Source organism: Euleptes europaea, chromosome 6, assembly GCF_029931775.1.
Source record: "Euleptes europaea isolate rEulEur1 chromosome 6, rEulEur1.hap1, whole genome shotgun sequence".
NCBI classification, from domain to species: Eukaryota; Metazoa; Chordata; class Lepidosauria; order Squamata; family Sphaerodactylidae; genus Euleptes; species Euleptes europaea.
Window position 1 is genome coordinate 41,736,586 of NC_079317.1, and position 144,179 is coordinate 41,880,764.

A 144,179-nucleotide genomic window follows, 5' to 3' on the forward strand; every position below is an offset into this window, starting at 1 on the left:
AAGACCCTATTTTAAAATAAGAAAATTTATAGGGGGGAGGTTAGTGCCCACTAAAAATGGTAGCACTCCAGACTCCTCTTACCTGAACTGCTAAGTCAGCCCAACCACAATTCCTCCAGTTGTCCTGGTAGTTCTGTCTGCCATCCATCCGTCCGTCCGTCCATCTGTTCATCCATCCATCTATCTAGTACTGCTCATACAGCTATAGCCTAGTACAGAAAAAAAAGGAATAAAAATGCCTTAGTGTTATTTTTTTGGTATTTAATTATTGCCCCTATAAATTTTGCCACAGAGAGTAACATATAGACTTCTGTTATCATAAGATATTAAATCATCTACACTAGATGTTATGCAGTGATATAAGTACATGATATTAGACTATATAACTAAATACGCAGTATTATAATTTAGATATATCAGCCATGAGATTTAGTGAAGGGCATCAGTATATAAAATAATATAAAATATTGTTTTACAGCATTTAGATTGCATGTTTTGAATATATTATGTCTACATTTTAAGTTTAACTGAAGATTTAATTGTTTGTTAGGACTTAAGATTAATATTAGATGAAATAGAATGATTTAGTTCCGCTTTATTGGATTTATGCTATGGGTCTTGCTATGAATATGGAATAAGCATGTGAAGTGAAAGTTGTGTGTTTATGTATGGTGTGTTTTAAAAATAAAAATTTAATTTAAAAAAATTGTATCTGATAGTAGCCTTGTCACCTGCACCCTCATACTGCCAGATGCCTCGTTGGACATTTCCATAGATTTAAATAAAGGAGTTCTTAGTTGCTTTGCAAATAACTCTTGAGCCAAACTTTCATCTTTTATAAAACACACATAAGCAAGAAGCGAAGATTCATTCCCTGGTAAAGTTGACTTAATTTGGTTTATAACAATAATTTGTATACTGAAGATAAATGATGCTGTTAAAAGAGATGAAATGATAGGTTTTGACATCTTCGTAGGATTAAAATCAAGGACATAGTAAGGAAACAAGTATCCTTGCCAGTGAGGTGTAGTGGTTAGGAGTTGCGGACCCTAATCTGGAGAACTGGGTTTGATTCCTCGCTCCTCCAAATGAAGCCTGCTGGGGGACCTTGGGCTGCTCACAGTTTTCTCAGAACTCTCTCAGCCCTACCTACCTCACAAGGTGCTTGTTGTGGGGGGGGGGGAGGGAAAGCGAGCCAGTGTACACAGAGAACATTAAGATCCCCAGAACTCTCTGTGTATGTGTGTGCAGATACCAACACAGTTGTGGAGATAACTACACAAGTCTGCCTCAGGTTTTGGTTGACAGTTGGCTGCAAAAGAAAGCTCCATAGTAGTAGTATTTGTTTATTTGTTTAGCCATAGGCCATTACAAAACTTCCTTACATAAATACAGAAAAATAAATCTCTATATAACAGTCCCTCCTCAAGAATTTCTAGGTCAGATGAGTCTCTTACAAGGGACATTCGTAACCAGACATGTCCTTATTATTTATTCTGTCAAATTTAGCTATCTAAAGAATGCTTTTAAATTGTTTATATTATTATATTTTGTAGTCAGTATATAAAATTCAGGGAAGTTTCACTGAAGCATCTTAAGAGAAGGCTTAGTTGAAAAAAGAGGAGCCCCGTGGCGCAGAGTGTTAAGCTGCAGTACTGCAGTCAAAAGCTCTGCTCACGACCTGAGTTCGATCCGGACAGAAGTCGGTTTCAGGTAGCCGGCTCAAGGTTGACTCAGCCTTCCATCCTTCTGAGGTCGGTCAAATGAGTACCCAGCTTGCTGGGGGTAAAGGGAAGATGACTGGGGAAGGCACTGGCAAACCACCCCACAAACAAAGTCTGCCTTGGAAACGTCAGGATGTGACGTCACCCCATGGGTCAGGAATGACCTGGTGCTTGCACAGGGGACCTTTACCTTTACCTTTAGTTGAAAAAACGTATTTCCCCCAAGAGCTAAAGTAGGAAAGAACAAACATGGCTGAACCAAGCAGACAGGTTTGCATGAAATTTTGCCATAGTGTTGGAAACTGCTGAGTTCTGTGTTCTTGACAGAAGCATTGCTTAAAGGTTTATAGTAGGTCACTAAGAGTTTGTGAACCAGAAGTATGAATGGACACAACTTACTGCTCAAATTAGACACCATTTGCAAAACACCACATCATGCTATGTTGGTTGCCATGTTTCCAGTGCCTTGGTGATGGAGTCAAGTAAAGGCTTAAAAAATACAGTTTGTCTGAAAAGAAGAAATCTGGTTTTCATCTCAACACACAAACACTATGACATGTGCCCATCATGGTAGATTTGCTTTTGTGCTCAAAGCTCATGAATGAGATCCATGTGGCTATGGGTGTAATTTCCAGTGCTGAATAAATCACATAATCACTGCATGTCTCAATCCTCTTTCTCTTTAAAGTAGGACATATCATTCTTCTTGCTCATGGAATGTGTGATTAAATAATCTGAACAAAGGCAGGCTAAAATTATATTAAAACTGTTGTTTTAATAATATGTACTTAAGACTAGGAATGTGGCCAATGATGTGGGCTCTGGCTCAGCAAACCTTATTTCTACAATAAATGTGTTAGTCTTTAAGGAGCCATAAGACTGTTTGTTACTTTGGCTGCAGTTGACTAACCTGGATACTGCACTGGAGCTTGTAAGGTGTATATACCATGAACTACTACTCCACTATGCTTGTATGTGTCTGTTATATATTCAAATACTCTTTCAACCATCACTCTTTCCTTTCCACATCTCATAAGAATCCCATATTCCAGAAACAATTTATTGCATTTAATAGTACTACAAATGAGCATTATGGAGTTGGTAAGATAACCAATTATGGAAAACTTGTGCAGTAGTGGGGAAAGAAGTATAATTAGTACAAGTATTATATCCAGCTTAATACGTTGATGTGGTGCCTTTATATGTACCCTAGAAAACTGGCATAACATTAATTACAACTTCCATGATACAACACTAGATCCAGTGGTTTGGGGGTTGTTGTGGCACAGGAAATGGCCAGAATAGCACAACACTTACCAGATGTTGGGGCAAACAATAGGGAATGGCTTTCACTATTCTGTTGTGCCTGTGCCCTGTCCAGAAGCATCTGATTGATGTTGGAAGAAGTGTGTACCACTGGTCTGCCCCTTCATTGCAGTTTTTACAAAGAGAGTCAGAAGGCTGTGGGTATTTTTGCAATTGCCAAAATATTCAGAGTGGGCTGATCTTACACATGTTCTGTTGCTTAAAACAATTATACATGTTTTCTATGGCAGCAAGCTTTATTTCTGTTTTAAAGCCAACATATTAAAATTTCAAACTTCTGCCAGTAATCAGTTGGATCATTCAAAATCAGTTTGCCATGCAACGTGATAAACTGTTTAATATAAATAAGTTTAAAGAGCAGCTGGGTTTACATGGAGGAGGAAGATGAAGAAGAAGAAGAGGAAGAAGAAGAGGAGGAGTAGGGGTTGGTTTTTATATGCCAACTTTCTCTACCACTTAAAGAAGAATCAAACCAGTTTACAATCACCTTCTCCTCCCCACAACAGACATCCTGTCAGGTAGGTGGGGCTGAGAGAGTGTGACCAGCCCAAGGTCACCCAGCTGGCTTCATGTGTAGGAGTGGGGAAACAAATCCAGTTCACTAGATTAGCCTCCGCCACTCATGTGGAGGAGTGGGGAATCAAACCCAGTTCTCCAGATCAGAGTCCACAACTATCATGGTTCTTTGGATCCTGGTCATTATGTTTAGATTACTTAACCTCAACTTTCCTAGGAGCTTTCTTTGATTTTATACAAAAATTCATTTTCAATCTGTTTATTATGATACAAGGCTTTACTTGTTTTTAATACAGACTGCTTTACATATTTGAAGGTCAGACATCAAATTGATGGAGGCAGCTGGAAAAATGTGGGGAGGGGAATTAGAGCAACAAGAAAGAACTTGGAAAGAGAGCAAAGAATGAGAAGTAAATGATCAAAGCATTGCTATGGAAAGGGAAGCCTGCTGCTGTCTTTACAAAAGTGACTTTCTGAGTACAGTTATAGCTGTAACAAAGGGTGAAAGATTCTTGGCACAAATTACATTTTTTGACACTAATATTTTAATGTGCCTGCAAAATATGGGTCAGACATACTGCCTGTCAACAGATCATTTGCTGTTATTAAAGGGGAATCTGGATAATGTGTGAAGGGTGGATCGATCAAAAGCTATTAGTCGTAATAGCGAATATTCAACGGCTTTGTGCCACTGAGCAGGGAGGCAGAAATAAGAGTGGGCTGTTGACTTCATAGGCTGCTGATGGGGTTACTGGAAGCACCTGGCGGCCTGCTTGCTGTGAGAAACAGGATGCTGTACTAGATGGATTTTTGGTTGATCCAGAAGCATTCTTACATATTCTTATGGCAATTTTTTCACTGAATAACAAAGAAAACAGTCCAGTTCTTATAATTCTCCAAAAGAGGAACGGTTGTCTCTCCAGGGATGAAAATGATTTATGGGTAGTATGGTCCCATTTTACTTGAGGATAGAAACCCGACATGCTTCCAGGAAACATTATTATGTCGTTTGGAAGATTAAAAGGCTTAAAAGATTATTAGAATTTTCTAAAGCAGGAACGATAGTGGAAATTCTCCCAGGCACACAATCTACTTGATAAGTTTTTCACGTTGGGTAAATCATACCCAAAGGTAGCAGCAGCACTGAAGGAAAACGAGAGTGTCCAAAAAAACCTTACATAATCATCATCCATATACTATTTCCCAAGTGTGCTCCCCGCCCATCTGCATGTATCTAAATCCATGGATTTGGGCCACACTTGCACGAAACAGATGTTTTTACAAACTTGGGGAATCACCTAGGTTTGCAGAAACATCTGACATTTTAAAAAACATTGGGGGGGATTAAATGCCCCCCCCCCAAATAAAAGCCTGGGAGCCCTGGCAGGTCTAGTGAGAAAGTGGGGTGGGAGATGGGATTCTCCCTCCTATGAATCTTGCAGGCCCCCCCATGCAGTCAGGAAGTCCTTGCTGCCCCTGCCCCTCCCTAAGTCAGGACACTAGATTAGATGGCTCCAGTGTACTTCTTACAATAATATAGTTTAATGTATTTATTAAATTCTCTGTCATGCACAAAGCCATACTAATTACCTAGTCAGTCAATCTTTTATATTAGAACCCACAAACCACACAGATGCAGAACAAACATTAATTACCTAAAATCATACTAGATTACTACATAGTAATTAACTACCATACAGTAGGTCTTATTTTCATATATATTTATAAATGCGCTGGGAAACCTACAGGGAGAGTGAGGCAAACTTTGCCAGTTGGAAATGGCATGTATAAACCCAAAGATTTGAAGTTGTTGGAGGGGTAACCATGAGGGAAACAGCCATGCATAAAAAGGCCTATGGCACTGTACACTGAAACAGAGTAAACATGGATAACTTCTTCATTATAAATCTATGGGCAGTGACATAAGATTACATGTTGTGGTAAACAGAATAATCTTTTAGGGACCATGGCTTAAGATCTGGACAATGAAATATGCATGAACAACTTTAAATGAGGAGTGGTGAGTCATCTATTCATTTGTTAGGAATTCTCTTGTAAATAATTACTTGTGAGCCATTAACTAAAACCATAGCCATATGTTTAGTTGTACTTTTGCCCAGTATTTTAATGGACTTTTTTTTAGCTGTTTTAGTCCTGGATCATCCATATGTGTAATCCAGATTCCAAGTAAGTGAATTACAACTCTCTAATGGTTCTAATGACCTGACCTGGATAGTCCAGGTTAGCTCAATCTCATCAGATCTCAGAAGCTAAGCAAAATCAGCCCTGGCTAGTATTTGGATAGGAGGCCTCTAAGGAATACCAGGATCATGAGGCAGGGACAGGCAATGGCAAACCACCTCTGAAGTCTCTTGAAAACCCTACAGGGTCACTGTAAGTCAGGTGACTTGACACGGAAAAAATGATACTAATGACTTTTATGGGTAGGATTGCCAGGTCCCTCTTCACCACTGGTGGGAGGTTTTTGGGGTGGAGCCTGAAGAGGGCGGGGTCTGGGGAGGGACTTCAGTGCCAATTGCCAAGAGTCCAATCACCAAAGCGGCCATTTTCTCCAGGTGAACTGAGTCCAATTGCCAAGAGTCCAATTGCCAAAGCGGCCATTGTCTCCAGGTGAACTGATCCCTATCAGCTGGAGATCAGTTGTAATAGCAGGACATATCCAGCTAGTACCTGGAGGTTGGCAACCCTATTTATGGCCCTGACCTGGATGGCCCAGGCTAGCCTGATCTCATCAGACCTTAGAAGCTAAGCAGGGTTGGTCCTGGTTAGTACCTGGTGTAGCCAAACGGTTCCCATCTCCCAGACTATTTTATCTTGCACCCACCTATACACGTGTCGCCACCATTCCAGATGTTTGCCAAACCCCCAAGCGCAAAGGAAAGGGCTCACGCACCGTCCCGCGAAACAGGCATGAAGGAACCACGGGCAGGACGACCCCTCCGAGTGAACCAGAGGGAATCCATCTTCCTGTGACCCCTTTTGAGTGTCCAGTAGAAGCCATTTCGCAAGGAACAACCAGACACGTAGCCAGCATTCCCCCCTCCATCTGAATGACTAATGAACCATCGGAAGCCCCCGAGTTATCAGCTCCAAGAGATAGCACCTCAGGCAACCAGGAAGTGACTCGCCCGGACGCAGCTGTTCGCATCTTGGTAACCAGCCCGATAATCCCATCAACGATCATTTCCCGATCTCCCGGAATGTGCACAGTCGATGGTGTAGTGTTAGCCCGTCTAAATTGCCCATCGCCCCACCTTAGCAGCCGACCATTAAGGTCTCTTTGTCCACCTTTGTTTGCGAAGGGAACCACGAGGGGGTAAGCCCATCATCCCCCACCCCAGAAGAGTATAACTGGGGTCGCTCTCATCCATAAGCTAGCTAGCTCTCCCTCCCTCCCGTACGTGCTGTTACTCTGTAGATGTAGGCAGCGATGCTTGAACACGCAGGGGACCCACCCTGCCCCCTTTTCATTCCTCTTGTTAGCCGCACAGAACCTCGGACGTCTTCTCTGGATCAGGTGATTATTGCCCCTCTTCAAAGGGAAAACTGCCACATTGGCGAATGTCTCTATTTTACCACCTTTATTCCATAGGCTCTGAATGTGTGTTTGTGTAAATGTAAATTTGTGTGCGTGTGCACATATTCTTAAGTAAACCTTTAAAAAGCAAAACCACTGCTTCCGCCTTATTTATTGAAACACGGAATGGACTCTGGTAGACACAGGTTAGATCCTTCAGTTACGTCATTTGCCAGTTATTGATTCACTAATTCCCCCATATAAATATTCATAACTGAGCATTTTGGCTAACATGATGGGAGACCACCAAAGAATAAGCAGAGGAAGGTAATGGCAACCCACCTCAGCTAGTCTCTTGACATGAAAACCCTACTAGATTGCCATAAATCGGCTGCGACTTGACGGCACTTTACATACACAATGCTCAATTATAGCCCGGTTTTCTTCAATGGAATGATTAATTTTAGCAGATCCATTTTTTATTTATTTCTAGGTCTAGAAACTTCCTCATCACAATCTGACTTCATGGTACATAAACTTGAAACTAACTAATCTAACTGCATTCTCTTATGGCCTGTTTGGTCAGTACTTTGGGGGGCACTTTTTCGGTGGCATAGCCTTGTGGAACGCTATGGAGCATTCCACAGGGTTTGCAGGTGAGGGCAAGGTTTTGGCTTCGGTGGGGGGGGGGGCGAATCCTCCTTTGGAGGTGGTGCGGCTGCGTGGCCTCCAGTCAATGGCCCAGACCCCCGCCCCCCAGGAAAGGTCTGCCCAAGTTTGTTTTTAAAAATTGCAAAACAGGGCAACAAGATGTAAGCTATGCATGCTTTAAAAATTGAATATTGGTCTTTTAAAAATAGCATATTTGTACACAGGTTCCCCTGAAGGCTACTTCACAGGGATGCATTGTATATCACTATGGAAATGCAGAGGACCCTTACACCAACCCACCATGCTTGCACAATTTTATACAGGGAGCTATGTGTCTGGCTCTCTTGCAGCAAAGTGCATGTGCTCCAATACGGGCACAGCAGATGCATTTAAATTTGGTCTCCTAGGTCTCCCATTATGGTGGGACCTCCTGCCTTAAACCTACTGTTCCTTGTCACCACTTAATGGGGCATCGGGGGAATGGAGGGGGGATAGGTGTTGTTCCAATGCTACAACATCACTTCTAACATAAACTGGAAATGATATCATTATATTGGTGAGATGGTGTAGGAGTCACTTCAAATGCTATGGTTAACCATAGAGTTTTTGGGTAAATCCTAAAGAGCTGCACTGATGCAATGACATCACTTCCAGTTCAATCTAGAAGTAACATTGCAAAGTCAGCGTGACATTGATCAGGTAGGTAGTCTTCCCTACCCACCCACCCCAATCTCCCACTAGGTGACAGTGCTGAGCTGGAAACCCTAATCTCAACACTGGAAAATATGTAATATTCCTCTTTGCATATTTCTTGAATACGTTGGAAGAGCTTTACTGTGAAGTTGCTTTGGAAAGATTGCAGCAAAACCTGGCTGGCTGTCATGTAGATAGGAAAGTCCAGATTTTCCAGTCTTAACCCTTTGGCAGCTATTCCCCCCTCCGACACCTCAGGAGGGTTTGTTGTTTTAATTGGCAGATGAATATTACTATAGCAGTGTACCAGGTTCTCTGAATTCCCAGCTTTCATTTTTAAAGAAGTTAGTCTCCAGCCCCTTTCAGTGCAGAGATATAAGGTGAAAGGCATAACCCCTCAACGAAAGGGGTTAAAGATTTACTTTTTAAAAATGGAAGGTGAGAATTTAGAGAACAATTATAGTGGGAGGCAGTTAGAGTAGTGGTTGTACAATTATAGTGATATTCAATTGCCAGTCCAAAAACAACAAACAAAAAAGCCCCGATGGTTCTGGGGCATGGCCACTGCTGGGGGACTGGGACAGTGAAAATACAAGAAAACCTGCAGGTGGAAGCCCCATTGCCATTGCACTATATCATAGGGTTGCCAGGTCCCTCTTTGCCACCAGTAGAAGATTTTTGGGGAGGAGCCTGAGGAGGGCGGGCTTTGGGGAGGGAAGGGACTTCAATGCCATAGAGTCCAATTGCCAAAGCAGCCATTTCCTCCAGGTGAGCTGATCACTATCGGCTGGAGATCAGTTATAATAGCAGGAGATCTCCAGCTAGTACCTGGAGGTTGGCAACCCTACTATATCATCAGGTGTAGCAGCAATGGGGAAACTGTACAAGCCTGTCACCATGAGGAAGACGTCATAATAAATGGGTAGTATTTATTCATACACAAAACTAATTTGGTTTTATTCATTTGAATATGAGCACAATACTGGGAAAAATCCCTGGCCTTGGCACAGAATTTGGATAGGGAGGGTCAAGACTGTGAACAATAGGAACAGCAATAGACCAAAGGCTCTGACTGTACCACTTACATGAAACAGAAGCGTGGCTGGGGGAAGTCATGCAGAAAAGCCCCTGTCTAGAAGAGAGTTCTAGTTTGCCCATGGCTGAGAGTTGTGTTCCTGAGCGCTCAGTTTTGGGACTCGGTCTGAGGCATCCTGCCAGACTTGGAGAGTTCAGTCTTCCTGAATGTTCCCATTGCGGCTTGTGTTTACACTTTAAACAAATTCATTTAACTGGCAAAGGTTAGGTAACTTTTTATTGACAAAGAGTGCTATTGCTGCAGTGCTGGCATGGTTCAATAGGTCCCACAGAAAGCTGGAGGTCAGAGATAGTTCAGAGCATCATTATTCGCCTCGTGAGTGCCAGGCCTGCAGGAAGCCCATTCAGGCACCTGATTGTTGCAAAAATATTTTTGCAAATCAAAGGCTCCTTCTATTCATTGTCTGAGCAATGTTGTTTTGGAGTTCAAAAGAAATAGATCACAAGGTTGCAGAGCCAGGTATAAGTAACGGTATAGTTTTGTGCAAGAATGTAACTTCCTATCTTTAAACCACGGTCTGCCATATCCAGAGCTGAAACATTTTAGATAGATTTGGCCTGTGAAGGCATCTTTTAAAATGATAATATCAATATGTGGAGTAACCAATGTTCTGGAATGACTCTCAGCAGGGTATAGTATATGGAACACACTGCTCCTCAGCTGCTCACTGTCACCTAAAAACATCTGCTAAAAATAAAGCTATGAAGGCAACTTTGTTCTAGAAAGTTTGTTGTTATTTACTGGCCAATAGGGTTCTTCTTGGCCCTCAGTCCTCTCTAGCTTCTGCTTTCTGTACTACAGTGAAATCGCTTTAGGTTTTTTGGTAACTTCCCACAGATCAAATTCACAGTGTTCTGCTTTTGGTCATTCACCAAGCAATTTCCAATGACATGTACAACCACCACTCTTCTGCCTCCCTCTCTCTCTGTCCCGTGTGTTTTATTGTTTCCTCGAAAACACACGGTAGCTTCGACTTCCGGTGGTGCCGCTGGGGGTGAGTGCCACGTTTCCCCAGGCTGTCCTGGGAGAAATCCAAGTTTGCGTTAATCCTGGGATGCTATATGCATCCCAACCCGATCCTTGCAAGTGGGTCAGATAGCAGGAACTCCCTGCAGCCCGCAAAAGCAGTTTGACCTCCCAAATACTCTGAGGGAGCTTCTTTAAGTCCCTCGGAGTTTTGGACGCCGGTCCTGCGAGGGCACCTAGGGAAGAAATCGCCAAAACGCAACTTCGGCATCAGACTCTACCCTCCACAACCTTATAACCACCATAAGGACTACTTTAAGATAAGAACCTCACCTCTAGACGCTCAAGTGAGTACGCAAGAACCCTTCATCTTACTGATGTTACTGAATAACTGGGGGGTAGATGAAGACATTCCCAGCATCCTTGTCCCTCCCTTAATCGAATTGGATAAGTTTGACCTATAAAATCCATCAGGATTAGAGGCAGGAGCCTTATCAAGTTGATCAGCTTAAACTAAAACAAAGAGCTAGAAAGACGCCTATAAGATGGACTAAAATTTCCACCAATGAGAAGTACTTTTGAGGGAAGGGGAGGGTGAACTTCTTTCTTCTGGTGGAAGAAGAAAAGGAAAAAAAAGGGGTCCTCCAGCCACGTTTGCAGCAAGGAACTCCTTAATCCGGAAGACCCTCTATATCACCCTCTCTATCATCTGGCTTACAACAACAGGAAGCAACTCGTAGGACCGGATACACGTCGCACTCGAGTAACATAGAAATAGTTCCTGAAGGGAACAACCATCGAGAAGAGGCGGTAGAAGGTCCACGGTGAAATCAACTTCCGGAATACTTCCTGATTGACCCGACCTAGAGCGGCCGGCAAAACTCGCTGGTATTTCAAAACTTTAAAAAGCTGTTTTAAAGTGAAATAGGGGTCTTTTTAAAGTGAAAAAATTATTAAGCTGATCATTGAAACATTTTCTATCAACAACTAATCAGAGGGTCCTGATTGAGGACATGTATTTTACCAGCCTTACTTCAATGTAAATGTCTGCATCCCGACCCCGTTCTGGCTCATTACATAGCCCTGCCTATACAAAACTGAAAGAAGCGACACAAACCTTAACTATGGAAAAGAAATTGCAAGACATGTTAGCCAAGCAAACAGAGGCAACAACTAAACAGTTTGAACAGATGTCTATACAAATGACACAGCTGACTGCTATGATGACAAATCTTGGCCAAGCATCTCAAGCTATTAACCAAAAGCTAGATGTGGTTACAGAAGACCTTAAAGTTGTAAAGACCCAAATGAATACTATGAAGACGGACATGCAAGCAATGGATTCATCAGTTAAGAAAGTGATGGAAGAACACAAGGATACAAAGAAAAAATTAGCAAGCCAAGAGAAGCAGATTGAAACAATACAAACTAATCAGACAGCTGTTAAAGATCAGATAGCAATGATGGAGATGAGAGTTAGAGAAACCAACCTTTGTCTGCGCAATTTTCCAGACATGATGGGAGACAACAAAGAAACTGTAGTCCCAAATCTGGCTTATTTATTTCAAATAGAAGAACAAGAATTGAACCAAGCCATCAACAGAGTTTACAGAATACCATTACCTGCTAGAATGAAAAGATCTAAACCAAGAGATCTCATGATTGTTTTTTATGACACTAGGATCAAGGACAGGATCATGAAGATCCACTATGACAGTCCGGTTTCAGCAGGAGATATTCCTCTAATATTATTAAAGGACATACCAAGACATTTACTCTCACAGAGGAATAATTACAAAGAATTTGTGTCTGTTTTGAAAGCTAATGGTATCAAATATCGTTGGATTATGCCACAAGGCTTGGCTTTTACCTACAAAGAAATGAAAATGACAATCTTATCTCCATCGGATGTGGGAAAATTTCTGAGGAAATACAAGACAGAGCTTAAAGGACTAACCCTGGAACAAAAGGAAGAGGAAGAAGAAGAAGAAGAAGAAGAACCACAGGGAGCAGAAGGAGGCACTGTGTTATAGACTGAATATTTTGCTTCAATAATTACTACATCATGGCAAAAGTAATTTCTTGGAATGTGAATGGTTTGAATGAAAAAACCAAACGGGCTAGAATTTTTAAATATCTACAGAAATACAAATACTCCCTAATTTGTCTGCAAGAGACTCATATAGCAACAAAACACAAAATTACCTGGATAGGCAAATGCTTGGACAAGCATTTGTTGCATCGGCTAAAACAAAAACAAAGGGAGTTGTGATATATGCTCATTCTAGCCTTAGTCCTGAACTACTGTACAAAGACAATGAAGGCAGAATTGTAATTATCAAGACCAAAATATTGGGGCAAAAGACGATTGTAGTAGGAATATATGCACCTAACGAAGGAAAAGCTAAATTTTATGGACAACTACATGAACTGATTTCTCAGTATGCAAAGGATCAGATTCTTTTGATGGGCGATTTCAATGGTGTTACTCTCCCAATTTTGGATAAAAAATCAAAAGCAAAAGACGAAAACGAAGGATGTTTACCTAAAACTTTCTTCACCATGGCTTCAGAATTGGAAATACAAGACATCTGGAGAACAATGAATACAACGGCTAAAGAATATACTTTTTATTCAGCGAGACACGACTCACACTCCAGAATAGACATGATATGGGCTAGTAAATCTATTTTCACGCAACTACGTAAAATCCAAATTGTACCAAGAACTTTTTCTGATCATAATCCAGTTACATTTGAATGGAACAATAAACAAGCATTTAGATGGCGACTAAATGATAAACTTTTAAAGGATAACAAGATTCAAAAAGAACTACAGGACTTAATTAAAGATTTCTTTGAAATTAACCTTAATGGGGAAACTTCGCTGAATACAGTTTGGGATGCATTTAAAGCTGTTCTAAGAGGATTTATGATACAGAAACACACGGCCTGGAAGAAAACTCAACTACAATTTACCAATAATATACTTTGGGAGCTACAAAATTTGGAGCAAAAACTGGTTATGGCCTTACATGAAGAAGAGAAAAATGACATACAAATGAAGATTTCTGTATCTAAACACCAACTAAATTTGATAATAATGGAGGAAATGAACAAAAATTTAAAATCCGCTAAACAAAAATACTTTGAACATGCTAATAAACCTGGAAAATTTTTGGCGATCCAACTGAAAGACTCATTTCAAAAGAAGATTATAACAAAAATTCAATCCGCTAAAGGACCAGTTTATACAACTACGGATATACAAAAAGAATTTGTTTCATTCTATACTAAGTTATATCAGAAAGAAAATATCTCAAAAAAGAAAATAGACAAGTTTTTAAATTCAATACAGATGAATGTCCTTTCAAAGCCCCAACAAGAATGGATAGATGCACCAATTACAAAGGATGAAATACAAGAAGCAATAATGAAACAAAAAACGGACAAGACACCAGGACCAGATGGAATTACTGCACTATTTTATAAAACATTTAGTGACAATTTAGTGAACTTTTTTGTATTACTTTGTAATACAATTTTGGATAAGGGAGCATCCCCAGAGACTTGGTCACATGCATTTATATCGTTGATACCTAAGGAAGGAAGAGATCCAGAAAAAACTTCAAATTATAGACCTATCTCGCTGTTAAATGTGGATTATAAGATTTATGCTTCGGTCTTATCGAATAGGATAAAGCATTTTATTAAGGACCTTGTACATGAAGACCAAGCAGGTTTTGTTCCAGGAAGGCAAATTAAAGATAATATAAGAGTTTTATTAGATTCATTGGAATATTATGACCAGAATATTCAACAAACGGCGGCCTTTGTATTTTTGGATGCAGAGAAAGCCTTTGATATGGTCTCATGGGACTTTATGAAAAAGATATTGGAAAAATTAAATTTTGGAGACTTTCTTGAGAGGTATATCGGCCATATATACATCCCAACAGGCAAAAATTCTGGTGAATGAATCGATGTCCGACAATTGCGCAATCAAGAAAGGAACCAGACAAGGATGTCCTCTGTCTCCATTATTATTTTTGTTGGTGCTGGAATCACTATGCTGTAAGCTAAGGAGTATGGAGGACATTCGAGGATTAAAAATTAAAAAACATGAATTCAAATTGAGAGCATTCGCGGATGATCTTCTGTTAATCTTGGAGAATCCAACACAATCAATGAAGATACTGTTGGAAACTTTGGACGATTTTGGAAATGTATCGGGATTTAAAGTTAACCAAGAAAAAACAAAGACAATATTTAAGAATTTATCAGAAACAGAACAACAGGAATTTATATCATACACAGGTTGGGAGAAGGCTAATAAGATCAAATATTTGGGAATCTGGATCTCTGCAAAGAATAAAGACTTGATAACCAATAACTATGTTAAACTATGGGACAAAATAAAAACTGATATGATCATTTGGTCAAATAAAAAATTGTCACTTTTGGGACGTATCTCAACAATCCAAATGAACATTTTACCAAGGATGCTTTTCTTATTCCAAAATTTGCCTATAATATCACATGTTAAATACTTTGATACCTGGAGGAAAGACGTATCAAATTTCATCTGGCAAGGGAAAAAACCGAGGATTGCTTATAAACATCTGGTGGACTCTAAAGTTAGAGGAGGTTTAGCACTACCTAACTTTCAACTTTATGCTGAAGCGGCTGCTTTAGTATGGCTAAAGGACTGGATGAACTTATCCAATTCGCGTTTGTTAGATCTTGAAGGTTTTAACAATATAAGTGGATGGCATGGCTATTTATGGTATGGTAAAATTAAGATACAAGCATCATTTCGTAACCATATAATCAGGTCCTCCTTATTTCATATATGGATGAGATATAAACATATTCTTGAACCAGTAACACCAATGTGGATATCACCTCAAGAAATGTTGACATTACGCCCACTTAGATTGGACAAATTTATCACCTACCAAGAGTTAATTAACTGGGAAGGAAAGAAAAGCTCATTAAAAGACTTTCAGTTACTTAAAGACGATTTACAAGGCTTCAATATCATCAAATTAAATCAGTATTTACACAAGATATGAAGAATGGATTCTCTAAAGAAAAATCATCTTTTCACAGGATGCTATTAGATAATAATACTCAACTGATTTCTAAAATGTATAATCTTCTTTTAACAATTTATTGTGAGCAGGAAATAATCAAACCAACAATGATTAATTGGGCTCAAACTGTGGGACATGATATTGCCCTAAACAAATGGGAAAGACTATGGGCGAAAGACCTGAAAGGAATAAATGCGCAGTCAATTCGAGAAAATATTTATAAAATGATGTATAGATGGCATTTAACGCCTAAGAAGATTGCAAAGATCTACAAAGTGACATCCCCTAAATGTTGGAAATGTAATAAAGAAGTTGGTTCTTTTTATCATATGTGGTGGACTTGTGACAAAGCTAAGGATTTTTGGGATATGATTTATAACGAATTAAGACTAATAGTACAAAAAAACATACCAAAAACACCAGAAATGATGCTATTAAGTATGATACCTGATGATTTGTTAAAACACAGGACTTTTTTGATTTACGCGACTACAGCTGCAAGACTGCTTTATGCAGCAAAATGGAAAGGGGCAGACACTCCTGGGGAAAAAGACTGGACTATGAAAATGTTTGAACTGGTGGAAATGGCAAAACTTACAGCTATTTTAAATCAAAAAGACAATGTTCAATTTATGGGGGAATGGGAGGCGTGGATGAAATATTGTGAATATGAACTAGGACTGGAGAAAATGGAAGAATACCTTTTAATCTGATCTAGATGACATTGTTAACATAAAGAAACGTAATCAATTATATTGATAGTATAATGTGATTGAAACCTAATTGAGATATAAGAATAATTAAGATCAGACCATATCACGATGGGATAGAATACTTTATTAAGAGGCGGACGGAGGTGATGGGGAAGTCAATAAATTTTCCTTTATTTTTTATTTTTATTTAGTACTTAAACAATTATAACAACATTACCTATGATTTAGTTTTTAATACTACGTATATTGTTGTTTGTTAACATGGAAAATTTATATTATAAAAACCAATAAAAAAATTTCAAAAGAAAAAAAGAAAACATACGGTAGCTTTATCCTCCTTTAATCCCTGTTTCAGCCAGGATTCAGCCTGGATTGAACGCATGCGTTTCGCCTAATGTGTGTTCGATCCTGGTTAAAACAGGGATTAAAGGAGGATAAAGCGACCATGCGTTTTCGCCCTTTGTTTCCTCCTCTTCATTTTGACTCTCTTTGATTACTCTGTGGGTTTGATTGCAAGCCAACATTACTATAGATGCAAGGATTTGCACATACAGAGCAAAACGGCCTCCTCCTTCCCATGGCAGCCTGAAATGCCCTCTGAAATCCTGTCCTGGAGAATCATAGAATCATAGAGTTGGAAGGGACCACCAGGGTCATCAAGTCCAACCCCCAAGCTTCCATTTCCCCCAGGAACAGGATTTCAGGGGCATTTCAGGCTGGTGTAGCAGGGGGGAGGTGGAAAAATCACACTCCATAAGCAGAAATCCATGTGCTTATTGAAACACCTAATACAGATCCAAGCCTGTGTGTCTGCTTCTACTCCTGGTCATGCTTACTCTGGGATCCAATTATTGGTCTCTTTCTCATTTTATACAATATGGCCGCTCCTCATTTTCAGCTATAATGCTTGGACTAACAGTGCAATTCTGTGCAGTTTCACTCAGATGTCCCACAGTATGAAATGGAGTTTACTGCTAGCAAAGTGTGGGTTTTACTGAACTAGAGATCTATTCTTACACCTTCATCCTTTCATTTGCTGTTTAGTTTTTTAATAGTGTCACCAGAATCTTGGGTATCCACCTAAACACAACAACAAGTTTTCTGATCTTTCCACATTAACCTTGTATTGTCAACATTATTTCACCCAAACAGTAACACACCAAAGTTAGGAGTAGAGGCACCATGGAGGAACTTTCATTGCCCCTGACCAATTGTTTACCTTTATGAAGATCCAGGTGACATTTTGGAAAATGATTTGTACAGAACTTGAAATGTATTAGTATGATGTGAGAGTTTGTTTTCAGCCCTTGACACTTGCAAAGTTCTTGCATCTTACCATTCATTTTCAATGACGGAAAGGCTAATTCCACCTCCTAACTTTTCCCTGATGCTCTAATCCCCAGAAACAAAATTTTACAGGGTTTAGTAGGTTGCAGTGAGATGGGGAAATGGGAAGTCTGTGACATTATAAGTCATGATATTTGGAAACAGCCAATAGTCCTAAACTAGAGCATTACCAAGACCAGACTGCACTAAGAGAAGAACTGGAAGAAGATCATCAAGATGATATAAACAATAATTTTGAACGAAAAACTTTCTTGCATTTTAATCAAATGGCACATGCCACTAAGAAAGCATTTTGGAAGAAAACTGCCCGCCCCCCACAACTGATACTCTCAGTTTTCACCAATGCTTTTAAAATGGGAGTAAAAATGTGTACATTTTTGAAAAGGTGTGAAAAATATTAGCAAAATAATGACAAGAGAAATATTTATTTCTGGGAAATTTTGTCATTAGAGATAAAATGGTCATTATTTCTTCAAATCTAGATGAAAGAATTACTTTCATTCCTTGGAACTGTTTTAACTCTCCAAAGCAGAGAGTTTATTAGAAACAGGAGAACAAAATGTAAGCCATTCTGGAGCCAAAGGATGGTCTCTCTGGGCACTGGATTAATTTCTATGTCTGGCATTTCATCCTAAGAAACTTTGGACACCAAATACGTCTGTCAGTTTTGAAAGTCTGTTGGCTTGTTTCTTTCATCCATCACCAATGTGTGGCTGATTCCTCAACTCTTCTCAAGCAGCATTACAAGGTTACGATCTTCTTACAGGATTTAGTGTTGAATGGGCTGTAAAAACAGGCAGATTTGGCAAAAAGGTTGGCAAAGGAACTAGTGAACGCTGGCACCTGAAATTCACATGGCAGCCACATGGGGATGACCGCATAAGGAGACTATGCCAGGATCAAAGCTGAAAAATTACAAATGATACCTAGAGGAGTAGAAAAGAAGTAGAGGACACCAAATCTGTAAACACCACATTTCTTATAATATGGCAATTGTAGAAGTACATCAGCATTTGGAAAAACTTTTTAGTTTTATAACCACAGAAATATCTACAAAAAAAAAGACCTTTCCACAAACCTCTGCACATTAACGAACCAAAATGAAAGGCAGATTTGTCCTCTCACAAACTAAGTCATATGAAAAAGAACAACATTTCATTTTTCTTATTTCAGTATATTTGAATATTGGTATCAATAAGTTGTCTACTACTGAATAATAAGGCAACAAAGCTAAGGTTGTATTGGTCCCCCCCCCGCATTAGATGGGAAAAGGTTCTTTGCAGCCTTTACAATTTTTTTTGTATCCAAGGGGCCTCAGAGGGTGTCACTTTTGTGATTTCCAGAAAGCCACCCCATGAAGATAAACCCCAGGCCAAGAACCAGCTGAACTACATCAGAAAACTTCAGATCAACTTCTGATAAAGTATTGCCCTTGGATTCAGAACCATGCTCAGCTGGGTTGTCTTCTTCTGGCTTCTAACCCTCTTAGCCTCTCCTACTTCTCTTGAAAACAGGAGCAGGAGTCAAGCAAGCTAGGGCCTGAACATGCTCTCTGAATGTGTACATCAAGTTTGAGCCCTGAAGACAGATACTGCACTACATTTAGGGTTGCCAGATCAAGATTAGGAAACTCCTGGAATTTTTGGAATGAAGCCTGGGGATGACAGGGACCTCAGTGGGATACAATGCCATAGAGTCCAGCCTCCAAAACATCCATTTTATCCAGGGGAACTGATCTCTGTAGTCTGGAGATGAACTGTAATTCTGGGGGATCCCCAGGTTCCACCTGGAGGCTGGCATCCCTAACTACATTTCATTTTCCGTATTCTTCTCCCTCTTATTTGTGCCTGCAGGCCTGAATTTTGAGGCAAAAATCCAAGGCCTTGGGGGTCCCCAAATGCAGACTTTTCCTAGCTTGCCTCTATTACTCCACTCCTCCCACCTCAGTCCATTCTTGAAACAGTTGTTTCCTAATTACCTGATATTAACCACCAGGCATTCTGGGAAGTACAGGTTCCAAATGTCAGGGGAAAGAGGAGGGAGAGTTAAAGAAAGGCAGCACTATGAGAATACTCTCTCCTCTTGACTACTTCCCAGTGCCATCATGTTTGCTTCTAATCCATAGGGTCAACAAACTGCTGGGTGGGGAAAGTTCTTTTCTGGGTCAGGGTTACCAACCCAAGCCACAGAGGAATTCAGCCACTGGGAAGTTCCCATGATATTCTAAGCCAGTGGACTATGAACTTTGCCAGCATCTCTTAAATTAGTCATATCTTGTGATGGGATGACAGCATAAGACCATTGTTTAGAACTGAAATTGCATTACCACCTTTCTGCCTGGGTAAAGGCACCCAAAGCAGTCTCAAAAGTAAAAAATCACATCAAATATAATTTAAACACATTGTTTAAAACTCCCAAACACAATTAAAGTGCCTATAAAAGCAGTGGCATGTAAATCAGCAGCAAATCAAACAAGGGAAAAAAAGGAAAATATGAAAAGCTCAATACAAAAAACTCAATAAATTTAAACAGAAAACAGCAAAACACACAACTGATAAAACTGGAAAACAATAAATGCAAATTATGTTACTGGACAACTGGCCCACTGTTGAACAGGGCAATGGAGGGTTGAGTTAAATTCAGCTCGGAGGTGGGGAATTTTGTCCTGAATGTTCATACCAAATATCATGGATACCTTTTTGTTTTAGAAACAAACTAACAAACAGAATGCCAAATTATTGAATCCAAGTGGTAGAGAAAGTCAGCATTTAAAAACCAACTCTTCTTCTTTTTCTTTCCTGCATTTAGGGCTCAATTAGAGAGGTAATAGGTTAAGTAAAAGTGCTGGGAAGTTGCATAGACTGAATTCCAATTTGCAGTGACCGCAGGAACCTGGCCTACTATACTACAAATCACACATTTCAATCTTTGCCCAGGTCAGTGCTGCTTTATCGGCGAAACCTTCAGAATGCTAAGGAGATGGATAGCTATATTTGTAAGCAACATCTGGACTTGTTACTAATTTAACACCACTCATTATTTTTAGTATGCACTGATGAGTCTTCTATCACACCTTTATAATGACAAAATTACATGTAGTGATAATTCCTCCTGACCTCCAACTTTCCATTAAAAAAAAAAAAAAAGCCACGGTTAGATTTTATTTAGTGGGGATATCTTGTTTATCAGCTGTCTATTTTTTCCCCTGTCCTGTTCTAAGATATTCAACTGGTGAGTTTCATCTTACCTTTTTTAAAAACTGCAAAATGAACAAATGTGATGACCTACAACATAAACCTGATTTGAGATAGATAATAATAATTTAGTACTCCCCAAACTCTTCTTCAAACATCTATTTCTTCAAGCAGTGCTTTCCAAAATGTCATTGCTGTCTTTCAGAATTGAATCCTTACTTAATTCTATTGTAAAGAGAGCTTTCCACATTGCTGAGTATTTTTGCAAAGCTTAACAGTGCTAAAATGAGCCTGAATAAACTATGTGCAAAACCACTTGACTCAGTATGATAAAGCAGCTGGAAATGTCATGAATACATTATTTCATCCTTCTGAAATATCTGCAGTGATCTTGTAATCCTAAAAAAACAATGACCAAACTTTTCAGAAACTGGAAACAGATGACTTGCCTTTAAAGGTTTCTTCAGGCCAAAACTATCTAGAATCTGCACTGCACAACTCCTGCACCAAGTTCACACCAGTTTTATCCTTTTCTTTTTTTTTTGCATTTTGCTTTCATTGCTCAATTATAAGGTGTTTGGAAGTGAGACTATATTTATATCTTAAATCAGGCATACCAAAAAAAAAAAAAATCCCTGACCATCAGCCATACATTTATGAGTATTTAAACTGCAGCCTCTTTTGAGTGCTTGCTGTTACTAGAAAGAACGCTTTGATAGGTGGACCAAGCTCCACCTTAGCAATCATTTCTTTTCAGAAATTTTAGGAATTTTTTATTTTTATGCTCTGTTCTTAGGGCCCTAAGAACAAAATATCAGTGCTGTACAGAAGACATCAGAAATTGCCTCCAGATGGCAGTTCACCTTTTTCTAATTTTTTTATCTGCCCTTTCTCCAAGGAATTCAACAATGGCATTACCGAGACTCTCTCATTTTGTTGTTACAATAACCCTGTGAAGATGTTTAGGCTCAGCCAAAAGTATCTTAGTAAGTTTCATGTTTGAGTAGGAATTTGAAACCAGGTCTCTCAAATCCTAAACTCTAACCAGTAGGAAACACTGGCCTTGACCTGGATTCAAACCACTACTCTGCTATGAATAGAATTGAATTACCTTAGCCCAGTCACTATTTCTCACCCTAACCTACTTCACCTGGTTAATGTGAGGATAAAATGGGGGGAAAGAGAACCTTGTAGGCATCCCTGAACTACTCTGGAAGAAAAGCCGGCTAAAAATATCAATATCAGCGATTGGTACCTAAGGTAAGGTAAAGGTCCCCTGTGCAAGCACCAGGTCATTCCTGACCCATGGGGTGACGTCACATCCCGATGTTTCCAAGGCAGACTTTGTTTGCGGGGTGGTTTGCCAGTGCCTTCCCCAGTCATCTTCCCTTTACCCCCAGCAAGCTGGGTACTAATTTGACCGACCTCAGAAGGATGGAAGGCTGAGTCAACCTTGAGCCAGCTACCTGAAACCGACTTCCATCGGGATCGAACTCAGGTTGTGAGCAGAGCTTTTGACTGCAGTACTGCAGCTTAACACTCTGTGGTTTTTCTGTATGGTTTTTCTGTAGATCACCAGAAACCAATACCAGGAATACTCAATGATAGCACAGGCAATGAAGCATAGATATAAGTAACATGGAAAGAGCCTTGAGCCAAGAGGAAAGGTGAGATTAAAATATTTTAATAAATAAATAATTAAAGGCTCACCATGTAGGATATTTCTCATGCAGAACAAGCAGTCACTATATGGAAGCCATATCTTCCTAAGTGGCCTTCAGTTGCAGGTCAAAGTAGTAAAATAAAATCCTGATTTTTTTTACTAGATTTGATAAATAGTGATTGCATGAACCATGTTCCAGAATTTTGTAAGATGAATTTCCCCCTCGATTAAACTACATTACAAAATGATCTGCTAGTATATATTTCAGAAGAAAAATTGAGACTGAGAAGGGCAGCCATGAAGGAGCTTGAAAAGATTCTTAGGATTTTGACCAAGATCAAGATAATTCATGCCATAGTATTTCCCATTACTGTGTATGGGTGTGAAAGTTGGACCATGAAGGAAGCCATGACCCTCAGTTTGCAAGACCTGAGCAAGGCTGTTAGCAATAAGATATTTTGGAGGTCATTAATTCATAGGGTCACCACAAGTCAGAAGGGACTTGACAGCTTTCAACACATAGTATGCGTTTCATCAAGGTTATGTTTTCATGACAGAAAAGTGTGTAAGGAGGGAAAACTGTTTACATTGTATAAAAATTGGTAAACACATCATCTTGGCATAATGATTATAGTATCCTGAAGAATAGGACTGAAAAATGAAAACCAGGCCATGTGGCTACTGTATACAGAAGGTGAAATCATGGTGCTTTCTACTCCAGCATAAATAGGGCTTTTTTTTTCAATGGGTAACAACCTGGTATGGTGAAAACCTATGCCCTGAAGGCTTACATTCAAATTTAGACAGGGGACATGGGATAAAAGTACATTTTCATAACTTCACCGAACAATTACCTCTCTAGATATAGAAATGTCTGCTCCTCCAATAAATAAAACCCTTGCTGTGCCTACATACACTCAATATATTCGTAAGAAATGAATAGACATGCCCGCTTAATATAGATTTTGTCTAGGAAAACCACCTTATTCAAATGGCATTTAACAAAGCATCTTTTCCTTCTAACATTATTTCAGTGTTCTTCCTTCCTTATTTCTCTTCTAACCCCACACATTAGGATGTGGATTACTTTCTTAGCTAGAAAACTGAAGCATCTAAATCCATGGTTTTCAAAACTTTGTGTCAGGGCCTAAAAGAGAGTTGTGACTCTCTCAAGCGGGTCGCAAGGCCAAGAGAGAAGAGATGGAACAGTGAAATGTGATAGGAGACAAATTTGGGTTTGCCTCTCCACAATGTGTACAACAACCAGGAAATACAGCCTGTTGCTCAGTAATGCTATAGTTTATAAATACTATGAAAAATAAAATATAATCTTGTTCAGTGTTAACCCTTGCAAAATTCTTGGAGTTATTTTGCCAGCGGGACCCAAAAAATAGAGCAAATTTAGAAAGTAGTGTCCAAAAGTTTGACAATCACTGATTTAAATATTGGTATTGTTACCTGTTTCGGGGCAGCTTCAAAATAACATGGAACTCAAACTGAAATAGCACCATTCAGATGATCCACAAATTTATTTTGGCAAAATAGAATATATTTTTGTAACCATTTCAGGAAAAATGTAACATTACAAAGCAGCTAGGTACTTACCCAAACTGAACGATGACAGCTCTCAACAAGGCTATGGGCTGGAGCTGTCCATCAGCACCACTCACTGGGTTGGGTTCATTGCAAAAATGTTGCTTGTGCTAGAGCTCTTGCACAAGTGAAAACAAAAGCAAAGGATAGCAGAAGCCACTTGTGGTAAGTCAAATTTAGTGTATCTCTACTTGCATTTCTGCTTGAGCAAAATATTGGGCAACCAATCCTAGGTTTCAGGAAGTAAACCTAGCACCTTCTTTATTTTCACAAAGGCTCCTCAAGACACAATATGGGAAGAGATTGTCCCACAAGATTTTGGCATGTGTATGTTGTTTATCTGAGCAAACTAGGATGGGAGTGGGAGTTGTTGAACCAGATCTTGCATAATCCCTTCCACAAGCACATCTTGGTGAAGTGGATTTCTTGTTCCATTTGCACATTGCTGGATCCAACCCACAGTCTCTATTGAAAATATGTAGTGGCACATGTACAACTGGGTAGATGATGTCTCTGTGATAATACAAATGGAGTACCAACCGCTTATCTGTGGGGATGGATTATGCAATTATTTTCTTAATTGTTCGGCATCAACCCATACAAATACCCTACTTCACCTTTAGTCCACAGTATGGTTCTTGAGTTACTGTAGCTCATGAATGGCTTGGGAAACCTGGACTCTCTCCAGCTGGCAGTTGAATCATTATCACCTGTGAGGGAAGGGGAGTTTGGGGAACCAGATCAAGACTACAGAAAATAATACTGGAATTTACTTTGTTTCACAAGTCCAAATTACATGAACTATGTATTAAGTAATGTCAATTTGTAAAGGAATAACTTCTCAATATCTATCTTTCCTTCTCAGCAATTTACAAATTACTGTTTAAATGGATTTTCTCCGAATTTTTGCAAAGGAGTGCGCATGTGAACCTACCTGTACACTCCAGTCATCTTTGGTGGCACCAAGACTTTGGAACTCACTCCTCAGAGATTTGTTTGTCTCACTCTACCAGTGTCTATCAGTGAAGAATTTTGTTTCATCTGGCATTTCCCCAATAACTGTTATTGGCGCTCCTTCTAGTGTTGTTTATATGCTTTAATAAATCATTTTATAATTTAATTGTAGTTAACATTTCTTAAATGTTTTAATGTTTCTTATGTTCACTGCCTTGTGGACCCTGATTGGGTAGAAAGGTGGCATTAAAATGTTCTAAATAAACACATAAATAAACCTATAAATAAAAAATGTGTGCTAGTGTTCCAACACTATAAAGATTCTTCAGGACAATTTTCAATTTTCCCAACACTGGCATACGTTACCCTCTTAAAAATCCAAACCATGTGGAAAATACACATCTATGAAGGACAAAATAAAAACTATAAGTTTATCGGATATTACTCTTCATTACAAATTCATGAGTTCCCCTCACCCTCACCCTGTGTCACTTACTCTATGATAGTGAGTGGTCAAGAGAGCTTGGTTCTTCAGGGTTCATGCTTGTAAGGAACCTCACCCCCTCTTGGGAAACCCTTCTTCCCCAAGGCTCCTCCTGAGACTTTGGGGTCTTCAGTACACTGCTACCACTCTAGGCACCCCCAATACTCCCCAAAATCCTCCGTACCTTGAGTCACCAGGAGAGATTTGTGTGCACATTAGCATGTTTGAATTGCTAGGTGAGTGGGCAAGGGTTCAGTGCCCACGCCTTGCAAAAAAAAAAGGCTTTTATTAACTAGCATACACCCTACAAAAATGACTAACAAGGATGAAGTGAGAGTGCATCAACTTACAAAGAGAGGTTACAGAACACAGAATGCTAAGAGCTAAATCCAAAAGAGAACAGCTACCTCGTCTATATTTAATATGTTAGCTTGACATTCTCCCCCCCACCAAAAAAAAAAAAGAATGGACATAGAGCAGCAGGAAACAAAGGATGCTTTCCAGCACAAACGTTTGTTCCTCCTTTTCTTAGTGCACTTTCTCCAAACAAATGGATTGTTTTAACCCTTTACCTCCCAGTTGGGAAGAGTTGGTGGGACGAATCCTTGCTAGGTGGGACAGGCTTTCCAAATCCCACCAAATCTGCATTACCCAATCTCACAATGTTTTACAACACCCATTTTTAGAACTCTAAGCAGGGGAAAGTAAAATTAATCCATTCTGGTGCCGTCCCTCCCACAGGTTAGGAAGCTTCCTCCAGTTCTCACACATTAATTTCCATAGATGCCTCTACTTTCCTGCCTGAATTTAAGGCAATTATGGTGGAGATCACACAGGAGTGCATATTTTCTTAAGGCAGCTATCTTCTAATTCATAACATTTTTTTTACTCCGAACATCTCAAGTTTAAAAATCAAAACTAATATCCTGCATTCTGTGCGTATGTGTGTTAAACTTGAGATGTTCGGAGTAAAAAAAATGAATCAATGTTCTCCAAAATGTTTTATCTTTGACAGCCCTGCTCAGGTCCTGCAAGTTGAGGTCTGTGGCTTCCTTTATTGAGTCAATCCATCTCTTGTTGGGTCTTCCTCTTTTCCTGCTGCCTTCAACTTTTCCTAGCATTACTGTCTTTTTCAGTGACTCTTGTCTTCTCATAATGTGACCAAAATACGATAGCCTCAGTTTAGTCATTCTAGCTTCTGGGGTCAGTTCAGGTTTGATTTGATTTATAATCCACTGGTGGTTTTTTTGGGCAGTCCACGGTATCCGTAACACTCTCCTCCAACACCACATTTCAAAGGAATCTACTTTCTTCCTATCAGCTTTCTTCAATGTCCAGCTTTCACACCCATATATAGTAACAGGGAATGTGATGGCATGAATTAACTTAATCTTGGTGGCCAGTGACATATCCCTAAACTTCAGAATCTTTTCTAGCTCCTTCATGGCTGCCCTTCCCAGTCTCAATCTCCTGATTTCTTGGCTGCAGTCTCCCTTTTGGTTGATGATGGAGCCAAGGAATACAAAAGTCTTCAACAATTTCAGTTTCCTCATTGACAACCTTAAAGTTCTGTAATTCATTCTACCCAGCCGTTTATAGTCAGCAATCACAAAACTTGAAGCACTGGAATTATGCACTGCTGGTGACTACTACTTCTATCGTAGGGCAGAGAGTTGCAATCTACCAGTTGCAATCTTTGAAGGTCACATACAACGCATATTACAATATGCAGTACACTATTATGCCTATTTCACCACCTGGGAAGATGAGGAATAACTAACAAGATTTAGATCACATTATAAAATGTACTTTTGGAAGCTTCTGAGACACTGCAATAATGATCTCATATCATATAGAGACACACTAGGTGGGCATAGGAAATCTCTCTCCATCTTCATTTTTTTGTAAAAACAAAAGTTTTCATATCACAGGCTAATGAGGATGTGAACTAAGAATGGAAAAGCTACATTGTCATTACAAGAGAAATACAAATGATTAACAGTAATGTATGCACAAACAACTGAGTGCCATCAATTAGATTAAAATTATTCTGCTAAAGTTTAGCAGTTTAGCAGCTAAACTAAAGGGGAATTATTTCACAGGAAGGCACTGGCTTAATTTAACTCATTAGAATATTTTTATCCTTCACACTTCCGAATCTACCATGGCAACTTACATTATATAGGTTAGATCCCAACTACAGCTGGTGGAGTGAGGACCACAAAGTGAGAGACTTTCCCGCCTCCCACTTATACTGTATCCCACAGATCACCAAAATGCTGCTCCTGGGGGGGGGGTATCAATGGAGGGTTAGCATGCAGAGGACAAAATGGGTGTTTGCAATGGGGGGGGGGGAATGCCACTCTCTCCTTCCCCAAAAGAAGTTCTATTACAGTGGTGGAATGGCAAAGTATGATCTGACTATATATTTCAATTTGATGTGTTGGTATGTGATTGGTCAGTTGCCGTATTAATACATTTGGTTTGATACATTTCTACATCAAATAAGAAACACTGGTATACATTACATATCCTATTTCATTATAATTCCAGATGAAATACCCTTCAAATTTTACCATTTAACTTCTAACAATCAAACACACGCAAGTCAAAGAAATATTACAGCAGGCAGAATCCAAGCACTGTGGGTTATTTTATTTTATTTGAAGTATGTAGTATGCTTTATACAAGTATAGAACATCCTGTCATAAAAATTATAAATTTAAGGAATCAACTGAAGTTTAAATATTATGCACAGGTTAAGATGTTAGCTGTTGCCATGATACTTTCTTCACACTTTGCCAAAATGACCGCTTGTGTCTGATCCCAGTCTATTTCAGTCCAAGTTGTGACAGCTAAATAGAAAGAAATAGGAAAAAATATTAGATTGATTATCTCCCAGTTTACAAAGGAAACTGGACTGTATTCCAAAACTGAGTTGGTTATGTTACTGAATGGAAACCAACACAGAAAAATGGTTTCTATCAAACAGAACGATTGTTAATAAAGCATATTTAGAGGATAATCTCTTATTTTACCCTTATGAAGTAAGAGGACAGAAGGATTCCCATAGGGTTTTAACAGAGTCCCGTTTTCTCCTCTTTTCTCCTGGCAAATACACTGACAGTGCAACAGTTCTTTCAAAGGGATGGGTGTCTACACTGAGATCTATCCGGTCCTAATATATACCTGAATAAGACCTTACTGGTATTTCTGGATATATTTGGGTACTCAGAGCAGTTCTCGGGATTCTCGGGCATACCGGTATCCAGGTCCCATGTAATTCTGATCGTATTCAGGCATATCCAGGAGCAGCATTTTAAGGATCCCAGGCCTGTTCCCCACCTCACCCCCAACAGGTTTCCCAGGCAGCAGAAAGGCAGCTCCCGGCTGGCACAACTCTCGTTCTGACTGGGGACAGAGGTGTGCAGACATTGCAAGCCAGGTACAGGGCTTGGTAAAACTGCATGTCTGGTTGACTCCTCCTCCTTCCTTTCCTCTTTTGTGTGTGTGTTCCATGTCAAACAACGCATGGTTCCATTAAAATGCATTTACTAAATACAAAATATTAGTTGAATAAAATCTATAGAAAGATGTTAAAACTAATTTTAAAAAACTTTAAGAATTATAGTATTACCTGTTTTAAAAACTGTGCAGCATTGAAGAGTTCACTGCAGCCGTATAGGACATGTTTACCTTGTTTGCCCTTTCATGAGACAAAGATTTCATCAGTATCAAGTTCAGACATTATATATTACAGCAACATGTTACTAAACAAAGCTCATTTAAAAAATCACAGTGCAAAATAAACACACCTTTATTGTTTTTAAATTTTATTTGACAATACGATAGTGCAGTAAAATGCTCAAATACAGCTTGTACCAAGGCATTGGGTAGGTGTAGGACTTCACTGGAGAAGTCATACACAATCTAAAATCTCTTGGACTGCTTTAGGAAAGAAGCTTAAAGGAGAAACAGTATCCATATAAAGGAAATAACAATTAAGGGTGAGCGAGGCTTGGGGAACAAGAATCAGTGGGCTGTATTTCTTGTGATACCAGTAGTGGATTATCCCCACCTTCTTTCCCAAGCAATCTTTGGTGATCCCCTAAAAGAGAGAAGCTAGGAGACCCTTGTGAGAAAAATGTCCCATGGCATCAGGTGCTGCAAGGAGGGGGAATCAGACAGAATTTCTCCCTCCTTTCCAATGGCAGAGGCATTGGTGAAGGACGTTCTTCACCAGGGAAACATTGGCTGGATTTTGCCCACTTTCCCCTCTTTACTGCAGCCCCCACTTCCATATTGGATTGTGTTCAGGAGGGTCCTCTGATATCCCTTTTAAGGAATCTTCGGACTGCTGGGCAAAAATTTGAGCACTATGTAGGATCCAATCTATGATTTATAAATAGGTCATATATAAATGCAATTCAGAAATAAAATTGTCTAATTTTGTTAGTCTGCACTATCTGACCTGCCAATGGGTAAGGATAAATGAAATCAGATAAACAAAAGTATGGTATAGACATGTAATTATTCTAATTTATCTACAGATCATTACTGTAATTTGGCAAAGGTGGCATACTGGCCATACTCCGGACCCTATGGAAGCATAACGGAATATCTTTGTGTGGGAAAGTGAAGAAGATAGATGACATTATATAAATCAGTTTTGTATCTCTTTTTAATTTGTGAAAATCATAATCCATTGTAATATCGTTACATGAATTACAATTGTCAAAAACAATAAATCAGTTTTGGCTAAGTTCAGGTTCACAAGTGCTCCTACTGCCCACAAATAGGCACACATTTCTCATTCCTTTAAATGGTGTGAGGCAGTTCTGTGCATACATTATACCCTTATTGAAATGAATAAGAAAGCACACTTGCATACCCAAGAAAGCCCACTGAACTTCTGGATGACAGGCAATGTCTCAGAGTGTGGAAAAAATGTCACTACATTTATTCAAAGAACAAAGTGAAGATGCATACCTTTGTGTAATCAATAAGGTTTTGATATTCAATGTAGTTGCCTCCTCCAACTACAAATACAATCGCCTATAACAGAATTTAAAAAAATCAATACGATGTAGCTATTATTGAAAGTTGACTTTACTATAGAAGCAGAATTCAATCAGAATAAAGTTTTGTTATGTTGATAAACTCCAAGGCACTAAAAGGCAAAAAAGAAGCAACCTATTGGTAATAGTAGCCCTTTCACAAATTCCAAGCATTTACAATGAATGTGGAGTGGAAAGAATAGTCTAGGACTGTGGTTCCCAATCTATACACATTAATCGGAACGCATGCATACAGCCTACATGCATAAAGCACACATGCACAGGGCTCTCCCTGCATGACTGGGAACACTGAAAAAGCAAGTTTCTTAGAAGTGCAAAGAAAATCATAAGGGCTTGCACCTCCATGCACATAGTCTCCATGCATACTTTTTATGTTCTATAAAGGGGTGCTGTACTCTCAGCTCTCTCTCTTCCTTCCTGGATGTATTTATTTTATATACCCTTTTAATGTCTATAAAAGGCTTCTGTCTCACAGGTTAAAAGCATCTTACTGATGCATGGTCACTGAGTGGACAAAAAGCACCTTGATAAATGTAAGTTGTAGGCAATGAGAAAATTATTCTGGCACATTTCTAAGGTAATAAAGTTTTCATTTTTGTTTCCCATATTTTATTTTTCTAGTCATTTTAAGAAAGAGTGCAAGAGAGTAAAGGGCAGAGTTACAACACCAAGAATAATATAATAATAAATTAATTAATTAAATACCAGTTATGAAGGTAGAAAGCCAGCAGGGGTCGGGGGGCTATCCAGTGTGTGACTATGAAGGTCAGGGTTTTAAATTAGAGTAGAGGTAGCCTGATGTGAAGTTTGACCAGCAGAGTCTCTTTCCCATTCTTCACCTGAGAGACCGAACCCTTGGCTATTAAATGCAGTTATTTAATTGTACGTGAGGGAATTTACCACAGCTAATTAGTGTCACTGCCTGCTGCAGTTATGATGGTGTTACAGTTTTTCTGGCTGGTACTGCCTGGGTTATGCTCTAAAAATGCCTTGCCCTCCCTACGACTTCACATGAGACTTGAGGGAAACTGGAGAAAGCCGTAGGTTTTATTCACATCTGATATAGGGGAGTAAGGTTATCCAGGGTGTTAAAAGTTTAAACAGCCAATTTTTACTTAATGACTGTCATAAAATCTCTGACTTATCACCAAAGGTGTTGAAAGGGATAATAGGATATGCTTATCCAGCCCTCTGAAGATGAAAGAAGCTTACATTTGTTAAATATCATTTAACAAAGATGTAGTCAGACAAATGACTTCAGATAACAGGTTTTTTGTTAGGAAATCAAGTATCACCAAATATATATTACAGTTAACACAAACAGTGAAGGCAATAGATTAGAAGAGTATGATGTTTGTTATCTTACCTCCTGAAATGGATTCTTGTTCCTTGGAATTGAACTATAATTTTAAAAAAGCAAAACCTTTAGATCACTGCTTTCAGAATTTCATAAACATCAAAAATACAGTCTACATCAATTATAGCAGGGATAGGATAATGTTTGAACCTGCATGAACAATGCAAAACCTATACTGAGTCATTCATTTGCCCCAGCAAAATTTATTATACAGCTAGTCAAAACACAGCAGTTTTCATGAAGCTATTTCATAAGTCACACCAAAGGCAGAACTAGAGTGTCAGGTTTCAGATCAGCTTTTGGGATCAGAACTGCTTCAGTGGTCCAGTAGACAAGGTTCATCTTGAGACTGAGAGGAAGAGAGTGACCCTGATGATTCTTCTATACTTGCATTTAATACCATCTATAACCTTCTGATCTCTCTTTGGTGGTTTAAAAACACAGGGCAATGTTGGAAAACAGTTCTGCTTTTAAGAAATGGAGCAGTCTAGAGAAGGCTGGAATAGTTAACTACTGCTCCATCTCATGGAGGGTTCAATCCTCTTCCCATTCTTTGTATGGACACTCTTTTTAAAAAAATAAAAATTATATTGGGACCAAAAGTACTGAAATAATGCCTATATCATACCACTTTCAACCATTCATTTTAAAAAAAACATCTCCAACATTAGTGGCTTCAGGGCAGAGAGAGCACATCACACTGATGCTAGCTCAGCATGGTCACCTATGTGCTAAATTAAAAGATACAGTGATGGCCACTGGCATAGATGCTTTTAAAAGGGGGTTGGATAGATTTATGGGGAATAGGTCTGTCATTGGCTATTAGCCATGATAATGAGACTGACAGGCTTCTCCTGTGATCAGGGCTCATGGTGGGGCCTCTTGGTTCAGAGGCAGAATGCTTCTGATCATCTGATGCTGGGAAACAGTCAGCAGGTGAGGGCTGTTATCTGTAGGCCCGGCTTGTGGCCTACCTCATGGCATCTCACTGGCCTCTGTTGGAAACAGGATGCTGGACTAGATGGATAACTGGCCTGATCCAGCATGGCTACTCTTACGTTTTTATGATATAATCCCCAACAGGAAACACTGAAAAATGATTTGAAAATGATTCCAGATTAACATTAAGATGACTTTATTGTTTCTTGTACAGAAATACAAATCTAACATAAAAGCAATTGGGATAGGTAACATCCCACATTTCAAGCTGATCAATGTGATCCCAGCTCAATGCGCTGAAAGTTTGCAAATATCAAGAGCACAGACACTACAATGTTAGCTATGCATTAGTTGTAATCATGTGTGCCACTGTGAGGAATGGAGAAAATCAGAAGTGGGGTATCATTGAGCATTTAAAGGTATTAGCAGAAATTATTTTTTCCCAAGGTCAATATGATTTTACAAGAACTAAAAGTTTCTATATTGAGAATACTTCCATTCATTCAATGGCTAGTACTCACAGAAGGGATTCTTCCACTACACAGCTTTCTAAAACTTTTAAAGCTTCAAACTACAAAAGGGACAACTGTTGTGTAAATAATATGAAGTCAATGTACTCATACCCCCAAATGATTCTTACAGCATATCTACCTGTTACATTTTTACGCTGCCCTTCCCCTAAGGAGCTCAAGGGCCCTCCCCTACATGGTTCTCTTCTCCTCAATTTTGCTCCAAGAAGCCTGTACATTATATATATATAAATTGACTGGCTCAGGATCATCCAGCGACCTACATGATCAAGTGGGTCTCCTAAGCCTTAATCTGACACCCAGCCTCTCAAATAATAATGTAATCAACTATAACAACCTCAATAAAATAAACATAAAAACATGTAAGCAGCCACCAAATCAGGGTCCCCAACCTTTTTGAGCCTGGAGACACTTTTGGAATTCAGATGCAGCATGGTGGGAATAGCCACAAAATGGCTGCTGCAGCTCACCTTCAGTCACAAAGTGAAAATTGGTGGAAGCTGATGCCAAAGCAATTAAAAAAAATTCACAGCCAATCAAATCCCCAATGACCAACCAGAAGCCTTGCTGGGCAAAAGCCCCACCTGGCCTGGCCCCCTTTCTAAAAACACTTGATGGATGTCAGGGAAGGTGTTAGTTGGTGCCATGGTGTCAACGGGCACCACACTGGGGACCCCTGCACTAAATATTTAATAGAAAGAAAACACTAATATAGAAAATAAGCTTGCAATTGAAGTTTTCTAGCTGTAGGTGTAAATTACCCTGAATGCATTTCTGGTGTTTTATTTATTTATTTGATTTATAGGCTGCCCTTTCCCGGCCGAATCCAGGCTCAGAACGGCTAACACCACTCTAATACATTAAAAAACTTTATATACTACATAGAATTAACCATAAAAACCCTGGCACCTTAACAGATTACATCATCAACACTCTAGCAGGAAAATAATTACATCACTGTAATAACAATAAACAGTGCAATAACACAACAGCACAACACATTACATTCAGGCGGAGAAAACAGGGGGAAGGAGGGAGAGGAAGAGGCCAGCTACATGGAATCCTGATGGAATATCATCGCTGTCCTCAACCATATGCCTGGTTTTCTCCTCAACATGGTATAACAGACTAAAATCCTGTGTGTTTGGGGGTTAAATATAAGCCCAGAAGCCTGGCTATATAATGGCTTTGTTTTCCCATTCATTTAAATAGGAGTCAATAATACTGTTCTTGTAATCACTTTATTTTTTACAAGTAAAACTGAAGATCACCTGAATGTATTTTTTTATTTAGAAAATGCATATGGTGCCTCTTCAGAGACCTGCTTGAGGTGGCTCACAAAGTAAACCCAACACATTAAATCGTAAAAATATGAGCACTTTGTAACAGATGGGCTGCTAGCGCAGATCATTCAGTACTAAGGTGATGCAATCCCTGTTCCCAGACCCCGGGCAACCACATTTTGGACCTAAGTTTCTGGACCATTTTCCAAGGCAGGTCCACACAAAACACATTACCATAGTCTAACCTGGATTCAAGCACAGCATGGATTACTATGATCCAACCACACTTTCAGGAATGGCCAGCTATAAAAAAAAGGCCACAAGCTACATAGATCTGAGAATCCAACCACAGGCCAGCATCCAGCAGCACTGCTAAGCAACAAACCTGCTCCTGCTCCTTCCGGTACAACACAACCCCCTTCTAGAACAGGGTGACTCCTTAGTTCTCATGCAGCTTTGTTACTGACCAACAGCAATCCCATATGGACTGACATTCAATTTATTGACCTCCATCCATCCCACTACCTTCTCCAAACACCTGTTCAGGACTTCTACAGGCCCACCCGATTAAGCTGTTAAGGACCAACAGAGCTGGATATCATTTGCATATTGGCGGCACCCCACTCCAGATCTTTGGATATCTTCCTCAGAGTTTCCATGTAGATTTTAAAATATGGTGGCACATATCTGGTAAAAAGTTAGGATATTGGGGGTACAATATCTGAGGTACCAGGCAAATCCACTGGTGAAGCAGAAGTTACAAAGATTTCAAGCCACATGTTTTGTTTTTAATATATAGAGAGAGTAAATTCACCTGTCATTGCCTCGTAGCATCTTAGGGTCAAAATACCTGTATTCATCTGTCTCCTATTTAGGGAAATAAACATTTGTACAACCTTTACTATCTTAAGTCCAAACAGTTTGACAAGTAGCTTAATCAATCCCTTTACCAAACTATATTTTTAGGTTACCTTGTATTACACAATGAGTTCTCCTCACAGTATTTCCATAAAGATAACATTTCACTGAAATAGTTCTGTATGAGTATTCATTCTCTTATAGCACTGAAATAGCTATGATAGGTGCCAATGGAGATTAAGTAGCTCATTTGACATTCACTGCTACCAAACCTTCCAAAATATGCTAGTTGCACATTATGTTCTAGTTACGAAGCAATATGGAAAAATCCCAAGATACGACTAGTTTTAGAGATTCACAACTCCTCAAAAGGAACATTATTTATTTTTGCTTCACACATGTAATGGCAACAAATGGTAAGAAGATACGCCAGTCAAAATTGCTATTCATCATTAAACACACTCGTATTATTCAACTGCATGATTTATGAGCACCATTAAAACAAAACTAAGTCTGTTTACAAAATTTGGAATTACAACTCCATTTTTTAAAATGCTGACATTATGATGAAATGAAAGATTTTTCCTTCCTCAAAGACATGCTCAATATTTTCACTGGCGAGTATCATCATTTTTTCTGTCTACTTTCAGTTACTTTAATCACATTAAGAAAAAAAATAAGAAGTAAAATAGAGTTTAACTTACCTGTAACTGTTGTTCATCTGGTGGTCTTCTATGCAGGGGCACATTGGGGGACTGTGCAGGCGCAGGCCAGCCACGGATAAGATTTGTCAGCTTCTAGCAAAAACGAAAGTGAGAGTGCTCCCCCTCCCCTCGGGGCATGTAGCCTCCCCGCCCAACAGTCACATGACCCAGGGGGAGGGAGCACTCTCCCCTCCAGTTCTCCAACCTGCCGCCACGGAACCACCCACGTGTATTGCGGAGAGGTCCCACAGCGGGGAAGGAGGGAGGGATGTGTGCCTGCATAGAAGACCACCAGATGAACAACAGTTACAGGTAAGTGAAACTCTGTTTTCATCTGCGTGGCTTCTATGCAGTCCCACATTGGGAGTGTAGCAAGCTCAGTTGCCCGGATGGTGGGTGTGGGACAGTCACCGTTACAATGACTACAAGACGGCAAGTCCCACTGCCACCTCTCCAGATGAATGCACGTCGACCGCATAGTGCTTCATGAAAGTAGAGGGGGTTGACGACATCGCCGCTTGACAGATGTCTCGGAGGTCAATTTTAAGCGAAAAGGCGACGGAGGCAGCGTAAGCTCTTGTGGAGTGTGCCTTGACCATGTCTGGGCAATCCACGTCCGCACTCTCCTAAGACAGTCTAATGGCTGAGGTAATCCACCTGGACAGGGTCTGCTGGGAGGCTCGGTGACCTTTACGGTGGTCGCTACAGCACTAACATAATGTTTTTCCTGCAAACAAGTTTCTTTGTAATAAGAAGAGATGGCCCTCCGTACATTTAAAAGAACAGAGCCCTCTCCGCATCGGAAGAAGGGGTCGGCCATAACACGGGTAAAACAATACCCTGTGTAGAGGAAAACTCAGATTTCAACACCACTTAATCAGCGTGAAATTAGTAACCGGTGAGGAACGACGAAGAGCCGCTAATTCTCTGACACAACTGGCCGAGGTAACTGTGGCCAGGCAGGCAGTCTCATAGGATAGCAAAGAGAGGCCCCCGGTGGCCAAAGGCTCAGATGGTGTTTTATGAGTTGGGACAACATGAAGGGAAAAACTCCACTGAGGAACAGGTGGAGATACCCGGGGATAGAGGTTGATATGTCCCCGTAAAAAACACTTCTGTGAGTCTGTGTGTGAAAAAAAAAAAAACCACAGAAAGGAGAGTCCAACTCAGCGTGACGGGCCAAACAGAAGTCGAGGGATTGAACAGTCCAGCATCAATAAACATACGAGGTAGTCAGAAAGTGACAACAGGAGAGAAGCATACAAACCATTGTCAGCAGCCCACAGGGAAAAACGTTTCCGCTTGGCATCAAGAAAAAAGTCTCGAGGACAACTTAATGGGGTGCAGCAGCACCTGAGCCACCCTATCTCACCATAGATTACATAAAATTCTCCATGTTGCCATCTTGATTCTGGAAGAAATGTGAGAATATCTTGAGGAGGAACAGTACTCCCTTGAGTCAGGGGCATTAGAATTGTGAACTGAGATCCCCTGGGCCGGATGGTGCCACCAGGGTGCCACTTGTCCTGTCCGTCTAGATCTTGGCCAGAACCTTGCCCGGTAAGGGGAAGGGGGGGGATCAACCAAGTTATTTGGAATGCGTCCCTCATGGAGCTTGGGCTCTCCCCCGCTCTGGAGCACAATTGAGGACACACTGAATTGTGCTGAGTCACAAGAGATACATTTGCGGGGTGCCCCAGATTAGGAAGAGCTAATGGAGACAACGTGAGTCTACAGTGATAACTTGCGAAGTCTACGAGGATGTTACTCGTGCCTGCGATGTGAATGGCAGTGACAGTGGAGCCATATGTTATGGCCAGTCCCAGACTGCGATGGCTTGTGTGCACAGCACATGGACCTTGTGCCGCCCTGTTTGTGCTGGGCGTTGCTGTCCGTTGTGACCTGAACCTGTCGATCCTCGAGGACCCCTGCAGAGGAGCAGAGAGGAAGCCCAATAGAATGAAGCTCAAAAGAAAAAAGTTAATGTGCAGGGTAGACTCTTGAGCAGGCCATAGACCATGGGCCTTAAGAGCCGTACAATAAGGTCCCGACCCTGATAAGGAGGTGTCAGGAACAAATGAGTCTGTAGAGCAGGTGTTTGAAAGGCGACACCAGTCAAGAGGACCACCAGTCCAAGAGGCAATAACCAATGTATAGACAGATTTTTGTATTGAGGGTCAATGTTCAGCTGGAGTGCTGTCAGAGAACTGAGTGCGCAAGGGGAGCATCCGCAGACAAGCAAAGGCAACAACTGCAGTGGAGAATCCATGAGTCTCAAGTAGAGAATTGTAGGGGTCATTTGGGACCTTTCCTAGAACAGGTTAACTATCTTTCAAATGGAGCGTATTCCCTGTATTAGATGGTAAGCTCTAGCTGTGGCCAGGTGCAGGTGGGTACCATGAAACTATGGCCTCAGAAGATGTCAAAGGAGACTTTTACAGTTGACCAGGAGACCCAGGTCGGTTAGGACGGAAAATAAAAACTGCCCAAGGACTTAGCGGTTATCCTTCTTGAGACGATCAAGAAAGGCATCGTTTAATCGCTGAAGAGCGAGGTGCCCTCAAGGGGTGGTTTCCCAGTACGCGACGGAGGTGCCCTCAAGGGCAAGGTGCTAGATACACGACTGAATGTCATACGGAAGGGTGGACTGGTTAAGTCAGCATGCCTCCGGAGGACTATGGACGAGGCCATGACCTTGCTGGAAGGGTCTGCAATGTGACGCGCCGCAATAAACTGCTGTCTGTCGAAAGTCATGTTTATGCTCTGAGTGGTTTAGTGTGATGGGCGTTGACCCTCTGGTAGGATACTAATTTGAGATTAAATTCCATCCCAGAGGGGATATTAGTATCTGGCCATGATTGCCATGAAATGGAAATGTGAAGACCAATGGCACTGTAAGTATAAACATTCCTGGGTAAAGACTCCAGTCTGCGTCCCTCCCGGTTAGGGCAAGGAATGTGAACACGATTTATATTTGCCCGACAGGGCTTCGACCACCAGAAAATTTGGGACAGGCTACTGGTACGGAAATTCACCGTCCTCACGGCGGATCTTGTAAAGGTTCTCAATTCCTCTGTTGAAGAGGGAATCAAAAATGGCTTGGTCCGATTGGAATCCACCGCCTCCAAATGCTTGTATCATTGGAAGGACCACAGGACCTGCTTCAGAGAAAAGTAATATATCCATGATGGTTGTCATCCGAGACGCCAGGGAGGGAATATATATTAGAACCTTAGCCAGACGGATCAATTCTACATATAATCTCACATCCCCCGGAGGGGATGTGATTTAGTATCTCCTGCAATGTCCACAGGTGAGGGTTGCGAGGTGCGGAATTCCGTGTCAGAGACCTGAGTAGCCGTTGCATCGGACTCAGAATGGACCATATCCTTTAATGTAGAAGGAGACCCTAGCTGGAAGAGTCTCCAGGGGGAGTCTTTGCCTCAGCAACGTACGGTTCCGAGAAGGCTCTGAGAACGTAGGCTCCGAGAACGAAGGCGACGAGAGGCCGTGGGCGCCAAGGTCGCCGAGAGGCCATGGGCGCCGAGAGGCCGTAGGTGCTGAGAGGCCGTGGGCGCCAAGAGGGCCGAGAGGCCGTGGGCGCTGAGAGGCTGTAGGTGCCGAGAAGCTGTAGGCGCCACTTGTCAAAGTCGGAATAGCAACACCCTTATGCGGCTGCAAAAGGAATTGAGTGCGGAGCTGTTGCTCATCCTGGGTCCCGCTCTGAACAGGAGCAGAGGGGCTAACCAGGGTATCCTGGGACCAGGACATCCTGGGACCCGCTCTGGACAGGCAGAGGGGTTAACCAGGGAATCATGAGAAGGCGAGTCCTCCAGAACAATTGGTGGAGTCAGGTGACTCAAAGAGACGTCGAAGACCACCGACAAACAGCGCCGAGGTGATGACGACCCTGATCGGCACCAAGGAGACTTCGAGGAAGACCGACGCCGAGGCGCTCTGCACTGAGGGAAGTTCGATGTCCAAAGACATCGAGGCCCTCATTGCCGAGGAGGTCGAAGGCGCTCTGCGCCGAGGGATGTTCGACGTCGACTGACGTCGAGGCCCTCGCTTTTGAGGAGAGTCCGACTGATGGCGTCGAGGTGACTTCGACGGAGATTGGGACGACGGTCTGAAGGAGCCGGGGCAAGGGACTTGGCTGGTAGAATGATCAACTTGGACGTCTTAATGACCGAAGGTCGGATTTAGCATGCTTAGACGTACCTCCATCGTCCAGCCGAGCGCCCTGAGGAGAGGTTTCTTCTTGGGCTCCATGGAAGTCTGTCCTGTAGGGCCAAGCCTTTTTAGAAGTGCCTTCTCCGGCGTCCAGACGAAGGGTTCAGACGATCAGTACAGCCCTTCAGTGCTCTGAGGGTGGAATGAACGTGTCGTTCCCTCAGGCAAAGGAGGCAAACCTTGTGGCAATAAGTCTTCGCATTTTGGTGTCACAGGAACGACACTGATTGAAAAGTGGAGCCTTCTTAGATTCCATTCAGTAATAGCAGAAGAAGAGAAGCTATAGACACATTCTCTCTCAGTGGCGGCAGAAAGAGAACTGGAGGGGAGAGTGCTCCCTCCCCCTGGGTCATGTGACTGTTGGGCGGGGAGGGGGAGCACTCTCACTTTCGTTTTTGCTAGAAGCTGACAAATCTTATCCATGGCTGGCCTGCACAGTCCCCCAATGTGGGACTGCATAGAAGCCATGCAGATGAACTTCAGTTATGTTTTTCACCATTTTGAACATTATAACGGTGGTTATTCTACAATATAAAAAATTATGGGATTCAGCAAGACATCTGTGGGTAGAAACACATTTCTGCATTCACAGCCACTATGGACACAGATCTTGATTAATATCTGCATCTACGCCAGGCTGTTTATCCAGTCCACACTGAATAAACTATTTCTGATGAGGATGTATACTATGGGCTACTAGCAATTAATGTAAGCCACCCAAATTGTACCCAAGCCAAAATGTACAGAAGAGAAACTTTAGCAGCTTTTCTGTATATTCTTTTCAGTCATTAGCTTTTTTCATTTATGAAATAGGGAGGCTAAAACCCCTATGAATTAAAAAAGGATCCAATTCTTCAAGCTTTTGTGATAGCAAAACACAGGAAGTCATAGCATTCACAAAAGGAACACTTTTCAACAAACCTCCTGCAACTCTCTTGAATATACTAGAAGGGCCATTTGCAGCCTGTCTAAGGATCCCAATGATTTTTTGCTCCATATATTAGGTCTCTCAAATGAAAACGAAATGTCAAAGACCTCTGAATTCCTTAAGAAGTACTGCAATTTAAATATGATCAACTGAAAAGTGCCTTGCTTGTTTAAATGATCTGGGGAATTATGGCTTTGACAGGACTACGGGGCAACATAAAAATAATGCTATATTTATAAAATGATATGAACAGGGAATCCTTGTACACCCAAACGTATCTTCTTCCTTTAAACATCTTAGGTAAAAACATATACAGGCATTTGTTTCTACTTTTAAAATCATTTGTTAATTCTATATATTTTTTTTAAAAGCTTAATTCACCTGAAGGAAGCAAAATTTATTGTTGTATCTTGCTAAGACATTAACTGCCTTAAGAGTTAACTGATTTTTTTTTTGGTTGCATACTTGAGTTCCCCAAAACAATTGTCCTTCAGATGGAGTTCCTAGCTCCCTGGGAGCTGCTTTTACATGATTTGGTCCCATATGGCTGAGTGCGACAGATGCAACCATATCAGCAGGGCATACCCTGTGGTTCTTTCCCATGGAATCTGCACTCTTGTGGTATGAGTGTGCATATCCACATATGTACAGAAAGACAAATGAAATTTTATGGGAGTGGAAATGGGCTCCTGAAAATTATATGGTGCCTTGTACACTTGTTGAAAGCTTACGAACTATCTGGCATTGTTTGCTTCAAGCCACCAACTGCCATCATAGGCCAGATGATGGCTGGGCTCAGAGCAGAAAGCATTGAGGATGCGCTTTCGACACTTATCAGCTGCCCAGTGGCTGCACAGCAGGGCGGGGAGTGGGGAGGATGGGACTTCCTTTTCCCTGTGAATAATCAGGTCCCCTGATTATTACACCAAAAATACAAAATACCCATAGTTCATTCCTACTGTGTTAAACGGTTAATACTTAAGAGTTTGCATATTACAATTTTACAGACATTTCAGACTTTTGTGTTAGTTGTACTTACAGGATTTGATTTCATCTCCATAAGGTTGTCTAAAATACGGGTGACTGGTAGATTCTGTGAAAGAGATTGTACAATTCAAGTCAACTACAGAAAATGTTTACATGTAGCACAAAACAGGTACAGTCATGACCAGTTTATTTTTCACATTGTTAGTGGAGCTTTTTTTAAATAAAAATGGGCCGTTTTATTATTATTTTATTATTATTTCCATCTTTATTACTGTTGCCCTGCCAGATTTCCCTTAACTAGACTAAAATCCTACCATTAGAATGTAACTTCCTTAGAACATGGGCGAAAGAGATAATGCTGCAGTGCCGCAGTCGTCTTGCTTGTGATCTTCCTGGAGGCACCTGGTTGGCCAGTGTGTGAACAAACTGCTGGACTTGATGGTCCTTGGTCTGATCCAGCATGGCTTTTCTTATGTTCTTATGAGACATTTTAGAATGTAATGAGGAAACCACTAACAAGGTCACTAAAAAAATCAATATGTATTATTTAGACAGTGTTGAAATGAATGGCTGTTCAAGGGCCTCTGCACATCCCTAAGATGTTTCTGTATATAAAGAGTGATTACTAATTTTTCCTTTGGGTTGCAGCCCCTCATGCCACATTGTATGCTGCTTGACAAGATCCTCTGAGCTTCAGGAGCGGCTTTTTGTCTTCCTCACGAAACGGTATGCATGGCCCAAGTCTCAGATGCTGAGAAACCCAGAGCATTTCTTGGAGCTCTCTGCTGATCAAAAGGACTACAAGTCTGTCCACTCTATAACATGCCTCAGAGAAGCAAGATGACAACACTTTGTCTCACTTTTTCTGTATATGTGCATTTGCCCTGAATGAGAGACATTTTATAATTTTATAATAAATAAATGTTATAATAAATAAAGCAGGTGCTAGTCTAGGACTAATGACAAGATATTCACATCAGCTTTTAGTCTGCTTTCATCAGGGTACTGTATGTTCAGATTTCCTGCTTGGAGAAAAGGTGACGCTTGTGGATATAACATTGGCTGCTCCTTGTTTCCTTGACATCTTAGCTAAACAATGTTCAAAAGGATAGAACTTGCATGAAGTTGCAGGTCAATTAATCACCTCCCCAGTTTTAACAATATTTTTATATGCAGAGAAATAATTCTGAATATGATAGGAGGGTTGTGATGAATGGCAAACGTGGAAGCCTTCGTTGAGCTTTTGATGTATGAGAACAGCAGGGGTTTCTTTTAATTGTATCTCTGTTCACTTTTTTAAACACGCTAGGAACAACACAAAGAGCGCATTCCTGAGGTAGGGGGCCGAATCGCCTTAGGAGGAGACATGACCCCAACACTGGCATCAGTGCCACTTGCACCATGCAAACTGGCATGGAAGCTGGCATAGTGCCACTTGCGCTGTCCTGTTGGACAGCCGCGGCAGCACGGCCCTCGGATGCCAGCTTGGCCTCCTGCCGGCATCCTGCCAGTGCAAGTCCTCATGTCAGTATCCTGGGAGGCATTCCCAGGTCATTTCTGGGGGTAGAGCTGCCAATAGGCAGCTTCCTAACCCCTTTCAGCCCAGGAATTCCCTTTTTTAACAGCCGAGCTGTGCCAGCTTTTAGTTGGCGCAGCATCACTGTTCTCTATGGGATTTCCGTCCCCTTTAAAAAAATTTTTTGGGAAATGCCCTTCCCCCCCCCCTGCAGTGCCTGCGAAACCTCTGTGGAGGCGCGGTGGTGGCAGTGCGGCCACACCATCCCCGGTTGCTGAAGGTTTCAGGAATGGGCCAAAATTGCTCAGGAGCCACACAGAACTTACAGTTTGGCAATCCTTTGCATAAAAATAATGTTCTTAAACAATCTAAGTCTGTAATCTTGGTAATAAATGCTTATCTAGCTGTAATATGAAATATCATTTTATTCAAAGATGTGTTACCTGTGCAACTTACTTCATGGTTATGGTAAAAGTCTATAAACCTGCTTAATTAAATAACTTATTTAGAACATTTTTATGCTACCTGCCCACCCAAACAGGGTCCTCACGGTGGCAAACATGAAAATATATGAACATTCAAACAGCATTTAAAATAATACCTAAAACAGTTCAATGAAAATATATAAAAACATGTAAACACACAACACTAAAACCAGGGAGGTGGGCCAGTATCAATTATTGGGGGTATGCCAAACAAAACAAGTCTTCACCAACTGGAAGACAACAACAGGAGACAGAAAAAACTCTCTGAGATGGGGGTTCCAAAGCTTTGGAGCCATGACCAAGAAAGCCCTTCCTTTCTCAGATTGCCTCAGATGGCAGGGGCACCCAAAGCAGGGGCTCCGAATATTTATTTATTTATTTATTTTAAAGAAACAAAAGGAAGAAATAAGAATAAGGGGAAAGAACTCATAATCCTACACCTAAATAATCCTACACCTAAATTTTAAAAAGCAGAAACAAAAATATAACAACAGTGGTGGAAGATCTACATTTATGTTTCTACACCAGAGTGGTGTAGTGTTTCTACACCAGCATGGTGTAGTTAGTGGTAAAGAGCGGTGGTTTGGAGTAGTGGACTCTGATCTGGAGAACCGGGTTTGATTCCCCACTCCTCCACATGAGCGGCGGAGGCTAATCTGGTGAACTGGATTTGTTTCCCCACTCCTACACATGAAGCCAGCTGGGTGACCTTGGGCAAGTCATGTTCTCCCAGCCTCACCTACCTCACAGGGTGTCTGTTGTGGGGAGGGGAAGGTGATTGTAAACTGGTTTGAGTCTGCCTTAAGTGGTAGAGAAAGTCGGCATATAAAAACCAACTCTTCTCTTCTTCTATAAAAGGCTTTCAAATATCTAAAAATAAGCCCATATGCAATTGTTTCTATAACTCATGAGTTCAAATATTTATAGAGTTCAAAGGTCCTCAATCCACTGATTTACTGGAGGTGGGCATTTATCTTTCCAGTGTTGTAATACAAGTGTTTTAGCTGTAGTAGGGACACGGAGGGTCCATTTTTGTTGACCAAGGGTTAGCCTCCAAGAGACCGACAGATAGTTTAAAAGTACACAAGCATCTGAAGATGACTGGAGTGGATGTGTAGGTTCATATGGGAGAAGGTGGTCCTTAAATTATGCTGGCCCCAAGTCATATAGGACTTTAAAAGTCAATATCAGCATCTTGAATTGAACCTGGAACAAAATTGGAAGCCAGCATAGACGGAACAAGACCTGTGTGATATGATCCCCATGGCACTCCAGTCAATACTCTGGCTGCAAGATACTGTGCCATCTGTATCTTCCAGACAGTCTTCAAGGGCAGCCCCATGTAGGGCACTTTGCTTTAATGTAACCTGGATGTTACCAAGGCAGGCACCACAGTGGCAAGATATTTCCTGTCCAGGAAGGGCCACAGCTGATTTACCTGCCAAAGCTGGTGAAAAGCACCCCTAGCTTCCACCACCACCTGTTTATTCAACAGGAAGCCAGGGTCCAGCAGCACACCCAAACTAAGAACCTGATCCTTTAGGGGGAGTGCAACCCCATCCAGATAAACTATACTGTCAAACACACCTGTTGTTTGAGTACTAGATTCTTGACTCCTTCCATCACAAACTGTGATCCTGTATTCATGACACGTGAAAAAAGGCTGCAACATAAAAACAACAACATCATGCATGATTTTGTTTGCTTTCATGCATCTAAGAAGAATGTTATGATGAACTGGTCCTCATTGTACTTCACGAGTTAAAATACTGAAACTGTACAGTACAAAATGTGAATACTACAAAATTTGTTTTCTATTCTATATTGATTATTAGTACCTGTGAAAGATTAGAAAAATGATTCTATACAGTTAGCATTGTTGCATGGAAATTACTGTGGGATCTCGCTTGGACCAATGTAAATGCTTTGAAGGCCCTGTGTTATAATGAACCACCTACTAAAAGAGAGAGGTCTGGTGGTGAGCAGATCTGAACATTTCTCCTCTGATGGATGCCAGTTTATTCATCTCGGTACTGTGATTTAAAACAATTATTAGCCTGTGTAATAGAGCTACTGCCTAATTTATATAAAACAATAACCTGATTTCTATGTAATGTATATGCCTCAGCATGATCAGAAGAATATGAAAGAACACTTCTGAATAACATTTTGTCAAATTAAAAAAATAATGTTCAAACAGTCAGCACTTAAGCAGTTAACAATAAAAAATCACCTCAGACTTTGAAGTTGGGGTAACAAAATGCAGTTTGTAACTCACCCCAATGACTTGGCTGCACTGTTTCCATAGGAAGCTGGAGTTGAAGCCATTTTGGCAAATGCTCTGTGAAATAAGTAAATCAATATCTAAATGCTTAATTTATTTTCATCAGTGTACAAGCATATTATCGCTTCTCATGAATGAAACATTCATTTTCAAAATTCAGCCTGTCTAGCAATCCAAGGGTTCTTACTTCACATCCAAACATTAGTAGACACGCTCCAAACAACATCTGTCTCTCCCTTCACTGACAAAATAATGCTCCCACATTTCACTCTACTAAAGTAAACGATTCCGAGTTCCAAGTTCCAGAATACAGCATTTGAAATAGAATGATCTATTTCAACAGAGCATCCAAAACAAAGGGCCAAAGGGGATGGGGCGGAGGAAGAAAAGAATTTGAAAACATTATATTTTCCAGAGACAACTAAAGTTGTTGAGATCATCTAATCTGTGATCTTGTGTCACTCTGGTTACCATAAGATAAATAGTTAGTGAATTTCCACTTCTTTCTGTTTTGGATTTTTAAAAGCCACAGTACATGATCTGTTTGGCTCAGAAACCTTATACTCCAAATCTGGATGTTTGCAGACATATGATCAACCCATGGAAAATGGAGTAGTCTCAAAAAATACTGAATCTGGCTGCCGCTCCACAACCCTGAGTGTATCTAGCCTTCACGGTAGTCCCAAAAAACACTTTCTGCTGCAAGTTAAAAAAAAAAAGGAGACCTGACAGAAAATCTAGTAGAAGGTATTTAAGGGTGAGTTTTGCTATATCTTCCTTCTCTTGTCTGAGTGGGTGGGTGGGGGGAAGTGGCAGCAAATTATAATATTTGCCAGTTTAAAATGGTACAAATTGAGTATCCCTTATCTGGACTGCTTGGGACCAGAAGTGGTCCGTATTTCGGATCTTTCCATATTTTGAAATATTTGCATATACAGAATGAGATATCTTGGGGGTGGGACCCAAGTCTAAACATGAAATTCATTTATGTTTTATATACACATTATACACATAGCTTGAATGAAATTTTAAACAATATTTTTAATAATTGAGTACATTGAATAATCAGAAAGCATATTGGAGTGCTGCTGAGGGCCTGTGAGTAATGCTTGTGTGTCGGTTCAAAAAGTCTGGTTTTCGGGTCAGTCCAGATATTGGATATCCGGATAAGGGATACTCAACCTGTATAGCCAAAGTAAACTATGAAAATAAAAAAGAATGGCAGGATTTTCTCAAAATATTATTCCCAGTAATGTTACATATCTAGGGGCTGAGCCCATGTCTTGCTATTGCTATAAAGAAGCATTAATAAAACAACTTGTTCTAAAGGATTATGGCCAAACTAAAAAGATGGATCTAAAGATACTCTTCTACATAGAAAAGAAGTTCTTCTTTGAGCAGAAAATACCTTTGGATCCAAACTCTGGATCCAAATTTAAACATATGGCCTATTAAATATTTAATATCACGTTCTCTTACAACTCTGTTTTCTTCTTGTCTAACATTCTGTTAGATATCAAGCCAATGACATGGGTTTATTTCATTTATTTATTTATGCTCCTTTTCCCATTAAAAATGGTCAAGTAAGTGAAATTATAAAACCACAATTTTAAATTTCCACAGGACGAATACTAGGAATTTTAATCATATTAATATAAGAAATAACAACAATGGCAGATCCTAACTACAATGAGTGGAGTTCTGTTCATGGGGTGGGCCTTTCCTTCTCCATCTTCCTCTCCCTTGCAGTCCTGTGTGAAGCCAAAAAGGTGCTCTTGAGAGTTTGGGGAATCCGGAATGTTGCAGAAATTTGAGGGGTGGTGCTGCACAAGAACAAATCGCTTTTATCCACACATGGGCACCTTGGGAATCAAGTCAATAACCAATTAAAATATGAGCTGAGATTGCCAAAATTTAGACTAGGCTACTTGATGGCATTCAATCCACTATGTTTTGCCTCCTGTCAAAAGAGGGCAGGCATCTTCTTTGTTAGTCTTTAGGTGTCATCGTAAAGTGGTCTTTTTCCAGAGCACATTTGCTGGCTGATGTCATAGGCATTTACGTGAAGATTACTGTCTGGCAAGTGAAGACTTAGAGCCGAACTAAATGTGATGGTGGCCACTGGTCCATCTTGTGGCTGCTGGTGCCATTTTAGAAAAAGTTGTAGTAGCTACAGAGGGTTGTTTCTATACCTGAAAAGGCACAGAGGGGAACAAGAGCTCCTGAGGCTGCTGCACCTTGCACCTGACCTGGGTGGAGGCTTCATGGCAACTTTAAAGAACTACAGCTGCTTCTAAAATGGCATTGTTGGCCACTTGATGGACCGGCGGCCACCATCATGTTTAGTTTGGTGCCCCATTAGCTGGCATTAATAGTGATCCATTCCAAAACATTTATTTGTGAAAGAAAGCCTAGCACACACCCACTTCATTCCATTGGATATCAGCTATGTGGACAAGGACAAGAAAAATTTAAATCTTAAGTGTTTTGCAACCTACTATTTCCAAGTTTTATTAAAACAAAATCAACTTACTTCCATTGCTTAATATAGTTTAAGGGGTTAAGATTGCATCCTGCATCTGTCAGTGCTTTTTTGTACTGTTCCAAATCTGCCTGGAATCAAATAGGAGATTTGAAATTTGTTACACGTCTTATAAATAGTGGAATCAATCAAATATTTTGACCCTGGGCACAGAAATGAAGCAAATGCTCGTTATAGTTTAAACAAGCATGAACATGAAAAGACGACAGTATATGTAAGCTGTATATGAAACTGCAAATCAAGAAGACGTGTTGAAGTAAGAAAAAAAGGCATTCACTTTTAACGTAACTTTACAATGCCTGAATTTGGACTAATCCTTAGTAGATAAATGTCTCAGATAATCCTGAAGTATGAAATTGAAATTCAATACGTAATCCTCAAACACAGATATTGTTTTAAAAGTTCTTTTAAAAAACCTAAATGGTTTATCATGTATAAAGGTAATACTGCTTTATACTATATGAATTAAATGCAAGTAAAAGCATAAAGATCTATTTACAGATACAGATTTCTGGCACAGTATCTTAAAACATCCATATTAAAATACAAGAATACACAATAAAAACCCAGTTTATATGTAAAAATGAATGCTTGGAAGGAAGTTAGGCTGGATTTCTTTTCTCTGACGTACTACTATTCTGTGCAGAGGCCTGTTTTTCTACATTTGGTAGTTTTCAGACATGGGATTTTCCACCTACAGATGGGACATTCCCAGGAAGGCTGTACTCCAGTTTTTCTGCTTGTGCAGATCAGCCCAGAGGAACTCTGATATACTGCTCCAGCAGATTAACATGGCTACCCTGTGGGAATTACTCATACAGGCCAGCCTCTAAACATCTACATTAGGCTTGCCTGGACCCTATGTGATTCCCGCCACCCCCGCCTTTAACAGCAGGCATTATGTCCCATTTTGAAACTATGGTTACTGCAAAATATTCATCAATTTCAACATGAACCATGTTTAGCTGAAAGCAAGTGTTTGTAATATGTTTAGCTGCCGAGGGAGGGGGAGATTTACGTAGGGAAAGGGGAAGAATCCCCACCATGAGTCTGTAGCAGGCTTTTGATGTACAGATAAGATGTACAGTGGCTTCAGGCCACTGAGACGTTATAAAGCTAACTGCAAAGTTAATCGGCAAATTCTGAGGATACCTGCCAAGGCAAAATGGGAAAGATTGGGAACATCTTTGACAACTGCATAACATTTAAACTGCATACCTATTCCCTCATGATGAATACCTATTCTCTCCTGGATCAGAGGAGCATACCTATTATCTTAGGTGCTGTGGAACACAGGCAGGATGGTGCTGCTGCAGTCATCTTGTTTGGGAGCTTCCTAGAGGCACCTGGTTGGCCACTGTGTGAACAGACTGCTGGACTTGATGGGCCTTGGTCTGATCCAGCAGGGCTTTTCTTATGTTCTTATGTAAGCTAAGCTTTCCTTTTCCTTTCCTGTTACAAGTATAAAGTGTGGGCTTGGCCAGAGATGTAGGCCTTTGGCATGAGCCAAAGGGCAACAGCTAAAGAACTCTTGATTCGTGGCTTGCAGCCCAGGGCCTTGGATGAGGTGGCTCGATGATTCTAGGACCAGCCCGACGTTGCTTGTTCTCTTGTTTGTTTAAATTGTGTTGTTGCACTGTTATGAGCCATTTTGGTCCCCACTTGATAGAAAAATGGGGCATAAATACCTAAATAAAATCTGTTTTTCTGCATGGAAAATGTACCCACCCTGCTCTTTGCTCTCAACCACCTTTCTTACAGTTCCTTCATCATAAAACATGACAGAGCAGGTGGGGGGAAAGAGCTCCAGAAAAAAAATGAGAACAATGTCTCATATGTTACTAGAAACAGTATTCAACGTAAGAAATATTTTGGAAACAGCCAGTATGTCATAAAATTGAACAAACACTTGTTTCATTAAAAGAAAGAAAAAATGAAAGAAAGAAACCATACCTCAGAAGGCAACTGTACAGAACTTATGTAATAGATCAAAAACAGTCGCATCTTGTCTTCTGCAGTTCCCGCTATAAGGAGAAAAGGTTTGCTCTTATTCTCTAAAATTAAACTGTTAATTCAGGTGTACTTAACATTGTTACAAAAATGTATCTTAGAGAAGAAAACAAATTTAGAAAGGTGGGTGTAGTGGCTATGGGGTGAGAGAGAGAGAGGAGGGAAGGCTCAGCGGCAGCCACCTTCTGGACTGAATATCCAGTACTCTGCTCTGGCTTCCCTGATAGGTCCTCCACTTACCCCATTGCGTGTCCAATGCAACTGTGCGACTGCGTGTCCAATGCAACTGTGCGACTGGAGACAGGAATGGTGAAGGTGGAGGCAAAGGTATGTCTTGCTTCCATTACCTTGTGGCTCAAACTAAATCTTAACCCTCAAGGCCTGTTGCCTTTGATCTTGCAGGACAACTTCCAGTCCTTATGGCTTAAGGTAGTTTACAACAAAATAGAAAAGCTGGGCTTCTCTCCACTCTCCTTGTCGGCACAGGGTAAAGATCAGGCGATATGCCTTCTGAAGCAAAGGGTGAATGACATAGAATGTCAGGCAGATCTTGGGAGATCACCGCTTTTCCTATCACCTGAAAAATCTAGATACAGTCTCCCATGCAGCATATCTTTCCCAATTAGAACTTATCAATCATAGGAAAGCTTTCACCCTCGCTAGGTGCCTGGTCTTACCATCAGCAGTATTGGAGGGAAGCTATAAGAAGGTCCCTATAGCAGAAAGGCGTTGCCCTTGTGGGTCAGGGAATATAGAAACTTCAGAACATGTCTTGATCCGCTGTTCGCTCTACCAAGAAGACCACACAAGGGCTCTTTCCCCTTTGCTTAACACTTTCCCTGATCAACCAGACAAGTTTCTAGCTAAGAAGCTCCTAACTGATGAAAAATCACAGTTTACACTCTTGACTGCTAAATTTTGCACTGCAGCTATTAAAGTACATGGTATCCTGACAGGATAAGAGTAGCAGAAATACTTTTTACTCAAAATATTAAGGGGGTCACACCAAGTTATACGATGTTTATATAAATTTTATTCATACATGCAATATGTAATTTTTAGGCTTAGATTATTTATAGTATTAGTAGCTGTTGTGGTGGTTTTCTTACTATTTGTTGTGGCTGTTGTTTTTTCTGCTGGTCGGTGACCGTATTAATAAATTATTATTATTATCACACAAGTTAGGAATGATGGGCCCTTAACAGGATGCTTATTTGTCACACTAAAATAAGCTTTCTTCCCTAAGCCAAATAAAAGCCTGGTTAAGCTGATGCTCTGTTCTATAGCCACAAAATCCCTATCCACAAGGGGGGGGGGAACATTGAAAAAACCCTTCTTAAGGTGAGGCTGGCTCACCCCCTCCCATCCAGGGGAGTACTATAGACTCTGACTGGTTGACAATCACTTGGGTTTGCAAGAGGCCTAAATCACAAGGATTGGTTTAGAGCTCTGGAAAAGAGGCGGGACTTTTAAGGATGATTGCCACAGTGGGTTATACATTTTTAAAATAAATGACAAAATTAAGATACAAATCAATGTACTGTATTATGGATCTTATATTATAAGATCTAATATAATATAATAATACTGAAATTTTAAAGTCTGGGAAAGATTGATATTTCTCCATGAATAGCAGTAGAAGAGCCACAGCCAAAAGTACACAAGCAGTACCTGGACAAGCTTGAAATACGGAAGCAACAATTTGAAGGGACTAGGTGGGGGTAGGTGGAGACAGCAGTCAGGGTGGGGATGAGCGCAGTGCAAAGGCTGGGCAGTAGGTGGGGAGAGTAGCAAGGATGGGGTAGATTGATGGGAAAAAGTGAGGGGAAGAGATGCACCCTCTACACAAGTTTCTTGAGGGTCCTTACTTGTGGAACCATAATACTTGCTCTAGTCCGGGCCATATGCCAGGACATATAAAATGGATGCCAAGGCAGAGGTGGGTAGGGTTGCAGTCAAGAAATTCGAACCATCAGTTCCAGTTGGTCAGGGGAGTTAGACAAGGTTGCCTTCTGGCTCCTTTATTGTTTAATTTATATTTGAATGATTTAGCAGCGAATTTTCAAGACGTTTGTCTAACCCAACGAAGCTAGCAAACCATAGTATTCCAATCTTGCTTTATGCTGACAATGCAGTTCTTTTGTCTCATACCTGAGTTGGATTGCAAAGATCATTACAAATTTTTTCTGAGTATTGTTTTTGGGAAGATTTTTCAATAAATTACCACAAATCAAAACTATGATCTTCTCTAAGAAGAGAAAGCTGCCCTCTTTCCATTGGGTACTAGATGGCATTGATGTTGATCAGGTTATAATGTTTACTTGTCTTGGTATTCTCTTTTCTTATAATCTGAGATGGAGCTTCCACCAAAAGGCTGTGTCTAATAAAATCAAACCTGGTTTTGGGGCAATTGTTAATTATCCCTGGAGCGATTCAAGTTTTTAATCTAAAAATTATTCCAACTATTCTTTTTGGTGCTGCTATTTGGACAACTGCTGTTAATGAGTCTTTAGAGCGTCCTCTGCTTCAGTTTTTATGGAGGCTGTTAAATGCCCCTATGTGCATCACTGCAACCCAATCCTTTTTCTTTTCACTTCATTTATCTAACTGTCTGAATGAAGGATGCCCTGATAGTTTTTAATCTTTACAAGCAATACCAAAATCCTTCAGTTCTTGGCACCACACTGGTAAGTGAAAAGCAATTTTGAATGCCAGAAGCAAAATGGATTAACTCTGAGCTCAAATAAAAAGGGAACTGGCACAGCTAGAATGTACAGCAATTGAGCCAGCTGAATTTTTCCCTTTCTTTTGAAGTTATTAGGATAGGGGAGCTGAATATGTTTCCTTTCTTATTAAACCAGTATCTTAAATAGCTGCATGAGAACCCTGACATTTAGTATCTATTTTCAGTAAAAAAGCGGGTTTAAAAAGATTCACCCTCCATAAAATTCAAGAAAAGCAGAAATATATAAATAGTCGAAACTAACACGACTAACATTATAGATGCATGCTATTCCACAGCAAAGAAAGATACTGCCTCCACCTAGACATTATTACTTTTTCAGAGCATAGGAACACCTTTCCATCTGCTCCTGCGACAGTACTGAAATAACATAATGATGACAGTGGAGAACTGCTGGAATGGATATAACATTTTTATAGGGTAGGGAAAGCCTGTTCCCTTTCTTAAAAACAAAATGAGATGTACAGGCTCCACTACTGAATTGGAAGCATCACCTAAGTTTTTTTTTATAATAAATGAAATAATGAAAGGTCCTTGAAACGGAAATTAGTACTGCATGGGAAGGTAGACAGGTATGTTAGAGGGTTTTTTGTTTTTTTTGTTTTTTGCACAATGGCATATGGCCACATTCTGCTATGCTAAGTATACACTGACTTTTTTCAGTGAAAGAACAAAATTGTAGTGCCTCAGTGCAATTTGTGCTTCCACTTAAAAACTCAAATTTCAGAGTCCACTGGGCCATAATAATTGTCAGTCATTGTTAAAAACTAGCCAATAGTCTTCAGAAATGTATACAGAGCATAGGCAGGGGTCCCGAACCTTTCTGAGCCTGCAGGCACCTTTGGAATTCTGACAAGGTCGTAGGCGTAACCACAAAATGGTCATCATGAGAAAGGAAGCCCACAGAGGAAGCCCAAGTGCAAAGGACAAGAGGAGTAATTAAAAAAAACTGGGAGAAAAGAGCGAAAGAGAGACAGATTCAACTCTGAAGTGGCAGCTGCCACCCAAAAAAATATTTTAATCTGCACAGCCAGTCAGATCCTCAGAGGCCAATCAGAAGCCCTGCTGGGCAGGAGCCCCACCTGGCCACATCCACTTTCTAAAAACACTTGGTGAGCCCCAAGAAAGGTGTCAGCAGGCACCAAGGCAACCATGGGCACTATACTGGGGACCCATGGCAATATAGAGAGTCAGGTACATGTGGTGAATATCAGATGGTTGTGTATGTAGAAAACATTTGCAAGCAGCTCAGAAAAGCCGACACTGAAGCGGTACATGTTCAGCTGCCATGGGAAAAGCACAAGATAGACACTCTGGAAGGGTTTCCTCTCAAGCGTGTATAGATCAGCATGGATTCCATGTCCAATCCTGCAGTAAGCTAGGTGAGTTTCCTTTCTGAGTGAGAAGGAAATCAGGCAAAGTTGCCTCTTCTTGTTCATCCCTTGGTGGAGTTTCCATAGGTGCAAGAGGCTTGTGTTAGTGAAAGACAAATGTGGGATCAATTTTGCTCAGTCCCCACTGCGTACTGGAGCTGCCCCGTGCTTTGAGGAATTTTTGTCTACAAGGCTCCTCTGACCATAGCGTTAGCTTTCAGACAGTTTCAGAGGGTGGCTGTGGGCAACAGGAACTGGGAAAGATGAGTGTCCACAAGTGCCGTCTGCTCACAGTTATTAACATCTAACCTATTGTTTATAAGAACAGAAGTCCATAAACATAACTACTCTATTCCAGTGAATTGTAAAAGGCATATATGAGTAAAGAACATATGAAATACTGACTCACACCTTTGGTTTATCTACCTCAAGCAGCCACGGCTTTGCAACAACTCAGTCAGAAGTCTTTGACTAACTTAGCTTGCCTGTATGCCAACATTCTTCAGAATGTTAGGTTTACAGTAAATCCCGTTTTCCACACTTACCATCAGGGTCAGAAATCATGTCCAAAAGTGATTTATCCAATGTGGACTTGCTCATGATTTTTTCTTCACATTCAAAATACACATCTAGTTTACGTGCCTGTTGACAAAATCATAACAACAAATTGTTAAAATTACACTCTGTAGTTCAGGGATTCCCAACTTTTTTTCAGCCAGTAGGCACTGTGGAATTCTGATAAAGTTGGTGGACACAGCCACAAAATGGTTGCTGCAGGAGGAGGAGCCAGCCACAAAATGGCTGCCATAGCTTACCTTCAGTCATATAATGAAGATCTTTGTGTTGCGGTGGCAGCTGCTGTCAATGCAACATTTTTTTTAAAAAAAACTGCACAACCAATCAAATCTCCAATGGCCAACAGCCCCACTCGGCCCCGCCCACTTTCTGTAGACACTTGGAGGGTACCAAGAAAGGTGTGGGAGGGTGCCAGGGCACCCATAGGCACCACATTGTAGACCACTGCTGTAGCTAGTACAAAAATATTATGTGGTTAAGCTTCACCAGTTGATCTGCCTCATAACCCCTGGCTTCAGAGGTGAGGTGGATGGAAACCAGAGACAGGGCTTTTTCAGTAGTGGCATCTCACTTACGGAATCCCCTTCCCCTTGAAGATTGCATGGCGCCTATATTGCTTTCTTTTAGGTACCAGACCAAAATGTTTCTGTTCCCCAGGCTTTTAATTAAGGGGAAAGCACTGTTTTAGTCTGGAAACTTATTTTAAGGTGTCTGTGGCCTGTTTTTATGGTATTTGTTTTTATGCTAGGATTCCCGCCCCCCCCCCCAATGCTGGATTTTAATTAACATATTTTATTGTTTTGTTTTTACTATTTTTATTTTGTAAGATACCTTGGCTAAATTCCTGAAGAGGAAGAATTTTTTTAAAGTAACTAAATAAATACATTTTGCTTTTCTTAATACATTAACAAAGCATTCCTAAGGAGAGTTGCTCCAGTCTAAGCCCACCGAAATGAATGGGATTAGACTGGAGTAACTCTCCTTAGGAATGCACTGTAAAACATGTAAAACAAAATTTCTAATGATGAACATGAGATTCATCATGTTTAGATATTATTTCACTTTGTGTTATTTCACTTTGAGCATTTCTCTTCCCAGAGAAATTGGGAGTAAAGATTGGGAGTAAATTTTGGGATCAAGTTTATATGCTCCTTCCTTCTTTCTCTCTGAGTAGGGGAAAACAAATGGCAGAACTGGGAGATTTTTCAGTTCAGCTAATCGCTGGTATGCACAGCGAGAATGAAAAAGTAGTGTTCAACAGACCCTGAAATCCTTCATATGAAAGAATTTTAATATTATATTACACACAAACTAAAATGAATACAGCAGGAGTAAAATACACCAGTACCTTTTACTAAAGCCATTCTCTTCAGACACACTTGGTTTTGAGGTGAACACAGACACTAGCACTGATCTCAGTAACAACAGAAATTGGCACAAGCTGTGCATACCTTCATTTCTCCGTGATGTCAAGTTGTTTTCCCCTGCCTCAAATTTTGTCTCTAGTTCCAGTAAGAGAAGTATTTGGGATTTTCCAAAAAAGCTTTTCATAAAATGGAAATATTACCCTCTAGATTAAAATCAGACTAGATACCAAACATACAAATGTGGAATTGTACAAATTATGCCATAAATCTTTAAGTGCTCTACCAGAATATGCTATTTTAAAAAATGTAGCCGTTCGAAGATTTAAAAATAGGAAAGCTTAAATGGGGGGAAAGATGCACCACAACTGCTTAATGAGTTATCTAGGTTGATTATTTCAAGTAATAGTAGAAACAAGTCTCCATTATAGACAGCTAAAATCTATTTATAATACCCATGAACACATGAAGCTGCCTTATACTGAATCAGACCCATGGCCCATCAGTCAGTATTGTCTACTCAGACTGGCAGCGGCTCTCCAGGGTCTTAGGCTGAGGTCTTTCACATCATCTACTTGCCTAGTCCCTTTAACTGGAGATGCCGGGGATTGAACCTGGCGCCTTCTGAATGCCAAGCAGTTGCTCTGCCCCAGAGCCATGGCCCCTCCCCTGGGAATATACCTAGCATGTACATCCTTACTGGTGGTAAAGCAACGCTATACAACTCTTAATATTAGAATTGTGCTAAATAAACAAATGACATTAGAATGATGCTAAGGTAGACTCTGCCTTAATGTCAAGCTATTTCCTGAAATAAACTTATTTAAAAAAATAAGGTACCGGATGAATCAGCATTATCACTTCTGATAATCATTATGACAAAATGACTGCCAAAATGACAAAATTCAATATAAATAAGAGTAAAATCCGGAAATACTACATTCTAAAGTTGTGGTCTTCTGCTGCTGCATATCAGTAAAATAAACAGAAATGCCTCAAACAATAGTATGAAGAATGCTTCCAGCAAAAGCACTGCTATAATGTTATCCTTGAATCTATTTAATTCTAGCTACTTCCCAACGGCCACTGGCCAAGCTCTCAACAGCTTAAATAATTAACTTAATACAGGGTTTCATTTCTTCTAAACTTAACCAATAAACATTGGTAATGTATCTTGGGAAATGTGTGTTCTTTCCAGCATTTAGCTCAACCCTTAAATATGACAAAAAACTGCCAGGGCCCATGAGCTGGTTATTAATCTCACATTTCCTCGTGCTGTGGCTTCGAAAATGTGGAAAGCAGCTGTAAACTGGGCACTATAGATAATGGTGTGAGGGAATGACTGAAACATTATTATATATTAAGCGGGCATTATTGTATCAGGTAATGTCACAGAACGTCAATACAGAAACTAGAAACATTTCTCACTTATTGTTACAGCTGCAATTCTGTATACCGTTATTCTCGCCTAAGAAATAATGAAGTCAAGCCTGCACACTGATGTGAACACCAGTAAAAGCTGAAGCAGGATCAAACCCCTTAGTTCAGATTTAAGGTAACCCACAAAAGAAAGGTAGGAGATAAAATGTAATAACGGTATTTTGTTGTTGTTTTGATTTAAGGTAAATACAAAATCTACATCTATGGACATAGATACCAAAGAACCAGAAGCTGGACTTGAAAGTGGTGATGAATACATCCTGAACTGCTGGATGCAATTTTGCTGTATACAGCAATATTGCTCTCTATGCATCTCAAACAATAAATTATCAACGGCCTAATCCTTGTTACATTTACCGTTGGTCTGATTTACTTAAAAGATTACTATTTAAAGATGAACAGTACTCTAATTTCCCTTTTCCAGCTCCAATTACAAAAGAGAAATCTGAAAAACTGCTTACTCCAGACAGGCCTGCTCATCAGTTAACATAATCTGGGAATGCCCATCTATGAGCCCCACTCAAAGCGATGCAGATGGCCATTAAGGAGAGCACTTCCCGGAAGGTGCCCCACCTTATTAGCTTCAGGCACCAGGGTAAAAATCTGTTTTCACTTATATATTTGGAGGAGTTGCTGACAAGAGTTATTTTGGGGGGTTCAGGGTTATCTTCTGTTAGATTTCACTGTCAACAACTAATGGTTTTAATTATATTGTGATTTTAACTAGATGTATTGTTTTGGTGACTCCTTGGGGTCACTGCTGGCTTTGTAAGCTCCAGCTAAGTATCCAGGATACAAATGCTTAAATACTTTCAGAATAAACAAAAGAAGATGACCCTAACAACTTATTTCACCTTCACAGTGTCAAAACCATCTAATTCAGCAATGACATCTGGCTTCTGTGTCTTGGAAGGGGAAGACCGTTAATCATACAAATATTACCCAACCACATCCTGCCTTGGAACTTAACTGGTGTTCAATTTTGGCTTGCCACCACTTTCCCGGAAAAGGGAGATGTCAAGGCACCAGGTAGTGACTCAATATTACCAACTGGCATTAGTTTATATGGAAATACTGCACAATTCCTCAGTTATCTAATAAAGTTGTCACAAAATGTTCCACATCCAAACACTGCAGGAGATATACAATATGGTTGTGAAGCGCAGAGAAAAAATAAGTGTCAGTAGTCTGACAATTACCACAAATGCTTTCGATTATTATTAAGAAGTGCCACCCAAACAATGCAGTGGTGTTGCTTTTGGTAACATAGGCTAGACTTCTGGAGACAGAAGAAATCATTCAACACACTGCACCTATTAATAGACATGCAGTTATTCTCAATGAAGTTCAGTAAAATAAGTGGAAAATAGATTACTGGATTAGTTATTTCGGTTTTCATACTTGCTCTGCTCATACCACTATGAGATACTAGCCTGGCCTTTTGCCTACACTTTTCATTTGTTTGTTACTGTTCAAAAGACCAGATTGATTTGACAGAACATTGGCTGAAGACCAGTCAAATTTATGGATTAGATAAAAACCACAGCGAAGTTGTCCTTCATTTTGAGGAAAATACAAGTTACAACTGCTTTTAATGCTACATGGTATGCCCCCCCCAGAAGTAAACATCATACTATGTAGACTACTATAGTAACTGAGGAGCAAGGAAGCTGATGTCTGTTAATTGTGATTTGAATGGCGGAATCTCACCCTCACAGGACTGCTGGGAAGAGGAAGGCCACTGGGGCTGCCCCTGACATGGCTAGTGGGAAAAAGCTGAGCAAGATATAGCCTCTCTGGCTCCCAGCTGAGAAGGAAGTAGAGTTAGGGGAGCGGAGACAGAATAGGACAGCGTTCAACCTCCCTCCATCTGAGGCCAAGGCAAAGTGCTTCAGTCAAGTTTAGACCTTAGCACACAATGGCTGCTGCATGGCACCTGAGAAAAACAATAACACTACTAACACAACAGTGTGTATCCAGCACATTCTAAACATTTCACATAAATTATCCCAACAGATATTTTATAACCATTCTTTGATGTTTGCTGACAGGGGACTGAAGGTGCCTAGGAACACCGAGTGAGCTCAAAGCAGAATAGAGGACTGAACTGCAGATTTTCCAGCTTACACACTTACTGTACAATCCTGTGCATGGTTATTCCACTGAAAGAAATGTGCTGAGAATGCGGTAACTCTACATAGGATCATACTGCTAGCCACATAGCTACTCCAGCTCTGAAAAATCTTCTAGATATAGTGAGTATCTGCTAACTTTTCACAAGTCTATAGTGAGTTGGCTAAAGTTTGAGAGGAAAAAAGGTGGGACTACGTAATTCAGCATATAAACTTCTCTCCTGAATATCTTTCCTCCTCCTTTTGGTCTTTAAGGTGCTACTTTAAGGTGCTACTAAGTGTAAAGTGATGAATACTGGGGCAAAAAATCCCAACTTCACATATACACTGATGGGATCTGTGCTGGCAGCGACAGACCAAGAAAGGGATCTTGGGGTGGTAGTGGATATCTTAATGAAGATGTCAACCCAGTGTGCGGCTGCTGTAAAAAAGGCAAATTCCATGCTGGCCATAATTAGACGAGGAATAGAGAATAAAACTGCTGATATCATACTGCCCTTGTACAAATCTATGGTGAGACCGCACTTGGAATACTGTGTACAGTTCTGGTCACCACACCTAAAAAAGGATATTACAGAGCTTGAGAAGGTGCAGAAAAGAGCAACTAAAATGATTAGGGGACTAGAGCAACTGTCCTATGGGGAGCGGTTAAGACGCTTAGGGCTGTTTAGCTTGGAAAGAAGGCGGCTGAGGGGAGACATGATAGACGTTTTTCTCCCTCTCCCATAATAGTAGAACGCGGGGTCATCTGCTAAAGCTGGAGGGTGAGAGATTCAAAACAGATAAAAGGAAGTATTTTTTCACACAATGCATAGTTAAATTGTGGAACTCCCTGCCCCAGGATGTGGTGATGGCTGCCAGCTTGGAGGGCTTTAAGAGGGGAGTGGACATATTCATGGAGGAAAGGGGTATTCATGGCTATTAGTTAGAATGGATACTAGTCATGCTGCATACCTATTCTCTCTAGTATCAGAGGAGCATGCCTATTATTTTGGGTGCGGTGGAACACAGGCAGGATGGTGCTGCTGCACTCGTCTTGTTTGTGGTTTCCTAGAGGCACCTGGTTGGCCACTGTGTGAACAGACTGCTGGACTTGATGGGCCTTGGTCTGATCCAGCAGGGCCTTTCTTATGTTCTTACTGGTCTCTAAAATCACTCTTCTCCTCAAGGACAGCAATCCTCAACCCTGCTGAAGTTCTATTGTGCAACTCTTTCATTTTCAAATGTTTATTTTGTCTGATAACCTAAACTTGATGCATATGGTATCTTCACCTCTGAACCTCATTGTTCGTTCTCAATGAACTTACATGTTATATTTCATGACTGAACATCAATAATATTTTAATATAAAGATTAACAAGTTTTAAAAGAAAGGTTCCCATACCTTTATATGCTCTAAAACAGCAGTTGCTACGTTGGTATGAAGATCTATGAGCCTCTTCTTTTCCAGAAGCTCTGGAAGAGAGCTGAAAAACATTACATACAAGCTAACTGGCCACATTCAAACCATGAATGTAACCAGCAGGAAGCAGTCAACAATACTATAGAAATACCTGCAAGTAGAGGAAGCAAAATAGACACTTCAACAGACATAAAGATCTCCTAAGCAGTAGTATCTGGGAATTCTGTCTTACTAAAGGATTGGGAAGGAGGGAAGACAGAATGGTACAGGCCAATCTCATCAGATCTTGGAAGCTAAGCAGGGTCAGCCCTGGTTAATATTCAGATGGGAGACCACCAAGGAATACCTGGGTTGCTATGCAGAAGGCACTGGAAAACCAACTCTGTTAGTCTCTTGCTGTGAAAACCCCAAGGCACTTTACATACACTCAAAAGACTGGGATCTCTGTGCCAAAGGAAAACCTAAGCCCTGCTTTGTCCTTGCCCACTGGGTCAGAGTTAGAGTTCTTAAGTATGATAGCTCTGCCAATGAAAACGACTTGAAAAGTTCTCTAACGGAGAGTCCCCACCTATATGAACCTTCGGCAGTCTGGGAGGATTTATTTATTTAGAACATTTATACCCCACCTTTCTGTCTCATCAGGGCCACCAAGGCAGCTAACAAAGTAAAAACATACATAATAAAAACATGTCTTAAAAACCCTTAATACCAATCAAAAACATGTTGTTAAAAGAAAGCAAAAATAAACATATAAAAACATAAAAACAACAATTATACGATAAGAAAAAGGGATCGCTGAGAGAACCCCAGATGAAACAAAGAGACGTTTACCCACTGGCAGAAGACAGCAATAGAAAGGCACAGGCAAGTCTTTCTGGGGAGAACATTCTAGATTTTTGGTGCCATGACCAAGAAGGCCCTTTCCTGGGTTGCCACCTACCTAATCTCAGAAGGCAGGGGTACCAGAAGTAGGGTCTTGAAAGTTGAGAGTAGCAGTCAGGTGGGTTCATAAGAGAGTAGGTGGTCCTTCATAAGGGACTTTAAAGGTCAACAACAGCACCTTGAATTGTGCCCAGAGACAAACTGGTAGCCAGTATAGATGGGTCAAGACTGGAGTGATAGGGCCCCTACAACCCATTATCAGGAAAGCTAACTGGAGTCACTTATTACTAATACCCCTATCAAAGGTATATGGATCCAGAGGTGCTATTTCGTTAAGAGAAACCCAGTAAGACTCAGGCTGACATCTCACTAACGATTAAAGATGTAGCCTGCAGATTCATCACTTCTTTTATGTATTAAAAATCACTCTGAAGCAGATACCTGCTAGTGGAATAATTTACACCAAACCATACTTCTGGTAACCTAGCTAACCTTTCCCAGAGTCTGCTGTTTTGCCATATTATCCCAGAAATTAGCTCTTGATTCTTCTAGTCTGTGTTGCTGCTCTCCAGCTGCAGTAAAGGGTCACACCCACTAGATATTGCAGAGTTAATTTCTCTGTCACCTCACCAAATTTTGCAAACTGAAAGCAGATTATAATCAGTTCCTAATCCAAAACCAGTTGTCTATTGCTGTACACCAGTTAAATAGCAGTAATGCCATATGTAATTTAAATATTAGTGATGTGTTTCTAATTTGGAACGTAACCTGGGGACTCAAGGAACTGTCCTTGCAAGAGAACGAAGAAAACCAAATGATGCCTTTTCCTCACACTTAACAGCACACATCCACATGCTTACCTAACAGCTGAAGTTAGTTTAGCTGTGTTATCAGAAAGCATGCTTATTGCTCCTTCATCCTCTCCTTCTAATCCCTAGGAGGAAAAACATTTTAAAAACAGCAATAGCCATATATACTGCGATAAGAATATAACAGAAATGATGGTTATAGTCTGAATACAGAAACCTGTTAACCTGCACAGGAGAACAACAGATCAACCATGATCTGTTTGAATAAATATCTATTTAAATTATTTCTATACGTCCTTATAGTCGTAAAGCTTTTGATGTGGTATACAAAAAATAAAATGGCACAAATCACTGACAACTATAAAACAGAGGGGTGGCTGTGTTTCTGGACTGTAACAAAATAAGCAAAGTCTAGAGGCACCTTAAATGACTAGCAAAGTTTACTCCAACATGAGCTTTTATGAGGTCAGTTATGGGATTTCCTTCCCATGAGCATCTGAAAAAGTAAGCTCTGATTCAAGAAAGCGCATACTGGAATAAATTTTGTTAGTCTTTAAGGTGCCACTGGACTTCTATTTTAGCCAACCATAAAAGCAGCCAACTCAAAGAAGAGAAGAAATAAAAATCTGGGTCTACTGGTGTACATGAATTGTACCGTTAGAAGCTTATTGCAACATACTTGTTGCTAGCCACAACAGCTAATGTATGAACGTGAAACCTTTCTAAGAACACTCTTGAGAAATGCTTGTTGAGTAGTATTTTTGTGTTATACTAGAAAAATATGACAACCATCATCACCTTCTATGACCTCTGAAATTATCACAATGGCAAGAGCTGCACAAGCCTACGCCCCTCCAACCCTCCTTTATCAATACACATTGCATGAAGAACTGGAGAGACACCTCCTTCTTCACAAGTCTCAAAATTACTGCAAACTCGGTAGTTTCTAGATTACAAAATTAGTTCTGTACCATCTTAGTACTTCATCCCTTCAAATTCCCTTTGCCTGTCCCTTTTCTTTCCTACAAATATGTTTAAGTGTGTAACACCCCCCCTTTTATAAAATTCCCAAAACAGCAGACAAAATTAAAAATGCTATCCGGTCCATTTTTATCCTGCTCTCCTTGCAAGGAACTCATGGCAGCATACATGTTATCTTCACAACAAGCATCCGAAATAGGCTACACAGAGAGTCTGACAGGCCGAAGTGCTTACTGAGCTTCATGTCAGAGTGGGGATTTTAACTCAGGTCTCCTGCATCCTAGTCCATCATTCTAACCACTATACCACACCGGTGACATCATATAATGAAATACAGAAATTATAAAACCCATCTGAGTAACAAGAAAATAATATTATAGAATGTTCAGAACAACCAGATTAAAAACCTTAAAACAACCAGAAAGACAAAACCCAAGGATAACACAGTAGTAAAATCACCACTGCATCTGCCAAAGGCTCTATGAAAGAAAATGGTCAAAAAGCAACCAAGCTCTCTGTGAGGTTTTATCATCGCCCTACATTCTTCTTCCTTCAGCCCATGTCCAACATTTGCTGTTTCCTGCTTTTCAGAGCATTAGCTTGACACACTTCATTCATGCCCTCCACCTCTTGGCAGCTCCCCCAGCATCCATCCCCCACCATTCCTGATCTTAAAATGGGATTTTTTCCCCCAGGCCCATTTCTTTGTGCACCTTTCCTGAGGTTCTCACTTTATTGAGTACTATGCACCTTCTTTCAGCCACCTTCCCCTCTGGGTCCTCAACCTTTCACTTTCCTACTTCCTGGGATCTTTTAATAATCCTCAACCTGTCTCCACAAGTCTTTGGGGCCCATGGAAGGTATTCATCTCAGCAAAACTGAGATGGCTCATCAACATGGACTGCAAGCATTTAGACAGTTTTGTTTACTGAAAACTGGAATGCTCATGCACATTCCAAGTAATCATAATAGGCTATCTCAACCAATCAGTGTCACGGGCATCTTCACCATAAGCACAATGCAGTATGAATTACTAATGAAGATGCTAGCATAGTTGCTGAATCCATTTAAATGTTACCAAGTGTTAAATTTGCAATATGTTTGCAACATCTCATACAGACGCATATTTAGCAGGGGGCTGAAACACATTTTCAAACCTCATTAACCTAAAGTACAATTCATCTAGCTCAAAATCTGTCCCACAGACAAAAAACCCAAGAGTCATCCAGTTTAATCTGGCATGACCATGATGTTGCATCTAATAAATTTCTTAAGTGTAAATATTTTCAAAGCACAATATAAACTCCAAGAACATTATCAGATTAGGCCTTACCATTATACTTTTGAGCCTCTTGACTTCATCTTCTTGAGCTCTGTAAGATTCCAGCTCTTCCTGAACGGACTCTGCTACCTCTGGGAAAGGGCTAAAGAAATGTTACACAGTTTATAGCTAGAATTTACATAATTAAAAATGTTTGAAAACAGATTTTGCCATGACTTGACTTCTTTGTATATTGTATTCTGTATTGTCACGTTACTGAATTTTGTATTATCTCATATGATTTGTTTTAGAAACAAACTGAAACAGAAATCAATTTATATTATACCACTTACCTGCCTTTGTGTTTCTGCCAGAATTTATCAGCTGCAGTTAAATCATATGACTTTTTATTTTTCTTCTTTGGTCTAGCACCTGCCGGGGAACTTTCCATTCCTGAAGACTCTTCCAGAATAACTCTGTTTAAATGAAAATCCTATAAAAGAATGATCTGATTATAATCTTTGTCTACTGTACAGCATAAGAAAGCAAGATATTCCTAATACAAAACAGAGTAAAAAACAAAACCTTAATTTTACACTGACACTGATTTTGAACTTTCAATTAAATATGGACTAGATGACCCTGGTGATCCCTTCCAACTCTATAATTCTACATCATTTTAAACATTGTACGAACAAGCTAAAGTAATTTAAGGCAATCAATTTTTTTCTATAAAAGTTTAAGAACAGATAGTTATAAGCTTTTTTCACTGGGCAACTGCTGCATCTTAATACTACCGTTAATACTACTTCCTGAGCTGTGGCATATGTATTCCCTCAGTTCTTTACTGAATACAGGAGACATTTGTTTTGAACATTTACTCATGGGATAAAGCATTAATACTTTTAATGTTACAATTCACTACTCCATTAACTCTAAAGTCTCATTCAGTACCAATGTCTTCTATTTATCACATATTACTGGAACAAATAATAATTTCTCTACTCACTACCCTTCCCAATCAAAATAAAGCTAAAGAATTTAGAAATTGTATTTTCTCATGCTAACCTATTGTTACTGGCACTCCGATTCCTCTTTGCAATCACTCTCCTTGCATGTTTATATTATATAAAAGAAGAAGAGCTGGTTTTTATATGTCAACTTTCTCTACTACTTAAGGGAGATTCAAACCGGCTTACAATCTCCTTCCCTTCCTCTCCCCACAACAGACACCTTGTGAGTTAGGTGAGGCTGAGAGAGTTCTAAGAGCTGTGACTAGACCAAGGTCACCTAGCAGGCTTCATGTGTAGGAGTGGGGTAACCAACCTGGTTCACCAGATTAGTGTTCGCTGCTCATGTGGAGGAGTGGGGAATCAAACCCGGTTCTCCAGGTTAGAGTTCACCGCTCCAAACCACCACTCTTAACCACTACACCACGCTGACTCTCATATAGTGAAAGGAATCTTTATTCTCTCTCACATCACTATGTAAAAGTGTGCGCTGATAGTATTTATTCTTACACAATAATAATAATTACTAATTTATGTAAATATTGACATTTTTATACATGGACCTTTAATGTATTTAACCTAACGAACAGGAGGACACGGCTATTTTCCAAACGTTTTTCCTTGTTCTGTTCCCTAGCTCTTTATGTCTATCTGTTCAGATAAACTATGTCATAAAGTATGTATGTACAATGTAACAGACTACAGCACTGCACGTCATAAAGATGAAACGAGGTACAATAAGGAGTCCCACAGATATCCAACTTTCTAACGACAGCACCAAACAGGGAGATATGGCTATTGGAGAAACAAAATACAAAGAAGTTGAATAAGAAAAAGCCAAGCATCCTTCCTTTCCTCGGACTCCTTCAGGAAACTACTCAGCTGGAAATTGCTGTGTATGAGTGATATGGGAATGTCTATCGCCTCAAGGAGAATATAATATTTTCTGCACTTTCACAGAACATAACCCACTACAAGACTGGCTTGCCCCTCTGTGATCAAAGAAATGCAACTCTAGACAGATCAAATCTGTTTATCAGAAGTAAAGGTACAGTTATTACCTAAACAGATGAAGTTCTATAAATTTGTGGTTGGAATGGCATCTGGCTCAGCATGCCACGATCTCCCTGGAGTCCAGGAGTGAAGAGGAAAACTAACATTGATTTACGTGAAAGTAGAACTTACATAATCATCACCATGGTAACTATTTTCCCTGTACAATTTAGAAGTTCTACAGAAGGGATGAAGCTGCTCAAAATAAATTGCGCTAATTTCATGAAGAATCAGACACAGCTTCACTGAACCTCATGAGCTATGATGTATGACTTGCTTTTATTTTTTAAATATCTAAACATATTAAACTATATTTAAAAAGTTGCCTGGCACAAAGCTTTAATCATTCTAAAAATGAGCGTTGAGAAACTTTCTTATTTTAGAAAGCTAAACATATTACCCTGTTATTAGGAATATATACACAGAATCATAGAGTTTGAAGGGGCCATACAGGCCACCTAGTCCAACCCCTTACTTCATGCAGGATCAGTTTAGAGCAGTGGTGGCAAACCTATGGCACACATGCCAGAGGGGGCACGCAGAGCCCTCTCTGTGGGCACGCGCGCCGTCACCCCAGCACATCTAGAGAGTTGCAAATCCAAGGCAAAACCTCCGTACGTTTTGGCCATTTGGTCCCTCCCCTCACCCGCTGGCCGCACTAAGACCCTGTGGGATCCGCCCAGGCCTGCCTCCCGCCTTCCTTTTTCCCCTGCTTCCCAAAGCCTCCCAATGGGCCTCTGAGCAGCCGAGTGGCTCCGGAGCAGCAGGCGGTGGCGGGGCGGCCATGGAGTGGTGAAGCCGCTGCTGCTGGCTGCCCTGGTCGGCACGCAGTATGAGAAGTACAGCTTCCGCGGATTCCCGGTGGCTGAGCTGCCGCCGCTGCAGTGTGCCTACGCGCTGGAGCAGTACAAGGGTGAGGGCTGGAAGGAGAGCATCTGCGCCCTGGAGGCCAGCCTGCGCCTCCACCGCCTGCTGAGCGACAGCAAGGCACACTGCCACCAGGAGTGCGCTGGGGGTGGCGGCAAGGCGCAGGGGGAGCCCTGGCTCGGGGAGCCAGCCTTTGGAGAGCCAGGCCCTGGCGCCGTGCTGGACGAGGGGCTGGCTGAGCTGGAGCTCTTCGGGCGCATCCTGTGGTGCGCCTCCTGCCTGCGGCACTGCAAGCGCGGCCTGCCTGTCTTCCAGCTCCGCTACCCGCCGGCTGAGACCCTGCGCGACTTCCAGCGACGCACCCTTTACCTGCACCTGCACTACGCACTACGCGCCCCCTGGAGACCGTCCGGACGTGCGATCCTGTGCAGAGCGACTCCGCTAGCATTGGATGAAGTGGGGATGTTAATGTATGAGTTGGTTTTTTTCTAAACTACAACCTCAATATTCAGGTTAAATTGCCGTGTTGGCACTTTGCGATAAATAAGTGGGTTTTGGGTTGCAGGTTGGGCACTTGGTCTCTAAAAGGTTCGCCATCACTGGCTAGAGCATCCCTGACAAGTGCTTGTCCAGCCTCTGCTTAAAGACTGCCAGTGAGGGGGAGCTCACCATCTCCCTAGGTAGCTGATTCCACTGTTGAACAACTCTTACTGTAAAATTTTTCCCTCCAATATCCAGCCGGTACCTTTCTGCCCACAATTTAAACCCATTATTGCGAGTCTTATCCTCTGCTGCCAACAGGAACAGCAACCACAATATTGCCAGCCTTCAAACCCAGGTTTCTGTGAGTAAAAAGGTAGGAGGAGGACCATCTCTGTTCCCCTCCCCCCTGTCTTGCAGGGAGGACTCATCGGGACATGCAATTTGTGGAATTTACTCAGGTGCAGCAGTGGCTACAACACAGCTTTCTTGGGCCCAAAGGCAGCCTTCACACAATCTGTGCAACTTGGCTAAGCCTGGCAGTGGCCATTACACAACTCATAGGAGCAACTTATTACCACACAATTTTTTCAACTTGTACTGACTTTTCCCATGGAGAGACTTGCCTGGAGGAGGGAAGGATGGAAAGGGAAGAGATCTAGTGGCCTGTAGTGGTTAGAGTGTCAAACTAGGATCTGGGAGACCCAGGTTCAAATCCCCACTCTGCCATGGAGGATTGCTCAATGACCTCAGGCCAGTTACTCTCTCTCAGCCTAATCTATATTACAGGATTGTTGTGAGGATAAAATAGGGCAGAGGAAAATGATGTAAACTGCTTTGGGTTTCCACTGGGAGAAAAGTGGGGTATAAATAAAGTAAGTAAACAATAAATAAAGCTGAAGAAAGGGGGCAGTTTTGAAAAAGGTGGTTGGTAAATGGGAAGAAGAGAAAGAGGAAATAGTGTGGGGAAGTATACAAGGGAAAATGAACCCTTGTGGATTCCCCACTTGTACTCTACTAAAAAGCTACTCAGCATTGCAGGTTAGGACAATGAATTGTGCAATATAAGAATGAAAGGAGGTATAAACTAGAACAATCTTTGGTATTAGCATCTTTACATATTATCCTGTGATTAGGAATATATCAAAGGATTAGGCTACGTGAACAGAAGTTTGTACTTCTTCAGTTAATATAAACTTGGGATAAATAGAGTAACAAATTAGATCAGAGAATTTCCCTATTGGGACCGATTTTAAGAATTCCTAGATTTAAACTAGAAGACCAGCTTGGAGATCTCACCAACAGGGAAACAATCATATTTCTAAAAATAGGGATAATGTAATGATGGATAATTTCATCACTCAAAATGGCATTAAGGTGAGACTATAAGGTTGGATCTTGTTTTGATTTCAATACATTCAGAAAGACATTCTGTTTCATAGGAATCAAAACATCAAATAAATTTGAGAAAAGTATCTCCCTAGGAGGAGCTACTAGTTAATAATTCAAGGAAGAGAGAGGCATCTTCATGGCAGGTCCAAGTCTGTGAAGAGAGCATTGAATGAACAGGGAGCCATCACAGAAAAAGATTCTGTTCTTCCTAAAGTCCCAGGGGCAGATTCACACAGAAGAGCAGGCAGATTTACATGGAAGAAGACATCTATCTTATCACTGAAGATGACTTCTGATTCAAAGCCATTAATAAATCAAAATAATCACTTTTAATTGGCTCTGGAAGCTAAAAAGGAAGCCAGTGAAGATTTTTAAAAATCACCCTATTAAATCAGAACACACATACATCCTGTTTCCATTAACAAATCACTGCCAACAACATGGTACAAATGATATTTATATTAACATGCCACACAGCATACAAAGATAACTCTTTCATATAGGCTGAGAGTCAGTAATCTTTAGCAACACATCAAACTAATAAACTCTTATTTTGATGACATAATACATTGGTACCTCAAAATATGTTTAACTCTTCAATTTAGTAAATACCTAGTTTTAGTCAGGAGATAAAAATGAAATAATAATCAGATAGTGGTAACCAAAAATAGCCTTTACAGTTTCAGACTATCTAGAGCAGTAGAAACGAGTAAGAGTCCAGCAGCACCTTAAAGACTAACAAAATATCTGGCAGGGGTGAACTCTTGTGAGTCACAGCTCACTTCTTCTGATCTAGAATATCTGCACATTTTTTCTAGATACAAACAGCCTTCATAACTTTAGGAGTATCTTATTAAGAAACATCAAATGATATGTAACATCTACACCATCTTGTGGTGATGAATGATATTTTAAATTGTTCACATTAGTAGATGTTTTATGAATCAAACAGGATCATAAACTAAATACTATTGATGACATTTTGGACACAATTCATGAAACATCTAAAGAACACAATATCACAACAAGGGATCTAAATAACTGATTTTGTAGGTGGGAATAAGGAATTGAAAATGTAAGGATGGGGGAATGCACTCTCGCATAAAAATGACTAGTCTATACCTATGGATTTATCCCATCATAGTTATGTTCTAGCTTACTAGAAGGCACAGCAAGCAGAAGAGTTATCCAGCTGATGCCAAAGAAAAACCAAAGAGCTGCAAGAAGCATCAAGAGGGATGGAGGAGTACAATCTAGCAAAGGTCATTCTAGACAGGTTTGCTGAAAATCTCCATAATGAAGAGTTGGGAGTAGAAAGTCCCAGACACCCAACTCAAAAAGCAAACTGAAACCAACAGGTCATGATCACAACGCTTAGGGGTCAGCTTCTCTTTGATCAGCAAGGTAGGCAGATTAGGAACTCTCTCGTCTTCATCCTCACTGCTCTTAATTTTAATCCTGATGAGGCCCTATATGCCATTTTTGGGGGAGGAGAGAAAGCTGTACTCTGCAGGCAGAAATCTTTGCACCTTCAGAAAGACTCCAGTGGTTCCAAGCCATTGTCTGCACTATTTGCAATCCTCCAAAAAGTACGTAAGTAGGAAACTGTCCTTTCCAATACTTTCTAGTTTCCAAAGATCAATGAAGAGTGTACTCATTATTCTTTACTATACCAGCTGAGGTTATTACACACATGCAAGGATCCACAAATATGATGTCCGGTAATTTTAGCAAACAGCAGTTCCCTCTGTCTGAGAAGACACTGTTCTTTAGCTACTCAGAGTCACTGCCTGCTTAAATCAAGCCATTTAGTACAGTGTTATGCACTAAAAATTTTGCATTATGAATCTTGCTGTAAAGAGAAAATAAAGGAATTGTAATCATAAAAGAAATTCTTACCAGTACATCATGCACTAAGGCCTGGTAGGTCCAAGTATGGTGCAGGGGAGTGGCCAAATCTATGTTTCTGTCGACAAGTACTAATAGAGGTCTCTGGAAACTGTAAGTAAAAATACTTGGTTAGTGCCAGCATGTGTTTCTGCATACCTAATAATAACAGAAATCTGCAGAATATTTACCATGGAACATGTTTTCATTTAATGACACATTTTAAAATCATGTGAAATGTATGGCTTGAATCCTATGGAGTCTGTGTTTAAGGATGCTCAGAACATCATTCTTTCCTGCTCTATTCCCTGTAGTCTTCTCCAAAGACCTCCAAAATGCTGAAGGTTGCAGGACTTGCTTTGGCAACAAACTAGTTGGTACTGCTCCTGCAACCATGGAATTACCACTGATAGGAGGAGGAGGGGAGGGCGATTTTGCTTGGTTCTCCCTCCTAATTGTAGTCTGTTGGCCCACGTAGCTTTTTGTCTGTGAGAGTTCTACAGCCTCTAGCAGGAGCGCTCGGTGGTATCAGAGGTGATGGCAGGAAAGAACTGCATCCTTATGTCTACTCCACAGGATCTAAGCTTCTGTTTTTCATGTTGGACCAACACCTCTTATAATGAAGAACAAGAGTAAAAAGATTCTGCTTTATACAAATACTGCTAATGCTTAAAATCCTTAGATAAATAATTCAAATACATTTAAAATATCGCTAAATCTTTAATTAAATTAATTAATCTAGTAAAGAAGTACGTTAACCTGCCTCACTGTAAAACATCCATATGTATAGCGCTTCAAAATGTTTCTGAAATATGAAACTAAATGTTACCTGAATTGTCCAGCCCCAAGCGTGTCACCTGTGAAAAGACTGTTCCTAGCGTCTCTGAGGTTTTCTCGGAGTTTCTTATCTAGTTTCTGGGGGGGAGGAAATAGTACTTTTTCCATACATCCACAAAACTAGCTCAAATGACAAGTCAGACTTGTGGACCCCCATCCCCACCATTCCCATACAGAGAAAAGGTATAAACAATAACAAAAGAAGAAGAAAGAATCCTCAGGAGATAGACACCCCTCCCTCACAAATGTTTTCCTTACTGGGAAATCTTATTTTCCCTGTAGTCAAAGCACAATCTGGTATGATGCTGGCTAAATTAACTTTCATTACTCTTGAGATGGCTATATTCTGTACACCTGGTAGATAATATCTATGATACTGCCAGACACACACATGCAAGACTACCCCCTTGCCCTACAACAGAGCCCCACTGTTTCAGAACCCTTTCTCCGTTGCATTTTTTCCTCCCTAAATTTATAACCTAAAATATATTTATGTCATTTCTCTTACTCGTGTTTATACGCTTTATAGAACACTTCATCAACCTGAAAGGAATTCTGGAAATCAAACATCAAGTATGTGAGGAAGCATCGTATCTCCACTACTCCCCAATGTTGGACTGAGGGCTTTCCTTGGAGGCTGTTCCTGTTAGTAAGTCTATTGTGAGTCAGAGGGGGCTCCTAATGGAGAGAGGAGATGGGCTATAACCACCTGGTTCCTCTTGTTCCTTCTCTTCTCTCAGGGCATCTCCCTCTCAGCCTGGGAAAGTCTGTTGCCTTCCTCTCAGGCCTGCTGGAACAGTCCCATTATGCCTCCTGACCTAAATGAGGCTCTGCCTCCTTCCAAGAAGTTCCAGTCCCAAAAGAGAGGAAGGAGATTGTGGCTGCTCCAATGGTTGTCACCCAGGCCTACCCCCTCCTTGCCATAACTAAGCAGGTATTCATTATTGTAGCTGCTTCTGCTGTGGTTTTAAAAAATTGACCACACATCTAACATTTGTGTAAATAACATGCATGGGAAATTTCCCAGAATATGTCTTCTCACTAATGCAGAATTACTACAGAATCATGGTGCTATACAGCTAGTCCTATCACTTCTGCAATATGGCTTGTTCAAAAAACAAACAGAACAACAAATTGTCGGACACTTTCTGTTAAACAGCAATATTTTCTTTAATTTGAAAGCTTCATTTGTTCTTCAGAACTCACCACTGCAACCATTTCTGCTGCTGTTCCTCTTGAACATCTGATTATTGGAATTGCTCCTATTAAAAATACAAACTGGAACTGGTTAAATCTTTTGTCACAATAAGTAGCATATATCTAAGACACAGGAATTTTATATTGCCCACTAAAGAATACCTCTTATAAACATTATTAAGAAAACAACAGTTAAATGCATTTTTATAAAGAAGAGGAAGAAGAGTTGGTTTTTATATGCTGATTTTCTCTACCACTTAAGGAAGAATCAAACCAGTTTACAATCACCTTCCCTTCCCCTCCCCACAACAGACACCCTATGAAGTAAGTGGGGCTGAGAGAGCTCTAAGAGAGCTGTGACTGGCCCAAGGTCACCCAGCTGGCTTCATGTGTAGGAGTGGGGAAACCAACCCAGTTCACCAAATTACCATCCGCAGCTTGTGTGGAGGAGTGGGGAATCAAACCCGGTTCTCCAGATTAGAGTCCACTGCTCCAAACCACAGCTCTTAACCACTACACCACGCTGGCTCTCCTCAAAAGCTAAAAAAATTGCTCAGAAATTCCCTAAAGCCAAAGATGACAAGCTGGCCAATATGACCATGTGACAATTCCAGCTGTATCTGAAAAGTGAGCTGTGACTCACAAAAGCTTGTACATTGCCAGAAATCTTTAAGTTGCTACCACAACCTATGTAAGCTATTGCTGGGGAAATGTGCATGACAGAGAGCTGATCAAAGAGAGCCGATCAAAGATCAGTTATTAGGAAGCTCACCTGGCTTTGTCATTTCTGCCTTTCTATTAAGCTGTAAAAATTATCTGGGGGGTTTCTGAGGTAAGGAAATGTGTTTTTATTCCACCCTGTGAACAATTATTGTTTTAGCCGCTGCACAAATAGTTTAAACCTTACTCTCTTGTAATTTTAATGTTGCTTTTTATCTGCTGCTGTTTTAAACCTATTTTGTAAATTATTTTAATGTTTTCAGTTTAGCTTTTAATATTCTTATTATAGTTTATTTAAGGGCATATATAGTTTTCCAGGCTCTTAATCTTAGATTTGTGCGCCTCCTTTTCGTATCTACTAAATGCATTTCTCCTCTCTTAGCACTGGTGCATACATAATGTTACACCATATTTAAGTATGTTTAGCTTTAAACCAGTTTGAAAGCAGGGTTTAAAGCTGGTTTGCAAGCTCTGGGAAAAGGTAACAACAGGTAGGATTAACTTCAGTGTTACTATAGCACAACATGGTTAATATGGAAAAATAAGGCAGAGGTGAATTCATGCAGAAGAGGAGGAAGCACTGTATCGGCTACTCATGAATGGTTATTTCCTGCCCTCCAAAATACTGATGGTGGAAATCGTGGGACTTACATGGACAAAAACCCATATGGTATAAGGCAGGGGTCGGCAAACTCATTAGTCAAAAGAGCCAAATATCAACAGTACAACGATTGAGATTTCTTTTGAGAGCCAAATTTCTTAAACTTAGGTACACTGTTTATTAACTTAATAAACTTTAATTAAAGTTTTAAGTCTTAATTAAACTATAGGTACACTGAATAAAACTTGATATCATACTTAATAGTGATCTTATTTATTGATAAAAATTAAATTGTAAGTCCCTGCCATTTCTCCCTCCCCATCTGGAGTCCTCGTCTGGAGGCCTGGTCTACTGCCATAAAAGCCTACTGGTAGACCTGGCCTCCGGCTGAGTCCCATTGGGAGGCCAGGTCTACCCATTGGTTTTCTTGGCAGTAGACCTGGCCTCCGGAGGCCCATAGAAGCCAATTGGTAGACCTGGCCTCTGAAGGGGGACTTTTTCCCCTCCTCGGAGTCCAGGTCTACCGCCAAGAAAGCCAGTGGGTAGACATGGCCTCCCAATGGGACTCAGCCGGAGGCCAGGTCTACCAAAAGAAGCCCGCCCTGCCCAACAGCTGATAGGCGGGCGGGGGGGCAGGAACCGTCGAGCTGCCCGCCCAGCAATCGCGCGGCTAGAGGGGAGGGGAGGCTTTAGCCTCTCAACCATTGAGGACAAGGGAAAGGGGGACCTGGCCATTCTCCACGGCAGGGGGGGGGGAAGAGACAGCGCGCCCGCTCGCCTGCTCTCTCGCACTCGTTCTGTCTCTCTCTCAGGCGCGACGGCTCCGCAGCCCGGCTGCCGGTGCGAGCGGGCGCGAGAGCAGGGGCTCTGAACCAAGTTCGGAGAGCCGCACTCGACGGGCCAAAGAGCCGCATGCGGCTCAGGAGCCACAGTTTGCAGACCCCTGGTATAAGGGCTTGCAGAGAGCGGGGGTCCTAGGTGAAATCACCCTCCCTTTCTCTTCTGCCAGCGGTGTTTTTGCTGGCACAAGACATTTAGCTGGTGTAACAGCAGTGCCAGTCCCATTCCCCATCCTCACTGCTGTCCCCAGGTTGTGAAGCTTGTTGTCTACACAGATCATGCAACTCCCACACCAGCCTTTGGGAAGCTGCTGGGGGAAGGGGGCTGGCAGGAAACTGTATCAGTACACATTAATGCTCTCATGTTTCAAAGCCGTGCCTGCAATGGGCCTTTGCAATGATGAAGAATCCTGTATACCCTACTTCTTCAATCTGTATCCAAGAGCTAACTGCTCAGGTTTAACAACAACAACAACCTTACACTTACCAAGTGTAACAAAAAAACAGAAAAGGCTGTCAACAATTGTATCCATAATGGTCTCCATTTCAGTGTCTGTTATGTCTGGTCTGTTAATGGCTAGAATTTTTAAAACAAGAGAGAGTCATTTAAGTTTCCATCAATTTATCTAATTTTCAACATGCCCAAATACTTGGATGCTTAAATCTGGAGATTAGAGCCATGAGCTGACAAGACAGATATTTCTATAAACCTGAAAAATGCCCCAGGTTTTCAGAAAAATCTGAAATGTAACAAAAACAAAACAAAAAACCAATGCATTGGGGGTTAACCACCCCCCAAATAATAAAAGCAGCATTCATAGCTTTCAGTAATGCCCTCAGTGGCCATTGCTAAGCAACCACACAGCAGGTTCCAGCCTTGGTTTCTGTCAGTACAAGGCAGAGAGAGGGGGAACGGCCCTTCTGAAGGCTGCTTTGGCCTTTTAGACAAGTGGGCATATTAAAGTAGGTTGGCTGGTGAGTGGAAAGAACAAAGCAGGAAATGGGTAGAGGCTATAGGAGCTTTCAGGGAAGTAAAAGAGAAAATAGTGGATGAGGAGGAAATTCAATACCCCCAACAACTCCTCGCAGAACCCCCCCCTTTTAGAATATAATCTAAATGACACACATGCTAAGCAAAGAGATTCATTTTAATTAACAGTTCCTACACCAAAAGACAAACGTGACGGGTTGAAAAGCTCCATCCCAGATTTTATGAGGAAACAAGATGATAATTTGGCTGGAGAGAAAATAAACTCCATCCATACTTACTTTCATAATTCAATCAACAGCCTATCAGCATGTCAGTTATGAGCACAAGCAACAAATCAAGCTATGAAGTTGAAATCACGTACTCATTCCTTAAAAGTTATGTAGCAAAATTCAACATCAACATAAAAAAATTGTACATATACACAGAAATACACTGGACACTACTGTGATATTTCGATGCTAGACATTTAACATTTTAAAAATTATTCACCTACCACGATATGAAACAAGCTCCTTATTTTGATTGCAGAGTACAAACATATCATCTTCCAAAGTAATGAAATTAAGATATTGGTCAAAAACCTACAAATCAAAACAAATTGATCATTGACAGTAATAAAATGCTATTATGCTTTGTTGAGACATAGCATTTATTTGTTAAATATACATAACAGAAAATGCCAATATTGAGAAAGAGTAAAATCGTCTCAACTAACCCATGGTTTGGCCATATAACTTTTTTATTTATGAAATCATTCAGAAAAAAATACAATTGTGCAAATAAATGCAGAAGAGTTAAAAGGTGTCCTGTCCTTCATTTTACTGTGGATAAAAATATTTTGTATAATCTCTTTATTGTGTGTGTAAAGTGCCGTCAAGTCGCAGTCGACTTATGGTGACCCCTTTTAGGGTTTTCATGGCAAGAGACTAACAGAGGTGGTTTGCCAGTGCCTTCCTCTGCACAGCAACCCTGGTATTCCTTGGTGGTCTCCCATCCAAATACTAACCAGGGCTAACCCTACTTAGCTTCTGAGATCTGATGAGATCAGGCTAGCCTGGGCCATTATTACCTTGAGTAAAATACACACATAAAAATGGAACTCTATTTAAAAGGCTAAATTAGTTATACATTTAGAGAAATCACAATGGGTAGCCATGTTAGTCTGTCACTAGCAGTAGAAAAGAGCAGGAGTCCAGTAGCACCTTAAAGACCAACAAATTTTTTGGCAGGGAATGAACTTTTGTGAGCCACAGCTCACTTCTTCAGAGAGGAATTTAGAGAGGAATTAGATTAATTCAGAAGAGCTGTCGCCATTATTTGTTGGAATCATGGGTATAGGTATTCAAAACAAATGATGGAGGCAACGGAACATGAATGTTCTATTGCTGTGTGAGATGGATCTTCTGAAGTGGTTCCTAGAGTTTTGCCAAGGGAGACCTCCACAGAATACCAGGGTTGTGATTCGGAGACACGCAATGGCAAACCACCTCTGAATGTCTCTTGCCTTGAAAACCCTACGGGGTCTCCATAACTCAGCTGTGACTTGACAGCAGAAAAAAAAGGATCTGTATGGAAATAATGGAGACTCCCCTATTAACAGAATATAAACACTATACCTTAGCCACCTGTGTTACTGCACTTGCACCGAGAGCAGCATTTGCAATATCTTCCAGTTTACTTCTTGAAATAGCAGAAATAAAATTTAAATAATACGACTCGTAAAGTTGATTCCTAAGATCCTGAAAGAAAAAAGGAATAATATTATTATGCTGCTGTTTTTAGCTAACGAAAATACTTCAACAATAGCTTACTACATAGCAATGTATTTAAAATTTAATAGTGATTTTTTTGTATGAAAAATGATCAAAATAAGACTTTGTAATGTACTGTTGAATGTATGCAACTTGGCTTGCACAGATAACCACTTGCCCCAAAACAGGTTTTGCCCTGAAACATTGAATTTGAATTGGAGAAAAGGTACTGCAAAAAAATTACGTACAATATTGCTCTTTTAAAAGTGTGAACTATGCAGAGATTTTGTTAGGGCCCTGGCTGATGTATGGTTTAAGGAGTTTGAGAAGCAGGCTCTACAGAGGCCCCTTTGGTTAACAACTTTCACGTGTGCTTCAACCTGCAATCTTCCTCAGTACCCAAACAATGTCTCATAGACTGACGCCTAGGGGTTTAGATGTAAAAAGGTTTAATTCATGCAGTTTGGCAGTCCATACCTCTGCAAACAGCATCTGCTGATACAGCAACCGTGAACAGCTAAAAGAATGCTGCCTAGTGAAACATTTTCACATGAACAGTTGTCAGAAATCACTGCTGGAGACATGCTATGTAAAACCTGATCCAAAACAAATCAAACCGAATTGTAACAACTGTTAAAAACAACAACAACAACAAAAACCAGTAGTCTTCTCTGGTGGCTTGTTTCACCAAAGGGAAAAATTGTTAACTTGTTATAATGAATAATTGGGGCGATGGGAGCAGGATGTTTTTCCCCTTGTGAAAGCAATGTGCAAACATACTTGGACACAGATTTGCTGCTGTGCCAGTTAAGCTTTTACAGATAATGCCAAAAGAGCCAGCCCTCGGAATCTGATCTATTTGTCAAATACAGGTAATACATCCGCCAGAATGTAGACTGGGAAACTGCAAGCACAGATGCAAATAATCATAATAAACCACACATTTGCACTGTTAGTAGCAAGACCAAGTAGTTTTGCCTTGCCACCAAGGACATTTAAAGCCCTTCCTGCCCCAACACTATCCCGCATAGAATGTACTTTCCAAGCAGTAGGCAGACATATAGCTAAAACTGCACTACACTGGAAAGCAGATTTTTTTACTGCCACTGAGCACTCACTGCAACCAGGCAAGCAACAGCCCTGACTCCTGAAGCAGCGATCTAGCCCAAGCATTCCCCACAGTAAACCAAGTCTACTTCTTCAGTTAACTTTGTGTTACAATACACATACAATACACACATGAACTCTCAGTTCTTACTCCAGACTTATACTACCTGGCACAGCCTGTCAACATTTTCCTCTGTTGGCATTACAAAATATATTGCTGGGACATCAGGAATAGGATCTCGATCAGAGTGCAGGAGACTGGGGAAACAAAAGAACAAATGCAATTTATAAACATGTTCTCAGCAAAACCAAAACAAACCTAACTAGAAAGAACCAAGGTTTATGGATGCAATGCTGTGCATATTTACTTGGGAGTAAGCTACACTAAACAAAAATGTTGACTTCCACGTAAACAGGCATAACAGCAGGTTGCACAACAATGTAAACATAATCTGCAGAGGAAATGATGGTTGTCTGTTACATTGCAGTTTGATTGGAAGCCAACTTTCTTTGCTCTTCTACCCATTTAACCAAAAGCCAAGCAATTTGCTGGCCCCATCTTAACTGCAGTTGAACACAAAAAAGCTGCCTCATACTGAACCAGACTATTGATCCATCTAGCATAGTACTGCCATCTTGGAGGGGGGAAAAGGCCTTTCCCAGCACCTGCTACATAAGATCCTTTGAGCTGAAGATGCACTAATTTAAATTTTGCTCATTTAAAACATTTCTAAACTTTCCTTTCTACAAATTACTGTGACAAAAATGCTAGGGACTGAACTTGGGATTTTCTACATGCCAAACAAGTACTCTGCTACTGAAGTCATAGTGCATCTCCAAGGATAAGATGGACATCTTTGGGGGAAACCTTGCTAATACACCTATAAAGGATTAGTTAGAAACGAGAAAAAACAGTACCGGGTGTGATTTTCTTAATGACTTGAAAAGATACATGAATATTGCTGGAAACAGTTAAAATATACTTTGTAGATTTTCTTATGTTTAGTAACTTGCAAAATTACGAACTATTTTCATAGTTCTCAAGCAACCCAATCCTAACTGGGGGGGGGGGTAGTTCTGCTGTGGCTGGGGACGGCACAGCCGCACTGCCTCCTGAGTGGCTTGCTGCCAGGTGCCACAAGCTGAAAATACAATGTCGAAGGAAACCTCATGGAACTCTCCACAGAGTTCCACAGGGCTACGCCTGCCTTTTTGCAAGCTTAGCCCGGTGCCTGCATAAAGGGACGTTCCTGGGCTGAAAGGGCTTCGAAAGCTGACTAATGTCAGCTCCGCTCCTGGGAATGCCCCCTTTGACGCCGGCATGAGCTTCCACTGGGAAAATGCAGGGAGAGAATGAAGTCCTCAGAATAATCAATATCGTTTGTCTTCACCTTACTGATCAATCAAAGACAAAATTGGTGGCTTGGGACATGGGACTATATCCCAAGGATCATTAAATCACAAAAATTATTTCAAATAGCATATGAAGTAATGTAACCAAAACAAACTTTTAACACCTAAGCATAAACTACTCACAGGTGTAAAGTAATGCCCATGTCTCTTAGCTCTTTCACGGAAAGCAATGGAGATATTATATCTTGGCCAAATCTGTCATAAATGAGAACCTGCAACATAAACATTTGTAACAAGTTTACTTTTGCTTCCCACCCTAGGAAATCCCACACAGTCATGGGGAGAACCACACATATAGTCAGAACTGTCATTGAATTTTGTCACATAGCCAACTGCAGGGCTGGATAGCAAAGTTCTTTTTCCAAGTACTACTTCTATGCTATCATAATTTATATCACTGGACTTTAACAAAAGCTGTGCATTAACTTTGTGCCATTGGTCTCTACTGTTATTTAGCAGATGAAAAGTCTTTAACAGCATTTAAGATAAGAAAAAACAAAACTAAATCCTTATGTTTTCAAATACCTTATTTTTTCAAAACAAAAAGAACGAAGAGGGCAGATTAACATTTTACAAATACTATATTTTACAAACCCAGGCAATCAAAAAAGGCTAGTCTATCATACAAAATGGGTAGGGAACAAAAGTAAAGAAAGAAAAATGTATTCTGGTGACAAAACTGTTCTATAACTTTCAGAGTGCAATCCTAATTAGTCACACTCTTCCAAGTTCACTGGAGTCAACAGGCTTAGAACAGTATAACTTGTTTAGGATTGCACTGTAATAACACTTTATTACAAAGTCATGTTCATGAGGATTAAACTAGACATGACAGATATCCATCATTTTAAAAGATCAACTGCACTCATGCATCTATTCCTCTTTCCCCCACATAGTTTTGCTAATCAAAACTATCCTCCCTGTACTGTTACCAGAATCTTGGAAAGGAAAAGAAAAGATGGGCAAAACCCCAATGCCCATCATTTTCCAGGGCCAGTAACAGTGTTGAAGGGGAACTTTGGTAGGAGAAACTGTACAGGGGGATTAATCCCTCAACCTTTTGTGGTTTTGATATGAACAATAGTTGCATGCAGCTGCAATTTAACTTTACAAAATGCTGGGAAGATCCAATCATGAATCTTCCAGCCAGTACAATGGCTGTTTTGACCCTAACTAATAAAAGAGGGCAGCTTTATCAATCGTCCACTCCGGTTTCATGCAACAGGCAATACTTTGTTAATCAACCATCTATATAGATGATTTCTTCAGGTTACTTAGGTATGGTTACATTCTCAGATTGGTACATTTCGTACCACAGTTTGAACAATTATATAAACTTTCACCAGCAGCTACTGCTCCAATGTATCAATCTGTTAACTAGCTCTACGGAAGTATCACTTTGAAAATCACAACTATCAAGTTAATCTGAAACTACAAATTACCAAGGATTTACCAAATTACCAAGGCTGACATATTAGTTGACTTACTTTCCATACAGGTTCACCTGTGCTATTTTTAACAGGTGGTACATTAAAATTCAACATACGCTTCAGAGCCACTGAAAAAGAGAGAACAGATTTCTATTATTAAAATTTCTCCTCATCCCCCTCATGGCGATCAAGATCTTAAGCAACTGTGAAAATATATAACTTTTAAAAAGTATCCCAATGCATGTTTTCCACTTGCTCATTCCAGTCTTTCATGTACCATGTTCAAACACCTGCCAACTCTTCTCTACCCTTACTTCATCCACACTGCTTATAACCTGAACCTCTTCACCCTGCTCACCATGGCAAGTATCCTTTCCCCACCTGTCCAATATGATTTAGCTATTGGGATCCTACTTCTCCCTCTGCTTTTCTTCCCTACCCAGATAATGCTGCTGCAGTTGTCTTGTTTGTGGGCTTCCTAGAGGCACCTGGTTGGCCACTGTGTGAACAGACTGCTGGTCTTGATGGACCTTGGCCTTTCTTATATTCTCCTTCCAGTACCTCTCAGCTACAGCGAGTAGTAGCCAGGGAGCAACCTCTGCCATCTACCAACATATTCCAGTCAGCCCACGCAGATCAAAGTGGGAACTCTAAGAGAAAAGTCATGAAATTCTTACATTGCTCACCAGGAACAAGGAAATAGTGAAGGTGGATTGCTGTGTAGAACTTCTGCTAATGAGAAAGACACTATGGTCGTGTTGGTGAACCTATGGCACGCGTGCCGCAGCTGGCACACCGAGCCCTCTCTGTGGGCACGCGCAGAGCCGTCGCGTCTGCCTAGGGCTGTGCCGTGGTGATGGCGCTGAGGGCAGTGCTCCCTCTCCCCAAGCCCATGCTCCCCAAGCCTGCGCTGGCGCCCTCCCTCTCCTTGCACCGGGGCAAGCCCCTCCCTCTCTCTCAGCTGAGCTGCGGCGGCACAAAGCTTTCAAATTTAACATGTTTGTGGATGGAAAGTTGCCTAAAAAATTAAATGCAGTCACATTTACTTTCAGAAGAAACTTCTCCAAAAACGAGGGGATTGTTAAAAGGAAAGTAAAAGGAAGCAGCATGAGGGGGAGAAGCATTTTGGGCTGCAGCACAGGGAACAAAGAAATCACATCCCTCAAACTGAAATCACTTCCACCCATGGAAACTACCGGAGGATCCAAGACTTCATTTTACACAATACACTGCCTACTAGATGGATCATGGCCACCAGTTTAGATTATTTTAGCGGGTTAGATAGATTAGAAAAATGCATGAAAATTAACAATGGAATCCTTAGAACACTTTCAAGAAAGTAAGCCCCACTGATTATTATTATTAGTTATTATGGTTACTGTTCAGAAAAGCATTTGAGTGCGGGGGGGGGGGGAGGCAGAGGTGATACTTTCATACTATGCTAGTGCCCCCCACAGTAGTACCTGTCTGGCAATGGTTAAAAACAGACTACTGAACTAAAGGTACAATCCAGCAGATATCTTTGTATGCAATGTGAGATAAAATGCAGTATAGGTTCATGGTTGCAAACACTTTTGCTATCTGGTGAGAGTTCACCAGTGTGAAACTAATGAAAAAGGAATTGGGGGTCTTGATTATGACAGGTTTAAGCATGCATTATGATTGGCCACAGAAGAGGGATTAATATGTTTCTATGCTAGCTAAAACATACCTAAGACAAAGTAGGTAAAACACTTATGAAACAGTATTTGCAGTTTTTGTTATTCATGTTCAGTAAGAACTAATAATGCAGCTTAGCACAGAGAAGACCATGGGATAAAGAAAGTCTGATCAATCCACTAAAACAAGTCGAGATAAGGAATATTGTAAAGTGGTAGAAGAACAAACAAAGAAACACACCCATTTAGGATGGAAAACTAAGAAACCTAGTGACCAGGAAAGCAAAATCCCACCACTGTAGAACATTCTTAGGATTAAAGATCTTTATTAGTTTTATAACTGAAATCGGATGAAGGATATCTAGGAACAATGGAAAAGAAGGAAAATCTAGCAGATGTGAAACTCTCTTCTCCTTTCCTTTATGACATAATCAGGATTCACTACACTGGTAATAAAAAGGGGCAGGTGTGCACATCAGGTGACTTTTGCTTCTAAATCCAGGTTGTAACTGACAGCACCTTTGACATGGTGACGGTGGGAAGATTTTGTATAGCTCTGCAGTATATGTTGCAGGCAGCTTTACCAAAGCGTTCCACTTACTCTGCTCAACTATTCCTTTCTGCACTTGTTCTGCTCAACTATTCCTTTCTGCACAAACCCCTTTAGGCCTGAACATTTTGTTCCTTTTGTTTTTATGCTGTCCTACAGCACCTGTAGGCAGCACTTTGGTTGCTTCACCTGGGTGAGGTGCTCACAGCCATCACCATTCACATCAAAAAAAATACCCAAAATGTTTTAACATCAATGAAAGGTATTGTCTGGAATCACTATTAAAAGCAAAACAAACAAACAAACAGTCTGTTGAATTGCACAGGCTACACACTTCTCATTTATGGACTCCTTGTTATGCCTTGCCAAGCATTTATTCTCAGACCTTCAAAGAACATGTTAATAGTTTCTCTACACAAGCAGGCCTTCAAGGTTTAAGTATTAACACACTATGACACAACTCTGAATTTGAGGATAAGCATTCATTTTTCTCTTGTGTAGCCCTCTGTACTAAAAACTCTCCAGGTCAGTCACTTGTGCAGTTATAGAAAAGGGCCAGAGTCCAGGAGCACCTTCAAGACTCACAAAAATATTTTCTGGTAGGGTAGGAGCTTTCGTGAGCCACAGCGTGAGCTGTGGCTCACGCAAGCTCCTACCCTGCCAGAAAATATTTTTGTGTGTCTTTAAGGTGCTACTGGACTCTTGCTCTTTTCTACTACTTCACTTCAGAAGAAGTGAGCTGTGGCTCACGAAAGCTCATACCCTGCCAGAAAATATTTCTGTTAGTCTTGAAGGTGCTACTGGACTCTGGCCCTTTTCTACTACTGCAGACAGACTAACACGGCGACCCACTGTGACTTGTGCAATTATGGCAGTCTTTCCTTCCCAGCCTTTTTTGCTTCTGTGCTAACTTCTTTCCCAACTCTACCCGACGATGACCACAGGCTTCCAAATAAGCAGTAGACGGGATGGGTTCATGAGGAGGAAACCAAGTCGGGGGGGGGGGTGGAGGGCGTCCGTGAGGAAAGTCTCCCGCAATCACTACCGCGCCTTGGGCCCCCCGTGCTCAAAAAGGACGCAAAGCTCCCTACTTAATAGCGACAAAAACGAAGAAAACCCTCCTCTCCGAGACGCGAAGCCCCAGAATTCAGGGGGAACGCAGGAAAAAAGGCTCCGAAACCCACCCGGGGGGCACTAATAACGCTCCTTGTTCCGCACGGGATAAACAAAGCCCCCCCCCCTCTCGCACCAACGGCAAACCCAAGGACCGCGGCCGGAGTCTGCGGGCGAGCGAGGAAGCCCGCCACTCACCCGCCTGCTTCTCCCGTATACCGGCCGCCATCTTTCCCCCGGATCAGCCCGACTCCGCCCCTTCCCCTCTGCGCTTACGGGCGCCGGCAGACGTGGCCGCCCGGGGCCGCCTCCCTCCTCGACCGAGACGTGGCGCGACGGGCGGAGCTTCTCCGAGAGCTTCGGCTTCCTCGCCGGCGGAGGGCCGCTTGACGGAGCAGGGGGCACCCAAGCGGCCGGGAAGGGCCTCCGCTTATCGCCCGAGGCCGCAGGAGCCGGAAATGTGGGCCTGGCCTAGTCGGTCTGGTTCCCTCTGCTGCTGCGGCCGAACCTCCACCGCCCTCGCTCTGGTGGCCCCCGCGGGAAGAGCGGCGCTGCAACCATGTTTTGTTTTGGACCGTTTCGGACGGCGACCGCCCTCATCTCTTCTCCCCCCCCCCCATTTAGTCGCTAACGAAGGTGGGCTTTTCGTTGGGTCTTGTTATAAACCGGTCTCGTCTTGTACCATCTCCCCACCCCCGGTTTTTGTTGCGAATGTAAAAAAAAAAAAAAAAAAGCAACCAAACGTGACACCGATGCATCTGCTTAAAGCGAGCTCTGACTCGCGACAATGGATGCGGGAATAAATTATAGTCTTTCAGCTGCCGCTGAAATCCTGTTTTAAAAATCAACACGGCCTTCGAAATGCAAAGTTGGGTTGGAGATTATCCGGGCTGTGTGACCGTGGGCTTGGTCTTTTCTTTCCTGACGTTTTGCCAGCAGCTGTGGCAGGCATCTTCAGAGGAGTAACGCTGAAGGACGGTGTCTCTCAGTGTCGTGTGTACGAAGAGTAATATATAGTCAGAAAGGGGTTGGGTTTGAGCTGAATCATTGTCCTGCAAAAAGTATCAAAGGTCATGTGCTAATCATTGTCCTGTAAGTATCAAGATAATGTGCTAATGAGGGTGTGGTATGTTCTGACGAAACGTCAGGAAAGAAAATACCAAGACCACGGTCACACAGCCCGGATAACCTACAAGAACCAATGAACTCTGACCGTGAAAGCCTTCGACAATATTTTGGGCTGGAGAGTCCAATATTTGCCCTTCCTTGTCGGGCAATGCACACCAGAGGTCTAGAAACCTTCGCAGGAAAGAGTCCAGTTACCTCAAAGTGCAAAACAAGAGAGGGATGAAGATCACCTTTTGAGCTCTGGGTTGGGCCCATTTTGGCCCTGGCGTTTTGGTCGTGTAATGTCAGTGTGGTGCAGGGTTTAAAGAATGGTGGACTCTAACCTGGAGACATTTTGGAGGACTTTCATTCATAGGGTCGCCATGAGTTGGAAGCGACTTGAAGGCACTTAACACACACAATCTGGAGAACCGGGTTCAATTCCCCACTCCTCCATCTGAAGCCCGCTGGGTGATCTTGGGCCAGTCACATTTTTCTGAGAACTCTCTCAGGCAGGCCATGGCAAACTACCTCCAAATGTCTGTTGACTTGAAAACCCCACAGGGTCGCTGTAAGGGTGAGTGGGAGACAGACTGTGTTTGAGAATTCCCTATGGGGGAACGTACTAAAGCTAAGGACAGTAATTGTCCAAGGACAATACACAATTGCCCATAGAGAATAAAGGAGAGCACGCTTGCCCATAGGGAATGAAGGAGTCCAGATCACACAAAGTGATGGTATGGCTTTACTCTGCTCAGACCTCACCAAGAGTATTGTGCTCAGTTTTGGGCACCACAATTTAAGAAAGGTGTAGACAGGCTGGAACATGTCCAGAGGAGGGCAACAAAGGTGGTGAGGGGTCTGGAGACCAAATCCAATGAGGAAAGGTTTGGCCCTCGCTGACAAGGTTGAAGGAGCTGGGTTTGTTTAGCCTTTAGAGGAGAAGACTGAGAGGCGATACCATAACCATCTTCAAGTACTTGAAGGGCTGTCATATAGAGGAGGGTGCTGAGTTGCTTTCTGTTGCCCCAGAAGGTCGGACCAGAACCAGCGGGTTGAAATTAAATCAAAATAGTTTCCGTCTAGATATCAGGAAGAATTTTCTAACAGAGCAGTTCCTCAGAGGAACAGGCTTCCTTGGGAGATGGTAAGCTCTCCATCCCTGGAGGTTTTTAAGAATAGGTTAGATGGCCATCTGTTAGCAATGCTGATTCTATGACCTTAAGCAAATGATGAGAGGGAGGGCATCTTGGCCATAGAGTAGGGGTCACTGGGGGTGTGTGGGGAGGTAGTTGTGAATTTCCTGCATTGTGCAGGGGGTTGGACTAGATGACCCTGGTGGTCCCTTCCAACTCTATGATTCTATGACAGCATGCTTGCCGATAGGGCACTGACAAGTGCTCTTTTTCATTCCCTATTGGCAAGCGTGCTCTCCTTCATTCCCTGTTGGCAAGTGTGCTTTCTCTATGGGCAATCATGTATTGTCTATGGGCAATCATTGTCCTTAGTTTTAGCACATCTCCCCATGATTATTTCTATGTTTTGAGAATACTCTCCCCGATGTGGGAGAACCTGTGATCCATATAATACATTCATGCAAGAATAAAATCTTTATAAGGTACACAACATTCCTGTTTATGTAATCAAAATCTGCTTTACCCCAGACCAATCCCTTTTCTCAGGCTCAAGCCACTTTACATTAAATCTAAAATTCAGTTCTATCATTGAGTTATGGAACTGTTTCTACCCAAGCTGAAAAATCTGCATTCAAATTGCACCATGTTAGTCAAAATACCTTGATTCAGCTGTTCATGCACATGTATATGCAATGGGAAGATGTCTCTGTAAGAGGAAAAACTGCACTCATGCTAATATGGTTGTCTTCATTTTTAATTGTAAATGTTTACTGTCACATTCAAACTTCTATAACCACATAAGTAAACATTTACCTCTTAAAATTGAAAACTGCTATTCTCAAGAGAGACAACAGGGGCATCACATTTATATGGATGGGAGGACCGGTTTCCTTAAAGTGTGAATTTTTAAAAATGACTGATTTGACCTGAGAAACATCCTAGAACAGAACAGGTCTTTAGGAGCTCCTGCTGCTAAGGAAAATATTTCAACTTTTGAACTAGGGTTTAATATAAAGATGCTTTGGTCAAAACTCTTATTGTGTGACTTAAAGCAAGCCTTGGCAGCTGTTTTATGGCTGGCTGTCTTCTGCAGCAGCCATTTTGTGGCTGTGCCCACCATGCTGTGTGAGAACTACAAAGGTACCTAGAGGCTCAAAAAGATTGGGGACCCCTGATAGACACTCATGCCAGAAACTGGCACTGAATCTCTCTTAAATTTGTCACTTTAAATCAGTGGTTCCCAAAGTGGGCAGTACCACCCCCTGAGGGGCGGTGGGATTACCTAGGGGAGTACTAAGAGGCAAGAGGGTAGCAGGGGGGTGCTAGAGGTGGGCCCCTTCAACTGTGTCGTTCGCTAATTTACAATAGATCAAATTTGGTGGAAACTATCAGAATTTTCCCCCAGACTTTGAAAGTTCACAAGTTTTGTTGAATAAATTTCAACTAAAAAGTTTTGATTTGATTTTTTTGGGTGTTTGCACTGATATATTTTTTGGAACCCCCAAGCATATACAAAGAACAGACATTTTCTTAGTAAGCCAAATGAATATTGGATTCAACTATGATATTATTTTCCTGTGTGTGGTGCTAAGATTGTAAGAGCAGCTTAATGCGCTTCCAGGCTGGACACAATCACACAAGAACTTACTATACCTAGAATATGGTCTTTAAGGAATCAAATCTGACTGCTCCTGAATGCATGTATGTCTGTTTAATACTGTTAAACTAATAAAGCCTTGATTTATTGCACTTCATATATACATAAACATGACAATTCTCCCATAACAGATTACTACAAACAATATTAAAGTAACAGGTTTCAAAAAGTATACAATACAAAAAGATGAAAATGTACAAACTTGTAACTATACATGCAAAGTGTTTCACACTTCTAGTAGGTTACATGTTAACGCTAAAAAGTTCCCCTATCAAAATAAGAGATATTCATTTTCAAAGTAAGTAGTTTATCTTTTTTGCCTCCGTTTATCCAATTAACAGTTGCATTATACTTCAATGAATCATTAATTGTTTGTATGCTTTTTATCAAACCATTGAATGAGGACTTCAAGCACCTGTATTTCCATAAGGATGGAAGACGGATCTTATAAGGGCACTCAATATTTCAATAACTGACAATTATGCTTTATAAAGTTTTTCTTCCACTAGGGCCAATCAGGCATGAGCTGGGACATGACGACTTGTACAAGGATCCTATCTCCTTATAGAGCCAGAATACAAACTAGAATCCAAAGTACTGTTGCAAACTAGTTTTACATGTCCAAAAGAGGTTCTGGAGTAATGTTTTGCAAACAGCATGAAAATGTTTGCAAAACGGCATGGGGGAAAGGCACCTGGATACTTGAAGAACAAAACAAAAATCCCAGAGGACACACTCAAGGCATTCAGCATGCATTTCAGAATATAGTATCAAAATATTTACCTTTTAAGAGATGATTAGCTTTTTGTCCACTCTCAGTAACCAGCACTTTATCATACCAATGATTAACAATTAAAATAATAATCCAATATTAAAATTGTTTTTCTATATATAAAACCTTAAAATATTAAGAGGTTTGAGCCAATATTTCTAACTCACTATGGATTTCCAAAAACTAATTTTAGGATTAAATTGTTAAACTACTTTTCAAAGTTCTATTTTATAGGAAATTAAACCTACCATATCAGCTACAGATAAGAATTTCTTTAGAATCTATAAAGGGCAACAATTTTTCATCAGACTTGGTTTGTTTCAATGTTACATAGAATTCCTTTACTATGAAATGAAAGTTTACTATTGGGGTTTGGTCTGTTGCAAGCCAGTGTGATGTTTAATATCACAAACATTAAAATCCTCTTACATTAGTCCAAAAAATTGCCAACCATCATAATGCTTTGCAAGCTTAAGGCCTTGACCATGAAATTAGCGAGTAACACAATAATCAATTTACCAATGAAGCATAGAAAATGTTTACCATTGAGTCTCTTCTGTAATCACAGGCCATCAGAATGAATCTCTTATGAGAAGCAAATTAATCTCACATATGGAATTTAATAAACAAAATGAAAGAGTCTTACATAAAGAAGCCCAACAGTAAATTAATATACTTTTATACTTGAAATGTTTTCACTGAAAGCAGGGTCCACATGTTTTGGCTTGCTTTTATATCTGCAAGAACTCTGCTCATCTCCAGTTTGTCTCCAATGTTACTCTGAGCTTTGTAGGCATGGGGGATGACATCACAGGAACAATACCCCATCCCACTAACTAGCTTCAAATTTAGAACAGAAGTTCACCATGACATCAAAACAGAATAATCCCCAGACTTCCTCTTAAGCTTCAGTCTGGTATAAGAAATCGTCCCTAAGTCAAATGCAATCATGTAGATGTTTCCCAGCCTCCTTCCCAACTCTAGGGCTGGAGCTTGTCATACTTGCCAGAGATGAACAGACTCAACAGCAAGAGCATTTCACAAGTTCACAAGGAGGGAAGAGACCACAAGGGCCATCCAGTCCAACCCTCTGCCATGCAGGATCCCACAATCAAAGCACTCCCAACAGATGGCCATTCAGCCTCTGCTTAAAGACCTCCAAAGATGGGGAGGTCCACCACCCTCCGAGACAGCGCATTCCACTGTCGAACAGCCCTCACAGTCAGAAAGTAACTCTTACTCTACAGGTTAAATGGTGACAAAGCAATAAGTGCTTAATAAAACAAAAGGAAACAATGTTTTGAGGTACCTAATTTTAAAGACATGTACGGGTAAACTTGATATACGGTAACCTAAAATCTTTGAGGAACATTCCCTTCTGCTCTCTGGAATTACTGGTATAGCCTACTTATTTGTTAATTTTAGATTAAGTCTGTGATCACTTCAATAGCAAGAGTTGTCTCTGTATTGTAGTATAAACAGTTCCCTGGTTTCTGCTCTCCCCACGTCAGCACACGCACACAGGTACTCAATGCAGCAGGCCAGTACAAGGAAGGGAAGCATGTTGTGACAAAGAGTTAATCTTTGAGTGACGCTCAGTGGGGGAAAAAACTGGCAGGGAGTGGGTGGAGCTAAGGAGCTTACTCTCTTTTCTGGAAAAAAAGAGGGAGTCTGTTTTTGGTAACCTGCATGTTCAACAGCTGTGTTTGACTCTGGGAATCTGAGCGTTCAGATTTGCCTAAACGGCTGTGAAACAACTGTTGTGTAGTGACAGGCAGAGATTGGGAGGAAAGGGTCCCTTTCTCAGGTCACTGAAAGGGAATAGGCTCTGGGAAGGAGATATTCCAGATATGGGGTTTTGTTAAGGGATTACTGCCACAAAAGTGGGGTAGATCTATAGAGAGAACTGGAAGAGAGATTTGAGGAACAATCTCCATACTTCTTTGTTCTCTGGGGGAGAGAGATTGTATAATCTCCATACTTCCCTGTTAGCTGGGCAGCAGAGTATGAATACGAACATCTATAGGAAATTCGGTGAACTGAATCTAGGAACTTAAGAATTGTAATTCTGTACTAAGCCATCTAAGATCTATGTCTTCTCTGTAGTAAAACTTATAAACTAGCTCTGGTTCGATGCCTTTTTCCCTCCACGTCTATCCCTTGTACAGTGTTTAATAAATCTGTTACTTGGTTGTTAACTTGAAAAAGCCTCTGGTGTCTCATTTCTACTGAGGTAAAATAAGTAAAGGGACTAAGGAGAAAAATTAAAACTCCAATTGAACATTTTGGAAAGCAGTCTCTCGTTCGGTACGCACGAATCGTGATACGTGTAATGTCTTGGTTCCTTTATCCCTACTCAGCCTTTCCCTGTCCACTCAACCACAAAACATGTTCTTATGGCTAGGGAGGGTGGTGGTGGTAAAAAGTAGGATCCATTATGCCCTTAGGGGATCCCTCACAATAGGTTTACAATAAAGGTGTTATTTATTTTTAAGGCTATTCTATAAGAAAATCATGAAGTTCAAATGCCTATCATCTCACTGTAAATATTTATTCTGTAATCCATCTTGAAGCTCAGCAAGAAAGGCAGACTAAATTAAAATATAAACCACTATATTTTGATAAGAATACCTGAATTTCTTCTGTAAAATACCCCAGGCTTCTAGGAATGCTTAAATTTTATGCTACATCTCATTGCACTGTGGCCATAATCCAACACAGTCAAGGTCACCTAAACCAACTAAAATAAATGGCCAATTTCTTCTTTAGAAAAGCTGATTTAAAAGTAACTGCATGGACATACCTGTTCTGTTCAGTAAAGTCAGAAGCCTTCCTCCATCTTAAGTGACCCTTTTGTTGGCATCCCTACATGACTTTGATGCAATTTAGCATATTCTGCTTGCCAACTGGATGGAGTGAGGAGGGATTGAATCAAATCCATAGTGAGTCTTTTTAAGTGCATCCATATTCTATTGAATAGCAGTTGTCCCTCCCCCCACACATTGTCTTGAAAGGTTCCAAACTTCGAGGGGGGGTAAGGAAAGGGGAAGCAGAAAAGCCCCCTTGTAGTAGCAGACGCAGCCTCACATTATTTTGTATCCAAACCACTGACTTAGGTATTTTATATTATGGGACACCTCTTGTGATTCCTTCAGTGCATGCAGCACAGATCTTTATATTTCTTCACCCCCAGCAATCCTTTATGACCCTGGAACTGTTGTTTTGGAACTTGGCTATGGGACTTGTGTGGACTAATATTTATAAAATGTATACCCCCGCCTTTCTGCCCTCATAAGGGCCACAAAGGCAGCTAACAAATTGTTTTTAAGATGTGATTTTAATTATGTATGTTTCTAAGCCAACAAAAGCACACCGAGACCATTAAAACCAAACCTATAATACATGTACAAAAGCATTAAAAACAACAATTAAAACAATTGGGCAGGAAGGAGGCATCACAGAGGTAATGTCAAGTAAACTAAAAAAGAAGTGAAAATAATAAAGAAGATGCAGCAGAAGGGGAATAGACCCAATCTCCTTGGGGAGAGGTTCCAGAGTTTTGGTGCTGTGACTGAGAAGTCCCTCTCCTTGGTTGCCACCCACCTAATCTCAGAAGGCAAGGGCATCTGAATCAAATGTTTCTGAAGATGCTTGTAGTGGTCAGGGAGGGTTATAAGAGAAGCCAGTCCTTTGGATAAATTGGTCCCAAACCATATAGAGCTTTAAGCATCAGCATTTTGAATTGCGCCAGAAACAGACTGGAAGCCAGTGTAGATGGCACCAACTGATATGTGAACACTTTTCAAGGGCAACCCCATTGCAGTAATAACCAGGGCATGCACCACAGTGACCAGATCTTTTCTGCCTAGGAAAGTCCACAGCTGGCTAACCAGTTTAAATTGGTAAAAGTAACTCCTGGCCACAGCTTATCCAGCAGCAGGCCTAGGTGCAAGAACACCCCCTGACTACAGACCTGTTCCTTCAACGGGAGTGCAATCTCATCCAAAATGGGAGACACCTCAAATCCCAGACCTTCCACTCCCCAGTAGTGCTTCCATCTTGTCAGGATTAATAGCAGCCATGTACACAGGTGGGGGCTGCAGGGAGGAAGGGAGGCAATCTTGCCCCCTTTTCTCACCTTAGTGCCGCATCCTGACTAAGGTGTCCGTTAGTTCACTTGGGTCCTATAACCCTAGGAGTAACTTTTCCCAGGGTTGGAGGGTACTGCTGGAGAGAGAGAACATGGCAAAGAAATTTATCCACTAGCACATTCTGTTGCTGGATGCAACACATTCTGTTGCTGGATGCAACACATGGATGCAACACATTACCTGAGATATAGTAGGCTAAAGTTTAATATTGCATAAGGCATATCTACAAATGCAGATAAATTACTCTCCTAGATAAAAAGAATTTTAATGAAATCTGAAGTGCACAAATTTACAAGTTTGATTATATAATGACTCTTTAAACTGGATAAACTGTCAGAAATAGCAAGGCTGACATATCAGTATCTGAAATGACAAGATTTAGATTTTGGGCAACTAAATGGAAAGTCCCTGACTGATGTAATTCAGGAAACCAGCCTGAGCCAGTTTAGACCAAAGCTGATGCAAGGTCCAGCAAGAGGTGCAGTGACTCAGCATTGACCTGATTGGTGGCTGGTAGGAAGGAAATGTATATATGTGAATATCCCTGTAACTAAGGTGTGGGAGATATTAGTGGATGGAAGCAGTGTTGGTGATTGCTGTAAATCTGAACACTGTAAATAAATCAAGCACTGTTTTATGTAGCAAGGATCGTCTGGTGGTTTTTCCTGGGACTCTGACTAATCCGCTAGCTCCCACGACACAGACAGGTGCAAAGTTAAAGCTAATGTTTCTGTGCCTTGTGTCTATAATTACTGGAAGTAGGATATTTTTCCCATTATGGCTAAAATGGAATATGTTTTAGTATATTTTATGCACAGTTTGGACTGGAACCTGGACATTTCTGATACTGTACCTTTTCTGAACTTAAACCCTTTATACAACATTATATTTTCCTAACCTATTTTAACACATTACCATTAGTATATCAGAAGGAAAAGCTTTGGAATGACTGTATAACGGAAATATATAGCTGGTATATGGCACCATAGCTACATAAGACATTGTAAAATGCTCTTGTTCCTTTTAAAAAACACTTCATAAAAATAAAATGAGGTAATGTGTTTAGCTTCCACATAAAACAAACTATTAGAAATACTCATGTGGCTTTTCATTTGGAAAAATGAAAGCATACCACATCAGCAATTCAATGTCACAAAAAAGTGACCTTATAGATATTAAGGTTTACAAATAAACTAAAGAGGGATTCCTGAATAAAGTTGTCAGCAGTTCTGGTTTCTAATTGTTTGTAATATAAATGAACAATACTTAATCCAGCAGATGCTCAGGGGATGACAAGCCATGGTAGAGCATCTACTTGGCATGCATAAGGTCCCAGGTTCAATCCCTGGCATATCCAGGATCAGGACATGCGAAAGATCTCTGCTTCAGACCCAGGAGAGTCACTGCCAGTCAGAGTAGACAATACTGACTTTGGTAGACTAAAGGTCTGACACAGTACAAGACAGCTTTATGTGTTCAGATAATTACTTTATGAAGTGATCATCCGTTGGTTTATGTTAAAAAATAGTAGGCTAAGAATGAGATTTCCAAGGTTGTTTTTTTTTAAAAAAATACAAATCATGCAAAGCAGTGTTTTAAAAGCTTTGTTTGCTCACCACTTTGAAACCAAGTTCAAAATGCAAAGAATGAAATCAATCCATTTCCATGGTCAAGTTGTAAACTTGCGAAGTATGAATAAATGCAAGTTATCCAGAAGCAGCTGGCAATTGTCTTGCGTCCTTCCATCACTCAATTTTCAACATCGACTGCAGACTTACTGATTCTAATCTTAAAGTACTTCTGAGGGTGAAATCCATGATTCTTTTGAACTTCTCATAAGACCTTGTTATTGGAAGCTCTAAACAGTTAAGATGTCTGTTTCCAACAGAGTATTTTACATTCTTGAACTTAACTGTGGGCTCAGGTTCAAACCCAATGGCTGGAATACTGCAGGTGCCAGTTGCAAACAACAATATGTCTTCCAGAGTTACTGCTGATTCACCATCTAGACCAAAAAGAGTCAGAAATTGTTTAATAGCTGCACATAGTGTTTTACAAAAATTCTACATTGCTTTAAATAAAATTCAAACACGTGTACATGCCCCCAAGACCACCTGAGCTAGGGGAATTACACTCCCCTTAAAGTCCCTTACCTTCTGTCTCTTGTAAATAACCCATCCAGAATTCAAGACTTCTGGCTTTGAAGGGGCCTGATAAACAATGGATTGTAAAGAGGTCACCAAGAAGTTTTGCTGACAGTTTCTCAGGTTTGTGACACAATATGCTACAGAATGCATCAGGATTCATCTGCATTTTTTCCCAAACACCAAGAGTTCTCAAACCTTGTTTAAAACTAGAGGAGGGGAGAGAGGGAAGAGAGGAGACAAACAGAAAACATGAACAAACAGTACTATGGATTTTTGAAATAAGTAAAACAGTTTCCTCAGATTGTCAGGTTAATCTGTTTTCATACTATAAAGACAACTTTAAAATTTCTAGTAAAACTAGAATTCACTGCTTTTGCCTGCATTCTGCTTGTACGACTATTTTTCATATATTAAAGGATCAAGGAAGAACATTCCCTCTGGGTCAGATACCAATTTCTGTTATGAATCAATTATTTCTCAAAGTAACTGAACTTACCGGGAAGTACTCTTAGAACACAATTGGAGAACCCTTCCTTTGGGCCACCTCTTCTGGACGGTTGAAATGATCTCCGCCAAGGTTACATTTAATGGCATATTCAACATTATATTTATTCAAAACAGTCTCAGCTATCCCTCAAATCTTTTGAGATTACTTGTGATATATTGTTTCACTTATGAGTTGTAACTAATTTTTAAAATATTTTTCTTTTATTAATAAATTGAAAAGGGGAAAGCAATCAACAGAACAATGAATTCATAAAACATGGGACAGACTATATAAACCTTGAAATTATACATGCAGAAAGTTAGTTACATAAATGTCAATTAATAGTGATGAAATTGTTCTAGACTACAAATTGAAAAAGGTGCATTTATTATTTAGACATAGCTACTTGGGTTCTATGTATAAACAAACCTTTCAAAAGGGGCAAGTGTTCTCTTGATGACATGGTAATCCAGTATCTCATCCACCAACATATCCTTATCACACAGAGCTGTTATATGTTTCAAACATCCAACAGTGCTGAGATATTCATTACAATCACTTATTGCCGATTCTAAATCATTCACACTCATTGCAGATTTTATCTAATAGTAAAAAATAAAACATTAACTAGTTAATTTATTGAATGAACCAGCACATCCATTTCAAACTGATGGATATATAAGCTCCTGCTAGTTTTTGTATTTTACTCATGTTATACCTGGTCATATTTGGCTGACCTACAGGTCTTTACACAACGTTATTATCAGTATATCCTTGGGTGGAACACAACAACATTACTCAGCTTTTCTTCGAAACAAAAATGTTAATCAACAACAGCTTACCTTCATTATTGTCTGCAAAACATCCACATCAGCAACATCTTCCACTGTTGGTTTCACATTCTCCACGCCATAAACAAGGCAATTAAACAAGGTTTTAGAGAAGAAACTAGGAGATGGGCCTCCATGAACCAGAGAAACAGCGATCATTCTTCCAGCTTCATAGTACAAGCCATCTTTAAGAGCTGCAAGGACAAATGATGTAGCAAAAACTATTGTGTTGACCAACTACAAAAGTGACTAAAACATACAAGTAGCCCTGCTGAACCAGACCAAGCCATTAAGCCTAGCATACCTCCAGTCAGCTGCTTTTAAAAAGTCCACAAATAGGACATGAAGGTAACAGCTTTCTTGCTACCCTCCCCCAGCACAGGGGGTATTCAAAGGAACGTTGCCGCTCAACATAGAAGTTATAATTTCCCCACCATGGTCAGTTATAGATTGAGGACAGGGTCCATCTTCTCTCTTCCTAAAGCAGGTGTCTCCAACAGGTACCATGTGAACCACTGGGAGCTCATGAGCTGCCAGTAGCTTGCTCGCTGCTACAAAAGTAACTTATCCATCCACTAGAAGATTCAGTCAAAAATCATGAAAAAATCTGTTCTTGACTTTTTTAAAAAATATGTTATTTTCCTCTGTGCTGATTAGCTGATAGAAGCATTTCTGGTGCTCTTCCTAATCCATGTTCTATTCCTAGGAGAGACCAAACTTGGTGTCATGCTGGGGGAGGGGGAAAGGCTTGGGATATTTTCATTACTCAGCTCTTATTAAAGAAAAAGTTGGCAATCCTTTTGTCTTAAAGCCCTGTGAGTTGTGGCCACATCTTGGAGCAATGAATTACCAAAGAAGCTAGCCCCTTCAGGTTCCATTTTGTACTGGAGGACTTAGGGATGTGCAATTAAAAAACCCCAGGACAATTAGGATCTGAGTATACTGGAGCCAAAAAAATTTGGGATTCCTGAAAACTCCTGAATTTCCATACTGGTATGTTTTTTTTTTAAATGGGAATCTGAAAAAAATTGGCCCCATTACAGCCTTTGGAAAATCTTTCCGGGGCTTGGGGGGGTGGGCTGTTTTAAGGTAGATGAACCAAATTTTCAGCATAGCTGCTGGTGACTTTATGGGCCCCCAAAGAGGGTGCCCTTCATTGAAAACAATGGAGGAAAAATTGGGCCTCTAGGGTCAGAAGCAAAATGCCTTTGAACATCAGATAATAGGGACTAATCAGCAGGTTAAAGCCTTTTATGATAGCTTTTCAGCCCAGAGCCAAGTAGTGTAATAGACAGATTGGTGGACTCAGACCATGGGTGCTGGGGTTCAAATTCCTGCCCAGTCATGTAGCTTGCTAAGCAGTGTTAGTTAAGTCACTCCATTTCTCAGCCCAACTGATCTCTCAAGGATGCTGCGCAGATAAAATAGAATAACCTTATGTGCACAGTCCTGAATTCTTTGGAAGAAAAGTGGAATATAAATGGTAGAAGCAGTTTTCCCCCACGTACAATAAAAGCTTTCTTATCGGGCACTTGATCATCCAGAATGCTGTTAACTGGCACTGCCCAGAAGGCAAGCACCTCCCCTTCAGCCACCATACTTCAGGCATGCACTTGCTAGTTTGATGCCTGTGGCTGTTGTTAGGCTTCTATGACCCACAGCAGAGAAAATCCCTTGCCATGGAGAGACAAGGCCTATTGTCAGCTCTGCTCCCACTGTAAGCATCCCACAAACAGACCTCCAGGCAGTTCCTCTGAGAAGGCTGATTTATTAGGTTAAATACAGTGAATACAGAAATTGGCTTGAAAGCGATTCGAGGGCTCTATTGAAGGGAAAGGTCTACAGATACAAGATATATAACAGTGATGGCAGACCTTTTAGATACCGAGTGCCCAAACTGCAACCCAAAACTGGGAGACACTTTCCCAGTTTCCTTTCTCAGGCCGGCGCCTGACACTCTGCCCCCACCCTCAAGAGCTCCCTCCCCGCACGTCGGAAGGGGCGGGTCTGTCTGGATATGCGGCATGGAATTGTTGGGTGAGTCAGAGGGCGGATACATGGCTCTGAGCCACCCATTCGTCGTAGGCCGGACCAAAGTGTTTCCAACGAACTAGGTATTGCAACCCCACCCCACCCCGGTGAATGCGGGAGTCGAGAATTTTGGATATCTCAAAGTGCTCTTCCCCCCCCCCCCCCACTTCTTTGGTTGACACCAAACTGGGAATAACTTGCAGAGAGAAGAGCTTACATTGAGCTGTACCTTGGATTGTGGTTACTGCCATTTGGAGTAATCAAAAGGCAGGCTGCCTGGACAAAGACTCCAAGATAATGGAAGGCTTTTAGAATGCTGTACATTTTTAGCTTCAAGAGCATGCTTTAGAAGAATAACAACTATGGCATGTATACTGTTGATTGCTTGTTTGTACCTTTGCTCTGTATTCCTTACTCAATCCATTTTTTGTGTGCTGAGTATGCATGTGGTTTTTCCCTCCCCCCTTTGAATAGATTCTTTACTATTTTAGATGCTAGTAGTTATTCTCTGTACCGTTTAGACCTCCACCATTAAAATATGGTATTGAAAATGGGCGCTGGGGAAGGGAGGCTGTTGGTTGCTGGATCCCGATTTCCCAGGAGTGCACAAGTGTGGCAAGCTGTCCCCCGGTAAGCAGTTGTTGGGTAGCTGGAAACTAGTGGGCCCTAGGTGGAGCCTTTCATCAGCAGCATTGAAAGGATGCTGGGAGTACTGGCCCTCTCAGCAGGTAACTGAAAAACTGACCAGTTGATAGTGTACTGAAGGAGAAGTGTGAGATAACCCCCCAAATCAATTGTGACAGGAGAGCAGTGTGTCACTGGGCAGAGCTGGGATGGCTGCTGGTGCCTAGATGCCTCAGAGAATCACAATGGATTGGGGCTCACAGGTCAGCAGGGCCATTCCACCACATATCATTAAAACGTAGCAGATTAAAAACAAATAAATACCTCCCTGTCTCACTCTAAAAGATGTTTGCTGTTTATACTCCATGAAATGCCCTGCCTGGCAAACAAGAAAGCAGTGCCTCCTGAAGATCTCTAACAAAACCTGTATTATACTATTATTTTTATTTCAAGTATATAGTTAAAATTTTAAAGATTGGGTTACCTTGAGAATCAAAAGATAAGTTCTTCGAAGAACCGCCTTCAAAGAGTGACGAGTTCTGAAGGTGGAGCATCAGTGACTGGAAAAAATCTTCCTTTGATGAATGGCAGATATTCACCTCAACTTTACCTTCGCAGTTTATGTAATTTACTTCGATAGTATTGGCAGGATTGAAGTTTCGCTTTCGAAAACTCTTTAAGGTGCTATCCCAGATATTTTGCTTACTAATATTTAATGTGATTGGTTTGGTACTAATCTGTGGTCTTAATTCCCTTAGAAGAGTGCAGGCTTCGTTTTTTTGCATTCCAAGTTGCCTAAAACAATATAAATTTAGTTCTTTGATTAGCGCAGCCACTACTTTGACACATGAAGCAAGTGTTCCAAATCCGAATACTCATTTCCGTATCCCCTGTGGATATATGAACATTTAAATAAATCTGTGTTCAGGATGTACCCATCAGCTCAGTGAAATTTTACATCTCTTGTTAAGCCAAATAAACTTGCAGTTTATGTATTAAGTATGTATTATGTATAGTAACTCAACAATCACAGTTATCCCACCACCCAAAAAAAATGCTGATGGAAACCGTAAGTCTATGGTTTGTCAAAAGTATTTAGTCCCACGAGATATTAGAAATCAAGAAAATATGTGCCACCATAAAAACTATGACTGGGGATCCATAGAATAAAGGAATTAAGTTGTGAACCCAATGGCGCTCCTTTCCCCTCTTGCAGAATGAAACACTGCTTTAGAACTATGGTAAATATGCTCAAGAGCAGTCTGTGATAAAATACGTGGCCAAGTGTTCAAAGAGAAAAAATATATACTGAGCTAATGCAAGCTCAAGCAGCTTTTTAGGTCCCTACCATTTCCACCATTAAACCCAATTACTCATAAAAAATTATAATGCTTCACTGTCTGCTTGATAGTTACTTACATTTTTCTTATTGACAGATTCCTCACTGAAGGACTGACCAAAGAAGTTGGGGACATCAATATGTTAGAAGAGGGAAGATCCAGTGGAGAACAATGAGTCAAACCACTGTGGCACATCTTCTTTGGAGACCTGAATGGAAGGAAAGTTAAGACATTTCTACATATGAACTTCATAATTTAAAACTGAAGACAACACTAGGGATTGTCTTTCAACAACAAAAAAGGTAACTGCAAACATACATGTACAAACTGTAATACATCGGTCCCAAAAGCACAGGGCTGGATCCCAATACTTCTTTCTCCTACAGCCAGAGTGACTTCTCCTCAAGCTGAAACCAGTTAAGTCCCAAGGTCCAGACAGTGTATACTCATTGATTCTTAAGGATTTTCAGTGTGGAACTGTTGATCTACTAACTAGCATTATGTACTAGTTGCCCCCCAGCAAAACTGGCTCTCAACAGCACAAGACAGGCTAATGGAGAAGGAGGCTCCAAAGGATGACATCAGCTGTCAAAAGTCCAGCATTACCCAGAGGCATTATGCTGGCTGGCGTCTGATGGGCATACACCCAAAGATGCAGGGGTATAATGACTGAGGTGGAGGAGCTTACCCTATGGGACAGCATTCTAGGTAATTAAGTGCCAGATAACAAGCTTCTAAAAATGTGAACTTATGTTAAGATTAATGGATTTTGGTTACACATCACATGCCAATATATTTTGCTTTCTTATGCTAATATATTAATAGGCCACAATCCAAAGACAATTTTCTACACTAAGCAAAGATAAGCTCTGTTTTTCTTTTACAGTGTACTTCTTGCTGCTTCTGATGTTCCCAAGTGTGGGAGCAGCTTGCTAGGCATGTAGAGATGCTTTACACAGTAACAGGTAGAAATGCAGCCATTAGAGTTATATTTATTAAAAGATTTCTCTCATCTCTCCTTTATTCAAGGTGGCAAATAACCAATTTTTTTAAAAAAAATCCAACCTCCACAATTGCAGCAAACACAAGAACACACACAGACACAATTTTAAAAATCCAGGCACAATTTTGAAAGACAGCCCAGCTAACAGCAAAAAAAAATCTTAATGCTTTTTCAAAGAGTTTCTCAGGCATCATCTTGAAAATTCTTTTGGAAAGAAAGGTGGATGCAAGCTTTCCAAATCTCCCAAATCTTTCCAATTCCATTCCAAAGAATCGGAACCACAGCTGAAAGTAGACTCTAGATCTAGTTGAGAAGGTTCACATTTAGTAATCAGGCTTAACTGGATGTAGTCAATGGATGATCCCCAAACAAGTTTCAAACAATTGTATTTCTAGAAAGCCAACTACCGTTTGCCTGTATGTTTTCTGGCAGTTACAAGATAAGAAAAATTACATGCCTGACTAGGAAGCCAAGATGGGACCCAGGAGACTGTCTTGGGTATTTGGGCGATGGATCTTCAAGCAAGTTGTCCCCAATGTCTGTTTTTTCTGACACAGTCAAGGAACGTTTTCGCCACTTCTGGCAGTTACCTGCACAATGAAATGAAAGCCTCATGTTATTTTTCCTGCCATCTTCTTAAATGTTTAAATTAACCCAAGTATAGGGGGACAATATAATATTTCATACCCTCTGATGCAGCAAGGATGCTTCTACATTCCATGCATTCCCAGTTTTGCTCCCATGTTAATGAAGAACATGCCAAATGGGTTCCGCTAGAACCACAACACTGACAGCGTTTTATTTCCCATTTGCTGAAAGAAAATAAATTGAAATTAAGAGTTAACCAAAGCAAAATAAACTCAGTAACTCTCTAACCGTACAAAGCTGATTAGACATTAGTCCATTGTAGTTTACATTCTCTTTTTGCAAATGTGAGGGTTTTTTCCCCCACACAGAGTATTTGCAAGGAAAACTCACAAAAAGTAAACATAAATTGAAGTCCATTAACGGGAGCTTGCCCTGACCTGGACAGTCTAGGCTAGCCCAGTTTTGCCAGATCTCAGAAGTTAAGCAGGGTCAGGCCTGGTTGGTATCTGGATGGGAAATGACCAAGAAAGTCTACTGTTGCTACGCAGAGGCAGGCAATGGCAAACCACCTCTGATAATCTCTTGCCTTGAAAGCTCAACAGGTTACCATAAGTCAGCTGAGACTTGATGGCAGAAAAAATAAGATCGAAGAAAAGGGGAGCTTGCCAATTTCTAGTTGCCACGTACAGTTTTATATAGTAAAATGGAAGTACAAAATGATGGGGGAGGGGTCCTCAGCAAGATTTGGGTCCAGACATGGTGGCGGGATGCATTACTGCTGTCCCCTCTCCTAACGGTCAGAGCAATGGCAGTTAGTAGCTAAATGGAGGAATGGTCTCAGCTGAAACTGAATCCAGGCATCATAAAAGGGTGCCTAGCTGCTGCCTGTCCTTCATTTTGTGACAAATAGAAAACAGTGGTCCACTATGCTACTGAAGCTCTGACTTAGTATACAACTGAGTTGTCTGGTCATCACTGTTGAACTGTGGACGCCATACAATACAAGGGCACATTTGAAAAACTAAAAGGTAAAGGTAGTCCCTTGTGCAAGCACTGGGTCATTACTGATCCCCAGGGTGACGTCACTTCACAATGTTTACCAGCAGACTATGTTTATGGGGTGGGGGTTGCCATTGCCTTCCTCAGCCATGTACACTTTACCCCCAGCAAGCTGGGCGCATCCAAAAACTACAAGTATATTAAACACTCTTATGTTCAAGAACTGCATATATTAATACCTGTCAGGCTCATTGTAGTCTCTTCCATTTTTACACATGCATATTCTGATATCACAGTGCTGGTAACACTGAAGAAGGTCCTGGTATGCATTCTCTTCCAGTTCCCAGGAGGCATCTCTAGAAAAGTTCAAACTGTTCAGAATGTTTTATGTCTCCAATCTGCCCATTCTTGCTTAAATAATCTGAGCAAATAGTACCATACAAATAGAAAGATCAGCTCTTGACAGTTTGCAATTCAGACCTCCTAGCTAATGCCTGGAATGGGCAGGTGCATTCGTAACCATGGCTAACACAAACCACCATTTGTAAATCCGGTGCCCATCTTGTGAATATCCACTTGCTCTACTCCAGAGGAGGATTCATTTCCCCTTTCTCCTGTTGACCATGGTTTTATATTACATCTGTGCGAACCATACATAGTTATTGCTATCCTTACCTGCCTGTTCTTACTGTTTAATTAATTATCTATAAAGAGAAAATGTTAGCCTTAAGTTTAAGAAGACTTAATCAGATCTATTTTCCTCAGTTTTAGAATGCATTTACATTTTGTGTTTATTTTGATGGGTGGAATCAACCCTGATTCACCATACTGGGCTCTGCATCTTCATCTCTCATCAACTGAGCTTCCATAAATATTTGTGCAGCACTTAAAATTTCACCTTGCCTTAATATTATATAAGATTTATATAAAGAAAAGCCAGTGGGTAAAAACTTAACAGTGCATTCATTTCAGATAATACTGTAGACATTTCAGAATGTTACTATTTTGAGAAGTACTTACTTTTCTGGAATATGGATACCCATTCTCAACATTTCATTCTGAAATTTCTCTTTATTGTTGCATACTGGGCACCTAAAGAAAAACACTCCTGCACTCAGAGCTTGACGCTGGATTAAAACAGAAACAACGATTAATATAGTAGTTATTTACTACAGAGAACGAAGAGTTACTGCACACTTTTGAAGATAGCTATAGCAGCTATATTGGTAATGATTTCTTCAATTATCAAGCTGCCAAAACTCGACAAGGACTGCTATATCCCTTCACCTATACACCTGAACACTACATCTGGACTTGTAAGACTTTCTAGGCAAGTAACTTCCCAATCAGCATCAGTTCACATTGTCAGTACTCATGGCCAATTAAGAAACACTGCTGTGCATAGACCACTGGTGAAAACACAGAGTTGTCTACAGTATTATTGATGGCACTGGATCATGAAGTTTTAGTTTGCTTCAATGGTAAATATTATAGAATCGATTGCCAAGTTTTTATTCTACTCCATTGTTTTACAGCATGTTTCCCTTTAGTATAAAAAGGGAATACTGCTATTATTGTAGTCCAAGCCAGATATAAAATCTGCAAACCACAAAGTGACTTACCTGCAAACAGTCTCTATGAAACCAGGCATTTTTACAGCATGGAGTTGTCAAAATGGTGTATGATGATGAATGTTCAACCAATTCCAAACATATTGTACACTGAGAACACGCTTTAGAGTCTGAGGGACATTTTTGAATGGGTCGATGTATCCAACAATATGACCTTAAATACAGAGCCAGAGTTCCATCTAGTCACATAATCTTTATAGCTATCACCATGCTAGAGTATGTAATTCATGTTAAAGAGCAACACTTTGTATAATTAGATTAATATTTGATGTAGACAAGATATTTTTCAGGAAGACTTCAAATCTACTGGTTATTGCATCTCAGGGTTTACTAACAAGGAGTTTTCTGGCATCCTAAAGACCAAGAAAATATTTTAGCATAAGTTTTCATGGGCCAGGGTCCATTTTGTTCAATGTCTAAAGCAATCTCTCTAGAGGGGTAGTAGCACAAGTGCAGAATACAAAAAATAAAATAAAAAATACAACATTTGGTTTAAGCATAGCCAGAAGGGTAAGAAATGCAACAGATAATGGCTGGTCTGTCATACAACCAAACAAATTTGCTGAAACTGACTAATCGTTGCCCTTCTGAAATGTACAGCTCTCCTAAGCTTCAATAATAAAATATGGATAGAATGTAACCTAGCCCTGACCTGGATAGCCCCAGGCTAGCCTGATCTCGTCAGATCTTAGAAGCTAAGCAGGGTCTGCCCTGGTTAGTATTTGGATGGGCAACCTCCAAGAAACACCAGAGTTGTGATGCAGAGGCAGGCAATGGCAAACTACCTCCAAATGTTTGTTGTCTTGAAAACCCTACAGGATCACCATAAGTCAGATGTGACTTGATGGCTCCAAAAAGAAAAGAAAAAGGAAAAAGAGAAAATTAACCTTAAAAGGTGGTACTTCATAGCCAGAAAACATCAACATGTGCAGTCAGATCCACAGCTTCTCTGTGAATTAATACTCTAATTCAGCCAATACAGAAGGTTAAAAAAAAAAAAAAAAAGACTTACGGAAAATTTTCCCTGAATTGGAAAATGCACTTTCTTTCTATTCCACAAGGGAAATGGTAGCTCCGTTTGCATTTGGATGCCACACAACCAATTGAAGCACCTTTTTTCTTGCAGATATTACACTTCTAAAAAGATAAGGGAGGGTGGGTTAGAAATTTGAAAAAAATATAAATGTTCATTCAAAATGCATTAGTTCCATGTAAATTACAAAACATCTCGACCCATTTCTGTTTTAAAAGAATGATAAATTTTTACGAAGACTGTTGCCCCAGAATTATAAACCCACATCCCTATTCAGAAGAACATTGCCTACAATGCTGTGGCAACATCACATCTTTATTGAGTAGGTGTGTGACAACATTTACCTTTTCTCATACTGCATTGGCATAACTACTGCTATGTACCTCAGACAGAGCATATTTTAAGCTGATCCAAACACCCCCAAGTTATATCCTTACCAGTCTTGCAGCTCGATTTATTTCCTTTTGGATGTCTTCAATTAAAAATCCATAGAAACCTTCTTCTTCTTCACCCTTCTGCCAAATCCCACTTGACATTAACTGTGACAAAAAGGAACAAATTACTGACATTGACACAGAGTGTACATTTCGAACATTATTATATAGAAACATATCATTGTGAGCTAATGGAGCATGCATATTACTCCCATTCTGCCATCATGCCACTGGCTGCCCATCAGTTACTGGGCTCAATGTAAAGCATTGGCTATCACATACAAAGCCTTTATGGCCTTGGACCCTCATATCTGCAAGACCACCTCTCCTCCTATGCTCGGCCACGACAGATTTTTCAAATCTAAGCAGGCCTTCTGCTGGTGCCAACCTGCAAATGGGCAAAATCAACAACTGCCTGTACATACATCTTCTCCATTGTGGCCCCCACCTTGTGGAATGGTCTGCCTGACAAGGTCAGGAAGGCTCTCACTCTCCTCAGTTTCTACAAACTATGCAAAACTGAATTATTCAAGAGGGATTTTCTAAGCAGGCAATAGGGTAGAACTGTACAAAATGATTCACAAAGTTACTTAGACAAATTATTAGGGACTGTCGTCTATACTACTGTGTAGGTTGCTGTAAGTTAGATCCTGATATGTAATTTTGCATCATTTAATGTGTCAAGTTAGTAATTATGTTTTGCTTCAGTTCTGTTTTTCAGATTTCCAGTTAGTTCTACGGCCCAAATCCTATTTCATTGTTTACTGAACAACCTATCCTGTTGATTGTATTGACTCACTCCATGTAATCTACCTTGGGTCCCAGTGAGAAAAGTAGACTATAAATAAATAAATTATCATCAAATCATTGCAAAGGCTGGCCTGCACTGACACCTAGTTGCCTCTTGTTGGTGCACTTTTGGTTCATGTCACATATGACTCTGTACCAAGTACAATGTGTGCGTACTTTAAATAAAGTATTCAATCATTGCAAAGGCTGGCCTGCAGCAACACCTAGCGGCCTCTTGGTGCGCTTTTGGTTTATGTCACATATGACTCTTTACCAAGTGCAATGTGTGCATACTTTTAAAGCATTTGAGATCAGACAACAAGCATAATCAAAGGGAGCCAACAAAGGAATACACAACTACTTGAAGTAGTGAAAAGTACTACTCTACCAGCATATAATCTAAAGGTTTCTATTGAGCTTTTCAGTTATTAGCTTTTCTGATCATTATTAGGATTTCTGATGACCACCTAGAATTTGGCAGGTTCAACAGGAACTACTTACTAGACAGTAATAATGAACAGAGAGATTGAATTCTTCATAAGTCCTTTTTTCCCCATATTTTTCAGGACAGTCATCAGTCCGTTGACAGAAGTCACAAGCTAAAACAGAAAAAAAACCCTCATTTAAAGCTATTTATAATTACTATGAAATATCACTTAAAAGACTTTCAGTAGCTGCAAATAAGCTATACCATTCTAATACAGTGCAACAAACTGCACACAATATTTTCAGCATGGATTTAATGCACTAGTGATATAATTCAGCTACAGCTATTTGTATAATCACAGAAAGTGTTGCAATTCAAAGATGATAGGGCACAGCTTCTGTCTTGTAGTGCAAAAGGAGAGATTGGACACACTATCCATGGGGACAGTAAAGTAGACCTTAAGCACTACCACTTAAGAGTTGTACTTCAAGGTTGTTCTGAGTAGAGATTCCCAACGTGGTGCCTATGGGCACCATGACGCCCACCAGCACCTTTTACAGTGCCAAAGCGTTTTTAGAAAGTAGATAGGGCCACATGGGGATTTTGTCCAATAAGGCTTCAGACTTATTGTGCAGAAAATGTTTTGGCAGCAGCTGCCAAAAGTAAGCTGTGGCTTTTGTGGCTGGCTCTACCTTCTATGGCAGCCGTTCTGTATCAGCCTTTTTGTGGCTGTGTCCACCACACTGTGTCAGAATCCAAAGGTGCCCACAGGCTCAAAAAGACTGGGGATCCCTGCATTGCAACAACAGAAACAAACCTGAAACAAAGGGGGTTACCGCATTATGTATTCCCAGCAATGTATTAAGAGTTTGAAAATGTTATAAAAAACATCACTTTAAAAGGGTTTTTGGATGCTATGGCTAAAAAATAGTTGGAAGACGTCTTCACAGCTAAAGGGGCCAAACAAAGTGCGAACAGTATTTTTTATAACATTTTCAAACTCTTAATACATCGCTGGGAATACATAATGCAGTAACCCCCAAAGTATTCTAAAACTCTGAAGCTTAGACTCGAGATTTCAGTTAGTGTTGTTCCAGTTTTTATAAACAAAACAATATTTCAGGGATAAATCAATCTATGGCAAGATGAGGAAGGAATATAGAGCACTGGTTGTTACAAATGCCACAGTCTCTTATTCTCCTGTTGCAATACCAGAATGTCAGGCATACTTGCACAAAAATGCTTTAGTGAAAAATACTGTAAATGAATATTCTTATACCTTATAGTGTTAGTACTTTGCACTTGTGACTTTGAGGAAAGGGCTATCATTGAGGAATTGGGGTATCAGCTGGACACCTGACAACATGCTCAGTATAATTTGTGCTCAACCAAGACAAGTAAGGAGAACAATAACATAATATACCAGGATGGATCACACCCTTTATATTATTACAGTTGTTTTAAAAATATGTCACTTAAATAATCACAATTTAAAATGAAACAAAGTGGGTTTACTTAAATGCATTCTTGCTTAGGAAAATAGCTAACATTAATTTGCAAGGGACATCATAGCCCTAGATGGCCACCACCAAGCAATGATTTAAAGACATTTTCCTTTAAGAAGTCTTATAAAGATGCTTTTCATATTCAAATAGGGCAGTTTAGCACATCTATAGCACTTAAGATACATGTTTAAAGACTACTTACGCAGGTTTTCATGATAGCCAATAATTTTCTCACTCATCTTAGTTTTCTCCTTCAAACTATTCTATACAGGGAAAATATAAATTAATTGTATTACACTAATGATTTGAGCCAAACATATTACTTAATATTCTTACAAACTAAAAACCCAAAGAAGGAAAATAGAGAATTACTATATTAACTGTTCACAGGCACGTCCTTCACATGCCAAATTAATAACAATGAATCCCCCCCATCCTAGAAGTTCATAAAAAGCAAATACATTATATTTTTGATGGTATAAAATTATCCAGAAGAAGCTCTTAATATCTTTGTTGTTAGCTATTTGGTCTCTGTGATTTGAAGGAGACTCTAGCCTTCTTTTTTCTTCCAGATAAATGAGGAGAACAAGAGGAGAAAAAAAAAAGAAGGAAGGAGGGGAAGGGGAAGGGAATGAGAGGGAAGTTGCTGCTGCTGCAGTTTGTCAGCTGGGCAAGCAGCCAGGCTTTGGGGCAATGAGTTCACAAACACTGTTGCTCTGAGGAAAACAGGTCATAAAGGCTGTTGCTCTGAGGCAATATAGCTGTCATCAGAACAATCCAGAAACGCATCAGAGATGCCACTTGTTTATACAAAGAATTCCTTCACATTTCCAGGATGTTATAGCGAATATTAGAGATACTTAACTTGATTATATCGTTATTAGGCAATTTGTACATAGTTTTTCTATGGCAACCTTGGATAGACACTAGGATTTTCTCTCATTGTTAGTTTGAAAACCACTGAAAACAACAGGTACTGGTAACCTATCTATTCTCAGTGTAAAACTAGATTAATGATTTAGAGCAGGGGTGGAGAACCTTTTTTCCGCCAAGGGCCATTTGGATATTTATAACATCATTCGGGGGCCATACAAAATTATCAACTTAAAAATTAGCTGACCAAGCCCAAAGCAGGCAGCTGCCCCTGATGACACCCCCCCAGTGTGGGCCCGAGTGGGAAAGGGTTAATACAGTTTATTGGGCGGTCCTAGCATCTCCAAAGCTAACAACTCTTCTGCAAGGGGGGGGGAAGGCTCCTTTTCTCAGCAAAACCTTGAATAGAGGCTGTTCCTGTTCGCGGGAGGGGACGGATCGCCAGTCTTAGATCCTTCTGAGCTAGAGATTTGCCAGGACCCACGAAGGGCCAGACCAAATGATTTCGAGGGCCTTAAACGGCCCCCGGGCCTGACGTTCCCCACCCCTGATTTAGAGTTTGCAAAGGATAAATATCAGTTTATCAGATAGTCACTTATTAACCTTTTATGCATAAATAGCCAGAGAGAAGCACAAAAAACTTACAGATCTCACAGTAGTTTTGCTTATATGAGCATACAAGTAAGAACTCCAGCGTGAACCACTTTGTTTGAGGTCACTCATCAGTGTTTCTCCATCTAAGTGACTAAGAGATTAGGAAAGCAGAAAGGTAGGTCTAAGAAACAAAATCCACTGTGCTTTGTAGGGAGTTGCATCATAAAATTAAATTATCTTATACCATCTCACCAATGCTATCCAGTTCAAAACTGATTTGGGGGAAATGATTAGTTGAAATACTAAGTGACAATCCCCACAGAACATAATCCAAGCAGAGCTGCCATTTAAATTTTGTATTAATTCATCTTGCCTCAGGCTACTCTGCTGTATTTGCTTTGCATTCAGATAAAATATTCCTATGCTTTTTATCTGGTTCTCAACTTTCCCCCTTATTTTTTCTCTCTCCCCCCTCTCACTTCTATCCTATTCATGACCATTTCCAAAGTTGTGTTACCCTTCTTCCAAACATCGAAGTCTCTCATTCCCTCATGGCTGTGATACACTTAAAGAACACCCATACCATGTTGTCCCCTCACACATTTTTCAATTCTTGCCGAACAATGTCTTCAGCAAACCTTTCTTTAAATATTTTAAATCACAGACAGTGATATATACAGTTGACTACGATTCTGATTTCCCCTTGTGGCTTCTCTCATGCCTCCAGTTTCACTCAGGAATAACATCCATTCTTTGAATAATTCTGTGAGACAGTTTGTGTATTTTGACACTTAGAAACTCCGATCACATTACTTATGAAAAAGAACCGTGACAGACTCTAGCATAGTATTCAGCCGTCTCATTTGTCACAACAATTCAGTGAGCTCCAGCACTATGCTGTTTTGGAAACGCATTAAACCTTTGTTCCGTAGGTCACTGATAGGCCTCCTGTGTTTGATAGGTCATAACCATACTGGGGAAGTGGCTATATTTCATTGTACTATTTTATATAGCATCACTGCTATGCTTTCCAGTTTTCCCTTTTTAAAAGACTCTGTGTTCATACATATTTTTCCCTGCTTGTAGTTAGCTAATGCTATTTAGTGGTAACAAGACCACATGAAGGATTTCTGGAGGATATGAGCCCCAACTCTAGTGTCAGGCACTGAGACCTACAGCTTATACTTACATTTCCCTTCTCACAGCATCACACAATGCAACTATATGCACCTAGTGCCATGATCTCATGCCAGCTTACATTCTATACAGCCTTGTCAGGTTACTCGGGGTTGGTCAATGTAGTTAGGCCTTAGGAGCTTGCTTCCCAAGTAAAAGAACAACTCGTTTATCTGCAGATCCACCCAAGCTGTATTCTTTAATATTGAACACCAACTTGATAACAATAGAAAAATGCAGAACTGGGTACAGGGCAAGCGTCTTTGCTCTTATTTTATATTAACTCAAACTTCAGAGGCCCTTTCTGCCAGACTTCCCATGGGGAGAGGAATCCCCTCTCCCTCACAATCCAGTGTAGCAGCTCCCTTCATGGACTGCTTTGGGACTGGCTGTTGTCAAGCTGCTGGGGCTTAGCTCTCTCCACAACTATTCAGCACACCCTGGTCTACAGCTCTCAAATGCCTTCCACCTCCTGAGGAAATTCTCTGCAGCAGGTATTTTTTAAAAGTTTTTTTATTTTCTAAACAGATATTACAAAACAAACGTATAAACATACACACCAAATTCTTACATTATAGTGGAACTTTATAACTTCTATTATACCTTCTTTTACTATTATAATCGCACATTCGATAGCATATTTCTTACTTAAAATAATAGAACGTTAAAAATTTATCAGTTAACAACTATATACTCAAGAAATACTTTAAATTTTTCATAAAATTCAGAGGTTGATCTATTATTCACTAAAGATGTTAACTTAGCCATAGCTGCATACTCTGCTACTTTATTTGCCCATTCAGTTACATCTGGATAGTCTTCTGCTTTCTACTTTCTTGCCACTCTGCAGGAAGTAAGTAGATTTCAGCTCTGTCCCTGTTTTCTGAAGTCCTTCAGAGCTCTTCCTCTGTTCCCCCTGGCTGAATAAGCTAGTTGTACTTATACTTTGAAGGGAGATTGAAAAATCTAACTTGTGATTGGCTCCTATCAAAGTTTACTAAAGCAATAGCACTGCTACATTCTCCCCGCTGTCTGATTGGTTCTTCTCTAACCAGGCTAAGTGACCAATACGATGGCTCTATTTTCCCTCTTTCTCTAATTGGTTAGCTTTACAAAACCTGAATTTGCATGACTGTTCGGCTTTGTAATACATATATAGACCTTAAATTCATTCCAATACATATACTTTTCTTTTTACAATTATATATACAAATACATACATGGTTTTAAAAAAATTCTTCACAAGTCTTAATATACCAATAGACTTTTAACTAAAGATGATGCTTGCCTTAAGCTACTTAGTGACAGAGGCAATGTTAAAACCAGGGACTTCTCAGTTCATTGCCACCTTCTTAGCTACTACATCAGCTCTCAGGAGAAGAAAAATGTGCAGTTACTAAGTGTGCCTGTTACATTATCCTGGTTCTAAAGGCCTCTTGATATGCAAGAAATACAGTAATATTACTTTTCTTCACTCACTGATTTCAAGAATATAGCTTAAATAGTCTTTACCGGTCTTAGTGCTTTTATTGACACAGATATTTTCCCAATAATGTCCATTGGTATTTAAGATGCACAAATTCCAAGCATTTCAACAAAATCATCTGTACGGGTAGTTATTTCCTGCACAAATACCCAAGGGTTATGTCATTTTAATAAGTCTGGAAACAGCACCTACAAATAGAGGAAAAATAGGTGGTTACAGCTGTAATTTGCTCTCATCTCAATCCTTTCTGCAATTGAAAAAAAAAATACTGAATTGAATCAACAGATTTTTGGTCTTTTGCTCAATGCTGTACAGCAGGGGTGTCCAATCTTTTGGCTTCCCTGGGCCACATTGGAAAAAGAAGAATTGTCTTGGGCTACACATAAAATACTTAAAACATTATGAATCAGTGTTAGTGTAAGATTACAATTTTGTGTTGGGCCGCATTCATAGCCTTCCTGGGCTGCATGTGACCCGGGGGCTGCAGTTTGGACAAGCCTGCTGTACAGCATCAAGTATTTTTATTGGCAAATTAGGCTTCCTAAATCCGGCAACTAGATAAGCAAAATTATATGTACATATAGTGCTCAAATGACTTTAGTAGGATTTCACTTTGCAGCGATGAACTGTTTGTGTCATTCCCAAAGTGATAAAGAAACTACAGCCAAAATGTATCTCTATTAAGGAACAAATATCAGGTGAGCCAGTATATAGTGGTTAGTGCTAAACTAAAGGGATCCGGGTTTGAATCCCAGCTCAAGTCAGGTAATTTATTGAGTGACCTAGGACCAAACACTCTCTCAGCTTAATTTACCTTCAAAGGCTTGTTGTGAGGAAAAAGATACATAATTATGAGCTCCCTTGAGGAAGGGCAGCATATAAATATAAGGAATGAATTAAAATTAATGATACAAGCAAAATGATTTGTGAAGAATTGGCTAGATTTTTTTGCTAGAATTTTAAATAACTGGAATCAGAACAAGATCTTTTTGAAGCTGTTTGTGTTTACAATTCAGAGAAATAGTATGACATCTTTCTTAACTTGGTGCCTCATTATAAAGCTAGCTGCATTTCTGTTTTTATTGTACTGGCTTTCCTGTAGGTGTTGAAATCCTGTTGGAGGAAAAGATAGGACACAAACATTTCAAAGCAAATAAGCAAAATAAACCCTGAAGTTCACAGTAGCTATTGAAAATAGTCATGAAAAGAATGCTGTAAGTTTAATTTTTTTAGATCTTGGATAGTTAGCAAAGTCTTATTTCAAAGTTAAGCCGACACTGCCATACATGAAAAAGTCATATTTAAAGAAGATCTACCTAACACACAAAACAAGGGAAAGAATTTCAGAAGCATGTTTTCCATTCTAGTACTAGGCAACAAAAACTCTGTATTTCAGGGGCTTTCACAGATGCTATTTCAATTCAATGGTATATGCCCTGAATTTAAATGTGAAAGGGACTTAGGTTCACATTGTGGTTTGTGACAGTCTAATGCTACCACTTGAAAGGAAACCACTGGGCTGTTTGTTTAGCAAATCATATTCGGTTTTCAGCAGAAATGCTCACTGAGGTGAACAGCAGCACCTAGTGACAACAATCAGTCCAAGTGCACAGCGCCTTGCAAGTCTGAAAAGACTTCAAATTCCTGAACGCAGGAAGCATCTTAAATGTTTTGCAGCCAAATCCTAAACATATTTACTCAGAATTAAATCCCACTGAGTTTAGGATTCACAGCCTTGGCATAAATACACATTTCTTTAACCACTGGAATTTGGGATCGAAAACAATCATTTTGACCCTTGCTAGAAAGAGAGTCGCAGCTTAACACAAAAATTACGAGATGGTTTACAGTAACTGGAGAGTCTCACTCAGGGAACACCAGAGGCTATGAAATACATACACTCAGCCCCTTTCCTATAAAAGAGAATGGATGCTCAAGTAGGAAAACATTTGCCACAGAGCCTCACAGGGAACCGCAACTTGTCCGACAGCAAAGAAAACTCGCGCACGTCGGCCCCAAGGAGAGTGCCTAAAGAGTTTGAATGGGGCTACTGCCTGCAATTTGCGTAAGGCAACTAACAACGCGGGACAGCCCAGAAGTTATTTCACATCACATACCCAAGGTGAAAAACTGACCCTTCCTTAAGTAGGGTTCTTTACCCCCCTCTGTTCGGGTTCCTAACAGTTTTAAGAACCGGTTGCTGTGCAGAGGAAGGCACGGGCAAACCACCTGTTAATCTCTTGCCATGAAAACCCCAAAAGGGGTCGCCATAAGTCGGCTGCGACTTGAAGGCACTTCACACACACACACAAGATATAATAGTTCAGTTGGGGAAGCTTTGTCCATCGCACTCATAGTAACGGGGGGTGGATCTTTAAATCTGCTGAATTTAACACTGAAGACATGCACCTAGTAATTTTTTTTAATTTTTTATCGAATCAAAGATTGGTATATAGGATGTATTGTCAAATGAGATGTATAGCAATTACTGAAAAATAATAAATATATATATTTAAGTCTGCTGAATTCGTTTGCACGCCACCTATCTGCCCAAGTCAAAGGCACTGTCGCCTCGCCTCAACAAAACGCAAGCAAAAAGCGGAAATCTCCTTTCCTCGGACCTTTCAAGCAAGAACCAAGAAAGGGGCAACTACACTACACCGGGTGGGGAGGGGGGAGAGAGAAGACGGCGACGGACAGAAGAACTCTTCGAAAGCAGGGGCCGTCGCAGCGTCTCCCCCTTCGGCCCCATCCTATGCTTATTTACTCGGAAACGAGACCAACTATAGTATAGTGTGTTTAATACGGCCCCAGGCCAACGATAAAAAACTTTTACATGATAAAAAAATAATAGCTATATCTGAGACCAACTAAACTCAGGGGAGGCTTACTCCCAAGTAACCGAGCATTTGCAGAGCACTCACCAAGGCCCGAGCGGAGAGGCATTCTCAAGGGAGCGCTGCAAGCAGGGGATGCTGCACGGCCTCTGCCGAAAGACGCTATTGTGAGAGGGGGAAATGGGCGAGGGGTGCCCGGGAGGAAGTGGCGCCTCTTTCTGTCCTCCAGCCGCTTCCCTCTACGGCAGCTCGAACCGCGCTCGCTCACCTTCTCGAGGCCAGCCAAACAGCGGCCCAGCCCAATCCAACTCAAAATAACCGCCGGAGCATTCAAACGCCAACGTCCGCTCGCGTCACAAAAGATGTCGCGAACTAAGCCCCGCCTTCATCGGGGCACGTACGCGCCCATCGACTAATGCTACGGATCAGCTACAGATGCCTGGATGGAGACGGAGTCGGAGTGGGCGGCATTGATCGAATGCTCGGCTGCGGCTATCTTGGACTGCGGGGGGCTGACCGCGCTTGGCCAGTTCCGCTGTAGCAGCGCGGCCCTCTACCCGCCTGGAATGGGCCGGGAGAGGGGGGGTTAAAAGCGCCGGGCCGACGTGGGACCGTGCAAGCTCACGTCCGCACTGGCTGTCACGCGACTTCATATTGGGAACCCTGCGGGGAAGGGGAAAGTTGCATAGGGAGGGTCAAAGTACTACTTTTTCTTCCAACCCCCATCACTTCAGCATACGAAAATGTGCTGCCTCTCGAAGATGCTTTTGTTTGATAAAACTGGACGTTTAAACATAACATATAATTTGTCTTTTGGCATTTCATAGATAGCAACGACCATTAAGATTTCCCATTTTTAAAAGCAATTTCCCCATTAAAAAAACAACAAACAAGTGGATGCACGAAAAGGAATGACCGGCTTGCCCATTAGAAACAACAGGAGAGGCTTGAAGGCGCATAGGAGATAATGGGAATGCCAATTGATATTGCACGGGCTCCTCCGTTGAAATACGTTATAGAATGACAGGTCCCATCGTGGAATGAAAGCCTCTGGGAGTAGCAGAAGTGTTCTGGGACGGGAATGACAGCCCTCAGAGTGGAATGACGGCCCTTAGGGATTCCAGTCACAGAGCAAACAAGACAAATGCTGTTGCAGTTGTCTAGTTTGTGGGCTTCCTAGAGGCGCCTGGTTGGCCACTGTGAGAATAGACTGCTGGACTTGATGGACCTTGGTCTGATCCAGCAGGGCTTTTCTTATGTTCTTATAAGCAACGACTCTACTGCTAAGGACTGTCATTCCAGCCTGGGGGCTGTCATTCCAGTCCCAGAATGCTTCTGCTACTCCCAGGGGGTATCATCCTGTTCTCCAACCTGTCATTCCAGTCCCAGAACACTAATTCTATTCCTAGGGACTGTCATTCCACTCTGCATCCTGTCATTCCAGTCCAAAAACACTTCTGCTACTTCCAGGGGCTTTCATTCTACTATGGGACCTTACATTCCAGTCCCAGAGTCACCTATCTGGGCCCAGAGACCTTAACTGAAAATCAATTTTGCATTTTCTTTGCAACTTTTATTGTTCTGTAATATATTTCAATGGAGCCCAGGCAAGTCAATTGGCATTCCTGGCTCCCATTATCTCTAATGGGCCTTCAAGTCACTCCCATTGTTTCCAAAGTCAATCCTGTCATTCTTTTTAGTACACCCCCAAGAAAGCACTAAAAAAAAACTTGTGGAGACACACCCATATTATTTATAAAATGTAACTGAAGTATTGACTTGAACACCATCACCAGAATGTATTCTTCATAAATCTGACGCCTCAGTTCATTAGTTGCTCCTGGGAGATTATTTCCCATACCAGAATATTGGTAATGGTTCATTTTATCAAATTAATAGAGCAATTAGTGTCTTTGCAGAATTAGCACTCCTAGTGAGATAATTAAAATGGGGGAAAGGTTTTTTTTTTTAGGCTTGCTAGCCTGTTGAATAGAAGAAGCATCAAAGAATAGTACAGGGAAATGCAGTTTAAAAGATGAGTAGAATAGAATATCTGGTTAGCAAGATGTGTTAAAAGGTAAATATTAAGGGTTTTTTGTTTTGTTTTTTTGCTGTCACGTCACATCTGACTTATGGCAATCCCTAGTGGGGTTTTCAAAGAAAGAGATGTTTGGAGGTGGTTTGCCATTGCCTGCCTCTGTGTCATAACCCAAGCATTCCTTAGAGGTTTCCCATCCAAATACTTGCCAGGGTCGACCCTGTGTAGCTTCTGAGATCTTATGAGATCAGGCTATCCTGGGCTATCCTGGTCAGGGATAAATACTAAGGTAGGAGCAGATAAAAAATAAGTTACTTTAAAAATAGTATTAGGAACAAAATTAAATTTGTCTATTCCTACACTTAGAACAGTTCTCATCTTGGCATCTGAGGTCCTGTGGTACATTGTTTGGAGCATCATAAACCTAGGAATTTTGTATTTTGGGTTATCGAAGTACTACACACTAGGCATTATTACTATTGAAATCTAAACAAATTGTCATTCCAAAGTGAGACTTTTTGGATTTCCGCTTGGTACTCATGACATCCAAAAGATTTGAATGACACTATTGATTTGCCTCCATTTATTTAAATTTGAGTTTCTTGTTTTTGTTATTGGCTCTCTGTCACTAACAGCGAACAGTATAGTGAACAGCTGAAAATGGCTGCCTTATTTTTATAACAATTCAAATAAGTCTAGTAATTGTAATTATGTAGTATGTTCTTACACACTTTTAATATATGTAATTGGAGTTTTGGATTTGTTTTTCTAATCCTATTTTTATTATTGGTATACAGTGCATTCCTAAGGAGAGTTACTCCAGTCTAAACCCACTGAAATGAATGGGCTTAGACTGGAGTAACTCTCCTTAGGAATGCACTGACAGTCTTGTAAACAGAAAACTGGAATTTTTGTCTCTGAAGTAAATTTATCTTTCTTCCTTTCCCATCTTTTTCATAAAATCATTTTGTAAAAGATATTTGGTCACACTTTGGGCTTTAAGTCCTATGTGGTGTATAATTGTTGTCAGCTATAAATATTGCTGTAGTTATCCAAGGTATCTTGAAAGTAGATAGACAACAGTGTTTTTATTTTTGTATTAGTCATTGCCACAGTGACCAAACGTCTCTGAATAAGCAGACGAGAGCCAGCAAACAATTTGGCAGTTTTCTGAAGATCAGTTTCAGAATGGATTCCAGCTAGTTAACTGTCATCACTGTGTTATCAGCTGAATCTATCACTGTCATTGGCTGAATGTGTATTGTGTGGTTTGCTGTTTTTATGTGTTTTTTAATCATTGTATAATTTGCTGAAGATGTCTTTTTTGCCTATATGTGGTATGGTGTCCTTATTCTCCTTGTAGCTATGTGAGTGTTGACATTCATCAACCAGTGTGTTCAACAGCAAATCTTTTTTACACTCTCTTTAATGATGTGGGTTTTTTTTGTATTGCACCTCCAGTGCATGAGTACCTTTGTTTCCTGGTCCTACAGTTCTCAGCCTGGCATCTGAGGTCTTTAAGCCACTGAGGATATAACGTACTTTGCATACTTCCAGTTTACTTTCCCATGTTAGCATTAACAAGGCATACAGTTATGTCTATATCCCCCATGTTTATTTTTAACAAGGATTGGCAAACCAGCATGTAATGATGTATTCAAACTGGTATTTAAAAGCTAACCATGATTAGTGCAAGTTCAGATGTGATGTTGTGTTACAGTTTGTGTGAGTAAGGGAATGCATAAGTCCACATCATGCTCCTGATCTGCTAACCATCCACTGTTAGGGTATCACTAATCTTACACTTGTATCACACCTAAATGTTGCTGGACATATTCTTCATAATTAGGCATTATGGACACCTGCTGTTCATATACGAGTTGGCTATGTTCCTGATGGCCTTTGGGCTACTCTTAGTCATTGAAAATTCTTTTTGCACAACACAAACTTCCAGGTAGTTCAGGTGGTGCCATTTTAAAATAGCAAATGCAAATTATAGATAAAATGTCACCTTAATTACTGAATCAATAGATAATTAATTCCTAGACTGTAATATTTAAAAAGGGGAATAAAACATAAAGCTGGTTTCCCCTATTAGTTTGTGGTCATTAAATTTCCCAGTTCCTTACTTCCAGCAGAGCACTTCTTAGGTGTATCAGTTCGATGTTTATCACAGAACATAACTGATGAAAAAAATCTCTTCTGTTATAGTCTTACATCCTTAGGTGAGTGTTTTGATCCTGAAATAACCTCTGGCTGTGCTGGGTGCCTTTTAAATTCAAACATGCCACCTTCTTAGCAGCAGGATTTTTTTTCACAAAACAGCAATTTCAGGTCTCTTGTTACAGGGTTGCTCAGATAATAAGCAGCTACGTGAGCTGCAGTGCCAGGGAATGATATTTCGCCTGCTGTGTGACCATATGGTTTCGCCAAGGAGAGCTTGGATGTTGCCTGTACTTTTGCATTACTTTGTTCTAACGTAGGTCACAAGCATAATGTGTTTATATGAATGCAGCAGCATCCTGCGACATTCCTTGGTCTTCGAAACAGGGAATAGGCTCAGTTGTTCTTCATTTTCTTTTCCTTGGTTCACACTTTTAATGGTGCATCTTTTTTGATGCATCTGGATAGGAGTGTTCAGATTTATCAGAAGCCCAATTAAATGTGAGTCTACTGAATACAGAAGACACTGGGGATGCTGTTGCATCTAATCAAAAATATCTTCTTGTACCAGGTGCTTTGAGACTAAGTGGCATTCACTGTAACAACATTTATCTACAAAACTGAAAATTTATATGGGGTGTTGCTAATTTTAGACGTGCAACTTAGTGATTGTGAGGAATACAGCGGTTGTTTAATTAATCTTTTCAACTGGTGTGTATATAATAAAACTGTGTCCTGACTTGTGCGAAGCGATTTCTGTTTGTTAACAGTAACAATGACATGCTAGCAAACTCCATGAATGGCTTAATTTGCAGGCACTTGAAACAAGCTATAAATGTAGCTACCAGACTTGCTTTGGTTAATCTGAACTCTTCTGGCCACAACTGGTGTCAGTTATTCACATGCAAACTTTCATTTTGGAGACAGCGAAGAATGATTCCTATTAAATGTATTTATTTACAGTATTCATATCCCACCTTTCTGCCCGTTCTGGGCCACCAAGGCAACTAACAATTAAAACAAGCCTAATAAAAATGCATCATAAAACCAATTAAAAGCCAGAGCTAAACGCACATGTATAAAACACACGCCAGCAAATTGAAACATAAGACAGGATAGAGGGATCATTGAGGGAAAACCAGATAAAACATAAAAGTCTTCACCACCTCTCAAAAGACAATGACAGAGTAGGACAGATGAATATCCCTGGGAAGGGAGTTCCATAATTATGACACCACAACTGAGAAGACCCTCTCTCAGGTTGCCACACATCTATCCTCATAAAACAAGGGCACCCAAAACAGGGCTTCAGAAGATGACTGTAACAGGTAGGTTTGTATGGAAGCAGGCATTCTTTAAGGTATGCTGTTCTCAAACCATCTAGGGCTTTTAAGGTCAACACCCACACCTTGAATGGGGTACAGAAACAAACTGGAAGCCAGTGTAGATGAACCAACACTGGAATGATATGGCCCCTAATTAACCACTCCAGTTAATATTCTGGCTGCAGCATTCTGTACCAGCTGAAGTTTTTGAACACTTTTCAAGGGAAGCCCCATGTATAACATATTGCAGTAATCTAATTTAGATGTTACCAGTGCATGCAACTAGGGTTGCCAGATCCTCCCCCTCCACCAGTGGGAGGTTTTTGGGGGTGGGGTTGAGTGGGGACATGCAACGTGCTTATGTCAGTGCCAGGTTTGCTTCCGGAAGCGCCACATTGCAATGGGATGCTTTACCACTCAACCCCCCTTCTTCTGATACAAACCATGCCAGTTATGTTGCCTAGCAACAGCCACTGAGTGCATCTGTTTCTTACACTCCCTTTATTGTTTTTTAACCCCCCAGTGCTTTTTGTTTCAGATTTTTCAGATCTTTTTTTGGAGAAAGATCTGTCTTGCCCATTCACAGCTCCAGTCACCATATTTAAGAATCCAAAGATATGGCTGCCTTCTCTATTAGACTATAAGATGATGATACTTTTACACAAATAGGAGCATTCTAGGAAACAAGGTTTTATATATGTTATGTATAAAGTGATGCTCATTCCAGTATGTTTTAAAAAGATGTGTGAATTTGTTGTAATATATCGGTGTATGGTGAGTATATGGACCTTTGTGTACAATAATACAATAAGAGGGTTGGATCCAAACAGCTTTTCCACTGCTGAAAAATGGGTGAGGGGTACAATTTGACTCCCCCAAAAGGCTATGTGGGGGATCATGGGACACAGATGGGGAATAGCAAAGTGGAATGGGACTGTACTAAGGAAAAGGATTAGGTAAGACTGGAAGAAAAAGCTGGCTGGATCCAACCCAGATATTTTGTTCTCAGAGCCTCCTCACCCATTACCATTTTCATAAGTTAATATTACCATATGTGACAAACACATGCATGAATATTTCATTACATGTACATGTAATGGGAAGCCCTGAATACAGTGTAGTTTCTTGAAGCAAAATAGATTTTTTCATTACACTTGACTGTGAACATGTGGGGTGTGTACAATTTCCTACTCAAGAGATACCTACATAGAAAATAGTCTGTGAAGTTCCCCTCAGCAGAACTATAAACTCTTCTTCATAGGTCTGCAAATAAGTTACCACTAGATGGAGGCAGAGAATTTCTTAGTTCATAGAAGAGATCTGCAATAATGTTATGAATTACAAAACGACTTAACGAATATATCTTGTTGGGTGGATGTGATAATTTAAGCAGAGGTGAGGGGGTATCCACGCCGGAATTTAAGCATAACTGTGAAGAACAGACATGCTCCCATTGCAAAGCTGCTCTTGAACCACGCTTTTCTCAGAATCTGGCCTCTGCCCTTGCTATGCAGTTCCTTGGCTAATGTTGAACTATCATTCTTGTTATATCGTGATCTACCTTCTGTTCCCTCCCATGATGCAATAATAGATTCATTCTTTTCTGGCAAGTGAGCCTTTAACCATCTTCTTTACTATGTGATAACTGTCAAGTGGTTACATCCTCTTTAAACACCATAGCAACACTTAGCATTTATGTATCACTTTAAACAAAGATTCCAAGTCTAGCTATGCCCATCTCCAGGTGACAAGCTGGGTACCTGCCCTACAGTGGAAATAAGGGGGAAATGCTTTCCTTCCATCATGCAGCAGGCAGACAAGCAGTAATGCAGACTGGGAACATCTGCCTAGCAGTAGGCAAAGCATCTGTTTTGCAGACTGAGGAGAACAAATGAAGTCGAAAGCTCTTCTCCCTGAACAGTAAACATACTAAGCTAGACAAGATGAAAGTGAGGAGGCAGTGATAAGGACGAGATCCCTCAGTGTGAGAGAAAACAGCTGTTTCAAGATCTGAGATCTCCCAATGCAATTTTGTGTAAAAGCTGTGGCACTGACCCACCCCCTGCAAGTCTTCCCAACTGCAAGTCTTCTCCAATAAGAGAAAAAAGGCAAACTCTCATTGTGGCTGGTGGATAGGAATATTTTTAAGCACAAATAGAGTGTTTGAGCAAGGGAAACAAAACTCTATGCCACTAGCACCTTACTGAAGGCTGGTGAGGCATAGTGGTATAGAACTAGGGTGGGGTGACCAGTTTTGAATCCCTCAACCATGAAAACTGCCAGGTGACCTTGGGGCCATCACAATCTCAGTGTAACCTACTCACACAAGGTTATTGTGCAGCTAAGTGGTGGAGGGGTGAACAATGTGAACAGCTGCTTAGGATCCCCAATCAGGGAGAAAAGCAGGATATATTAAAAAATTGTGGTTATCAAAGCACTTTTCTCCAGGCCAGGCTTCAACAGCAGAAATATACCAGTATGGGAGAAAAATGGTGAAATCAACCAAGCACAGCAAGATTTTGTTCCCCTCCCCCATCTGCTATGTTTTATTCATAAATAGACATCTATTACCTACATAAAGGAGGAAAAAATAGCATTGTTGGCTCCCTATGGTCTCTGTGTAACCACCATTTCTATAAAATGGAAATGTTTTATCCTATATGACAGGAATTGCCAAAGGATCCTTATGTTGGGGAGTACAATCTCGCCCAATTTGGTGGACAACAAAAAACTTCCATGTTTCCTAGTGGAAATAAATAAATAATAGAAAAAGAATCCAAACAGATGTAATCACTACAATAAAGAAAGAGCAAAAGAACCAAAAATAAGCTAAATGAAATGTCTGGTCTGAATCCTAACGTTTTCTTCCAGCAATGTTGTCTTCCATTTTCTTTGGCAGCCACCATAGCATCTCCCCTTTTCCTGCTTCCGTTTCTCCTTTATGGTCACCAACCAAACCTACCTTTATCTGCCCCTCCCCAGTCTTCAACTTCCCCTCCCTCCTTCCACATGACAACCTTTTTCTAGGAAAAAGCCCAGCCCAGTTGTGAAAGTCGTGGTAGCAAGGTGCTCATGTAAGTTGTGTGGTGGTTGCCTCCAGGACTGGCCAAGTTGTGTAAGCTATGCAGTGGTGAGTCACCTGGTGAGTCACCTGGTGGCTGCTGCTGGTCTGGGCAAGTCATGCAGCAGTAGCAGCCCATTCCTGAAACAACAGCGTGCGGAGTCGGCGGAAAAGAGGCGCAGCGGCGCCTCTTCCTAAGCCGGTTCACGCACGCTGGGGGAATGGAAAAAGCTGTTTTGCTGCTTTTTTTGTTTTCAATGGGGCTAAAAGCCCCGTTAAAAACAGCGAGGCTGCGCCTGCTAAAAAGCAGGTGCAGCACCGCCGTGCCCGGCGCTGGAGTACAGCAGCGTACAGGGATAGGAAACTACCTAACCGGCAGCTCCTCCCCCCAGCCGGCCCCCGGAATGTCCCCCTGCACAGGCTCGTCCTCTCTACACCGTGGCCTGCACCACGGAGAGGCCGCGCCGGCATAGGGGCGAGGTGTGGTCCCACGGCTCTTGGCCGCCAGCGGGACTGGCCTCGCCGCCAGCGTAAGTGCGTGTAATCGCGTGATTACATGCACTTACGCTGGCAGTGAGGTCACGCTGCCTCCAAAGAACTTTTGGCCCAATTCTCAGGAATGAACTGTTAGTCATTTGGTGCCCACTGTTGGCCAGCCGAGTTGTGCAAATTATATGGTAGTGAGCTGCTTGTGCAAGTCATCTGCTAGGCCCAGGTGAGTTGCATGGCAGCAAGTGGCTAGGTGGCTACTTAGCCAAACTTCTGGTAGTAAATCACCTGGGAGAGCCATATGGTGGCCTCTGCCACTAGGCCTGACAGAGTTGTGCGACAGCTGCTGACAAGCTCGGTAGACCCTGCTGGGCTCAACAGACTTGTTCCGCAGCAAATTGCCTGAACGAATTCCATGGTGGCTGCCAGCAGGCCTGGCCAAGTAATGTGGTTGACACCTAGGGTTGCCAGCTGCAGGATGGGAAATATCTGGAGATTTTGGGGGTGTAGTCTGAGGAGGGTGGGGTTTGGAGAGCAGAGGGACTTCAATGCCATAGAGTCCAATTGCCAAAGTGGCCATTTTCTCCAGGGGAACTGATTTGTATTGACTGGAGATCAGTTGTAATCCCTCAGGTTTATAGCAAAGTGTACCCTGCCTGCCCATGGCTCCATTGTGTGGTTTTTTTGATCCACATTCTATGGTCTGGATCAGAATAAGATATATGATTTGGAAAATGTCTTTTAACTTCATATAGACTCTGTTTTCTTGCCTAATGTCAAGGGTCAGTATGGTCAGGCACCAGCCAGGTCTATGTGCTAGTAAAGGGCCCACTAACTAACGGAGCCCCCTAGTTGCTATTGTGTAGTGGCAACTATTGTGTAGTGCCCACCTCACAACTTCCTCTCTTGCCCTCTTCTGAGTCCAATCCAATGATGGTGAGTAGTAGCAGCAGCTGCCTCCTACTTGCTTTAGAACTGCTTCTCCCCCTTGTGTGTGTGTAAAGTGCCGTCAAGTCGCAGCTGACTTATGGCGACCCCTATTGGGGTTCTCATGGCAAAAGACTAACAGAGGTGGTTTGCCAGTGCCTTCCTCTGCACAGCAGCCCTGGTATTCTTTGGTGGTCTCCCATCCAAATACTAACCAGAGCTGACCCTGCTTAGCTTCTGAGATCGGACGAGATCAGGCTAGCCTGGGCCATCCATAAGGGAGAGAAGGCCAGCCTTCTCTCCCTTAGACCCATGGAATAGTGAAAGCTTCTTCCTTTCTTTATCATGGCTGTTGATAGACACCACCAACCACAGTCCCTTAGTCCAAGAAGAAAAGACAGATCAGTCTGTAGTGGAAAGAAAGAATAAGATGTATTACCTTACGTATATACCTGTCTGCTTGCCTGCTGTTTTTCTCTCCTTTTAGACTTGGTGGGGTAGTGGTACGTAATAGTTCTCTCCCTTTACTGTTCTCTTCCACCAGTGGATGAACACATTTTTGTTTGGTTTGGTAACTGTTATTAGTCCTTTTCCCTCTTTGTGTGTGTATAGTGTTCATATGTTTTATTTAATTTTACACACTCACACTTTGCTGCCTTGGGGCCCCTGAATTGGATGGAAAGGTGCCAATTTAAATATTTTAAATAAATACACAGCTGCAACTACTCCTGTTCATCCTCACCACCATCCAGTGAGTTCAAGCAGATAGAGGAAGCAATGGAGCAGCACTGGTGACAAACAGAAGGAAGATCAGCCCAGCCAGCACCAGGTGGGGAGAGGGTTAAGTCCCAACTCACCCGCCCGCCTGCCTGTCTGTCCATCCATTCATTTTGTTGCACAGTTTGCCAGCCCAGGTGTTTGTATCTCAGGGAGGGTATATGCACCTCTTATATGGTTCCCATTAAAATGAATGGCACTTGTAATTCACATGATCAATTGTTTCTATTCGTAGATAGATTTCTACTATGAGATTATATAAGTGAAGAGCCATAACATTTCATGGAAATCTTTTACATTTGTCTGTTCTTGTGCATTTTGTTGTTAAGTTGTTCCTTGCATCACATCATATTCAGACCCATCACATCGCTATTGGTTTGTGATCGCAGAAGTACACTAATGGGGCTGCTATATTTCATGGGGAGAGAAAAGACAATCGGTGGGTGCCACCTGTGCATGTGAGGATCTCAACTGTTCATCTTTCTAGAGGATCTTTACAACTGTACGCTGCCCTCTGTGCGTATGTTAACCTGTTGGGTGCTAGTTTTCAAACACTGCCTCATTCAGCAGATGGAAATTTTTGTAAGCCTTGTTTGTTCATCCCTGGGGCTTTCTTTATTATGGTATGTCATCCATAAGGCATGAACAAAATAAACAAGAAGATGTTTGAGGTGTGGATCATATGCCAGTTCAGTTCAGCTGAGCTTACGACTTCATTTTCAAACCAGTGGCAATCTCACATAGGCCGCCACATTGTGCATGCGCTGGTTTGCGTCACCTAATTAATTTCTAAATTGCTTCACATGGAACTGAAACGTTCTCTTTATTGTAGGCATATCTGTGAACAAGAACTTTAGTGGCTCACTGTGAAAAGCACCTTTCTCCTTTGTGAAACCAAAAGTATGTGGGGTTTTCTACACCTCCTCTTGTCAGTCTAGATGATTCACTAAGCAGAGTAGGCAGTGTGCCCTATATCAATACAATTACATAATCAGTACCTGTAAGTTAAATCATTCTTCACACCCACTAGTGAAAATATGACAATAAAGCTATTCTCATTATGATTTTGCGCCATTGAAAATAATTATATATAGCTAGAAACTATAGTTTCAAGTATTATCTTCACCCCATATCTAAAAAACTTTTTGTTCTCCATAGGCAGTATGCTGAAAAAAGAATGAGCCCATTTCTGAAGAGGCAAAGTATATAATTTTTTCACGGCAATATAATAAAGCAGAAAAAAAGGCAAGAAATGATTTGATTAGTTAATTGAAGGTCCTGTAAATGTCAGCAGCGAGTTTCTACAAACTGGATCTTTGACTCAGGGCCACTTACACAATGCAAATAATAGTTAGGCACTAAGTATATAAAACAGTTTCTTCAAGTAAAGGGCCAGGTTCAAATAAATGTATTTCATAAGAAGGTCCTTCGGTCCAGTCTAAACATTATACTTACTATGTTATTTCACAACCTGATGATAGGCATGATTTGTTTTGATGTATGGAGTTAGTTGTAGCCAATTGTACATGCTGCAGGATTTTTTTTTTTTAAACTGATCTATAGTGATGTCACAACCCACCCTGGTGGCATTGAGGAATCATACTTCCATGAGTCCTTGGTAATATTGCAAAAAAGTTGCTGAAACTATTTTCAGAGCATTTGCCTTTATTGAATATGGCAATCTAAAAGTTTATTCTGCCTTCCACTTCATTTATTAGATTTCCCCTACACCCATTTAAGTCAGTCTTTATTTAAAAAGCGGAAGGTTTCTATGCATGAGGTAAACAGAAAGGAGCACAGGTTCTGAAGAAACAAACCTAAGTTGACATTAAATTGAGATAAAGAAGAGTCTGAGGAACAGATTGCTAAAAAAACATTACAAAAAATAAGCATTTCTTCAACTATATCAGGAGCAGGATGCCAAGGACCTTTGGATGACAAATGAATGAAAGGATTGCTTAAGGATGGCAGAGAGACAGCAGAGAAACTGAATGAAAATATATATTCTAAAACCAGCTTTTGTTTTTGAGTTTAAGGGCTTTATTAGAACTCAGAAAAGAATTGTGTGGGTTATTGTCAGTACAAGGTATAGGTGCAAACATTGGTAAACTACAAAATGCCTGTTGGTGAAACCATCAAATTAATTTTCTTTTTTAAAACACCAAGATTCACTGAATAGAAACAAATTATGAAATAATTTTGGCTTTCTTCATACAAATAAACATATAAACTCTTTGCCACTTTTGGGGAATACACAGCAAACCCAAACTAAATAGAAAGTACCAAGATTTTTCTGCAGAAATATGTAAACAGAAACAGTTGTGTGTAGGGAGAGGGGGTTCGGTTACAAAATAAGTTTCCAGCAAATCACAATAAAAAAACACAAGATTCATAATTATATATGCAGTTTTTAAATTAAAGAATATGGATGTTGATATATGTAAATACTCAGATTGACAGTCTCTACTGGGAAACTGTCCAATAATTTTAATACAAGGGGATATGTCCAGCAGCATTTCCACACACCCCATTTGAACAGTGTGCATTTTTTACACAGATGTTTCTTCTTATGTAGTACCCAAATTGTACAAAAGCAGAGTAAAAGCAGAGTTGCAGATAATAAACATGGGGCAGGCATGACTGTAATGTACAAAAAATAGCTCTGATAAGTGCAAACAAAAACACCCAAGAAAGCAAAACGACAAAGGGAGGGATCTAAATGAACACGGAAATAAAGTAACATATGTAAAGAAGTAGAGATAAATGGACCTAGGAAGATTTGTAAAGATAAACAGACCTAGGAAGTTTCAGAGGCTCACAGTCATTACTGGCTGCCTTCTTTTGCTCCACTAAGCTCCAACTGGTCATAGGTAATATGAAAAAGGGAGTACTTGCAAACAGTTCATAGTTTTCAAAATTCTAGAAGGATAGCTTGTTCAGGAGAGGCAGCCTGGTACAATATGGTTAGGATTTTATCCTTCCTCAGGTAAGTAGTCACCACCTCCTCGACCCAACCCAGCAAGGTGTAATTAGCTAAGATGTTCAAGGATCAAGCATCCAAGTGAAGGATTGTACCCCTCCAAATATCTTAGGAACATCTTCAGGACACAACAACCAGGAACTATAACTAGACTGTCTAGCTGCCCATGACAGCATTGGCCTGGGACCCAACAGTATATAATTAAAAAACAACAACCACAAGATTAAAACTATTCATTTACATGTGATACTTCAGTAGCATTCATCAATGACATTTATTGAAGCATACCACAAGCAAGTTAGCATTGCAATCTTCCCTTTCCAACACAGGAAATATCTCTTTTGAAACTTGAAAGATCCTGTTTTCATTAGTTGAGCTGTCATTTTGCATTACAGATTTCTTGGTTAAAGAGATTAGTTAAAGAGATTTCTTGGATGTCCTACCCGCCAATCTTGCCTAAAACACAGGCTCCATTACAAGTCAAAGACATTTTGAACATCTGTAATTGCTGACTAAAAGTTAATCCAGTAATATTGATCAGTTAATGATCTTTAGTGTTTCACAGAAGTAATGTTTACTCAAGGTGTTGCCAACAAAAATATACCCAGAGCACTTGTGACTTGAACTGTGATTTTAAAAAAGAAATGGAATGGTTTCTTAAGAGAGAGAGAAAAACTGTAATGGAAATGGAGAGGAAATACTCCAATAGAAATAGGGTTGCCATCCTCCAGATGGACATGGAGATCTCCCAGAATTACAATGGATCTCCAGACGAGATCTGTTCTTCTGAAGAAAATGGCTGCTTTGGAGGTTGGTTCTATGACACTATACCCCACTGAAGTCCCTCCCTTCCCCTGGCTCCACCTCCAAATCTCCAGGAATTGCCCAACCCAGAGATGGCAATATAGCCAAATAGCATCAAGAAGAGGAGAATAGCTGGAAACTGTATAACAGGAAGAGAATGGCTGCTTTGCTATAGGTAAGGAAATATAAACAACAGAGGATAATGCCAGCCCACATATACCTCTAGGAAGGAAGTAGGTATTCAGTTCAGATACATTTTAATCCATTAAAAGAAAGGCTTACAGCTGATTGCTGGGGGGGGGGGAAGATGACAAAAGCACAAGTAAATGTCATAGTTGCACAAAAGTATATTCAAAATTCAGATTTTTAGATAAAAGGACTCAGATGGGGATGAAGCATTCAGGTACCACCAAAGAAATGAAAATTTACAGGTTCATGTTCACTTCCTTAGCTAGGGTTACCAAATGCCTTTCCCTTTAATAGAGGCTTACTAAAATGTGGTTTTGTTTACGTTCATTCTATGACGACCAATTTCCACACGTTAAGCCTCTATTCAATAGGACATTTTCCTGCAGGCCTTTTGGCAACCCTGTCCTTAGCTGAGCTGAAATCTTAGACCTGGTTTGGCTATAACTGGCTTTGGGAAACTCAGAGGCCTTTCCAATTTCACTATCTGTTTCTTTTACTTATTCTGCAGTGAACCAGAGGCATAAGAACATCAAATTAAGTTCCATTTGAACTGTGCAGCTGATTGATTAATTTTGCAAGAAAAAGAACTCAAGGGCACTAAAGAACAGGTTGTTCAGTGTGCAATGCAAGTGATATTTATGAACACATAATAGGTGTGCATAAAAAGAATGTTTGTGTAAAGTGGTATTTTATTGAAGAATATGATGTAGGTTGTCATGGAGATTAAAAGCTTTGAAGTGCTTTTCATTGGTACTGGGTACAAGCATATTAGTTCTGGCACCCTGAATCTTTCATTGTTGTAAAAATAATTGCACTTTTATCTGCGCTGCAAGGGCTATTGAAGTAGGATAAATAAATGTAGACACATGAACACATCCAACTTTGAGGTAAACACGGTGCCCTTGTGACATGTCTCGAGTCAAAATTATGTAGCTGGAGCTCCACCGACCATTCAAATGCTTGTTTTCCATTGCATGGTCATTCAGGCCATTTACAAGATGTCATTACAAACTGTATAGAATTGGCCCTGGCTTCAAAAGGCAAAGGCAACCAAAAGGTATTGACAGTCAGTACGTTGCTAGTAAATATAAATGGTTCTTTTTTAGAAGCAAAAGAAACAGCATTGAAAAGCTTGTTTTTGTCAGTAGAGCCTGATATACAGTATTTGTATAACAACTCTAACCTCTCTTACAGCTCTGTATAAAAAGCAGAGCAATTTCTTGAACGATTAGGGGGGAAATTATATTGACAAGTTTACCTCTGTGAAAAGCTCTGTACTGTCTGTACAGGAACACTGATGTGTGGCAGAATTGCTTTGGGTAACCTCTTAACCAATAAATCAATGGTGAACGCTGCAACCTAAGCAGCATGCGGTCGCAACACAAAATAGACATCAAGTGAGTTTTCAAAACTGACTAGAAGTGATGGCGATTAGGTAGAATTATAGATATTTATATTTAAACTGACACCACAGAATACTTTTGAATCTTGACAGATATGTGGAATATTTAAATGCAGTAATTGCGGTTACAGGACCTCCTGGGATTAACCTGCTAGTGAGGTAGTGACATATTGCAAGGAAGGGAAGAAAAGATTTTAAAATATGGCAAAGACTAAAAATGGGATTAATTCTTGCATACAAAAGTATGTGGTGTTATAAATATTCCATAGTAATGTAACTAATTGAAAACACATAATTTTTTAGAAAAGTTATCTGTTACTTCTTTCACAGTGCAGTGCTAAGTGTATTTATTCAGAAGTACATCCTATTGAGTTTCCATGGGATTTAATCCTGAGTAGATTTGTGCCTGGATAGATTTTCTCTAATTTAGATGGCCCAGGTTATGTAGATCTCATCAGATCTTGGTTGATAAGCAAGGTCAGCCCTGGTTAGTACTTGGATGGGAGACCACCGAGGAAGTCCAGGGTTGCTATGCAGAGGCAGACAATGGCAAACCACCCCAGGATGTCTCTTGCCTTGAAATCCCTGTGGTGTTGCTATAAATTGGCTATAACTTGACCTCACTTTCCACCAGATTCATGCAGAATTAGGCATGCTTGAGTCTCCCACTTTGCTCACACTGATAGTTCTTAGTGAGCTGTTTGGATGTGTCTGAACAAAGGAGAGTCCAAATGAGCGTAGATGTTTCTGCTTTGTGTGATTATGCTAACTCCATTACAGTACTTTTTTGCTGCCCCTTGACCACTCATGTTTCCCCTTTGTTTGCTGATGTCAGCAAATTATTATTATTATTGTTACTATTACTGTTGACTTGATCCTCTTGTTTTTGTTCCATTATTTGATGAGTAACATTGTAAGTTGTCTGAATCCATTTAGATCCATGCACTTTAGCGATACTATACAATTTTAAATTCAGATTCATTTAGATGCATTTTTCTTGTGGACAAAACAGACCTCTGCCTCTTTGGAATGGATTGCCTTAGTGTAAAGTTAAGATTAGCCCTATCCATCTTCATGCAGATCACATTTTAATTGTACATCAGATGTCACAAAGAACAAATAAAATATTTAAAATGTTCTAAAAATACCATATAAACTCATAAATTGAACTAGACTATGGGTTAGATCTAGGGGCGTGCATTCAGCTAAACTGAAAACCCTCTTGAAAATACCTTTTTGGTATTTTTCAGGGGTTTTTTTACCAATAAAAAATGGTGGCAATTAAAGGGAGCCGAAAACGCAAATCCTGAATAATGCAGATTTTTTTTGGGGGGGGGGGCATAATTCAGGGCTGCTTTGATCTCACCATCATTTTTTTCTCCTCCCCTCCCTCCCCTACCTTACTTACCTGCTGGCTGAATCTTTGCCGCTTGCCACCTCTGAAGTCCATGTGGATTTCAGAGGCGGTAGGCAGTACAGAACTGAATGCAACTCTGCACCATGTATTTTTTTGATTCAGGTTTAATAAACTCGAACATTTTCAGTTATTCAAAAACCCAAATCCCTTATATACACAACTTTTTCGATTTTTTTGAAAATTTCCAGGTTTATTAAACCCGAACCCCAAAAAATACCAGAAAAAAATTGTACAACCCTAGTCAGATCCAGCCATATTTTTCACTTTCACCTTATTTCCCTCCTTACTATAGCCCTCATTCCACATGACTTTTGTTCCTGCAAGTCTCATGATCCCCAGCAGAGTCATTTTGGTGGTCAAATGGGACCTCTCCTCTAGGGTTGCCAAGCTCCAGGCACTAGCTGGAGATCTCCTGCTATTACAACTGACCTCCAGCCGATAGAGATCAGTTCACCTGGAGAAAACGACTGCTTTGACAATTAGACTCTATGGCATTAGGTTGCTCTCCTCCCCAAACCCCACCCTACTCAGACTGCACCCCAAAAACCTCCTGCCGGTGGTGAAGAGGGACCCGGTAACCCTACTTGCAAGCCCCTTTTGCATTTGTGCAGCAGGTGAAATTCTTTCTTCCCCTATTGTCATGGATGGTCAGGAACGAGAGCCAATGTGGTGTAGAGGTTAAGAGTGGCGGACTCTAATCTGGAGAACCAGGCTCAGTTCCCTACTCCACCATATGAAGCCTGCTGTATGACCCTGGGCCAGTCACAGTTCTCTCTGAACTCTCTCAGCCCCACCTATCTCACACAGTGCCTATTGTGCAAGGGGGGCATTGAAGTCCCTCCCCTCCCCAAACCTCGTTCTCCTCAAGCTCCACTCCAAAAACCTCCTGCCGGTGGCGAAGAGGGACCTGGCAACCCTACTCTCCTTCCTTCACCAGCAGAAAAGCTGGCTGGATCCAACTGAATATTTCCAAATACGTTGTGTTCCAAACATTACTTAAATGGAAGATCTGACATTCAAAGAGGCTCAGCTCCTTTAAGTATTCTAGTGTACCTGATGTACACTTTAAATTAGGGTTGCTTCACACTTCATGTTGTGACACCTTAAAAATTAGTAGGTGTATTGTGACAAACATTTTCATGGACTGGAGCCCACAAGGGAAAACATTGTGGGGTGTATGGTTTCAAGAAAATTCTGACCTTTAAAGTTAACTATCTCATACCTTTCATCATATGAGCCACAAGAAGGATTGTTCTCTTTTCTCTCCTAAAAGGAAGCAAGAGCTATGATTGCCTGGGCAAGAATGCTTCCTGTGGTGGCCCTGTCTTTATGGAATGGGTTGCTTGCCAGTCGAAGTAAGGGCTGCCTTTTCTCTCAACCAATTCAGCTGACAGTCTAAAGTTGTATTGTTTAGATGGGCCATTTCATGACTAGTTCTAATGGTGTTTAATTGTGTTATTGTTTTTAATATGTCATATTTCCAATCAGTTTTATTTTACTTGTTTGACTGAAAGCTGCTTTAAACAGTGAGGAAAAACAGTATAGAAAAACAGTGGAAAAGTAAATAAATCAAAAGTCACATGAATCAAGCTTTAAACACCCCCTCGTTGGCACTGCTATTACAATGCAATTGTCCCTGCCTCACCTATTCTTAGGTTTTTCAAAAGCTTAAAAACCCATAAAACTATCGGAGGACCAGTCACTAGCTATCTTATTTATTTAAATATTTCTATCCCGCCTTTCCTCTTGGCTCAAGGTGGCGTCACATTTAGTTTGGCTCTTAGAAAAACCACTAGTGCATGACTAAGGTACCTAATCCCCCCCCCCCCAGTTTTTATTTGGAAAGAATTCTAGATTTAATGGTCCATGGTGTCTGGATATTTCTGCCCCACAAAGAATTTGATCCTCTGGGACTTTTAAAATGGGAGAAACTGACTGCTTTGCGAGATGCCAGTATTGAAAAAAAATCTCAGTTTTTGTTGCGTATGGTGACTCACAGTTTTACAGGAATCATAGGTGGAGAAAGCACATAGCCATAACTTCACATTTTATTGCCTTTTTAAGCTTGTCACAGCCTTTACATTTTGTACAGTAAGTGTAGCTCTATTTGAATGCTTGATGCCTTGTTTTAGCATTGTCGAAATGATGTATGTAGGCGTTAAAAGCATTTGGGAAAATGGAAGTGTTTGGATAAGACATTTGGTTTTTAGATGTGTCATAGTTTGAAGTCATTAGAGTCTTGATTTTTTAGATTGCCTATTTTCTTTTCTCGGTTATAAAATACTGGCTGTAGTTTATTGGCTTCCTGCTTCCCTGGATTACCCTGGGAAAACCCATTGACACTGACAGCAAACACAATGGGCTCCAATGATGCTTTAAAATGCATCCTAGAGATTAGGTGTACAGTGTTTCATTTTGCCAGTGCATAGTTCATGTACAGTCAGCTGCAATCTATGAGCCCAGTTCAAAATTAGAGGAAAAGTTCACATGAATATATTACATAATATATTTGTCTGGCAATGTTCTGTACATTGAAGTTCAGGATAACATTGACTGGAACTGAATGTTATAGGAAACACAGGACTGCCCTCCAAAATGCCCACTGTGTGTTGAGTTTTCCATCCCCTGGAATATGTAGTACAATTTACCTGGGAATCAACATCACTATGCCCAGTGTTTATTGGCATCCATCAATTATATGGTTCATAGTTGAGAAAATGCCCAGTGAAATATTGTTGGAGCCTGGAGTAAGTTGTACTATATGTTAGGGAGTGTATTTCTTCACACAACACATAGTTAAATTGTGGAACTCCCTGCCCCAGGATGTGGTGATGGCTGGCAACTTAGAAGGCTGTAAGAGGGGAGTGGACATGTTCACAGAGGAGAGGGTTATTCATGGCTGCTAGTAAAAATGGATACTAGTCATGATGCATACCTATTATCACCAGGATCAGATGAGCATGCCTATTATATTAGGTGCTTTGGAACAGACAGGATAATGCTGCTGCAGTTGTCTTGTTTGTGGGCTTCCTAGAGACTCCTGGTTGGCCACTGTGTGAACAGACTGCTGGATTTGATGGACCTTGGTCTGATCCAGCATGGCCTTTCTTATGTTCTTAGTGACCTACAAAACGTATCTATCTTGCCCAGGAGCCATTTACCCTGCAGTACAGACCAGTAGCCCTGACCGGATAGCCTAGGCTAGCCTGATCTTATCAGATCTTGGAAGTTAAGCAGCGTCGTCCCTGGTCAGTATTTGGATGGGAGACCACAAAGGAATACCAGGATTATTATGCAGAGGCAGTCAATGGCGAATCACCTCCAAATGTCTCGTGCCTTGAAAATCCTATGGGATCGCCATAAGTTGACTGTGTATCAACAGCAAAAAAGAAAAACAAAGACCATCATGCCCCCATGGAAATGAATGGAAACTGGGCAAGACTTTTATTATTCAGGGGTTATGTAGAAAAACCTTGTGGTAGATCGTGCCTATAATCTTTCCTGACTTGCTTTGTACATGTATAAAAGATTAAAGAAGGCAAAGAAAATGAAGTATTTGCTCAGCATGAAAGGAAGGCACAAAATGAGCATTCAGCACGAGGAGTATGTCAGGGAACAACAGTACCTTATACAACACTCTGGAAAAAATGGTAAAAAGTACAAGTGTTCACACCATATTGTAAAGTAAATTCTTTAGAAATTGCTCTGTTATCTCAGAGGTAGCAGACATACCATATGCTGTGTCTAGCAGTTGCTATGGTAACAACTCTGTAAAAATACAGGAGAAACTGTTGCCTAAATTCTCTGTGACTTGTGGCCATGTTCTCTGTGTTGGTTAGTGACCTGAGCTTCCTTTGTAGCCTCAACACAGACTTCTTGTTCTGCTTAAAACATTTCTAGCTTAAACCACACAATTGGTGTTGGAAATACTGGTATTTGCTGCCTTTGGTTTTCTCTCACAGACACAGTAAGGCTATTTTTTTGGCATGGCGGCTCCAGTGTGCCAATTACGGTCATCAGGCAGCCATCTGTTGGGTCTCCCATCACTTAGGGTGGCCATCTGGTATCAACCAGAGCCTGGACCTTCTTTTATCACCGCTCTGGCTCTGGGGAATGGGCTTCCTGAAGAGCTGAGCCCCCACCCACCCCTACTTGGAGATCTTCAGGAGGTGCTGCAAAGCCTGCCTATTTGCCAGGGCTTTTGAGGGAGTCTGAATTGGCAGGCATCTTTTAAGAGGGTAAGGGGGTGGGTGAGGGATTTGGGGCTTGCTATTTTATTTTTGCTTTTAAACTGAAAATGTTTTTAACGATTATTGTAAGCTGCCTTGAACCACAAGGAAAGGTGGAATATGAATGCTTTAATAAATAAATAAAAATAATCACCACACCGGTGCCTGAGTGTCCTTGTGGTGGCATGCAGTGGCAAGGATATGATCATGTTGAGTGAGCTCCATGAGGTAAACTGTTGTGTGCTACAGTCACAATCTGTAATACTATTATGCAGATTGTGTTGCAAATGGGCCTCTATGTAGTTGCTGAAAACATAAACTTCCCCATAGGAAGATATCTTAAAGAAACAACAGTATGTTGAGAGCCAGCATGGTGCAATGGATAAGATGGGTGGACTCAAGATTGGAGAACCAAGTTTGATTCCCTGCTCCTCCACATGACCTTGGGCCAATCACAGTTCTCTCAGAACTCTTTCAGCCTCACCTGCCTGGGAGTCATTGGATGATGGGTTTCTTGACAGCTACCTGTAACCTCAAACAAGATGGCCACTCTCACATCATCAAACAGGAGAGCAGCAGCCATGGCTCCAGTGTTATAAGAATGTGCAAAATTAGAGGTCAGCACAATGGGAACATAACTATCAAACCCACTGGAACAGAGGAAGAACCTGAATGAAAAAATGCAATGTGCTGGTAATATTAATTGCAAAAGCATTTAAATTTATTGACAGCTCCCCTCCCTCAAGGTAGTGACAATGTAATTCATATATGCAATCAAAGGCTACAGGAAACTGAATAGAAAATAGCATTTATTGATAATGGAAAAATTAACATCAGTTTGATAATGAATATAGGCTCTGTTCAGAATAAATTCAATGGCAGTGTGTAAGTGATCAGTGTTTTATGTGATGAGATGTTGGTCTGATATTCATTTCAGCTAAAAGATTACTTCATGACTTAAATAGGTAGATAATAGCTACAGGAAGCTATGGCTTCCAGCAATGCTTAAGTGTGCCTCTAGTGGCAGAGAATGTTGAAAAACAAACTGTAAGGCCACAGGTGTCACAAAAATCATTATGAGAAACAATCAGAAAACGTTTGAGTAAAGAATTACTTACTCAAAAAAATTACTGAATCGAGTAAAAAATTACTCAATGGTAGATTACAAAATGTAACAGTGAAAAAAGCATTCCTTTATACTGGAGAGTTCTCTGAAAGAATATGTAGGGTTGGGCTCAAACCTCCATGGAGTAAGTTTGTGGAAGCAGTCTTTATTACCTTTACCGCCCCTCCAGCTTCTCCCCAAAACTTTCTACGTAGGGTCAATGGACTCTTCTGAACAATATGCCATGTGACCCAAGGGGGCTAGAGAAAGCAGGCGGAATTGGACAAAATTGCTCCCCCCCCCGCCATGATTCAGGCAAGTTCTGTGAATATGTGAATGGCATAGTGAAACACAGCTCTCTTCTTTCCACTGAAATCAAATAGGGCACTAGGATCCTGTACACATTCCTGGTGGCAATGATACGCAGTAGGAAAGCCAATAATATGAAGCTCTACCTATTTAAGGCTGTGGAGTTGATGGTCAGTGGTGGTGCTAATTGAGGAAGTGGAATACAGCCTGCTATAGATGCCATAGACCATGTTTAAAGCTTTGGGTGTTGTTAGCTCTACATCTACAGATAGTGATTCAGATCTTCTTTGTGGCATGATGCACTTTTGTATGGGTTTTAGCTAGACAATCAGCCAAGGTCCTTTGTTGAGGAGCAAGATCTAGCAATGCTGATCCATGCCTTGGTCAACTCCAGTATGCGCTATTTTAGTATAAAGATGGTTCAGAAACTTTGTCTGTTATCTCAGGTGCTGCTTCATGCTATCCATCTTTGAGGTGAGATACGTGGCAATGAAGGATGGGGATTTTTAAAATTTGTGGTGCCTTGTGTGTGGGGCACTCTTCCTCTAGCCCAGGGGTCTGCAAACTGCGGCTCCCGAACCGCATGCGGCTCTTTGGCCCGTTGAGTGCGGCTCTCCGAACTTGGTTCGGAGCCCCTGCTCTCGCGCCCGCTCGCGCCGGCAGCCGGGCTGCGGAGCCGGCGCGCCTGAGAGCGAGCGAGAGCGAGAGAGCAGGCGAGCGGGCGCGCTGTCTCTTCCCCCTGCCGTGGAGAATGGCCAGGTCCCCCTTTCCCTTTCCCTCAATGATTGGGAGGCTAAAGCCTTCCCTCCCCTCTAGCCGCGCGATTGCTGGGCAGGCGGCTCGGCGGTTCCTCCCCCCCCCGCCTGCCTATCAGCTGTTGGGCAGGGCGGGCTTCCTTTGGTAGACCTGGCCTCCAGCTGAGTCCCATTGGGAGGCCTTGTATACCCACTGGCTTTCTTGGCGGTAGACCTGGACTCCGAGGAGGGGAAAAAGGTCCCCTTCAGAGGCCAGGTCTACCAATTGGCTTCTATGGGCCTCTGGAGGCCAGGTCTACTGCCAAGAAAGCCAGTGGGTAGACCTGGCCTCCCAATGGGACTCAGCCGGAGGCCAGGTGTACCAATAGGCTTTTATGGCGGTAGACCAGGCCTCCAGACGAGGACTCCAGACGGGGAGGGGGAAATGGCAGGGACTTACAATTTAATTTTTATCAATAAATAAGATCACTATTAAGTATGATATCAAGTTTTAATCAGTGTACCTATAGTTTAATTAAGACTGAAAACTTTAATTAAAGTTTATTAAGTTAATAAACAGTGTACCTACCTATATAGTTTAAGTTTAAGAAATTTGGCTCTTAAAAGAAATCTCAATCGTTGTACTGTTGATATTTGGCTCTTTTGACTAATGAGTTTGCCGACCCCTGCTCTAGCCTTCCATCTGGCACCAGGGTGGTCTGAGCTTTGACAACAGGTTACGACCTTTTTACGACATCTATGGTTTTAACTATGTATGACTACATTATCTCACATTGCTACCGTTATTCTTTATTGTTGCTTTTATTGCCATTTTAAACTGATTTTTTTTAAACATGGCATGAAGTTTCACTCTGTGTTTTATGCTGCTTAATTCTTGCTTGGAGCGTTAATTTTATTGTTCTGTATTATTTGTATGTCTGGGAAATTGTCTCTAGCAATCCTTAACCAACCTTTTAAACCAAACATGTTATTAACTGTAAATGAAAACACCAAAGTTGTCTGGGAACACCTTCTTCCAGATGAACAACCACTCAGCCACTACCTAAGCAGGTTGAGTGACTATCAAATATAAGTCACAGTGGGTAGCCGTGTTAGTCTGTTTGCAGTAGTCAAATATACTATCAAATATAAGTGTTAGAGTTGATCATAACCACTGGCCAGATCAAAGAACAGAATGAACATTTCTGAATGTGTGAGACAATGGCACGAAAGGGAGTGAAAGGGACTCTGCAGGTGTTGTTGCATTTGTTAGCAGAGTTACACTCTGGTCACGAGATTAGTAATTATAAACGAACGAAGAGAAAAGAAGCTGTAGCCTTGTCTTTTTTTAAAGTGTATAAAGATCTGTAGCACTTAACAAACCCCCCACCCCCACATAACTGGCAGCTGACTTATTTCATTTCAAC

The 144,179-nt window shown here is 40.8% G+C and overlaps 2 protein-coding genes across 2 annotated transcripts; both read right to left on the reverse strand.

Annotated features, from left to right (window-relative positions):
- Positions 1 to 28,187: 28,187 nt before the first annotated feature.
- SCFD1 (sec1 family domain containing 1) lies at positions 28,188 to 87,415 on the reverse strand. Its single transcript, XM_056850689.1, has 25 exons — positions 87,345 to 87,415; positions 83,883 to 83,953; positions 82,519 to 82,607; positions 81,150 to 81,240; positions 79,741 to 79,863; positions 78,618 to 78,705; positions 77,621 to 77,710; positions 74,983 to 75,038; positions 73,769 to 73,854; positions 72,952 to 73,051; positions 66,604 to 66,743; positions 66,323 to 66,413; positions 64,060 to 64,133; positions 62,300 to 62,381; positions 55,949 to 56,045; positions 51,231 to 51,301; positions 49,269 to 49,348; positions 46,730 to 46,792; positions 46,039 to 46,114; positions 42,503 to 42,556; positions 35,555 to 35,607; positions 31,998 to 32,031; positions 30,543 to 30,608; positions 29,191 to 29,259; positions 28,188 to 28,408 (listed from the first exon to the last, which is right to left on the reverse strand). Exons 1-25 carry the CDS (start codon positions 87,373 to 87,375, stop codon positions 28,385 to 28,387), a joined length of 1,899 nt encoding a protein of 632 aa, XP_056706667.1. The 5' UTR covers positions 87,376 to 87,415; the 3' UTR covers positions 28,188 to 28,384.
- Positions 87,416 to 97,563: 10,148 nt separating this feature from the next.
- On the reverse strand, positions 97,564 to 113,372 carry G2E3 (G2/M-phase specific E3 ubiquitin protein ligase). The gene is made up of 16 exons (XM_056851549.1): positions 113,356 to 113,372; positions 112,040 to 112,095; positions 110,407 to 110,504; positions 109,120 to 109,221; positions 108,662 to 108,786; positions 107,641 to 107,803; positions 107,039 to 107,145; positions 106,258 to 106,374; positions 105,119 to 105,243; positions 104,889 to 105,021; positions 103,508 to 103,636; positions 102,573 to 102,883; positions 99,446 to 99,627; positions 99,033 to 99,205; positions 98,123 to 98,322; positions 97,564 to 97,974 (listed from the first exon to the last, which is right to left on the reverse strand). The coding sequence occupies exons 2-16, from the start codon at positions 112,074 to 112,076 to the stop codon at positions 97,715 to 97,717; spliced, it is 2,262 nt and encodes a 753-aa protein (XP_056707527.1). The 5' UTR covers positions 112,077 to 112,095; positions 113,356 to 113,372; the 3' UTR covers positions 97,564 to 97,714.
- Positions 113,373 to 144,179: the final 30,807 nt, after the last annotated feature.

What these genes read in the sequence shown, in the direction of transcription:
- SCFD1 (XM_056850689.1), bottom strand. Translation starts at nt 87,375, where the DNA reads ATGGCGGCCGGTATACGGGAGAAGCAGGCGG. An exon ending in CAGGTGAACCTGTATGGAAA is followed by an intron (nt 82,608 to 83,882) that starts GTAAGTCAACTA and finishes TTTATGTTGCAG; the next exon opens with GTTCTCATTTATGACAGATT. An exon ending in ATGGGCATTACTTTACACCT is followed by an intron (nt 81,241 to 82,518) that starts GTGAGTAGTTTA and finishes TTGTTTCCCCAG; the next exon opens with TCTCCTGCACTCTGATCGAG.
- G2E3 (XM_056851549.1), bottom strand. Translation starts at nt 112,076, where the DNA reads ATGAGTGAGAAAATTATTGGCTATCATGAAAACCTGC. An exon ending in TGGCTATCATGAAAACCTGC is followed by an intron (nt 110,505 to 112,039) that starts GTAAGTAGTCTT and finishes TTTCTGTTTTAG; the next exon opens with CTTGTGACTTCTGTCAACGG. An exon ending in TTTTGCAGACAATAATGAAG is followed by an intron (nt 99,206 to 99,445) that starts GTAAGCTGTTGT and finishes TTTTACTATTAG; the next exon opens with ATAAAATCTGCAATGAGTGT.